The sequence below is a fragment of the Sminthopsis crassicaudata genome, chromosome 1, assembly GCF_048593235.1.
Source record: "Sminthopsis crassicaudata isolate SCR6 chromosome 1, ASM4859323v1, whole genome shotgun sequence".
NCBI classification, from domain to species: domain Eukaryota; kingdom Metazoa; phylum Chordata; class Mammalia; order Dasyuromorphia; family Dasyuridae; genus Sminthopsis; species Sminthopsis crassicaudata.
Genome location: NC_133617.1, coordinates 379501326 through 379645504, shown reverse-complemented (window position 1 = coordinate 379645504; position 144179 = coordinate 379501326). Strand labels below are relative to the sequence as shown.

The following is a 144179-nucleotide window of genomic DNA, read 5'->3' as shown; positions in this document are numbered from 1 at the left end:
AAACCTCAACATATCCCCAAACACCCCTATATCAATCTCATCATATGGTACTTACAACCACATCACTAACAATTATGACAGGGGCAAGTAGGCATCTCTGTTGTACATAGAGTGCTGCCAGACTTGGAATCAGAAAGACTCATTTTCATGAGTTCCAATTCAACCTCAGACACTTCCTAGTTGTCTGACCCTGGACAAGTTATTTCACCCTGTTTGCCTCCATTTCTTCACCTGTAAAATGAGCTGGAAAGGAAATGGCTAAGCACTCCAGTATTTTTGCCAAGAAAACCCCATACGGGATTATGAAGAGTGAAACATGACTAAAATAATTGAATAACAAAAGCATTTTTAACATTTGCTACCTAAGTAATATTTTAAAAGTCACTTAACTCTTGCTAGGTCTCTCTCACTTTTTTTCATTTACACAATGAGAGGATTAGACTAAAATATTGTCAAAGTCTCTTCCTGCTCTAAGTCCTCTAAAAACTATTATTTGATGGATTTTTACAAATCTTTAAATTTTTTTATCTTCTTTCCTCCTTATTGAATTTGAAAAAAACTTAGCATGTGGGCATTCATTTCTGTGCCTTCTGACTTTTTTTTTAATAGCTTTTTATTTACAAGATATATGTATGGGTAATTTTTCAGCATTGAAAGTTGCAAAGCCTTTTGTTCCAAATTTTCCCCTTCTTTCCCCCACCCTTGCCCCAGATGGCAGGTAATCAATACATGTTAAATATGTTAAAGTATATGTTAAATACAATATATGTATATATGTCTGACTTGGTTTTTAAAGCTCATTTGTGCTACTGAGGATGATGCTTCTTGAATACTGCTTAGACTAGAAGCTACATTTGGGAGCAATGATCCTTAATCCTGGCTATTGGAGAGTCAGAGATGGACAGATCATTTGAGTCCTGGAGTTCTGAGTTGCAGAAAGGCTAATGCTGACTGGATGCCCAGCAATAAAATGCTGATTCTCTGGAAAAGAGGTTCACTAAGGTGACTATGGAAGGACAAATTGGCTCATATCAGAAACAGGACCCATTAAAGCTTCTATGCTAATTTATAATAGGCTCCCCATTTAATGGAATAGCATATTTCCTACCTGGGATGACTGGAAAATTTAGTTTCAAAAACACCAAAACACTTGTTATAGAAATAATGAATATTCTTAAACATTTGCCAAACCCTGTTACATTATTTCTGTTGTATTTTAGTGGTGCATATAGTTGTTTCAAAAAGAATAGTTCTGAATAGGTAGCTGTATACAGTTATTCTCTGAGATTCTCTATAATGAAGCAGGTGAGAAGCAGAGAACAGACAATGTGTCTGTAATCCATGCTGCTGCTATATCTAATAGAAGGGAAAAAGAACAAGGTGAAATACATTATTAAAGAAAATATTCAACACTGTCTATGGATGAAAGTATTCACATGTTCTTTCATGAAAGTATTTCAAATAGAAATTTTTAGGATATATGGTATTATAACAAAACCAAATTCCAAAAGGGTTAAAATACTTTTCAAATTCCTTTCTTCATTATGAAAAAGAATCTCATGATTCCCACATCTCATGATCTAGGAAAAAAAATTAGGTAGCTTATGTGGTTATCAGGGTGCTTCAGTTTTTCCCATTTGCAGTTTGGGAATAAGGAGGAAAACTCATAGAATTGTCCAAGCTATCATATGGAAACAGGAAATGAGCTGCCTATTGAAAACATAGAGGAGGAAAGGGAGATTAAGTAAAAAACAAATTAGCAAATCATGGAGCTAATTTAGTCTTCATAAATGAAGATATTTCTTCACACAATGTGGCATCAACTTTGGAACATGCAGCTCAAAGTGGTGTTTAAGAATAATGATATAGCTTCCTTTGAAAAAAAAAGAATAGAATAACTATATGTTACTAACATTTACTCTTTGGAAATAACAATACTGTATCAGATAAGGAGAGTTCTTATTTTAGGAAATAAACTAATTGCCTATCCAGGTGAAGGAGAGCTCTCTCCCCTTTCCTCATAGAGTAGAAAGCTCCTCATTTTTCTTGTCTCTTTTGTACCTTACAATGTTTTACCAGCATCAGGCTTTTCTCAACAATTCTACCCTTGTAATGATGAACCAAATTAATAATTGTTTTGTCTGTGGAATAGCAAGCTTTCCTAAACCCTTAGAGGAAAGCCCTCCACAAATGTACATAAAGAAGTGCCTTTTTTTCTCTCTCTTTAAATAGAATCAGAATGATTCTTCATTAAAGTCATTCCATAGCTATAGTCTCTAGGTAGCAGAATGGGTCATGCACAGCCCCAGTTAATCTTTAAATGAAGGAATATTGGTCCTGAAAAATACTGTGTGTGTGTGTGTGTGTGTGTGTGTGTGTGTGTATGTGTGTTTAGAGAATATGCAACAAAACTGTAAGAATCTGTAGGCTTCCAGATAAAGATTAGTATTTTTTTCTCCTGTACAGGGGCAGAATTCTGGGAAGGATAAAAATATTAAATATGTTTTCCCCATTGCTATGATTATTTTTTCTAATTTAGTGAGAATTTGGCCAAATATCTCCCTGTTCCTTTAAGAAAGAAACTGAGGTTTGACCCCCCCCCAAATCAAATAAAAACAAAACAAAACAAAAAACCAAACACACCAATTTATCTAATAATTCTGGGTACTAAACACAGTTCATTAGGCTTTCAGTTACTGAATTCTCCTGCTGTCATATATTGTCTAATTCAATTCATTCATTCATTGAGTGTTCAACACATACAGTATTTATTAAACACCTATTATGTATAAGAAATTGGGCTCATTTTAAGGGGCATCCAGAAAGATATTGAGTCATAAAACAATACCCTAACTTAATTAAAAGGACAAGATACTGATAGCTCTTGCTGGAGCAGGAACTGGGAGTTAATTAGCCAATTTTCTGATCCCATCCAGAAAACCCTGCAGAATGTTCCTAAACTCACTAAGGGCCAGATTCAACTTTTGAAATCTGTTTGTGGGAATCAAAGATGATGGCAGAGGCAGATGGTTGTGAAGAATGCTATGGTGTAACATTTTGTGGGTTATATTTTAACATGATGATTAGTGAGCCTTTCAAGCTTGTCTGGTCTCTGCCCTCCTCAAAATCTTTTATACATCTATCATCCTTGTTGCTGTAATTTTGTTTCTGGGATTTTCTCTCTGAACCTGTGTCTATAGAAACATTATAGAAATATTGTAAATGAATACAGAGGTAGTATGGTACCAAGGAGTTGATTTGGATTTGGAGTCTAAGGACTCCAAATATGTGACTGTAAACAAGGAATTCAATCTCTCTCTGAACCTCAGTTTCTTCATCTTTAAAATGAGTTGAGTTATGTATGATGGCTTTTGAGGTTCCCTTCAGCTCTAAATTGATAAAACTTTAAAGAAGCTATTTGTATGTCTTCTATCTAGCAAATATAAAACAGGAAATTAAATATACTTTCATCCAAAGAATACCCTCACATACTTCATACCATTTTAGTGCATTTCTTCAGAGTCAAATATTTTTTTTTTCACTTTTCACACTAACTCTGTTTCTAAGGAGAAAAAAAGAAGGTGCTATTAATCTTATTTATTTGTTCAACAACCACTTACTTAGTACTTACTATGGACAAGACACTGAACTCAGTGCTGGGCATATAGGCAACAAGGAGTCATTCCAATTTACCCTTGAGGAGTTTATATTCTATTAGGGGAACAATATTGATATATGGATATATATATATGTATATGTACACATATATAAATATAAATACAAAACACACAATGTAAATTAAGAGTAATTTTGTAAGAGTATTAACAACTAGAGAAATTAGAAAAAGTCTATGTTTAAAGCATAGAGACAAGAGATAGGATGTTATGTTTTATTATGGGGAATAAAAATTAGCCTGGTTTAGTATTTTCACTGATAAGAAAACTAAGGTTCAATAAGAAAGTCAGAGAGAGAGAGATGAAGACAGATTTCTTAATACTCAGTTCAGGTACCCTACTTACTAGGACCATGCATGTATCTTTATCTTTAGGCTTATATCTATATTTAAATTTATATCTTCAAATATAAATCTCTATATCTGTATATATACCTATCTATCTCTATAATCATATCTATTTATATATCTCTCTATATCCATATCTATACTTATATCCATATCTAAGTCTAAATCTATAGCCATATCAGAAATATCTATATCTTTATTATGTATATTTTTGAAACATCCAATCTTACCCATTAACAACAACTGTGAAGATAAAGAATGGGGAGAGAACATGGTAATTATATAGAAACATTTTTTGTTTTTCCAAACTAATACCAGTGACACAAAGAAAAAAGGTAAATTTAAACAGCAAAATGAAATTCCGTATCATAACTCCCTGAACAAAGTGTTTCTTTCATAGGAAAGAATCATTTTTTTTTCATATGGTTTTCATCCCCTGGTGGCAAAAATAAAATTCAACTAAGTCCAAAATATTATCAGAGATGAAAATCTGGTTGAATGCAGATGAGATAAAAAAAAATCATATATCCCAGAGATAAGTGAAAATTTTTTGACCCTGGGTTGAATGTGTATTTTCATTGACACTGTTAACATTAACATGTTTATGTAATTGGCATATTATTAATTATGATATTTATTCTTTAAATGTAAAGTTATTCAGTTCCAGTTGTTCAGTAATGAAGAGAACCATCTATATCCAGGAAGAAGACTGTGGGAACTGAGTGTGGACCATAACATAGCATTTTCATTCTTTCTGTTGTTGTTTGCTTACATTTTTGTTTTCCTTATCAGGTTTTTTTTTTCTTTCTAGATCTGATTTTTCTTGTGCAGCAAGATAACTGTATGTATATGTATGTGTGTGTGTATATATATATATATATATATATATATATATATATATATATATATATATATATATATACATATATATATATACATATTGGATTTAACAGATGTATTGGAATATTTGCCCATCTAGGGGTGGGGGGGTGGGGGGAATGAGAGGAAAATTTGGAGCAGAAGATTTTGCAAGAGTCAATATTGAAAAATTACCCATGATATATTTTGTAAATAAAAAGCTATAATAAAAATGTAAGATTATTCATGAAAGTTACATTATCATATCAATATTATGTGTATGGCATTTTTGTATTCATTTGTTGATGTGGGAATGAATATTTTCTGTTCTGGGCGTAGCACCTGAGAAATTGGCCAGGTCAACTCTGCTTTCTTTCTTTTTTCTCAAACTTCTGTGAACCTTGTGCATTTATTTGCTTTGGCATCATTCAAATTTCTTTCCTTATTAAGAAACCTGGCCCTTAATTAGTTTGCCATCCGTCACTGAAACTCGTTCCATTTGATAACTCCTTGGTGCTTCTGGAGCTGTTGGTGCAGTCTTGTGTGGGCTTCTACAGCACAAAAGCCAGATGGATTTTTTAAAACAGATAAATTTAGTCCTGAATAGGGAACTATGCAAAACACACACACACACACACACACACACACACACACACACACACACACACACTCACAAAAAAAAATGTTTCTCAGCACTGATAAAACCAGTGAGAAATCACAGTTTCTCAAATTAGGGGAAAAGCAAACTTTGCTTTTTGTTTTGTTTTAAATTTTTTTTTTTTTTGATTTGGGCTCAAGAATTGAAAAGTTCTGTTCCCATTTAGAAATGATCACATTTGGCTATGAGAGAGAACTGGCTGGCTCTGTAGGAGGCAGCAGTCTGTGGGCTCCAGATCTCATTGGTGATAAATGCCTCTGACCCTCAGTTTTCTCATCTGCAGTAGAATAGTGGTGAACAAGCAAGTAGGAGAGAGGGAGGAGGAAGTGACATTCATTTGTTTCATTCTGATACTCCTAAAGGGAAGGCATGGAGGCATTATAAAAAACAAAAACAAAAAGCAACAACAACAACAACAAACCCAAGAGAATGCTAGGAGTTTTTAAGTTTATTTTTTTTTATCACAAGTTAAAACTGGCTCTTACCTTATCTTGCTTTGCATATATTTACCCCATACAAAGATGGAAAGCTTAAGCTCCATATAGATTTCTATGTTCTATCACTATAAACTGTATCCCAAAACTTAGTCAACCATCTATGTATTTTCTAAGGACTCCTGGACAAGAGAGTTTGATTCAACTCAAATTTATTCTCTATATTTTGCACCCCATTGATAATGAATTAGGGGATTAAGCAAAAGCCAGCTCTTTATTTGTCTTAAAGAAGAAGACTCTCAAAATATTTTCATTACTGTCAGAAGTAATTTGGTTATTGCAACATGGATCAAAAACATTGAGAGCTACTTGATTGATACTAGTTAAACTAACAACATTGGAAAATTTGAAAAATGTAGGTGTCCCACTTTGGAAATAATAATATGTATTATGAAACTAGCTGCTTGTAGATCATGAATCTTCATTTATTATTAAGATTGTTTCCTTCATTATAAGAAAACTAGAAGGAGATCAATTTGGATTTTAGGTAGTAATAGTCATTACAAATAAATAGCTTTCTGATATAGGAAGATAGATCCAAATCTCATTAGAAAAGGAAATAGCAAACCAGTCCAGTATCTTTGCCAAGAAAAGTCCATGGACAGTACTGTTGTGCTATCATATGTGGAGCCATGAAGAGTTTTCTTATAATGAAGGAAACAATCTTAATAATAAATGAAGATTCATGATCTACAAGCAGCTAGTTTCATAATACATATTATTATTTCCAAAGTGGGACACCTACATTTTTCAAATTTTCCAATGTTGTTAGTTTAACTAGTATCAATCAAGTAGCTCTCAATGTTTTTGATCCATGTTGCAATAAAATTCCTTCTAGCAAGTTTTTAGAGTTATCGCCACCCTTGCTCAAAAATGATAACAAAAAGTTAATGGCCCTGAATAGTCAAGAAAGGTCATATAGGTATGGCAAGAACATTAAGTCTGAATGTCATAGGGACAGAAAGAGAAGAAAGAAATATAGGAAATGAGAAGAGAGAGACAGAAAGGGGAGTGAAACAAAAACTACCAAAAGGAGAAAGGAAGAAATGACTCTTATTTCCCCCTAAGCACCAATCTCATTCCTCAAAAACCATACTGGATAATCACTTTCCTTCTGAATCAATTGGGTTTTAGTGGTCAATATACTCAAGCAATGAGGATTCTACCCATAAATAGTACTTCTAATTTGACCAAAATAACTGGATGTGGTATAATTATATCCATTGCTAAGTTGCCAAGGGCAAGCTAGATGGCTTGTGGATGGAGTGCTGACTCGGGAGCCAGGAAAGCTCACCTTCCTGTGTTCAAATCTGATCTCAGATACTTACTAGCTGTGGGACTCTGGATAAGTCATTTAACTCTATTTCCTCATCTGTAAAATGAACTGGAAAAGGAAATGGAAAACTATTCCAGTATCTTTGCTGAAGAAGTACCAAATGGGGTCATGAAGAGTCAGACATGACGGAAATGACTAAACAATAAAAGTTGTCAAGGACAGGTGATCAATCAAGAAGTCAAAGTAAAAAAAGAGCTACTGAGAATCTATTATATTCATGAGACTGACTGACCTATGTGGTGGAGTGAGGAGGAGGAAGGCAAAGCGGGATAAGATATGATCTCTATCCTCCAGAAGTCCTTCTACAGTTGAATACAGAACATATGAAAAATAAAGTAAAAGATCAAAATAACAATTCATTACAATAACAGAAGAGATAACACAAGGAAATAAATGATTAATTTCTGCATGAGTAAAACAGGGATTCAGAAGAAGAAAAGATAACATCAGGAAAAACTTGTCAGAGGAAATGAGAGTTGAACTGCATCTTTAAGGTTGGGTAATATTTAGACAAGGCATGTAGAAGACTTAGTGGATAGAGGACAGGATCTGGAGTTCTAATGACCTGACTTCAAGTCTGTCCTTAGACACTTACCAGCTAAGGCATTTAAACCTTTGTTTACCTTAATCCACTGGATAAGAAAATGGCAAATCATTGTAGTATCTTTGCCAAGGAAGGCATGTTCCATGGTCACAAAGAGTCAGACACAAGTGAACAATAAGGATTTAGATAGGTTTCTACAGGATGGAGACAAGCACCTGAGATAGGTGAGAAGGCATAATTAAAAATAGCAAAAGAATAAAGTACGGGGTATATTTGAAGGACAGCAAGTAGACTATAGAGCTATATAATATTAGTGCTAGAAAGTACCTTAGAGACTTATTTAGATGGAACAAGAAAGTCCATAAAAAGGAAGAACAGGAGATAAGTCAAATTGTTGAATAGGTAGTCATAAAATAACTCAGCCCCCTTGGTAGATAGCTTCTCAATACATTGCTTGAATTCCCTGCTGTTAAAACATTTTTAAAGGGTTACATTTCCAATTTGGTTGACTGAACATCCTGGGCTCACATTCTGTGCCTTTTTTTAAAATAGCAAGCAGTAGCACATTGAAATGGTACCTGTGTTTGGTCTCCATAGCAGCAATTCAGAAAAGTCTTCAAAGCTGAAAGATACAGAGCCATTGTTATCCCCACCTCTATTAGAAGATGAAGAGGAGATAATAAAGAGTAAAATCATTATTTTCATTTCCTTTTATTGCCTGATTTAGGGAAAAGGACTTCATCAGTACTAGCAGATCCAGAAAGAAGATATCATGGCAGAAGATCCAGGCACCAGAATGTAAAAAGATTGTTGTAATTGGGTCTGAGGCAGATCACAGGCTCAGTAAAGAGCTATGAACCATAGCCATTGTGACTCCTGGCCCAATAGGAGCTAGCACTAGAAATAAGGCCTTAAAAACAGGAGGCCAGGCTCTTTTCTTCCCAGGTCAAGGGCTTGATGACTATAATAAGTGTGGCACTCTGTATGTCAAGTCATGTCTCTGAAGTGTTTGGGAGGTGACCCAAAGTGATTCAAACACATTTAAACTCTCTCTGGCTTGAATGGACTATACAACTATACAACTTGAAGTTCAATTTGGGTAATTCTTGGTTCCCCAAGGGAAACAGTGTGGTACAATAGGAACATGGGCCTGAGGTGAAATCCCACCTTTAATACTACTTCTGTGACTCTGAGCAATTCACTTAACAGTGCAAACTTTCTCTTTCTCATCTGTAAAATGATGTGATGTATAAAAAATTCAAAAGACATAGTTTCTGATTAAGCAATCATTTCATTGCTAGCAGATAATTAATAAAAGGGGTTAGTGACATTCTCGAATGCCCACAACCCCTCATGGAATCCACTCAATGATTATATGCCCTTGGAAAAGGGGGATGTTCACCAAGGTTGGCAATCAACTCTGATTGGTTAATAATTAATGAGAAAAATGAGTATTGTAATGAGAGTTAGGCTTATTTCAATGAGGGTCTGGGAGATGAGACTCTAATCTAGACAAAAGGGGGTCCACCTCTACACAGACTTGGCTAACTAAAACACAACTGGCCAAATTTCAGCTTAGGTTAATGTGATCCCACCATTTTGGACAGCAATCTGGAACTTTGCCCAAAGAGTTAAAAAATGGTGAATATCCTTTGATGCAGCAGTGCCATTACTGAGTCTGTATCCCAAGGAAATCTTAAAGGAGGGAAAAGAATCCACATATGCAAAAATGTTTGTAGCAGCTCTTTTTGTGGTAGCAAAGAATTGGAAAGGGAGTGGATGTCCAACAATTGGAGAATGGCTGAATAAGCTGTGGTACATGAAGGTAATGGAATATTATTGTTCTATATAAAAAAAATTATAAACAAACTGATTATAGAAAGGCTGGGAAGATTTACATGAACTGATGCTTAGAGAAACAAGCAGAACCAGGAATACATCATACACAATAACAGCAAGAATGTGTGATGATCAACTATGAAAGACTTAATTCTTCTCAATGGTTCAGTGTTCCAAAATAATCCCAATAGTCTTTGGACAGAAAATGCCTTTTGCATCCAGAAAAAAGAACTAAGGAGACTGAATATAAATCAACACATGTTATGTTCACTTCTTTTTTCTATGTTTTTTTTTAAATTTCTCTCATGGGTTTTCCCCTTTGCTCTGATTTTTCTCTCCCAATATGATTCATAAAGCAATGTATATAAAAAATAAATAAACTTACTGTAATAAAAAAAAAAAAAAAAGATTAAGGTGATCCCATCTTAGATCTTTGTAAGGTTATGTTAGGTTTCCTACCCAGAATCAAAAAGTCTGATTTGAGACTTGGACAATTTCATCTACCAAAATGTCCTTCAGAGACTAAACAACCTATAGATTTATGAAAAAATCCCGATCCTAATTAATTTATTATTAATATAAGAAAAAAAATCATTTCTCTCAATGATGAGGTTGGACTACATGGCCAACTACATGGCCTGAACTTGCAGATCCAGGTCTATGATTCTATATATAAATGTTATTTTGGAGATAGTCAGTATAGAGATAATGAATCAGCACAATTTCTGATTTGAAAAAGATCAAAATGGCCTGTGCCAAGATGAATATCTCTTGAAAAATTTAGAGGGATAGGGAAATTTAAAAATATGTGACAAATTGTGTAATTTGGGAAAAAAAAACAAACCAAACTTCCAGTTGTATGGATAGAACAGCCAGAAGATAGTAGTGGGAAGTTAGCAGGAGGCCAGCAGACATTTTGCACGTGGACCTTTTAGCAAAAGTTCTTCCTGACAAATGGCATGGCAGCAATTGGCTTTGTATGACTTTATGCTCGTGCCTATTGCTACTCCTGCCTATGGCCTAACTTCACAGCCCCTCCAGTGGCCTTGAAGTGGTCAGGAGAAGGTCAGGAAATCATTAATATCCATCTTCTTTTCATTACTATTCTATGATATTATTATTGTCATGACTATAATTTCATACTTGTGACTGGCAAAAATGTGCTAAACACATACACTAAAGAAGCCAAAGCCTCTGGTGAACAACAAAAGAAAGTCTCTGAATATATCATTTGGTACTTCAGCCTTGGAATTTACTCCCTGACCATATTCCTTTCAAGTCAGTTAATATGTATTGAGGTCCTACTCTGTGTAAGACATTGTGCTTTATGCAGTGGGGATACAAAAATTCAAACCAAAAAATTACTGCCCTCATTATTGCTTACATTCTAATGGAGGAATACAATGGATATACAAAATGGCAAAAGAAGACACTGTAGAGGAGGAGAAAACAACAGGAGGATTTCATAGCAAAGTCTTCAAGATACCAGAGCTCATCCTTAAAGGACAATTAGGATTTGAAAAGGGATTATGTCCCAGGTATGAGAGAAAGCTTATGCAAAGGCAGTAAGGTAGAAGATGGGATGCTGAGTTTAAGGAATATTTATTGGTCCAGTCTGGCTGTAATGCAGAGTTCATAAAGTGGAATAATATAAAATAAGGCTGAAACAACTGATTGAAAAGAAGGGGTAAAGCGGAGAAAATAGTAAAAAAAAAAAAAAAAAAAAAAAAAAGGTTCTAACTCTGAGAGGCTGGAGGATGATGTCATTGAGAAACATGGGTCACATTTTTTTTTAAATGTAGAAAAACAGAAGAAACCTTCAGAATGAAGCAGAAAAGAGAATGAAATACACAATTCTGACCACATCAAACTAAAAAGATTTTGTAAAAATAAAATCAATACCATTGGAGAAAGAAGAAAAACTGATTTGGAAAAAAAATTTTTATACAATATCTCAAATAAAAAAATTGCTATTTAAGATATATTAAAAATGTACACTAATATAGAGACTAACAGGTATTCCCTAATAAATATGAAAGGAATATAAAGAATTTTAAATCATCAAGTCATATGAAATGTATTCCAAATATCTAATTAGGGACAGGTAATATGTACTTATACAGCATCTACTCTGTGCCAGACACTGTTAAGTGCTTTACTATTATCTCATTTGGTTTTCAATCAATCTTGTGAGGTAGGTACAGTTATTATTAACATGTCCTGTAAGATGAGTGAAATTATCTCTATTTTATAAATAAGGAGACTGAGGCAAACACTGGTCAGTTGGTTTAACCAAGCTCACAGAGCTAATAAGAGGGGGCCAGCTAGGTGGCCTAGAGGATATTGACCCTGAAGTCAGAAGGACCTAAATTCAAATGTGACCTCAGACACTTAACACTTCCTAGCTTCGTGACCCTGGGCAAGTCACTAAACCCCAATTGCCCAGAAAAAAAAAATTTTTTAAAGTGTATGAGGCTAGATTTAAACTCAGTTCTTCCTGACTCCAGACTCAGAACTCTATCCATTTTACCACCTAAAAGTTGCCTCTGCATCTGAAAAGAAACACACAAAAAAATTCAAATTAGAACTGCTAAAGTTTTTTTTTTTTTTTCATTCTCATCAAAATGGACTGACTAATGCTCATAGAAGGAAATAGTCAATGCTGGTTGGTTTTCAGAGAAATAGACTCACTGATTCTAGAAAACATTTTGTAGCAATAATTGCTAAATCTTTTTTTTTTAAATTCTTTGATGAGGTTATTTTGCTGATTCTTCTTTTAACCAAAGGATATCATTGAGGGAAATAAAAATCCTATAAATATCAAAGTATTTATAGCACCATTTCTTACATTTACTACAGACTGCAGACAAACTGACCTCAATTTTCTCAACCAAGTGAGAGATTAGGTTATCTGCCAGTATAGTGGGGTTAGAGGAAATAGAATTAAAAAGAGACAAAGGTTTGAAACTGTCACTGTTGGGGGAGGATAATAAAGGACCAATCAGGAATGACTCAAAGAATTGCTGTGCTCAGTGAGGACCCCATTGTGATTAAATAAGAAGAATTAGATTATAAACTCTTTGAGAGCAGGGACTTCTCACCTCTTAATTTTTTTTTAAATTCCCAGTGTTTAGCACAGTGCCTGGCACATGATAGGTGCTTAATAAATGTGTATAGATTGAATGATTGATTATGATTGATTCTGTCAGCACTTTTGCACAACTTCTTTCAAAACATTAAACAACAATTAAGTAAAACAGAGAAGGAAAAGTGTAGGAGGTGACATGATGGTTGCTAAGGTGCATATGGTAACAGGAAGATAGGGTAGATGACAGTATATAGTTGAACTAATAAACTAAAAGATCAAAACTGGAAAGAGAGGAAAGTAAGTCCTGAGCAGGTGTCTTGGTAAGGACAAAGAATAGGGTTGAGAGGATCAAGACAGAGGGAATGAAGAACCAGTTAATGAATTTCTTATAATAAAGCTAAGAATAAAGTTATGTACATTTTTCAGACCTAGCCAATGTGGGAATTTGTTTTATCTGGACTAGGCATATATTCACTGAGTGCTATTTCCTTCCTTCCTTCCTTCCTTCCTTCCTTCCTTCCTTCCTTCCTTCCTTCCTTCCTTCCTTCCTTCCTTCCTTCCTTCCTTCCTTCCTTCCTTCCTTTCTTCTTTGCTTTCTTTTTCTGTATGCATTGATCTTTCCTTTCTTTTTTTTTTTTTAACCTCCTTTCTTTCTTTTTAAAGGGATAGGTAATGGGAGGAAAGTTAAATGACAGAGTAGATAGAGCACTGAGCCTAGAGCAAGGAAGCCCTTACTTTAAATCTGTCTTCATACATTTTCTAGCTGTGTGATCCTAGATAAGTCACTTAACTGCTGTTTGCCTCAGTTTCTTTACCTGTAAAATGGGGATAATAATAGGTACTACCTTTCAGGGTTGTTGTGAAGATCAAATGAGATAATAATTGTAAAGCTTTCAGCACAGTGCATGGCACAAAGTAATTGCTGTATGAATATTTAATATAGCTGCTGTTAATAAAAAATGAATTTTTTAAAAAGAAGCAAGAAGGAAGAAAAGAAGGAAGCATTTATCAAGCTATGTAGTAGTTACTATGATATGCACTTTACAAATATTATCTCATTTGAAGCTAGCAATACTCTGAGAGGTAGATGCTATTATCCTCATTTTACATTTAAGAAAACAGAATTTGGTAACCTGTCCAGGGACATAAAGCTAGGAAGGATCTGAAGCTGGATTTGAATTCAGGTCTTCTTGACTCCAGGCCCAGGGCTCTACCCATTTGGTCACTTAAGTTACAGGTACCTAGAGCTTAATATATTATGGCAAAATAGATAAGGATAGGTTGATGCAAATGATAGAGTGAAGATTATAGGAGAAGTTACAAAGGGATCAAAGAAAAGAGAATATCATAAAGGGGCTGTGTGGAGCAGGAAGCCTGCCAGCTTCTCCTCCTGGCCTCATGTACCAAAGTGTGTGGGAGAAATAACAGTCTTCCCTGTTGCCAAGGACAGGGGGTGCAATGTCTTCTGGAGAAAGTCAGGAACCCTTCAGAAGATGGAAAGAATGTGAAATAAGGAGATGTTGAATGAAGGGAAGTTTATTAACAATAGTGGTGGGGAAGCTTCCGAAGGGCTCAGTGGAATGGGAGGGCAAGGAAGGATAGGAGTTGTGGAGAAGCAGGGTTGAGACTGCTCTTTGAAAGCAAAAACTGATTTTTTTCCTCTTTTGGCTTTTGTAGTCTCAGCACCTAGAATAATGCCTAGCATAAAATAACTACTTAATACATTCTTATTGATTGATTGATGAGAATTCAGGGAGAGGTAGTCAAGATTCAAAGGGGGTTTGCCTCAGCTGGTGGTGATTATGAATCACAGAAATGAGGAAGCAGCCAGCATGGAATGGTGGATAAAAAATAATTCCTAGAAGGAAGACCTGGATTCAAATCCTACCTGACACTATGTGAATGTAGTATCCTAGGCTTAGCACCCAGGACAATTTGGTTGCAGAAGAGCTGCTAATTTGCTTTAGTAGAGTGAAACTACTGGATTTTTTTGAGGGAGTAAAAAGATAAAAAAGTTAAGAGGAGATCACTAGAGAGGGAAAGAACAAGTTAGTTTATTGGGGTCCCCACTCTCTGAGGTTTTGTGATAACTGAACATGTTATATGTATGATGTTGGGGGGATTAGGCAGAATATTCTGTTCCTTAGCTTGATACAACTAATCTTACAAATCTGCAATTGTAGGTGGCAAGGAGTTTGGGAAGGCCACCTGAGTCACTAAATACCGTGATTGGGTCAGGCTGACAAGGTCTTAAGTGACTGGATGTAGTTGGTAGAGAGGGATTGGAGTATTGATGGAATTGCTTCTTGGGGCAGACAGAAAAAGGCACTGATAGGGAGAAGTTTAGCCTCATATTTCCATACTCTATAGAGATCTTAGGCATCTCCATCTTGCTATGTCTAGTCAGAAATCCGAGTTGTGCCAAGCCCCTGAGGTTAAATTTTCCCTCTAAATCTATCCAAAGCTCACACCATCTAAGGGCATGCTCCAAACTAATGGGTATTCCCTTTCTTCTGGTTAATTGTAAGTTCCACTAGGAAACTTATCCTTTTCATGTTAATTGTTAAAACCCCTTTCCTTGCAAACTCTAGCTCTCCCAACTCTTTTTCATATTTACCATTCCTGGTATCTGTTGTATCATTTCATTTTGTCTGTAACCTCTTAAATAAACCTACCTTTTGTCAAAGAGAATTGCCATTGAGAATTTTTCAAATGCAACATTTGGTGTCCACAAAATCTAAGAATTTGGTGTTGAACCCAAACACATCATTTGGAACCAGGAATTATTCTCCTATATCACATCATTTGGTGCCAAAAATGCCTGCTCCTAAATCACATCAAGGTGGACATCAGAAGTCATCTTAGAAGGCTTTACAAAAACATGAGTAAGTGTTGAGAAAATAAAATATGCTATAACCTTTATCATAGCAGCAAGAGAAAATTATTTCACATTATTTAAAGTGATCTGAGGAAAGTGAATTAGGAGTGGAGAAAAAGGGTTAATCAATAAGCATTTATTAAACATTTACTGTGTGCCAAGTATTGTGCTAGGTACTAGGGATACAATGTTATTCTTTCAAGGAAGACAAGTGTAAAAAATCAATACAAGAGAATTTATTTGACGGGTGTTGGAAGGAAAGTACAAATGGGTGGGAGTATTAAATATTAAACAATGGACATTTCCTAACTTCCATTTGCACAGAATGCTGACCAGCAAGACCAACAGCTGACATGCACTTACCGGGGGCTCTGTATTTCTTCTTTTGCCTCCCTAAATTAGCAACAAGTGTTATCAAAGCATGAAACTGGGATGAAGTCCAGTGGAACCGGCTCATTACCCTTTAAATTGATGGAGCAGAGGATGTAACAAAGGGTCAGAAGTGGATAGGGCAGGAACAGGAAACCTTCATGGTGTCATTTCTGTCCCAATGCAGGATGCAGGAAGGAGAGGGGTCAAAGTGCCAGGAAGTCTAGCACAACAATCAAATACTTCATCAGGACCAATTGGTTTTTAATTGTTTCATTCTTTGTGGCAAATGCTGCAAGAACGCTTAAGCTCTGATTGTCTATTGTATTTTAATGGAGGGGGAGAGACGCTTATCATTATTTTTTTCAAGGTCAGCAAATAAAGTACAGCACATACTGTGGTACATAGGGCTGGGGGTTTGGGGAAGTGGTTGGAACTTTTTCCAACAAAAGATCTAAAAATGAAAAAGGCTCTGGCAGATACTTTATGTGACCATGATCCCCCAGCCACATGTCCTGCCAGTAATTTGAGAGCCAGGTTATAATTTGGTATCTCTGGCAGTGGCTCAAGCAGTGCCCTGGAGTCCCTGGGAATCCAATTCTATCCCATTCACTAGTAGGAATTATAAAAACAATATTTACATGCTACTTGCATTTACATAGTACTTTCACATATTTCATTTAATTCTCACAATGGGGTAGGTGCTATTATTCCCATTTTAGAGATTAAAAAATGAAGACTCTCAAAAGTTAAGTGATTTGACTAAGATCATATGGCTTAGCTAGGAAAGAAAACAGGACTACCATTAGATTACATTTTCTAATTAGCACAGAACTCTTGTCATCATGCTGAACTGTAAGTGGGATTTATGTAGTATTCAGGAAGGCTTGAGGGCTTGCTGAGCCCTTTTCCGAGTTGCTTATCACTTTTTGCTGGCCATTCCCTCACCCATCGCTCACTTATGACTTCAACAAGCTGTAACATGTAATAAACTATCTAGATAGATGGGATAAACCAAACTGAGGGTCACTAGTGGGAGTTAGAAGGGTGTCTATGCTAAGCTTGTGAAGACTTTCCCTGGTGGAAGAGGTGGATGAGAATTCCTATCCAGTGGAACTTGTACCTACTCCCCTATCATATAAGCATGTGGTTTATATATTATTTATAATGAATATTTATGTATAGAGCATACATTTATAGTCCCCTATCATATAAGAATATACATATTGACTAAACATTAACTAAAAACATTAATATTAATATTACTGATGAGGGGAGCCCCCAAACTCTTTCTCTCTGACTTTGGGGGAGATCTCCCCTGAGATACCAGCCCCAAGGAATTGAGATAAAATGGTTTCATTCTGTTTTCTAGGTGGGGCTAGTTGAGTACAGGACCACTCCTATTTACCTGGAGCTAGAGATTCCAACTCTATTGAGCTGGAAATTAACCCAGAGACACTCATTCAATTCCAAGATTTTCTATTCTGATTTCAGCTCAAATTGATCCCAGTCCCCACCAAGAGTTGCCCTTAGCTTCTAGCCTAGGCTTTAATTATAAAAAGAGCCAACTTGGGACTTGCTTCTTACAGAAGGCCTAAAGCAGCTTGCTCAGCTGCAACCCTCTGCCTGCTGAAATGATATTCTCTTTCAGCATTACCCCTTCTTTATCTTTCTCACCTATTTCCCTAATAAGACCTTATTCATCTTTCTATTGGGATTTCTCTGCTAGAAACCCTCTCTCCCTCTCTGCCAGGACTCCTCCATTAAAAACTTTATATCCCTCTGCCAGGACTTTGCCACCAAGGAATTCAGTCTTTCAGGCAAAGACTGACTTCCCAATGCCAATAATTATCTTCTTTTTGCCAATCTAGCTTTTTGGGTACATAAATTCCTTTACAAAGGACCTCTGTGGCAACCAAAGGGGCTCCCACAATTCCCTGCCCTGCACCGAATGCTAGGGGAATCGAAGGTACCCTGTGCCGAACCTTATCATTTGGCTCCCTAACCAGTGGGAATTGAGGGGAGCTGAACCTCTTCATTTGGTTCCCTGACCTCCAGAAGTCCCAGAACTTCTTTATTTGGCTCTCTGACCACCAGGAATCAAGGGGAGCCAAACCTCTTCATTACTAAATAACATCTAATATATGCATATCTTTACCTAATAATTCTTATATAGTACATAGTATGTAATACATAATATGTACATAAAATATAACATATTGGCGTACATAGACATTACAGCCATGAAAAAGATCAACAAAGCTATTTCCTCTAGCAGATCACAATCTTTAGGAACACCTTTATCCTTAACTCATGAAAAATCAGCAACCTGTCATCTGAAGACACATGTTCCTTCATAGCAAGCCCATAAACTGGGGACATGATTACTTAAAACTTCTCCCTTTATTCTGGAAGTATATAAATAATCATAGCTGATATACATCTTTCATAGCCCAATTACTCAATTTGGCAGCTCCTTTGACTATTTCTGAAATTCTGGGTATTGGGCAGTAGAAGGCACAGGTTCTAGTTTTACAGGATATTACCATTAGCTAGTTTCACTCCTCCAGGTTCAATTTCTTATAATTCAATTATTCAGTCAATAAAAACTTATTAAGTATCTAGTAAGTACCAGGCACTGTGCTAAATATTAGAGATAAAAAGACAAAAAAATAGAGCATGCTTTCAAGAAGCTCATATTCTGTTGTGGAGACAATACACACACATACAATAAACACAAGATAACTATCATGAGAAAAGCAGCTGGGTATGGAGGAGGGATTAGGAAGTTCTCATATATGAAGTAGTTCTTGCACTGAGCATTAAAGGGAACTTGGGATTCTAAGAGGCTAACTAAGGTCATCAGGCTATTGCCCAACTTCTTCAACCTTTCTCCTTAGTCCCCAAAACTTGGTTCTAAACTCTCAGTTCTTTTAGAGAGTTCTATAAAACAGAAACCCTCTTGAGCTCTCTAGTGGTAACTATCCTGTTACATGATACTTTTTAGGCAACAGCATTCAATGTCCTATGAGAATTAATGAATCATGAAAGCATATACTTAAAAAAAAAAAAAAAAAAAAGCTTTCACATTTTTCCTGAGTAAAACACACAGAAATCTCCCATCATTATATGTTTTCTTGGGAGTCCAAATGATAGCACATGGTCCTGCATGTTCAACCCTCAGAACTCCTAAGCTTCCTGAGTGAAGGGATCATGCATGTTAAAAAAATCTTGGATCTCTCTTCCTGCCCTCCTCAGCACCTAGCATAGAGTTCCACGGTCTTTATTTCTGCTTTTATTTGTGTTCTCAATACTTGGCACACTGCCTAGAACACAGTGAGTGCTTAATAAATGCTGGTTATCTTGACTTTAATATGTATTGCCTTGCCTCTCAATTCCTTTCTGGGGTACTGCAGCACATCTCCAAGCACTTCCTTGGCTCAGTGTGAATTCTAGGGATCCTAGCTGCACTCCTCCTCACTCCTTCCCAAACAGAGAGTTGGAATCTACTAAACACAGTAAATTCAGTCTAAATATTTCAGGGAGAAGTTACAGTCACCAACTTTTGCCTATAATTTAAATGATTTCTTGTGGGGATTTTTAATGCCAAATAAGCTGTAACTATCTGAAGTGCTATTCTAGCAAAGTATAAAAAGAATAGATTACTCAAAGCAATTAATAATGTAAGGTCACCTTTAGGTAATCTTAGGAAAATTGTTTTACGGCTCTTTCATTCATTTTTTTTCCTGTGAAATAGGTTGTTTTGACTGGATTATCTCTAAAATTCCTTTTATCTCTAAATCCTCTAGTCACAAGCATATCTTCCAATCCTACCAATTTGTGATTTTATAATCCTTTTCTTTTTGAAAAGACCTTTTCTTGGTCTCATCAATTGATTCCTATTGGTGAGTTACTCTTTCTTAAGACCAGAGTGGGTGTCCTACTTTTAGGATCCTCCTTAAAATAATAGGATTACAAATTTATATCTGAAATAAAACTTAGAAATTATTATTCTAGCCCCTAAATGTTACAAAATCAGAAAACTGAGGCTCATGAGAAGTTAAGTGATTCATAAATTTAGTATTTGTGCTGGAGTCACTGATTCCAAATGCTGTGCTCCTTCTACTACTACACTACTCAGTCTTCCTTTTTCAGGATTCTCTGCTCCCAAAACTATTCTTGACTAGAATAACATATTGCTGACATCCTGGCAACTGATGGTTGGCAGGTAAGGGGGGAAAGAAAAGCTAATCTCAGAAAGCTGCTTCCTTTTCATCTGTATAAGAGAGTAGGAAAGAATGGCTGGATGGGAGGAATGCAATTGTCATATATACTTCCAGCTACACAGCCTCAACATACTTAATTGGACTTTAATTTGTGGAAGATTTTATGAATAAAGGTAAAACCTTCAAAATAGTAATCCACTTCTCTTCCCATACTCATAGCTGAGTGATGGCAGGATAAAAGAAGGGAAAGTTGGACTTATTGGGTCTACCTTCATGTAATACCAAACTATACTCTTGAAAGGCAAAACCAAAACTATGTCAAAAAAAAAAAAAAACAACACCATTTCTCCAATATAACTATCAATCAGTTTATTACCCAATGCCAAACAATTTTGGAGATTGTTCTTTAATAATTTTTTCTTAAATTTTAAATTGAGATTCTTCCTATACAAACTGATTTTAGGTAGAGGGGATAAGTACAAGTCAAAAAAAAAAAAAAAAAAAAAAAAAAAGAAAGCAGATGTTTGATAGCAGCAACTGGAGTTCTTAAACTTTTAGTTTCAAAATGATGGGCTCTTTCCAATTCTAACCAAGTTTTCTTACAAATTAGTTCATGTATTGTTTGAACATTACTTATTTTTTTTTTTTGGCATTAGGTAGGTACCAGAAAACCTACTGGAAATGGTCACAATTCACTGTGCGTGTAAGTACAAGTCTAAACCAACTAAATGTGGGTAAAATCTTCAGTTTTTATATTGGCAGCCTTTCCAGAATGCCTTCTTCATTAGTTACAAATGGAATTACAAATTGTCTTATGCGATATTTCTAAAGCATCATAATTTCCAAGCAATTCCTAAATATTGAATGACATTTTCAGGGCAGTACAAAGACAGTTCAATCAATATTTATGAAAATTTCTAGAAAATTCTGTTTCCTTATCAAGAAAAGTATAAAGGAAACATCCCTTAACTACTGAACACATCACCACAATTATTAGAGATTAACTTAGAATAGCTTCAAAATATCTACATACATCAAGGACAAAAATTCTTTTATTTCCTTGGTATCAAAAACCACAGATCATAGAATTTAAGTTAGAAGGGACTTTAGACATCATTCATTCCAAAGTCTTCATCTTGTGGTTGAACAGGCACAGAGAATGAAATTCTTCTTTGGGTCTCTTCAATCCTGAGATGGATAGACTGTGGGACCAAACATCACATTGGTACAGAGATCACTCATCCAGAGGCCCATTCCATTGTAAAACTGGCAGAAAGAATCATTCAAGCAATAACCAGGACAGCCCAATACAAGACCTAAAATACTGTAAGTGAAGTCAAAGAATTTAGTACATGATCTGTATTATAAACTAACTCCAGTTCTGATAATGAAGCACAAACAGGCTTCTGATACTAATATATCTCTCAGGTAGCATTTGGTACAAGACTTGAAATTATCTTAGAAGCATCCCAAATGGGCTCATTTATTGAAGAACTAGTAATAACTTACGTTTTATGGGATTTATGGATTATAAGGTGGTTCCTCCACAACTGCCCTATGAGATAGATGAGATAAGTGTTATTCCAGAGAAGTAAGATGGTCACAGAGCTTTTTAGTATCAGAGATGATATTCAGCTAAATCTGCTGGCTCCAAGTCCAATGCATCTTCAACAAGATATTAAAAAAGGATCTGAATAGAAATTAGTCATACTTAGAATATTGTCCCTAAGGAATGGACTCTCAGAATAGTAGTAGTATCATAAGGCTCCTCTAATAGTTATTGAAATGAATCAATGAGATGTTGTGATAGAATCAGCAACTCAGGGATAGAGTAAGTGTTTATGGCTAATGCTGTTCATACCTAAATGTGTTTATGCGGGTTGGATAAGCACATAGCTGGCATTCAATAAATATTTGATTAGTTGATAAGAACAGAAACCTGAGAAACAATATTCCTTACCCCCTGGCCATCCTGGCGAGGTCCTTATCACCATCCTTGCTTCCTGGATCAGAAATCACATTCTTGAAGGTTTTAACCCTTTTTGTCTCCAGAACTTCAATGAAAGGGGTCCTGTTTAGTGACTGTCTCACTGGTGGCTTACTATTTTGGGCAGGGCTATGATTTCACTTCACTCTCTAATCCCATCCATTTGCCTTCACAATAGTTTTGCCATCCCACCCCTCCCTGCCCCTATGCTTTCTGATTCTGTTTTCAACTCTGCCATTTTTTTCCTGGATGGCATGTAATGATTTAAAGGATAATAATAATAACAAATGACATTTAGATAATATTATGTAACCCTTGTAATGTTAAGTATTTTTAAATTATAATCTCATTTGATCCTCTCAACTACCCTGAAAGTAGGTACTGTTATTTTTCTTCATTTTATAGATATGTAAATTGAGAAAAACAGAAGGTGAATGACTGACCCAGAGTCACACTGCTAGTGGGTATTTAAGGCTTGACTTAAATACCACTTGGTCTCACTGTAACTTTACAGACTAAAATGTAACTTCCTGGCTATCATCCTCCTGTGGAGGTTTTCTTCCCTTGCTAGAAAATCCTTTGAGACAGGGACTAATGTTGCATTTATATTTGTATTCCCATTACTTATCACAATTTTTAGCATATTGTAAGCACTTATTAAATTACTTTCAACTTACCCATTCATTCAGTATTGTGAACTAAGATTTAAAAACACAAATGGTATGGAGAAAATTACAAGATTAGTAATGGTCAATGGGGAAAATGATGAGCAGAGAAGTAATATTTGGTATAAAAGTCAGATAAGCCAAATAAATTCCTGAGCTGTGGAAGAAAATGTCTCACTCCTATCTTCCAAAATTATAGACTATTAGTACCTCTTTTTGGTCAGCTCGTTAGCTTCTTGGTATTTTAGAGAACAATAATGCTGATAATACTTCCCATAGGAATTCATGATACTACTCCATTTCATATATTTTTTCCCCCCCTGAGGCTGAGGTTAAGTGACTTGCCCAGGGTCATCTAGGAAGTGTTAAGTGTCTGAGATCAGATCTGAACTCAGGTCCTCCTGAATTCAGGGCTGGTGCTCTATCCACTGCACCATCTAGCTGCCCCCTACTCCATTTCATATTAGCAGTTCTGCTTGGCTTGACTCTCTGAAACCATATGTCCTTCCTCCCCAATCCCCAGTACAAGCTGATTGTCTGAAATCTCATCCAACTTGACTGATGACTCAGACAAGAATAGATATTCTACATTTTCTCAACCCACCCTCAGATGATTCCTCTGATTGGAGGGCTGCAATATGAAGCACTAACTCCACACAGCAGGTACCTCCTGGTCATTCCACCCCCTTTACATTTTGTTGTCTTCTCCCAGTAAGACTGTAAGCTCCTTGAGGTCAGGAACTGTCTCCTTTTCTTATTTATATCCCAAGACTTTATCAATAGTGCCTGGCACATGGGTAGGTGCTTAATAAATGCTTATTGAATTTAAATATGAAATTGTACTCAAATTATTCTTTCAAAAAAGAATTAGGTCCAAATCTGAGCTTTGTGAGTGGGAAGATAGTGTTGGAACCATTTATAGGTAATTTTTTTCCTGGATTCTAAAATTCATAGGTGTTTGGGTTAATGATGAATGCTTCAGCACTTCCATGGCTATGCATAAACATCTACAGGCAAAACATCAGCCACTCTGTTTATCACAGCTGTATGCAAGCCAACAAAACTGTTTCTGCCATTGAGCATGGAAATTTCTCTTTCTAAGTTTACCATCGAAAATACCTTGAGGAGAAGTCATTTCATTAGTGTTACTTTCTGGAATGTCATATACCCATTAAGGTTATTGAAAAGGTTTGGAATAATCAAAACTAAGGAGACTTCAACTGATGAGCTTGGAAAGTCTAAATGCAATCTTTTATGCTTAAACAGTGAAAGAAAAATGCTCATTTCTGAATTCACTTAAGAGTGGCCATTGTAAGTAGCCATTGCTAATTAGGATTACTAAAATGGATCCAGTTTTAAACATGTGCCATGTTTGTTAAGTAAGATAATAAAAATAACAATAGCAGTGTCATAGTTAACATTCCAAACAAAACAGAAGTGACTCAGAAAGGGGTCAGTGAATTGGTCTTCACAAATCTCTCCACAATGCCAAGTCCTCATACAGAATTCCCAAGACAGCAGGGACTTTGGAAAGGAATAAAAGAGGAAAATTACCCCATAGAGCTCTAAGTAAATGCCTTTGAAGTCCTCTAAAGTGGATTCCATTTCCCATCTCCATGCATTTCCAAAAACGGTCTCTTTTTTATGTAACACTATATTTTATTGTATTTTTATTTATTTTATTAAATATATAACAATTATGTTTTAATTTGATTCAGGTTAAATTCAGGAATTTTATGGACTATATGTTTGTTTGTTTTTTTCTTCCACTTAGTTTATTTACAGGACAGAGTGGAAAGAGAGAACAAATGTATATCCAGGGGAGAAAATAGGATAGAGGGAAATACAGAGCTGGTAATCATGACTGTGAATGTGAATGGAATGAACTCTCCCATAAAACAGAAGTGAATAGCCGAGTGGACTGAAAAACAGAATCCTACAATATGTTATTTACAAGAAACACATTCAACACAGAGACACATACAGAGTAAAAGGAAAAGGCTGGAACAGAATTTATTAAGCTTCATCTAAAGTAAAAGAAGCAGAGATAGCAATCCTGTTCTCAAAGAAAGCAAATGTAAAAATAGATCTTATTAAAATAGATAAGGAAGGAAAGTACATATTGGTAAAGAGTATAAGGTTTTTTTTTTTAATTTTTTTCCCCAATGCCCTTTTAATTACAGGTAGAAAAGGCATGGAGAGGTGTTTAGGATATCAAGAAGATCTAAATGTAATTGGCAGAAATTGCCTTCACACGGTAGTTAATTTCTGAAATTCTATTTTTACTCTTTTACCCATTTTGCCAGATACTCTGATCCCTTGATAAAGTGCAGGGATAGCCAGAGGTGTATGGGAGTCAGTTTGAACTGACTGATGAGAGCCTATTGTTAAATTTTCATTGAGAGCATTTACAGGAAATCAAGAAACACTACAAATTTGGGCCTGACATGTCTTTATTGATTGTTAAGACTTAAGAAAGTGAAAGTAACAATGTCAAATAATGTATATCAGTGGCTTCAAACTCAAATAGAAACAGATCCCTGCAACCCACATGTTGATTTAGAAAACCACAAATTAACATTATCTATGTTGTGTTACATTTTTATTTATTTTGTTAAACATTTACCAATTACATTTTAATATGTTTGGAGTAGGAATTTTGTGAGTCTCTCAGGGGTAAACTGGGAGTTTGACAGCTTTAGTTTAGATTAAACTTCTTTCCCTCCATCCTTCCCTTCCTTCCTTCCTTTCCTCTTTCCTCTTCTCTCCCTCCCTCCTTCCTTCCTTCCTTCCTTCCTTCCTTCCTCTCTCCTCCCTCCCTCTCTCCTTCCTTCCTTCCTTCCTTCCTTCCTTCCTTCCTTCCTTCCTTCCTTCCTTCCTTCCTTCCTTCCTTCCTTCCTTCCTTTCTTTCTTTCTTTCTTTCTTTCTTTCTTTCTTTCTTTCTTTCTTTCTTTCTTTCTTTCTTTCTTTCTTTCTTTCTTTCTTTCTTTCTTTCTTTCTTTCTTTCTTTCTTTCTTTCTTCTTTCTTTCTTCTCTCTCTCTCTCTCTCTCTCTCTCTCTTTCTTTCTCTCTCTCTCTCTCTCTCTCTCTCTCTCTCTCTTCCTTCCTTCCTTCCTTCCTTCCTTCCTTCCTTCCTTCTTCCTTCCTTCCTTCCTTCCTTCCTTCCTTCCTTCCTTCCTTCCTTCCTTTCTTCTTTCTTCTTCTTTCTTTCTTTCTTCTCTTTCTTTCTTTCTTTCTCTTTCTTTCTTTCTTTCTTTCTCTCTCTCTCTCTCTTCCTCCCCTCCCTCCCTCCCTCCTTTCCCTCCCTTCCTTCCTTCCTTCCTTCCTTCCTTCCTTCCTTCCTTCCTTCCTTCTTCCTTCCTTCCTTCCTTCCTTCCTTCCTTCCTTCCTTCCTTCCTTTTTTTTCTCTCTCTATTTCTTTCTCCCTTTTTCTCTTCTCCCCTCCCTCTACTTCCTTTCTTCCCTCTCCTTCCTTTCTTTCCTCCCAGCATTATTTCCCGGGAGGGAAATTTGCCTGGACAAAATATTCCTAGTCTTTTGCACATATCTCTAGTCTGAGGAGGAATCATTTAAGAGTGACACTGTCCTCAAGAAACCATGAAGGCCTTCTTTTATCATTCTTACTTGTCCACAGTTTAATTTCCTCTAGTTACAAGCAAGTTTTTTGTTGTTGTTGTTGTTGTTGTTTTTGGGGGGAGGGGGAGGTTCTGGTTTTGTGTGTCTGATGCTTATTTAAATGGCTCTGAGAATGGATTAATGAGAATGACTCATAGAATGTTGGAACTAGACAGAATCTTAGAATTTATATAGTACAACTTCTTATTTCATAGATGTTGAAACCGAGGACTAGACAGACTAAGTAAGTGTCTCTTATTATATCTGACAATGAGCTGTGGAGAGAACCAGGACATTACCTGAGACCTGATACAGTGGTCTTATCAGGACAGGCTGCTGCCTCTCTTCCCAGGAGTATATGCATCCTCTTATAACCAGTCACTTCCCAAGTACTACAAGTTAAAAGAATGACAAATTATCTTTTCCATTTACAAATTGAGGAAACTGGAATAAAAGGATTAAATTGCTTGCCCAATGAAAAGTCAAAGGTAGACCAGAATTGGCTGTTTGAGCTTCTACTAAATATCCTGAGATGCCAAAACAAGAATGAAATGTGAAACTGTGGAAAGAACAATAGAGATGGAGTTTTTTAGGTATGGAATTAGAGCTTCTGTGTGTGAATCCCATCTATCTGTGTGAACTTGAGTATGTAATTTCATAATTCTGATTTCTATCAGTGAAATGAAAATGTTGTACTAGTTGATCTCTGAAGTACTTTCCAGTTCAAGAACTTATGAAAGCAAAATGGACAGTTGAGTAGCATGATATTATATGTCATTTTTATAACAGCATTATAGACATGAGAGCAATCCACATCAATTTGGCAAACATAAGGGATGATTAATAGTATGAGACTGAACACCTTAACTAATCTAATAAGAAAAATCTCAGCATCTTCTTTTTTAGAAAACTTCCTTATTTTCCTAAGATATCCTCTATTTCTCATAGACCAATCAGAAAATGTCCCATGGTAGTTAGATGTGCTGCAATGACTTCCTTATATATTAACAGCATAAATGACTACCTAGGTAGTTTTATTTTAAGGATACTTCATCCTTGTTTATTTTTAATTGCGTTTCATTCTTTGTGATCCCATTTGTGGTTTTCTTGGCAAAAATACTAGAGTAGTTTGCCACTTCCTTTTTCAGTTCATTTTATAGACAAGAAACTGAGGCCAATGAAGTGTCGAAGTTCTAACATAATCCTATGAATGTTGCCTGGAAATGTGACTACATTGACAACTTTGGGAGTAATACTTCTTTTTGCTATTCTATTCACAACAACATTTTCAAGCATGAATTTTATGATCATTATTTCCTGGGAGGGAAATTTACCCAACTAAATTATCTCTTGTCTTTTGCACTTGGGAACAACACTGTCCTGAAGAAACCAAGCAGGCCTCCTTTTATAATTCTTACTTGGCCATAGTTTAATTTCCTTCAATTATAAGCAAGTTTTTTTTTTTTTTTTTTGAGGTCTTAGTTTTTAGAGTAGAATAATATTCTATGAGTCATTCTTCTCATTAATCCATTCTCAGATTATCTGAGGTTAAGTGACTTGCCCAGGATCACACAGCTAGTGTCTAGGACCAGACTTTAACTGAGGCCTTACTGAATCCAGGCTCTATCCATTGTACCATTCAAATGCTCTAGGAAAACTCTATTAAGATATCTTTTCTCTCTTTAGGCCTCAATCTTCCTGCACCCTTTGACTCTCCACCCCTCACACACATTCCATTTCTGTTCAAATGTTTAGTAGAAGGCATCAGACTTTAGAATCCTTTGATGTTTCCAGGAGATATATTTTAAATTTATATCAGTCATTTATATCTTAGTATGAAATAATGGTACAAAAGTTGACGACACTAAGAATCTGGGAAATAAGTAGCTGCTATCATAAAAGACACATAGCAAAACTCCTGGGACTCAGACTCTGAAACACAAACTAGTAAAATCATAGTTTTGTCCAAGGCTCATTTTGATTCTGACTTAGAGACACTCTGAACTATCTGAGAGAACAAAATTCAAAGGAGCCTGTCATTGCTTGGTAGACAAAATATTTTTCTAATTAAAGCAAAAAAAAGAAAGAAAGAAAGCCAAAAAGAAGGAAGAAAAGAAAGAAAGAAAGAAAGAAAAGGAAGAAAGGAGAAAGAAAGAAAGAAAGAAAGAAAGAAAGAAAGAAAGAAAGAAAGAAAGAAAGAAAGAAAGAAAGAAAGAAAGAAAGAAAAAAGAAGGAAGGAAGGAAGAAAGTCAAAAAGAAGGAAGAAAGGAAGAAAGAAAGAAAGTCAAAAAGAAGGAAGAAAGGAAGGAAAGAAAGAAAGAAAAGGAAGAAAGAAGAAAGAAAGAAAGAAAGATGAAAAGAAAGAAAGAAAGAAAGAACAAAAGAAAGAAAGAAAGGAAGGAAGGAAGAAAAAAGAAATAGAAAGAAAGAAGGAAGGAAGGAAAGGAAGGAAGGAAGGAAGGAAGAAAGAAAGTCAAAAAGAAGGAAGAAAGGAAGGAAAGAAAGAAAGAAAAGGAAGAAAGAAGAAAGAAAGAAAGAAAGATGGAAAGAAAGAAAAAAGGAAAGAAAGAAAAAAAATTGTTTTGGAGTCCTTAAACTGTATGTCTAATTAGAAAGCAAAGGATAATAAATAGTACTGTTCCTTTTAAATCCACTGCCTTCCTTAGCAAAACAACATTAGAATCGTGTTCGATTTTTTTTTTTTTATCTTTATATTGACAGTACCTAGTAGATACTTAATAAATACTTGTTGATTGATTGATCTGACTCACCACAGGATAAAATGGCATTGAGAAAATTAACTGAAATTATTTGAGATTTACCCAAATTGTCAGTAGTATACACTGGCCAAAACCAAATTACCTAAAATAATTTGGAATTACCAGAAACTTCCCCATTAACTATGATGAACCTTATCTTCATAGCTATAATCAGATGGGATCATTGAGGATTATGAAGTTTTCAAGGTAGTGAGCAACAGGAATGAAATTAATAAAATTACAAAAAGGATTTCTATGTTGTGTTCTTAGTATTTGGAAATTTAATTTCTACTGGATTCAGGGTGTTTTAGGTCTGACTTCTTAACATATAAGAATATGTTCTTTTTATAGGTTTTCTTTCTTCCTTCCTTTCCTTTTTTCCTTCTTTCTCTTCTTCCCTGCTTCCCTTCTTTCCTTCCTTCCCTCACTCACTCTTCCTCCTTCCATTTTAACCCTTCCTTCCTTCCTTCCTTCTTTCCTTCCTTCCTTCTTTCCTTCCTTCCTTCCTTCCTTCCTTCCTTCCTTCCTTCCTTCCTTCCTTCCTTCCTTCCTTCCTTCCTTCCTTCCTTCCTTCCTTCCTTCCTTCCTTCCTTCCTTCCTTCCTTCCTTCCTTCCTTCCTTCCTTCCTTCCTTCCTTCCTTCCTTCCTTCCTTTTTTTCCCTCCCTTTCTCTATTCGTGTGTCTTTTTTCTCTCTTTCATTCTTTCTTGACATAAGATTTCCTCCTGGAAGTTGTTTAACAAGCAACTATTTCTACAAATTTTTATAAATCTCTTTTCTCCCTGACACCCCCCACCCCAGTTTGTTTTAACGCTAAACACCCCCCCTGTTCCTTTGCCTCCCTAGCACAGCAATATCTGCCTTACTCAGGGAGGACCCCATTACCCAGTGATTTATGGCTGGTGACTAATTAGAAGCCTGTTGCTCTGGTCTGAGGCTGAGATCAAAGGAGCCATGTGTCAAACTGAAGGGAGGGGTGGCCAGGCTGAGGCAGGAGGGTGGTGCTGTTTGTTTGTAATCCTAACCAGAGGAGAACTCAGCCATGGATGCTTAATTGGGAAAAGACTCTACATCTGAAAAGAGGCATGAAAGCAAAGCCTGTTCTATGAAAAGAATCGGTGGGTTTTGCAAATCAACAATATATAGTGGTAGGTGAACCCTCCTGGGGCCAGGGCTGGACGGTTTGAATTAGTACTTAAAGGTTTGAAGGGAAACGTGAAATGTATGAACACTGAGTATAAAAACATTGCCCAAATGGGCTCACTTAGGAGATTTCTGGTATTTCCTTCTTCTGGTCAAGCCGGAAATGCCATGGGAACAACTGCAATATTTCAGTACTTCTGTATCTGTCATCCAATTTTTCCAGTGAATATCAATTCTTTCGGCTCTCTGCCCAGAATTCGTATTGAAACTCCAAAGAGGAGGTCGGTCCTAGGGCAGAGGTATGTGATGGGCTGGAATGCCAGATTCTGAGGGGTATAGGGACTGTCAAAGGTGCAAACAACATGGGCACAGATGGTTTGTGAGTGGGGCATTAAAGATGAGAGCTTCAGAGCAGTGATAAAGTAAGGCAACGTATAGGATCAGAGTGGAGAGTTGAGGGAGACTTCATATGCTACATCTTTATAACTATATAAATTATCATGGAGTAATGGGAAAAAGCTCTGAACTTGGGGTCAAACAAGCTGATCTCTACCCCCATCTGCTTCAGACCAACTTTATTACTTTGGGCAAGTCACAGCCTCTCTGGATCTACATTTTCCTTATAAAGCACTTTGGAAATGTTAGCTATTATTAATGTCATTATATTATTACATAATATTTTACATATACTATATATGATATATTATTACATTATAATGTGCATATTATTAATATCATTATATTATGTACATTTTATAATACTCTCCAGGAGACTGGACAAGACAGGCAATGTACTACACTGGAGAGTTCTCTGGCTTTGAACTTAAAAGTCCTCAGTTTAAGTTCTGCCTGTATGACTCTGGATAAGTCATATCCCTGGGCCTCATTTTGGATGACCTCTGAGGTCTCTTTCACATCTCAGATCTAGTCTACATCTCTGATTCTAAGACAAAAAACTCTTTGCAGATTTAATAATTTATAGTCATTTGTGGCAATTTCATGATTGTGATTAAATTCAGGACAGTTGTTTGAGTTAATGTTTCTATAAAACTATCCCTCCAAATAATTATATTAGCTTTTTCTTCTCAAACATATTCATTGAATGGAGACTGTATTTAAATATCTGGCTCTGCAAGACAAACACACTAAGATTCAAATACACACAGCATACAGATTGCATGGGATTGAACTGAACAGACCTTGTCAGTGTTCACAAAGTAAATAAGAAGCAATCTCAGACCTTGTTCACCTTGTAAAACTACAGATGTCCAGATGATGAGATTAGGAGCAGGATTGGATGAGATAAAAGTCCTTCTTTTAGGTTTTTGAAAGCCAAAGTGCAGTGGAGAATGTACTAATGCCAACCTTTGGCGAGTCGTCCATCACTGCAGCACTTGTCATATAAAGGAGAAGGACAGAGAGAGTCACAGCTGATATTCGGAAGAATTGAGCCCCTTTGGTTACTCTGCGTATTCCAAAGGATACAGACAACCAGCAGGGCTATTGTCATGGCTCCTTACGCATGACCCATATACCATGCTGCCATCTAGTGTCCACTAAATAATGTCTTTACCACTTTACAATTTAAGAAATAAAGAGGATTTAAAAAGAAGAGAAAGACAGAGAGGCAGAAAGGAAAAAGTGAAAAAGTAATAAAGTAAAGAAGGAAAAAGGAAAGGAGGAAAGGAAAGAAGGAAGGAAGGAAGGAAGGAAGGAAGGAAGGAAGGAAGATCAAATCTTGTTTTTCAAAGACTTTTTTTGTGGTATTGTTAGATACAGATGATCTTTATCTTTTCTTCCCCTCTGATGATACTACTTTTGGTTATTGTTTGAAAGAATGTGGTCAATTTGAAATCAAAAGAAAATAAAAATAAGAAGCCATTAGGTTGGATTCTAGCAGCTGAACATGTAAAACTTTGTTCACTATAAAAGGCACCCAAGAAAAACTATAAGCTTCTCAAATTTTGCAAATGACTATACAACAACAAATGACATATGAGTGTTGGTTGAATCTGCCATTAAAGTCAGGGAAAAGTAAGTTTCTTAAGTCTGACTGAATATTGTAAAAATATTTAACAGATTAAACATCTCTTCAAGACTTTTGTACAACAATGGATACATAGACTTGATAAGGCATGTAATGGGTAAAATTATGCTAAAAAAAAAACAACAAACAAACAAAACCAACCTTACAGGGTGAGTAATTTAGTAACCTCTTCCTGAGTATAAGAGCTTATTTTAAAGTTCCAAATGACACCATAAATGTAGTCAGGCATATATTTCCATACTGATAGTGGATAATAAACACAGTCGGAGTCTAAAGTACCTTGAGGGACATCCCACTGTGCTTATTATCCTGTACTTCTCTACTAATTACTAGAGCCTAAACTTTAATACTCATGTATTTGTTTACCTAACACTTTGGCAAGTCCTATCCATCTTGGGTTTTGTGTATGTGTGCATGTGTGTATGTGTGTGTATATTTATGTGTATATATGTGTGTGTGTATGTGTGTGTGTGTGTGTGTGTGTGTGTGTGTGTGTGTTTTTACCTTTCTTGGAAATAGAGCCAGGAACATGTAACTCAACAATTTCATTTCCATATAAACTCAAGCACTTTTGTTTATTCTTCTTTTTCCCTGGCTTGCTACAGAGAGTGACTAATCCATCAAGATTCTGGCCTCATTCATCTAATAATATACCTCATTTTTCAGTGAATTTACTATTTTTTTATACCATGCCCTCTTTCCCTCTCCCTTGTGAAGGAATTTGACAATAAGGAAGAGCTGGCAAAAGGAAGGTAGCTAAGGCCCATACAGTGTGAAAATACATAGCAAGAAAGTATGGATTAAGAGAGATTAACTCAAACGTTAGCTCTCTTTTCAAGTGAACTAAAAACTTAGCACATGTTAACACAAATCAAAATAAAGAAAAATAATATTGAAATATAGGATATATTCAATGGATAGTTCACTGTGACTGACCTTAATGATCTCTAAGGATTTCCATATGATTGATACTACTGCAGAAATCATAATCATGTGTATGTGTCAGAAAATAGATCTGCATAAATCTATAGATGGAAAACTCAGAAGTTTATATGGAGAAGGCTGCCTTATGCATGGCAGAGCTGTGATCTTTTAAAGGAAGGATTGAGAGATAAATTGTAGTTGGTGGGTAAGAAGGCAAAAGGAACTCCAAAATTTTGCACTTGGCAAAATAGAAAGGTGGTGATTGCACTAAAGGAAATGGAGAAATTGAGAAATTGTCAACTTTTTGGGTAACAAGAAAAAGGAAAAAGGAAAGATAAGCTCTGTGAGTCAATAAGCATTGTGCTAAGCATTGGGCTTATATTAAAAAAAGGCAAAACATAATCCTTACTCTGGAAGGGTTCATAATGTAAGCAGTAGAGAGCATGCAAATAATGATATACAAACAAATTATGTGCAGGATATATTGAAAATAATCAACAGAGAGAAGGTAGTAAAACTGAAGATCAAGAAAGGCTTCCTATAGAAAGTGAGATTTTAGTTGGTACTTGAAGGAAGCCAAGGAGACAAGAGATGAGGAAAGAGAACATTGTAGGCATGAGAGATAATCAAAGAAAATTTCTGGAGTTGGAAGTTGTTTTAAAAATGTACTACTATGTATTTAGACACTAAAAGGATATTTAAACTCCAAGTGTTATTATTACATTATTGTTCAGTTGTTTATATCATATCCAACTTTATACGACCCCATTTGGAGGTTTCTTGCAAACATACTGGAGTGGTTTGCCATTTCCTTTTCCAGCTCATTTTACAGATGAAGAAACTGAGGTCAATGGGATTAAATGACCTGCCCAGGATCTCACAACTAATAAATATCTGAGGCTGGATTTGAAGTCAGGTCTTCCGGACTCCAGACCTGGCACTTAACCCACTGCACTACCTAGTTGCCCAGAGCTCTGAATAATTATATTGAAATTGAATTCATATTTTTGAATGACTATATTTAGCCCCATACTAGGCACTGTAGAAATGAAATATATGAGCCTCTTTTATTCTATGTAAAACTTAAAGCCTGCCCTCAAAAAACTTACAATCTATTTATGTGTGTTTATCATGCCTAATTTCACAGAATAATTCCTGATTTCCCCTTGCATCTTCCTTGTTTTACAAGTCTTTGCCGTCAGCTGGAATTAGCATTATCAAAAATTACTAGGTGACATTCTATTATACAAGGTTCAATTCTCTAAGCCATGTGTGCTATGCTCAACATCCCATTGATGTCTCTTTTAAAAGTCCAGTCATCTCAGAACCATTAGAGACTTATCATGTGAAAGACAGAAAGACAAAGTTATATAGTGGATAAAGAGCTGATCTACAACCTGCGAGGGTCTGAAATTAAGACTTGCTTCTGGCTCATACTGGTTAAGTTTTCCTGATCAAGCTGCTTAACCTTTCAGGATTCTAGGTAACTGTCTGAAATAATAAGTTACAGAGAAGGTAGCAATATGCAAAAGTAAAGGAAATTTCCTCTAAACAAGAAAACAAATCAACAGCCCCCAAACCTACTACTCTAGTCACTATTCTCTCTGAAAAAAACAAATAAAATTATTATACTGCTCTAGAAGGCAGAACTAGAACCAGAGTGAAAGTATATAATTGTAGCAGCTTTTTGAGCTGTTCAATGATGGAATTTAAATTAACTGAGTTTAATACAACTAAAAATTATCGTTAAATGCTCACTATGCAAAAGAGATTATGCTTTTTGTTAAGGATACAAAATTGAACAATGACAGAATCCCTGCTTTCAAAGAGCTTATGTTCCATTAAATCCATCTGCACAGATAAGTGTAATGTATGGTAGAAAGTGATGGGAGCACAGGAGAGATCTTGATAAAATACTATAAGAAAATTGGAATTGAGAGAAGTCACTTTTAGCTCAGGGCAAGATCAGGTCAGCTACATGGATGAGATAGCACCCTAGTTGAACCTTGAAATAAAAGGTGACCGCACCTCATACTCCTTTTGCTTGGCTGTAGAGAACAAAGAAAGATTGAAGGCAGGGAAGAATCAAATGTAAAGCCAAGATTTTGACCCTGGATGACTAAAAACATGGTAGTATAATCAACAGAAATACAAATTTTAAGAGGAGGAAGCAGTTTTGTGGGGAAAGATGATGAGTTTAGTCTTGGTCATGCTGAGAATGAGTTCTGGCAGAGTATATACATAAAGAATTCCACCAGGAAGTTAGAAATCCAGACCTAGAGTTCAGGAGAAAAGAAGAGTTAGAATGAGCTAGCCTATGAGGAAATAGGCTCTGTTTCAATGGAAGCATTTCTGCAGAGGCTGGATAATCACCAATCAGGAATGCTATAAAGCAGGGGCCAGCCAACTATGGCCCACAGGCCAAATCTATCCTACCACCTGTTTTTATATAACCTGCAAGTTAAGAATGGCAGCTTGTGGATCATACAGAGAACAGGCTGGGCAGGCTGGATTTGGCCTGCAATGTAGTTTGCCACCCCCTGTTATGGAAAGAATTCCTGTTTTGGATGGAAAGATGAAAGTCTTTCCCAGTCTTAACATTCCAGATTCTGAGAGGGAGCAAATAAATACATCAATGAAGCTTCATAAATAACAGACCTTGTGAAAAATATTCCCCCTCAGAACTCTATGTCTCCTTATCTTCACTTAGCCCCTTCTCCCTCATTCCTTCAAAAATGAACGTTTCTTATGTACCAGAGGAGTTATTCAGTCATTAGCAGTTAAACATTCTTATGAATTATAACCAAGGCTCTACAGCAGAGCTTTTTTGTATCATGGATTCCTTTGGCAGTCTGGTGAAGCCTCTTTGTAGAATTCTTTTAAATGCATAAAATAAAATACATAGCATTACCAAGAAAAATATTTTGAAATAGTTAGGGGCATTCTAAAACAAACAAACAAAAAGTTCAGGTTAAGAAACTTTGAATCAGGTAGATTTTGACTTTGTTCCTAGTCTGGATATCTTAGTTACTCAGAGAATGATATCAATATGACCAAATTAATAGATTCAGCCTCTGAATTTGTCAATTAATATCATATGGGGTAGCTAGGTAGCACAATAGATAGAGTACTAGGTCTGGAGTCAGGAAAACTGATCTTCCTGTATTCAAATCCAGCCTCAAATACTTCCCAGCTGTGTGATCCTGGGCAAGTCATTTAACCCTGTTTGCTTCACTTTCTTTATCTGTAAAATGATCTGGAGAAGGAAATGGCAAACCAGTATCTTTGTTATGAAAATCCCTAATGGAATCACAAAAAATCAGATATGCTTGAAAAAAAGACTAACAACAATAATAAAGAGAAATGGGTTAGTAGTCACTTCTTAGGCAGACTGCAGAAAAGCACAGGAGAGTGTATATTCTTAGAGAAGAAGTCATGGAGAAAGGAAGCAAAGGTCTGAGCAGCGCTGAAAGTGGATGGACAAAGCTTAATAAATCATAAATCTAGAGCTAGAAAAGACTAGAGAGAAATAACATGCAGCCCTCTCAATTTACAAATCAGGAAACTGAGGCTCATGGCAGCTAGAGAATTTACTGAGACAGCCTGTAACACTGTCTGACCTGAACTTTTGGTCCAGGTATGAGGTGATAAAGGTCTATACCAGATTGGTGGTGATGTGAGAAGAGAGAAGATAAAGAACCACGATAGATGTTGTGAAGGTAACTTATGAGACATGACAAGAAGTTGGCTATGGGAGATGAGAAAGAGTGTGTTTAGAGTTGTGAATAATTGCAAGTCTGAGTGACTTAGAAGACAATAGTGACTCTGATAGTAACAGGAAAGTTGAGAAAGAAGGGAAAGTTTAGGTGAAAAGATAGTGAGTCTTAATATCTATTCAGTCTATTCTATTGCAAGTTTATTACCTTTTAGCTATTTGGAATGTGAGTATAGATAGTCATGTGTTGCTTCCCTTTAATTTGGCTACCACCAAAACAATACTATTTGGGGAAGGGAGCAAAAATGGACTAAACCTTAGCAGAAGCCTTTTTGTTAACTGGGCTAACTCCTCTTCAAAACTTATTTGTTTCTTAAAAGGGGAAGGTATACCCAGTAATCATCCTATCTTGTAAGGCACTTGACATACACAAGGGAAAGTTTTTCTTTTAGCCTTCAAGGGGATCTGAGGAGCAGCTACAGAGATTCTTGTAAGATGGAAAATAATTACATATAATCTTAACTGTTTAGCACTTTTCCCAATTATTTCTTGTCTAGGGTATAGGCAAGAAATTTTAAAATATTGTCATGTTGCCCACATATTACCAAGTTGGTGACCAGCAATAAATAAATAAATGAATAAGCAAGCAAACAAACAAATAATAAGTCTGATTATAGAAACAGGTAGAGATTGTGAAGTGTTGGGATCTACAATGGTAAATAATATATACATCATCACAAATCTTCAAAGTAGAAAGTAAGCATTATTCAATACATTTTGATCACAGAATATGCCAAGTTAAATATTCTCCTCTTTCTCTGTGTCTCTGTCTGTTTGCCTATCTGTTCCTGTCTGTCTCTATCTCTGTCTCTCCTCTATCTGTCTATATCTTCTCTGTCTCTCTCTCTCTGTCTTTGTCTATCTCTCTGTCTGTCTCTCTCTCTGTCTCTCTGTCTTTATCTCTCTCACACACAGATATCTCTCTCTCTGTCTCTCTGTCTCTGTCTCTCTGTCTTTATCTCTCTCACACACATACACACACACACATGCACAGACACACACACCAATAATAACAACCTAAGAAATAAGCCCATTTTGACATGCTACAAAGGTGACTTTGTCTCAGAACTTTTCTTTTACATTCTCCACCTTTTCTATCTTCTGGTATAATCTACAAGAACAGAGGAAGGCACCCTTCTTTTTCCTAAATGTGATTTTTCATCTCTGGGTTTCTAATTCTTAGTGGAATTTTTCTGATTTCTATTTGAGAAATGATAAAATAGAATACTTTAAGATTAAAAGTAATTCTCAGAGATTATTTATTTCAATGCATTAATTTTGTGGGAAAAGAAACTGAGTCCCAAAAGAGTTGAGGGCTTTTGTTAGGTCATCCAGTTCTTTTGTGGGAGAGTCAGGATCTCAGATCCCACTCCTAGTGCCTATCACATAGTAGGTGCTATGTAAATAGTAGCTATTATTTTATTACCATTTTATGATCCATGATATATAATTGAGTTTCACACGATAGAACTTGTCAGAGTTTGCCACATATCTTAAGAAAGGTGGCGAACTAGAATCTCTCCCATAGTTTGTTTGGCAAAAACCATCTCAGGGAAATATCTTTAAATTACCTCTATAGAAAAGGAAGTAAAGAATTATTTTCACAGCAGACCTCGTCATTTTGAACCATGACACATTTGAAAACTAAAATAGTTTGGGATGGATAGAGTTCTCAGGTCACTGAGATTGAATTCACAGAGAAGAATAGTTTGTAGTTTTTTTTCAAAAGTCATTGTCATTTATACAGCATAGTAAACACTGACAGCTCTGTACAGTTTTTTATGTGTAATGTAACAGACAAAGGACTACTCTCTGATCCTGAACAATTTCCAATCTATCACCACAAGTGGAACGAGAATTTAGAACAATGTAGTACAGACCGAGTGTGTGCTGACTAGTGGTCATTGTTGCTGAAATTCTTCACAGGAGTGGATGTTTCTGGAGGTCTGTGAAGGTTTTAGCAAAAGGAATGTTGGCTGATATTAAATTGGCAAGTGATTATAGGTAGAAGGAGTTATATGAAGGAACAAAGAATGAAACCAAGGGAATAGAAGACCAAGGATGATTGGTGTGAGATGTTAAGGGGAATGTGGTAAAAAGAAGAGGTCAAAGATGTCAGCCAGAAAGAAAGCATAAATGTCTATGGACCAAACAGAAGATATAGAAATCTATTGAAATCAGAAAGCATTCAAAGATTTAAAAGAATGAAAAGTTTTCTAAATGAAAAAAAAATAAGAAAAAATAAATCAGTCTAAATTTGCCCGCAACTGGATGGACTGTGTCAAAGTTGATTCAGTATTTGGGGCCACTGATGCAATCAAGTGTAAGATCACAGAGGGAAAATATTGTAACAAATATCATTAACAATATTAATCAATAAGTTGTAAAGTTGAAAGAGATTATCTAATCCAATCACATCACTGTATGTAAAAAGTTGAAATTCAGAGTAATTACATGATTTATTAAGATAGCTGAAGCAGGAACAGGACTAGAACCCAGAACTTGACATTCTAAGCGTAGTGCTCATTCCATTTCACCATTCTTCTCTCTATATTGTCCTTTAAAAAAAAAAAAAAAAAAGAGACTGGTTTTTAAAATGGTAGTCACACACTTAACAGAATAATAACAAGCAAAACTTAGGAATTTTCTTCTTCCAGTAGAGATTGTAAATTCCCCTTCTCTTGAGAAAAAAGAATGGGCAACTTCAATCTAAGAATCAAATAGGCTGGGTTTGATTTTGCTTGAAGATGGGGAATTTGGCTAAGTAAATGATATTTTTGTTTTCTCTAAATCTTTTTTCATTAAAAAAAAATCAGCCTGTTTCTTGACCCTTGTGAGTTTCACATGGGCTTTTCATTGCATTTCTAATTGTTATTGCTGTTGTGTGTCTGACTCTCATTCAATTGTGATCCTACTTAAGGTTTTCTTGGCAGAGATACTGGAATGGTTTGTTATTTCTCCAGAACATTTTACAGGGGAGAAAACTGAGAGGAGAAAACAGGATTAAGTGACTTGCTTATGGTCACTCAGCTAGTAAATATCTGAGGCTGGATTTGAACTTGGGAAGATGAGGCTTCCTGACTTCAGCCTAAAGCCTTATCTACTTCTTCACCTAACTGACCATTTCCAATAGTAGTCATGGAATTCATCCTTTGTGATCAATTTATTTTTAAATTTTTATTTGAAAATGATAATGACCTTTTATCTTGCAAAATACATTCAAACACAGTTTTTAACATTCACTTTTGCAAAACCTTGTGTTCTAATTTTTTCCCTCTCTTCCCTCTCAGATAGTAAGTTATCCAATAGAAGTTAAAAATGTACAAGTCTTCTAAATGTATTCCTATATTTATCCTGCTGCATAATAAAAATCAGATCAAAAAGGAAAAAAATGACAAAGAAAAAAAATAAGTAAGTAAACAGCAATTACAACAAAGATGAAAATAGGATACTGGGATTCACACTCAGTCCCCCTAGTCCTCTTTCTGGATGCACATGGCTCTCTCCATCATAAGTCTATTGGACAAGTCTAATCTCCTCCTTGTTGAAAAGTGCCAAGTCCGTTTGTGATCAATTTAGAGTTCATATTTAGAATATTAACTCTATATTTCATATCTGTGAAAGAGAGAAGAGACTTGAAGACAGTAGACAGTTAAGCAGTTGTATATTGTTTTTACCTCACCTACTTGTAGTTTAAGTGTGACTTTCATTTCATTACCATTCAGTTGAACAGTGGAACTGCTACCAAGTAAAATATGCAAGTTAAGGGAAGAAAATATTGCCATTGCACACTTACAAGTAATTGAGTTGGTCACAAGTGGTCAGCATTGCTGGTTATCCTTTAGCTTTATGTTCTTTTGATAGAGACTAATATTGCTAGCTTAGTTGATGAAATTTAAAGCTTTCAAGTCAAATAAATTGGATTACCACCCTTCAGTTGGATTAAGATAAATCTTTCCCCAAATTTTTGCTGTTTGCTTTAGCTAGGGTCTGAATCCTACAAACTCTGCTTTTGATAACCATGTTAAAGTGGTGGGAATGAGCTGGATGGAGGATATGTGAGAAAGATTAAAATAGAAAATGCATAATCAACAAATGAGTTTTCAGGGATTTTTAAAGAGCTCTTTAGAACCTGGAATCCTTCAGTAATTGCCTTCATTACCCTTGACCCTGGAACTCCATTCCAAAGTAAATTTAAATGGAGATTAATAAGGGATTTATGAGGAAGAGAAGGTATTACCAGTAATTCTCATGTCTGTCCTCCATAAATTCAATAACGGTTTCCATGAGGTAGATAGGATTAAGGAGTGTATGTGACTCTAGCCTGGCTGTGTAATAACACATTCTCATTCTCACTCAATCTCCCTGCTCAGTGTATAGAATTTTGTGCTCTTCACAGGCAGTTTCTTCTCAGATTCTTATTTGGTTTATGCTTAGCCAAGTTCACAAGGTCACAAATGGAGTTTCTACTCAACTGCCTCAACTGAAGGCTGGTTTCCTATGGTTCAAAAAGTATCCAGAACTCTTTTGCTCTCTTTTGCAAAGACTTCTCTTCTAGAAAGTATTATATTTCCACACAGTTGATAATGTGGCCACTTTGTCAGTCTGTACTCTAAATTAACCTATGTGCTTAATTTATTCCTTGATTATCTTTCTAAACTAATAGACAAATGGATATCTTCTCTAGGGTTGGCCTTAGGCAAAATGCTCAAGTAAGTCAAACTTGTCCCACTTTTTCTTCCCCTCTTTTGTGTTCTTCCTCATTACTTGAGATTGAATCTTTATTCTATTTACTTATTCCCTCTGGATGATATTGGACAGCTTGTCCCAAGAGTTTCAGATAATTTCTAAAGGCCTCAGTTTCCTCATCTTAAAAATGAGGTAGATAGCCATAGTGACCTGATTCCTTCCATCTCTGAATACTTTATTTCTCTGATGTTTGGGAGGGAGGGAAGGAAATAGCCTTGTAAAATATGCCAGAAGAACTGGCTATTAGTAAGGTCAAGCCTGGTTTTATTTAATCACCTAACCTAAATCATTATCCACTCAAGCAAGTATATATTTCAAGGATTCTATAAATCAATACGTTGGTTGGATAGAAATATATTCTTTTAGTTTAAGTTGAACCAGTTTCCTAGTTCTTAGACATAATATCTTTTTATTGGAAATGAATCTTTGGCAGAGCTACATGAAGCTTGTTCTCCTGGTTTATGACAGAAATTAAAACAAACAATGTTGCTAAAGCTATTTCATACCAAGCTGATGGGGATCTTCAACATTTCTCCTCATGCATCAGGTTGAAAAAAAGTCATCTTGATGCTCAGAGAGTCATGTATGCTCACGAAATCGATTCCTTTTCTTCCAGGAATGAAAACTCTTGGAATGTTTTTTTACTTTAAAAAATTGGCCAAAGAATGCAATAAAAAATGGAATCTGTGCTTAAAAATAACAAGCTCCCCTTTGAACACGGAGCTTCCTGGGGAAGAAGCTCAGAATGGACCTGCACAATTATTTTTCAAGCATCTGGCAAAGAACCATTCAGATTTAGAGGACCTCCACAGCTGAACACAAAATGACAGCTGAAATCTAAAACACGTTGCAAAGATCAGAGCCATGACTGAATGCTTCATTTTGAAGTTTGAGCCAGGGTCCCAATATGTGTTATGTTGACTTTATTTAAGAGGAAAGCTTTACTCCAATGGGCTTTCTCTCTAGCCACAACTACTGCTCTTATTCTTTTTGACTCTTCAGTCCTAAAGGATTCACAATCTCCTCAGAAGGTAGTTGCCTTCAGAAAGGATTTAGTGGTACTTAGGAAAATAATGAGCAACTCCCTATGTTCACTTTTTCCCTTCAAAATTATATTCTAGGAGTTTAGGGCCAGAGCACTGTTTTTTTTTTTTTTTTTTTGTTTTTGTTTTTTTTTGTTGTTGTTGTTGTTGTTTTGTTTTGTTTTTTCGTTTTGTTTGTTTTGTTTTGTTTTGTTTATAAATCTTAAACTTAAATACAAAATGAGAAAAGGGAAAAAATGCCATGTACATAGCAAACATAAGAGAGGACTGAATATAAAACAATAAATTCCCATTTCAAGAAAACTTATACAATAAATGCTACATATTTTTTTTTTTAAAGCTATCTATTTTGTAGTTTTGCTTCCCTATCAGGGAAGCATTTTCTGCTGTGCACTGTTTTGTTAACTCTCCTCTTTTACTCCTAAGAAGCTCCAATTAAATATGGGGTACATATACATAATATCTATAAATATTCATATATATGCTCATACACTTATGTAAGATAGTACTATGCTTATTTCCACCTGTCATCTGTTTCTCTGAAGGCAAATAATATTTTCCTTCATAAGTTCAAGTCTTTCCAAATTTTTTCTAAATTAACCAGTTCATTTTCTATACCATTGCAGTATTCTAACCCAATCACATCTCATCTAAGATCTATCTATCTATCTATCTATCTTATCTATGACAATATTTATTTATTTTTAATTTTTTTCAATAGTATTTTATTTTTTTACATATTATGTAAAGAGAGTTTTCAACATCATTCTTTTCATTGTATTTTCTGTTAGTCTATCCATTATATTACTTCTCAATCTGTTCTCCAGATGAGATGTTTTTTCTAATGAAATGTTCCACTTTATTTTCTTTTCATTCTTTTGATTTTGTTTCATGATTTCTTGATGTCTTAGAATGTCATTAATTTCCTTTTGTCCAATTCTACTTTCTAAGGAATTATTTTCTTCCTAAGTTTTTGATTCTGTATTTCAAATTGGTTGACTTTTTTTTTCATAATTTCCTTGATTTTCTTGGATTTGTTTTTAATTTGTTTTCCATTTTTTCCCTTAGCCTCTCTGATTTGATTTTTCAAGTCCTTTCTAAGTTCTTCCAAGAACTTTTTTTGGACTGAGGATCATTTGCCATTTCTGGTTGAAAAGAAGTATATTGTCTTCCATTGAGTATGAACCTAGATCTTCTTTATCACTGTAGTATCTACTTATGATTAGGTTCTTTCTCCTTTTCTTACTCATTTTTATTATTTGTTTTTGTTTTATTTTGTTTTTAGCCACAGTGTAATCAAATTGCATTCCTTAAGTAGGTCCTTCTTAATATTTTCTGAGGTCTGTCTTAGGGTCCAACCTCTTAGGCTCACCTCTCTACACCTAAGTCACAAATAGGGCCTCCAGCCACAACATCTTGTAAATGATCCTACTCCTTGTCCTGCCCAAACTACAGCTTCCCCTCTGAAAAAGGAACTGAAACCAGTATCTCTGTTCTGAAAGTGTCCACAGTCAAAAGAGTCCCTGCCCTTCGTTACTGCACTCACCAGGTGTGCTCTAGCTCCTTTTCTTTGCAGCCACAGCTTTGACATACCTGGTTGGCTCAATTGTGCTTGGTGCCTCTTGACAGTGGAAGGGACTTCAAACTAACTCAACTCTGCATTCAGATCCTCACAATGTCCACCAGATAAACATTTCTAAGGCTGAGTCCCAATCCCCAATCCCAACTACCCCTAAGGCTTTTTGTTTGTTGATTCTGCAGAATCAGTCTGGGGATGTTTACACTTCAATCAGGCAGAACCAGCACCCTTAGAGGTTAAGTTGTTCCTGGGGTCTTCTCAAATTGTTTTAGGAGGACAACTGCTCTACCCCATGTTTATTTGCTGCTCTGAGGCAATGTTCTGTCCTTTTTTTTGGTGTGTGGATGAAAAGTGGAAAGCTAAAAGTTTTCTGACCTACTCCATCTTCTCAAAATCCTCTCCTTCCTTCTTGCCCCTACTCCCAGCATTCTAATGAGAGAACTTTACTTTTTTTCCCCAGTCTTATTGAGGTCATTTGGCCTATTCTGGGTCTTTAAATCTTTTGTGTGTATATCAGAAATTCTATCAACTTTCTCTGGCAGGTAAGAGCCCCCTCTCAGAAAAATGGTTTTAAATCCACAAAATAAAATACATAAGATTACAAAAGAAACCTATTAATTTAAAAAAAAACAGTTATTAAAATTCATGAACCCCAGATTAAGAACTTCTGACCTATGGTATTAAATAAACAACTATATGTGCCCCATATTGTGCTAGACAGAAGCAAAAATTGCACTCACTGTTCTTGGAGCGCTATTTTATCTAACTGGAGAGACAAGATTTGCACATGTGAAACAACTAGGAAACATCAATTAAAATTAAATGTAATTATAGAATTGATAGCTAGCAGGTCAGAAAGACCTGACTAATTATATGATCATATGCCTCATGTAAATTCAGCCTCAGTTTTCCTATCTATATAACAGAAATAATAACGCCAATAACATTCTCCTTACAGAATTGTTGGAATAATAGAAAGAGAGAGAGAGAGAGAGAGAGAGAGAGAGAGAGAGAGAGAGAGAGAGAGAGAGAGAGAGAGAGGATCACATGATCACATATAAGGTGCTTGATAAACTTGAGAACTCTCTATAAATATTTATTATTATTGTTGTTGTTGGGAAGAAAAGCATGGTTTTGAGCAAGTCACATTATCTTCCAAAGCTGCAGTTTTCTTATCAGAAAAATGGGGGTAATACATCTTGTTCCACCTTTCAGGACCATCGTGAGGAAAATGTTTTGTAAATCTTAAGATACTGTAAATATGACTCAAAATCATCATAAAATATCATAGTGTTTGGACTGCAAGGGACTATATAGAGCATACTCTATAAACAATCCCTATACATTCTATAATACAATGGAGCCAGGGAGGTAATATCATGCAATTAATAACCACAGAATCAGGACTTAAACTTTAACCCTCTTACTTTGTTTGCTACTCTTTTTCCTTGTACCACATAATGTGCATAAATGTGAATTTTATTCATTTCGTGGTGATCCCTGGGAATAGAGACTATTATTATTAATTAGACAAAAAAGAGGAAATGATCTATTTTAGGGATTGGCTTTTAGGGTAAAACCTGACCTGAATGCTCCCAGAGTCTTTGGGTAGCTCTGAAGCATGGGTAGCACTTACACTTACAAAAAGTTATGCTCTCTTCCACTCTCCCATCCTATCCCCACTAGGTTTATGTCCTAGGTAACTTTCCAACTTGCCTGCCTCTAATTCTGGTTTTGGTAGTCAAGGAAGGTTTTATGAAGGAGGTGTCACTTGAATTTTGGCCTTGAAGATGAATGGGTTTAAGACTCTCTCCACGACTCCATTTATTATAATCTCTAAATTCGCTGATGTCCTTTAGGAAGTGAAGATTTTCTTTTTTTTCTTTTCTTTTCTTTTTTTTTTTTTTTTTTTTTTTTGTTCCTACTCTTACTTTGCTTTGCTGCATATGTAGCCATTCAGTTTTTTGAAACCACTAATGAATATTTTGGCTTGAATGGTTCCTAATCCCACTCTACACTTTTCCCACTTCCTCCCAGTTGATTTTTATTTCCCATTGTTTGTGGTCCATTGGCCAACTTTCAACCTCTGTGGCAAGGCTTCAACCAAGGCAATTCAAGTTAATTCTTCAAATCATTTTATGAAAACACTTTCTTTCTGGGATTTTATTAACTTCAGATGCATTGTATTTACTGTGCTCCCTTTTCCAATTTGGTAATTCAATTTAAGAGATCAAGTTGGTGTGCCATGATGGCTTCTCACATTCTTTCAAATAGCCTGGAAAATATAGTAAAACCCTCACTGACATTAATGGATCATAATGTACCATCTCTCATAATTTATATTTTTTCCACCAAGATTCAATAAAATTCCCATTCTGGTGTTTACCCCAATTTAAAGACATTTGTGTTAATTTGGAAAGTGGCCTTGATTGATACCCTCATCATCCACAGCCCTGATACAGCAAATCTCTTAACTCCTCCTTATATGGTTAGCTCTGCTACTGTGCTTCTCATCCCAATTTTTTAAAAATAGTTTTTATTTACCAGATATATACATGGGTAATTTTACAGCATTGACAATTGCCAAACCTTTTCCCCTTCTTCCCCCCACCCCCCAGATGGCAGGTTGACCAATACATGTTAAATATGTTAAATTATAAATTAAATACAATATATGTATACATGTTCAAACAGTTGTTTTGCTGCACAAAAATAATCATACTTTGAAATAGTGTATAATTAGCCTGTGAAGGAAATCCAAAATGCAGGCTGACAAAATTAGAGGGATTGGGAATTCTATGTAGTGGTTCTTAGTCATCTTCCAGAGTTCTTTTGCTAGATGTAGCTGGTTCAGTTTATTACTGCTCTATTGGAACTGATTTGGTTCATCTCATTGTTGAAAATGGCCACATCCATCAGAATTGATAATCATACAGTATTGTTGTTGAAGTATACAACGATCTCCTGGTCCTACTCATTTCACTCAGCATCAGTTCATGTAAGTCCCTCCAGGTCTTTCTGAAATCATCCTGTTGGTCATTTCTTACAGAATAATAATATTCCATAATATTCATATACCACAATTTATTCAGCCATTCTCCAATTGATGGACATCCATGTAATTTCCAGTTTCTGGCCACTACAAAGAGGGCTGCCACAAACATTCTTGCACAGACAGGTCCCTTTTCCTTCTTCAAGATCTCTCTGGGATATAAGCCCAGCAATAACACTGCTGGGTCAAAGGGTATGCACAATTTGATAACTTTTTGAGCATTGTTCCAAATTGCTCTCCAGAATGGCTGGATGTATTCATCTTTGCATATGGTCAATTTTTGTATAGGTTCCATGAACTGCTGAGAAGAAAGTATACTCCTTTTTGTCACCATTCAGTTTTCTCCAAAGATCTATCATACCTAATTTTCCAAATATTCTATTTATCTCTTTAATTTTTTTCTTATTTGTTTTGTGGTTTGATTTATCTAATTCTGAGAGTTTAAGATTGAGATCTCCCATTGTTATAGTTTTACTGTCTATTTCTTCTTGCAACTCTCTTAACTTCTCCATTAGGAAGTTAGATGCTATACCACTAGGTGTATATATATTTAGTATTGATATTGCTTTATTGCCTATGCTACCCTTCAACAGGATATAGTTTCCTTCCTTATCTCTTTTGATTAGATCAAGTTTTGATTTTGCTTGATCTGAGATAAAGATGGCTACCCCTGCTTTTTTGACTTCACTTGAAGCATAAGAGATTCTGCTACAGCTTTTTACCTTTACTCTGTATGTACCTCCCTGCTTTAAATGTGTTTCCTGTAAACAACATAGTGTAGGGTTCTGACTTTTGATCCAGTCTGTTATCTGTCTCTGCTTAATGGGAGAGTTCATTCCATTCACATTTACAGTTAAAATTACTAATTCTGTATTTCCTGTCATCATATTATCCCCAGATTATGCTTTTTTTCCCTTTCCCCCCAGAGACCCCTTCCCCAGTATTAAACTTATGAGCCCCACTTGTGTCACACAGCCCTCCCTCTTTAATATCTCTCCCTCCTCCCTTTAAATCCCTTTCCCTTTTTTGTACCCTTCCCTTATTACTTTTTTCCTTTTCCCCTTTCCTCTCCCCCTTTTTAAAGAGGTAAGAGAAAATTTTCTGTAAAACCAATATGTCAGTTATTTTCTATTTGAGCCAGTTCTGATGAGAGTAAGATTCACAAAATGTCCCTCCCCTTCTAACTTCCCTCAGATATGATAGGTTTTCTTTGCCTCTTTGTGGGATGTAGTTTCCCTCTTTTTATCTCCCCTTTTCCCTTTTTCCGATACTATCCCCTTTCCATTTCTACTTCCCTTTTTTTTTGTTATATCAGTAAAATCAAATTATACATGTAGTCTTAATGTATATCTACAACAGAAATACAGTTCTCAAGAGTTCCTTTTACCTTTTTCTGCTTCTCTTGAGTCCTATGATTGGAGATCAAATTTTTTGTTTAGATCTGTTTTTTTTCCTTAGAAACAAATGGAATTCATTTGTTTCATTAAATGTCCATCTTTTTCCATGGAAGAAAATGCTAAACTTAGCTTGGTAGTTTATTCTTGTCTGCATTCCAAGTTCTTTTGCCTTTCAGAATACCAGATTCCAGGCTCTTTGATCCTTTAATGTAGAGGCAGCCAGATCTTGAGAGACCCTTATTGTGGCACCTTGGTATTTGAATTGTTTTTTTCTTGGCTGTTTGTAATATTTTTTCCTTAGTCTGATAGTTCTGAAATTTGGCCACAATGTTCAGTGAAGATTTTTATTTTAGGGTCTTTTTCAGAAGGTGTTTGATGAATTCTTTCAATGCTTATTTTACCTTCTGGTTCTATTATCTCTGGACAGTTTTCCTGTAAAATAGAATCTAGGCTCTTTTTTTTTTCATCATAATTTTCAGGAAGTCCAATAATACTCAAATTATCTCTCCTAGATCTATTTTCCAGGTTTGTCAATTTTCTCAGGAAATATTTGACATTATTCTCCAGATTTTCTTTTTTTGTTTTGTTTTGTTTTTTGTTTTGCTTGACTGATTCTTGGTGTCTCAATGAATCATTCATTTCTATTTGTTCAGTTCTGATTTTTAATGAGTTATTTTCTTCATTAGCTTTTTTTATGTCTTTTTGTATATGTCCAATTGAGTTTTTAAATGAGTTGTTTTGCTCTATGGAATTTTTTTCCATTTCACATAATTTGTTTTTTAGTGAATTATTTTTTTTCCTAATTCACAAATCCTACTTTCTTGGGAGTTCTTTATTTTTTACAATTCACAGATCCTACTTTCCTGTGATTTCTTTACCTTTTCCAATTTCCTAATTCTGTTTCCCTGCACTTCTTGTGAATTCTTTACTTTTTCCAATTCAAATTTCAGGAAGTTGTTTACCTTTTCCAATTCACATTTTAGGAGATTGTTAATCTCTTGCATAGCTTCTCTTTCCTTTCCCCAATTTTCTTCTAACTCTCTTTTGAGATTTTTAATAGTCTCTTCTAGGAGAGCATTATTTGGGGTATTGTCTGGAGACTGTTTGCTATTAGTCTCCTCAGGGTTGGAACCCACTCTCTTTCTTTATAGAAGCTATGGATTGTTCTCTTCATTTTCTTATTCATTTTTAAAAAAAAGCCTTCAGGGTCTGCTTTCAGGGCAAAGGAGGTTACCAGCTTCTTTTGTAGAGCAAGGATGGGTATATGGACAGTAACTGTCCTCTCAATGGGCTGCAAGGAATGGCCAAGCTGCGGGAGTGCTCTGGGAAGAGCTCCACATGGAAGTGAATAGGCCTAGGTATCAAGGGCCAGGCTATATAAGTGCCCTGCGAGGAGCCCTGCTGTGAGGAGTAATGACTGCCTTGGAGCTTTAGGTTAAGCAGCAAAAATATCACTGCCCCCCCATAAATGCCCGCTTTGAGTATTATCAGTTGCCCTATTCCTCACTGCACTGGAAGTGTCTCTGCCTGAGCAATGCAGTCAAGCTGGGGAAATTCCATTACCCCAGGCTGAGGCCCCTACTGTGCAGATGAGAGGCTGCCCCAGGCTGTGCCCCTGCCATGCAGGTTTGTGACTGCCCCCCAACAAGAACCCTTAGCTGCAGAATGAGGTGAAGAGCTGTGTTATGGTCTGCACTGAGTCACTTCTGGTCCTGGGTGGGTGCAGTCAGATCCTCTTAGGCTGTGGCATCCCTCAATGTACCCTCTACCCTAGGCTCTAATTTCTCTGCTAGTCCACTACTCTGCCACCAAAGCAAAACAGTCAGGGTATGGCAGAGAGCTCTATGTAAACCTTTAAACTGCTGAGGCCACTCGGCTCCCAATTCTATCCCTGCCCTGCACTGGTCTGCTCCCACCACTCAGGTCAAACCTTTTCTGGCAATATTCCTGATTATCTTCAGCTGGTGAATTGTTGTACTTCCAATCTTCATGAACTTTACCAGTCTAGTGCTATTTTTGAGGCTGATTTTAAAAACTGGTAATGAGGGTATGAGAGTAGCTCAGAATCTCATGTGTGCCTTCTCCGCCATCTTCCCATTTTTGTTTTTTTAATTTAAAAAAAATTATTTATTCTTTATATTCTTTTTAAAAATTTTGAGTTCCTCTGGGAGTTGACTGTGAACATAGAATTCCCAATCCCTCTATTTTTGTCTGCCTGCATTTTTGATTTCCTTTGTAGGCTAATTGTACACTGTTTTAAAGTCCGATTCTTTTTGTGCAGCAGAGTGACTGTTTGGACATGTTTACATATATTGTATTTAACTTATATTTTAACATATTTAACATGTATTGATCAACCTGCCATCTGGGGGAAGGGTGGGGGGAAGGAGGGGAAGGGTTGGAATAAAAGGTTTTGCAATTGTCAATGCTGAAAAATTACCCATGCATAAAATTTTTGTAAAAAAAACCTAATTGATTAATTTAGGGTTAGGGTTAATTTAAAAATTTTGAGTTCCAAATTCTCTCCTTCTCTTCTACTGAGAAGGCAAGCAATATGACAGCAATTATGCATGTGAAATCATGCAAAACCTTTCCATAGTAGCCATATTTCTCTAAAAAGCAAGAAAAATAAAGAGAAAATTATACTTCAATTAGCACACAGAGTTCATTAGTTTTCTCTCTACAGGTGTAAGACACTTTTTTATTATGAGTCCTTTGGATGTCTGAGATCATTGTTTTGATCAAAGTATTCAGTTCTGTCATAACTCGTCATTAGGGCTCTGCTGGTATTGCACAATAATCTCCAGGTTCTTTTCATTTCACTTTGCATCAGTTCATATAGGTCTTTGCAATCCCATTTTTAGAAATGCCTTCAGGGCAAGGGTTCAAACTATCCTGAAAGAACGAGGGGAAGGAACAAATTTTCAAATATCTACTATATTCCAGGCAGTGTACTAAACACTTTACAAATATCATCTCTTAAGGAAAGGTTTATAATAGTTGAACCCCCAAGAAGATTGCTAAGTAGCTGCATTGTGGAAAGTACACAATAACCCACTTTATCCCACAAAATGTATCATACAAAGTAGGTATCTTAAAAACATGCCTTAAATTGCTGAATGTCATAATTATAATATTGTCACCTATAATCTGCAGCACCATAATAGACTTGGATTACAATCCTGTCTTGGATGATGTATGTCATCCTCTATGGGCCGATTATCCTCTCCTTGAGCCTCAGTTTCCTGATCTATAAAAGGAAGGAGTTGGACTGGATGATCTCTTAGGTTCTGGCTGGATTAATATCAGTGATATATGATAGTAATAGGTTATTTGTAATTTATCTTTCTAGCTCTATCTCCAACTACAAATGACTTCATGTGTGTATGTCTACTGACTGTACCTTACTTACACTTGAACCTCCATACTTTTACTGCCTTCTACTCATGTGAAACTCTTCCTCTCCTTTAAATCTAGGCTAATCCATTCCAGCTGAGGCCCCAGCTCAGCTTCTTTCTTTATTTATGTCTTCAGTTTGTCATTCTCTACCTGACCTCATTAATTCTGGTATTGCCCAAAGTTTTACCTGCTGTCCTCTACTCTCTGTTTTGGCAATCTCATCTCATTCACTCCCATGACTTCATTTAGTTATGTGTGTCTGGGAAGGTGAGTCTTCAATAAACTCAGATTTTTTTTTTAAAGATCATAAAAGATGAAAGATAATGAAAGGAACTAAGACATTACAAAAGAATAGCACACTCAAAGGAAAAGGTTAAAATCCAGTAGGAGCTAGACTTCTGGCAAAATTGGGAAAAATCAATTGGGATTTTTTTTAAACAATGTTGAGGGTAAGGGAAAGAACAAGGAAGGAATATGACTGATACTTGGGGTCCATATATGTATGCATGTATACATGTATGCATAATTGTGATTATCAAGTAAGATAACAAGTATAACAACACTTTGCAAACCTTAAGTTGCTATAAAAATTTAGCTATCGTCATCATTATTAAATTATGGGAAGAGTTTTGCTTCTGTCTTCACAATTTCTCTTATGCCCCTGTCCTCCTTTTTGTTTCCATTGTCCTCATCTTAACCTTAACCCTCATTATTATTTATCTAGACATTTGGAATAAACTGTTAGTCATTATTCCTGACCCCATTCTTTTGCCTTTAATATCAATCCTGCATGTTACTATTAAATTAATCTCTATGCATATAAGTCTAGACAGAGCCAATCATATACTACAAACTTTTCAATCACTCCCTTTTACCTACCAAAGAAAGTTTAAGCTCTTTAGATCAGCATTCAAGGCCCTAAAATTTCTAGGTCTATTTCTAGGCCAGAAACTTTTAATCGCTTTTCCTTATAGCAATTATTTGTTACTTTGAACAGAATGGCAACATAAATTTTATTTTTTTAAAAATGCTCTTGTAATTTAAAACTGTACTGACTTTTGGTACACCTATTTGGTATACTCTACTTATGTTAGGCAGCTACTAAAAACCATATATTGGTATAAATGAAAAAATAATTTAGAAAGATTTAATTGGCAAGGAAATATCTTTAATCAGTCAATAAGCATTTCTTAAGCTTCTATTCTTGTGTTCTATGCTGAACGTACAAAGACACACAAACACACCAAAAGAAAAAATAGTCTTTGCCCTAAACCCTTGCATATTCTAGTAGCTGTCCTTCCTATGTTGTCCTGAACAAATAAATGCATTCCTCCTGGTCAGTGTTCAGGTGATTAGCTTTCCCAAACTTCCCTTTGTTGTTCCTTTTGTGATAGGAATACCAACTATCCCTGGGTCTGGACTTCAAACTTTCCCAGCTGAGTAGAAGCTAAAAAGAGACTGCTCCATTGGATTCTGAGAATCAGGGCTCTGATGAGTTACAGAGAGAAAAATATTGCTTTTAATTTTCCAAATTACAATTCAGAATTTTCTATGGACAGTTTTCCACAATATTTTCAAATTCAAATAAATCTATTTGATTCATTTTCATTATTACTGTTTTCTTCATCTTGGTCACTTTTGTTGTCTTCCTCTTCGCTCCTATCTTACCATAATATATTACAACTAATGCCTAGTTGATTCAGCAATTCAACAAGCATTTGAAAGGCAGAATGGGTAAGCAGTGCCACCTGTTGAGAAGGGGTGGTGATCCTTTTAAAAATAGGACTGAAAATTTTATTCTTAAATCAAAGTACAGTGATTGAAGGGAAGAGCTAGTGAAGCCTCCCAACTGGGAAAGAAGGATTAGAGGGAAATCTAAACAGGCAAAACTACCAAACAAGGGAAGTAGGAAGAGACACATGGAGCACAGTGGTAAATAATTGCTATTTCCATGTGGCTGATTGGGAAGGAAAAGTTGCTCAGGATTCTAAGATTATACACACATTTATAAATATTAAAGCACATAATTGCATTAGGCCTTTTGGGACATTCCATATATATGTATATGCAAATGTACATATTTCTGTATTTATCTATTCCTGTGTGTCTATCTATCTGTCTATCTATCCATCTATTTCCTCTTACCATCATTGTACATGTGTGCTCAGTTTTCTGAAGCATTTACATTTACATCTATACACATTCACACATACACACATGCACACACACATATAAACATATGCTTTTATGTATATAAATTGGTCATACATATAACTGCAAATGCTTACAATTATTTTCATTATAGTTTGCTTTTACATTTATCCCAGTAAATTATTATGAAATATTACCAGTTTTTTTGAGTTATATAAACACATACTTTTGAAGCTTGTAGTTGAGAATTTCATAAAATATTCTGTTGATGACAAATGATTTAAGAGCTCTGTGCATAGAGCTCTGAACAACAAAAAAAGAGACTGTATTTTTCTGCTTGTAAGCTTTGTTTTTTAATGGAACAAGCAATAAAAGTGTCTTGTAGGCATATACACATATCATGGCAGCACAGTGGTCTCAGAAATACTTTGGATATTAAATTAAAATTGATGTCTTTCCAATTAAATTTAATACATAATAAATCACTTCAGATTACTTTCTTAAGATTATATATATCCTTAAGCAAAAGGAATTAGGTAGGACTAATGTCATTGAATGAGGGCAGCTGTGTCATTGAATGGTTTAAGAAGGGCTAGAATCTAAGAGCATTCCAAAAACTCTGTATGGTTTCATCATCATGGATAATTTTCACTATTATAAACCAATACCTTTTTGGGCAATTTATGGTCTGGGGGGGGGGGGGGGAAGATAACTTTAAAGAGATGATTGGGGCATTGAGAGGTTAAATGATTTCCTGGAATCCCATGACCAGCATGCATCATAGGTAGGGCTTAAAAGTCTTGGCTACCAAATCAGCTTATTGTATCACTGTACCACATAAAGTAGTCTTTATTTGAGGAGAAACTATATTTCTTTATGGGTCATATTTCTCTGCTAGATGATGAACTCCAAGAAGTTAATGATTAAGTCTTTAGCTTTCAATCTTCCCATAACTTATTTCAATGTTCTTACAAAGCAGATACATAATAAATATAAAATTGCTTAAGACCCATTTGTGTAAAGTCTTCTCAACTATTCTAGATTAAAGGAATTATACTTCTATAAGCTATTTAAATAATTAATTTAGTAAGTAATAATAAATTGTTTTGCTACAACTCATCTACTGCTATGTTGAGCTATTATTTACATTTTAATTCTATTCAATAAGCATTTATTGAATACTTATCATACAAGGAGCACTATACTTAATGAAGTTGAAGAGATATGAAAATAGAAAATGCTATCTCATCTGTGCTCTCCAAAAATGTATGATGGTGGGAAGAGAAGAGAAAACATAAGGCAAATATACAAATATGATAAAAAAGCAAAGAGAGATACAAATGAATTGTTAGGAAAATCAAATTTAATTCAAGAAAGAATTTATGGAGGAGAAGACTGTCCCTTAAATAATGATTTAGATTGCATTCTAGACTGATTAGATAGATTTTTAGACAGACAGACAGACAGACAGGTAGATAACTAGATAAATAGGTAGATAGACAGATACATATAGGTAGATAATAAATAGATGGATAGATAGTCATAGATATAAATAAATAAATCAGTAGATAGGTAAAGATAAATAGAAAATAGACAATAAATAGGCAGATGTAGATAGTTGGATAGAAAGGTGAAGTTAGACATAAATGAAAATATATGAATACACAGAATAGATAGATAGGTAGATTTTTAAAAGAACATTTGTTAAGCACTCACTATGTATGAGGCTCTGAACTAAGTACTGGTAATACTAATGAAAGCAAAAGAATCAGTTTCTGTGCTCAAGTATCTTATATTCTAATAGAAGAAGAAAATAATACATGAAAGGGTGTTGGAAGCAGGGGAAACTACAATATGATCTGGAGATGGTTCAGGAAAAGCCAAGGAAATAGCATGGTCAAAGAAGCAATACAAGTAGAAAAAACAACATGCACATTCAGAGAAATGTGAGTTTGACTATAGTATAAAACAGAAAATAGTGGCAGTTAAGGTTGAAACAATGGATTGAGTTATATTGTGGAGCCCTGAGTGATGGGTTAATATATATGGAACTTACAACACAGACTATAAGTTGACATTGAAGGGTTTTTAATGACTGAGTGCTATGATTATACTCATGCTTCATAAAGATTAATCTTTTAGTGAAATATGCCCTCATCGTAAATCTATCTCTGATCAGTTTGTTCTGTCAGTCACAGTAGCATTTATTCTGAATCTTTTCATCTTTATTCAAACTTCACAAAGCTTCCACTTGCCCTCTCTCTCAGATTTCACTGTAAAACTTTTCCACAGATTTCACTGCAAAATTGGAAAGCGTTCACCAAGAGGTCCTTCCTATCTCATCTTCCCCATTTCATGTTAGTTACCTTCTGACACTATATCCTCTTCACCTGTTTCATTGAAGAAGTGCCCTCTTCTTGCCAAGGCAAATTTACCTATAGACACAAGTAATCCTATAACATTCTAGATAGTTTCCAAGCAACTTTTCCTTTCATCAGGCCCACTTTCTCACTTAATTTCAATCTCTTTCTTTCTATTGGCTGTTTCTCTAATGCTCACTAACTGGCCCATGTCTCTCTCACCTTCAAAAAGCCCTAACTTGATCCATTCATTGATTCTATCACCCTATCTGCCTCTTCTTTTTTTGTGTGGATAAGCTCTCTGAGAAGGCCGACATTGAGTGGCTCTATTGCTTTCCTCTGATCTTCTTCTTCATTCCCTGCAATCTAGCTTTTGACCTCATAATTCAATTGAAATTGCCCTCTCCATAGTTGCCAATGATCTTATAATTGACAGATCTAATGTCTTTTTCTTAATCTCTCTGTAGTTTTTGACACTCTATGTCACTCTCTTCTACTTTGTACTATCTTCTCTCTAGGTTTTCAGGACATACTCTCTTCTAGTTCTTTTCCTATCTATATGACTACTCTTTCTTAGTCTCCTTTGCTAGATCATAGTCCAGGTCACATTCATTAATCATTAATCTCCTGGGTTCCCTTCTTTTTTCCCAGCTGCAATGTCTCTCCTGACCTCCCATATCCAACTATTATTAGATATTTTGAATTGGTTGTTTTGTAGACATTTTAAACTAAATATATCTAAATTTAAACACATCTTTTCCCCAAAATACTTTCTCCTTATGAATTTCTGTATTACTGTCAAGGGTACTATCCTCCTAATAATAATAATTGATAACATCTATATAGCACTTAATATGTGTCAGGCACTGTGCTAAGTTATTTTACAATTATTAACAAGTTTGATTCTTACAACAATTCTGGTATTAATTATTAACATATATGTATATATATATGCATATATACATATATGTGTAAATAGAATAGAGGTAAATGTATGAATAAACTAATAAATTAAAAAATAAATAAATTGGAGCCTCTATTTAATCTAGAACAATCAGTTTCCTGAAGCACTGAGTACTGATTAGCAGATTTGTTTAAAGAATAAGGTAGATAGTGAAACGCTGGATCTAAATTCAGGAAGACCTGAGTTCAGATGTGGTCTCACATATTTACCAGTGTGTAACTTTTGTTTACTTCAGTTTCCTCAATTATAAAATAGGGAGAACAACAGTCCCTACCTCATAGGTTGTTGTGGAAATCAAATGAGATAATAATTTATAAAAGCAAAGAATGCCACCTAGCAGCCTTAGCCTGGGTGCCTCCCAGTAGCTCACATTCACAATTTAAGTATCATTTCAACTCTTCACTCTCTCTCTTACCCTGTCATTTCTAAGCGGCTGCAAGGCCCTATTATTCTATCTTCATAATCTCTTTCCTATATGACCCCTTCTCTCTTTTGACACTGCCCCTATTCTGGATGTACCTCCTTATCATCTCACTTCTGACTATTGTAATAGTTTCCTTCTTGGACTCCCTGCTTCATGCTTTCTCCTCAACCTAGTCCATTTTCTACTAAGTTGTCAAAGATATATTCCCAAAGTGCAGATCTACATCACCACATCACATCACTACCTCATTACATCATTGAGGACTCCCTTCAGGATCAAAAATAAAATTCTCCTTGCCTATTAAAGTCATTAATAACTTGGCTCTTTCATACCTTTCCATTCTTTTTCTGTTCCATTCCACTTCAAAAATTCTTTGCTCTAGCAATAATGATCTCCTTGCAGCTCTTTCTATATGATACTCCATTTCCTAAATTCATGTGTTTATACCGGCTGCCTCCTGACTAAAATTCTCTTTCTGTTGATCTCTACTAGTTTTCCTTTCTTCCTTCAGTTTCCAACTAAAATCTCACCTTCTTCAAGAAGCCTTTCCTGGTCCTCCTAATGTCAATGCCTTCTTTCTGAGATTATCTCCAATTTATCATGTTGTTTTTCCTCTTAGGCTAGGAGCTCCTCGGGTATAGGGATTGGTTTTGTTTGTATGTTTGCTGGATTCTTTTTTCTTTTCTTTGTATCTTGAGAACTCAGCACAGTACCTGGCACACAGTAAAAGCATAATAAATATTTGGATTGACTGGAATTGGAGAAAGATTCAAAGCTCTAAGATGAATTAGAAGTCTATTTCAGTGGTTCTAGAAAGAGGGGGAGTTCAGTTTTGGAACTAAAAGTGGTATTATAAAAATGAATTGGAGGGGATAAATGGTACAGAAAATGCTAGATAAACTCTATAGGACTTTGCAAATTATTGGATGTGGGGAGTAATAAAAATAAAACTGATATTTCTATGGCACAGCATTATCATTCTCATTTTAGAGATGAGGAAACTGAGACTATAAGAGTTCAAGTAACTTGCCTACAATTAAAGGCCTAACAAGTGCCAAAGATTATCTTTTCTACTTCCACAATATCTTGTATATGTTTCCCCCTCACTCCTGGGTTACCATTCTATTTCAGGTACTCATCGCCTCTCCTCTTGACTATTGCAATAGCCTTCTCTTTGTGTCTCATTTCTTAAAATCTTTCTCTTCACTCCATCCTCCACAATCTGTCAAAATAATTTTATTGAAATAAATTTCCGTCTATGTTAGTTTCCCATTCAGCAAATTACATTAATTTTATGGCCTTTGTGATCAAACATAAGCTCCTTTTTGACATTTGAAGCCCTTCAAAAACCTGGTTCCAACCTACCTTTTTATCCTTGTTATTATTCCCTTTCCTTTACTTGATAGTTTAGGCTACTGGTCCTTTTGCTATTCTTTACATACGACATTTCATTTCTAATCTTCCAGCTTCCAACAGGAGCCCCTGTGTAGAATGTTTCCATATTCTATTTCTTAAAATCTCATTTCCTTCTAAATAAATTCAAACACCCTCTACTTCATGAAACCTTTCTTCTGTCCTCTTAGCTAGTGAAGTCATCTCCTTGGACAAAATAAATAAGTGGAGGCAGGTGAGATACTAATGGGTAAAGGGTAAATGGGTAAAAGGGTATAAGGGATCAGGAAAGACTTTATGTAAAAGCTGGTACTTGAATTCAGTTTTGAAGATGACATGATACTTGAAGAGAGAGAATAAAAGAGTGTGAGGTTTCCAGGTATGATGGATATCCAGAGCAAAGGCTAGAGTATGGGAGATGGAATATCCCCTGTGAAGAATAGCAAAAAGTCTCTCAGTATCTTAGGCTATTCTCGAAGATTTTATCATTGACCTTCATTGGTAGAGGCAATTTTCTTTAACTGAGAGTCCCAAGAATGGTGATTAAATAACAACTTTAAAGTGGTAAATACCTTGTAGGCATTACAAGTTCTATAGAGATTTAAGATGTTACTTGAACAGTCTAGCTTGACAGTAGCCATGCCTACTGACACCTGGCACCTTCCCTTTCCTCAGAATCCAGGCGGAATCAAGGGACAGATGGGAGAGTAGTTACCAAAATGGTAGTGCTAAAGACATAAGAAAAGTCCACAAATGGATATGGAGTGAAAATTACCTGTGGACAGTAGCAGCTCTGAGGAGTGTGATCTTTGAAAAGAGCTATGGCCTTTAGAGAGGAAACAACATTCAAAGTTCAGCAGAAATTTACACTTAAGGAGAATTTCATGAGGACTCATAAAGGAAGAAAAGGATTTCCATGACCAAGTATTGAGAGTCACATGGTGACACATATATTTTTTATTACTTTTGTACTTTAGATCTGAGTCTATTCTTCCATTGGATGGTATGTATATTTGTGGGAGGATGTGTCCCAGACATCATGGGAAAATATGCCAAACCTTCTTAGTACATCCATTTCCTTTTTTTTTCTTATTAATTTTATAATTATAACATTTTTTGACAGTACATATGCATAGGTAATTTTTTACATTATCCCTTGTACTCCCTTCTGTTCCGTTTTTTTCCCCTCCTTCCCTCCACCCCCTCCCCTAGATGGCAGGCATTCCTATACATATTAAATATGTTATAGTATTTTCTAGAGTACACCCATTTCCTAAAAACTAATGGAGTTCCACTGGTTTATTGATAATGGAAAATAGACAGCTAGAGACACTGAAATCTTTATACTAGAAAGTCAGGCTCCCAGGATTACCTGATATAACTTTTATGATAAAAATACTTGATCTCTGGTACCCTGTCTGGTAATGTGAGTAGAAAATGGGGCAGTAGCCCTGGACGGGACACTAGAAAAAGAAATAGGGAAGTAAGAAGAAGTTGATTTGGGTAGGGTGAGGGAGAGAAGATAAATTCAGTTTTGAATATGATTATTTAATTTTTATATGTTTATGTCTTGTCCCCTCACTTAGAATATAAACATTTCCTTTCATGTTGTGTGTCTCGGGCACCAAGAACGTGTTTAGCTCCTAGCATGTATTTAGCAAATATTTGTTGAAAGAGTTGGGTAAAGAATCTGACAAAGAGGAAAAGGGTTCTCATTCCAAGAGAATTTAAAAATAATTTTAAATAATTTCAACCTGGAAGGAAGGGCTACATGGTCTTCATTTTACTCCTCCATTTTCCAAAAGAGGGGATGATAGAGAAATGGTAAATAGTTTGGGCAATATTTCATGGGTAGTAAGTAGCAGAGCCAAGATTTGAACCTAGGCCCTTTGACTTCCAAGATAGGTACATGTTGAGTTCAGTAAAATTCTATTAGATATTTGATAAAAGGCTAACAAGAGTCCTAAGCAATAATAGTAATAGGAAGAAAAGATCTGTAAATGGTACAAACCCAGCTTTGCTGGGGAGGGTGAGAAAAGGCTATTACCTAGCTCCATAGTGCATAGTCTAAAGGTAGCAAAACTCATCTCAGTGAGTTCAAATTTCACCTCATGTAATTATTAGTTGTCTGACCCTGGGCAAGTAATTTAATCCTGTTTTCCTTGGTTTCCTTATTTGTAAAATGAGTTGGAGAAGGAAATGGCAAGCTACTCTAGTATCTTTGCCAAGAAATCCCCAAATGGGGTCATGAAGATTCAACTGAACAACTGAAACAACTGAACAACAATATAAACAACTATGAAATAAAAACAAAGTACACTGAATGTATATGTATGCATATATACCCACATGCATATGTTTATATATACATATAACATATGCAAACACAATATAGGAAGAAAAATCATTTATTGAGGTTAGGGACATATCTTCATTTTTTTTGTCTTTATTTTTCCAGTTACCCACTATAATGCCTTTCTTTCTCCTCCACGTAGTAGGAAAGTAGGAAAGTAGTAAGTCAAGATTAACCAGATTATATCTTCTTGACAGAATAATTGAGGTGCTGTATCAATACCATTCTTATTTATATAGGATATTGCAGTCAAAAGTGTTCAAAGATGAATATGTGCTGTTATTCTTTCTAAAACTAGAATCAAACTACTATGACTCATAGCATGAGAGGTGGAGGAAGCATATGCATATTTAGTATCCTTTGTCCAGCAAATTAGTTTACAATAAGGATATGTATATTTAGTATCTTTGTCCAGCATATAAGTTATCAATAAATCATAATAATTAGATACCACAGTGTGGATCTTTATTTTTATCTCTTGAAATTCCAAAATAGACTAGAAATCTGACCTCCATCTGAGCTAATTTTATAACTAGGGTATATGATGTTTATGGCAAATTGTCTTCCCTTATCTACCCATTCTACCAAATAACTTCTCTAAAAGACTAATCTTTTTATCTCACTAGTCTAACACATTACCGAAAAATTACCCATAAAACTTTGTGAAGAAATTAGTCAGTTTTACTAGGGCATCAAGTACACGTTTACTATTTCAACATTACAAAAATATATGCCTTAGGATTATGAGTGCCTGCTTAATTTATGAACCCTATTTACTAACAGTTCAGAGAATTATAGATCTGACTCAGTGCATTTCCTCTCTTTCTCTCCACATGTAATATCAAATTAAATTTCTTTTTTTTATTCCCTTCTGGATGATTCATGATCACCAGTATGAACGGGCAATATGACTCTCTGGAATGAGTCCTGCAGGTGTCATTGAGGTATATATAAGGCTGTTTGTGCCAACACTAAATGACGCCAATCTGGTATGTATGGTGACCTTCCTCTGTCAGGATATGAGCTGGCAGTAAGTATGCCTCTCTCTACCTCACAACCTTTCTAAATTACTGCTTCTGAACTGCTACAGTCTGGGACATAAGAAAATCACTGTTAGAATAAATGTAGAGTAAAAGTATATAAATGCACTAAAGGCCTAGGGGACTTTGCTATGAAATAAATACATAAACTTTAATGCATGAACTTTGTAGTATCGTTTTTTGATTGGTTAGAATTTTTTCCCTTCAATATTCTAGGTAATTGAGATTGCCAGATGAAGGACTTCTAGATAACTGAAATATTATCACACACACACACACACACACACACACACACACACACACACAGAGCCAAAGTCCTAAACAGACAAGTTTATTTAATTTAAGAAAATATGCATAGCTACGGTTATCTAGATGGCTTGTTTAAATTGATCCAAATTTATTATATTAATCTAAAATTTATTTGCCAAAAACTTTGCAAGTCTAATTAAAAGTCTAATTTAAGAAAAACTGAGGGAAGGAAAAAACAGCCTAGTTATATGCATGTTAGATACTATAGATAGTAGAATCATGAAGGAAGAAGAACAGCAATGGACATACCCATAAGTTATAGGAGACAAAATTCAAAAATGAAGCCAATAATAAAGCCTCTTGGCTTAAATATCTATATGCAAATGCCCAACGTTTAGGTGACAGCCTATTCCTAATTAAGGGAAGAAGCAGTCTCACAGTGATCAGAAAAAAGTACAAATTGACAAGCTGCAAGACTAGATAAGAAGAATAAAAAATAAAGGAACTCAATTACACAGGGTTTGATAAATTTGAGACTTTAAATTACTTGTGGAAAGAGCTCCTTATGTAACAAGAAATGTTGGGAAAAATAAAAATTAGTTTGGCAGAAATTAGGTTTAGACCAATACCTTACACCAGGTACAATAACAAAATCACAATAGTTGCATGACCTGAATATGAAAAATTATATCATAAAAAATTAAAGAAAAACCCCAGGGGAACCTTTCCTAGCTATAGTTAGGTAGTTGTAATAGATATATCTGGTAAAGGTTTACTATTCAAGATATATAAGCAACTCCCAGAAATATGTAAGACCAAGCATTGTTCTTCATTGGGTTAGATAATCAGACGTATCAGTTACAACCTATTGACCACATCTAAGATTGCTTCAAATCATTACTAATAGAAAAATTCATATCAAAATTATTTGATGTTTTACTTCACATTCAGCAAATTGGCAGAGATAAAGAAAAGGAAATGGTCAATGCTGGAAGGATTTGGAAAGACAGACACAGTTGGAGATGGAGTTATGACTTGCTCTAGCCATTCTGGGAAGTAAATTGGAATAATGCAAATCAAGTGATCAAAGTTTCTATAACTTTTTATATCATGGACCCTTTTAATAATCCAATAATCTGGATTTTAGAAGAAGTTTTAGGATAATGTTTTTAAATGTGAAAAATAAAATACATAGTTATTAAAATAGTTGTTTAATATTTTAAAAGTTCATACAACCCTGGTTAAGAAACTCCACTTTTTAGACTATTTGACCCTAAGATCTTGGTAGTATTATACGCCAAAGAAGTAAAAAATAGAAAGAAATATATTTTATGGACCAAAATATCCACAACATTCCTGTTTATAGTAGAAACAAAGTAAGTATTCATTTATTAAGGCATAGCTAAACAAATTGTGGTTCATAAATGTAATAAAGTAATATTAACTGATAAATACAACCAATACAGAGAAACATGAGCAGATAAGTTAATTAATGCAAGGTGAAGTATCAGAACTAATAATATACACGATTACAACAGTATTCTTTTCAGTAAGTGGAAACAATAACACCCTAAACCTGAACACCATATAATTTTAATGAACAAGTTTTGCCCCAAAGAAGGGTTAAGAAAATGTATCCCTATCCTTTAAAGATTTGGGAGGACTATGGAACACTGCATATACTGTTAAACTGAGTTGATGTACTGGTTGTTTTTTTCTGAACTCCTATTTTCCTCTCAAAGAAATGATTCTCAAGGTAAAAGAGCAGGAAGGATATATTTGAAAATGAAACTGATATAAGAACAAAAGATATCAACAACAATGAAAAAAATTCCACTAAATTCTGAAAGAAAAGCAGAATAGAAATTCACATGCTGCAAAATAGAGATGAAATACAAGAAGCAACCAGTATGGGTCTGTGGGCTGGAATGGTTCCTCCCAGTGCACAGAAGCAAGTTTAGAGGCTGTACTTTTGAGTGGTGAGTGGCTAAAAACAAATGTTGGGTGGTGAATTTTGTGTGTGTTTGTGTTAGAAATTGAGGCTGGGTAAATTTTTTTTTTTTTTTTTTTTTGGAAGCTCATTGTGGTGGCTTGGAAAGCATGAGGTGGTTGGTGAATCACTGCCAGAGAAGGACTGGAGCTGTTCCAGGTGTAATTGTATTATGGTAGAGGCACAGCAAATCCTGCCTAGGAGCAAACTGGAGGCAGCCAATAAGAGAACTCTGGAGGGAATTCAGAGAACACAGTGGTAAGACCCAGACGCCTTCCAACAAGTAAAGGGGCAATAGATGAAGAATAGCGAGTCAACATAAAAAAATACTACAGATAAATAGGAAGTGACTAGCGACACATCCAGTGCACTCTGGTATAGATAATGTATCCATTTCTAAATGAATAGTAGTGAAGGAGCTATGTGAATGTGTGCAGAACAGCAAAAGTGGATGCAAAACCAGTCATGGATTCTGTTTCCTCCTACTCAATTAATATGTGAAATGTGGTAATTGCTTCATCAGATACTGGGGGTGGAGGAGCTGATAGCTTTTTCTTCATCCCAGCTCTGAAGAAAAGTAGTTAATGCTTCTGTCCTTAGGTGAAGGTGGAAAGAGTGTTGATGGAGAGACCAGCTCACTGACAAAAATTATACTGTCTCTGGGGAGGCAGCATGGGCGAACAGAAGTCTGGACTTTGTCAAGGAAGGCTCCCCGAGTCTCTAGACAGATCTTTAAATCTGAGACAGTCTCACATTTTAGGCAAAATGTTTGTTTTGGTTCTGGTACTTTTTCCTCTTCTCTTGGGATGCAAGGGAGGAAAGAGAAGTGCTGGGATGCTGGGACATGGGCAACAAGGTGGTTCCAGGTGGAAGTCATGATGACCCAAGTTCAAATCCGACCTCAGACACTTATTGATTGTGAATTTCCGGGCAAGTCATTTAACCCTATTTGCCTTAGTTTCCTCATCTATAAAATGAGCTGGAGAAGGAAATTGCAACCCACTGCAGTATCTTAGCCAAGGAAACACCAATGGAGTCACCAATGGACACAACTAAAAATGATTAAACAACAAGAATATAAAGGAACAATCCTAATAATGCAGCATCTGACCTAATGAGACCTCTGCAGATACCAAACTCTCCTCTGTTTGAATGATACTTAATTAAGACCAAAGTTAGAATTCTGAAGGTGCAAAGCAAGTAGCCATTCATGTGATGTTAGGCAGCACAGTATGTAGAACATCAGGTCTGAAGTCAGGAAGAAACAAGTTCAAACACAGAATTAGATGCATACTAGCTGTGTGATCCTGTACATTTGTCTCAGCTTTCTTATCTGTAAAATGGGGATAATAATAGTACCTACTTTCCAGAGTTATTGTGAGGATCAAATGAGATAATAATTTCCAAGTACTTAGCACTGTGCGTGGCACATAGTAAATGATATTATTATTATTCTTTGTATTATATAATTTACCTGTTTAAAACTATCTCCCCATCCCATCCCTGAAATATTACATCCTACCAGTAGAAGTTTATTCTTTTGATTGATTTTTTTTAAATTATAGCTTTTTATTTACAAAACATATGCAGGGGTAATTTTTCAACATTGACTGTTGCAAAACCTTCTGTTCTAAATTATCCCCTCCTTCCCCCCACCCATTCCTCTAGATGGGAGGTAGTGCAATACATGTTAAATATATTAAAATATATGTTAAATCCAATATAGGTATACATATTTATACAGTTATCTTGCTGCACAAGAAAAATTGGATCTAGAAAGAAAGAAAAAAACCTGAGGAGAAAACAAAAAATGTAAGCAAACAATAACAGAAAGAGTGAAAATGCTGTGTTGTGGTCCACACTCAGTTCCCATAGTCCTTTCTCAGGGTGTAGATGGCTCTCTTCATCACTGAACAATTGGAACTGATTTGAATCATTTCATTGTTGAAGGGAGCCATGTCCATCGGAATTGATCATTGCATAGTTTTGTTGTTGCTGTGTGTAATGATCGCCTGGTTCTGCTCATTTCACTTAGCATCCATTTATGTAAGTCTCTCCAGGTCTCTGTAAAATCATCCTGTTGGTCGTTTCTTACAAAACAATAATATTCCATAACATGAATATGCCATAATTTATTCAGCCATTCTCCAATTGATAGACATTCATTCAGTTTCCAGTTTCCACAAAGGGCTGCCACAAACATTTTTGCACATGTGAGTCCTTTTCCCTCCTTTAAGATCTTTTGATTGATTTTTACCAAATTATCAACTGAAGCCTCTTCTACCTCCAAAGAGTAACAAGAGCTACTGGCCCAGAAAGAATTTACAGAAAAATTAAAAAAAAAACACTTTACAAATCAAATGAGAAAGATTGAGGAAAAATAATAGCAAAAATAATGAAAAAAATCCAAGAAAAACAAGGTTATGAAAATAAAGTCAATTAGCTAGAAAAAGAGATCCTGAAACTTAACAAAGGAAGAAATTCTTTGAAAATTAGAATTGGGCAAGGGAAAGCCAATGAAGCTTTGAGATCATGAAATACAAAACAAAATATAAAGACTGAAAAAATAGAAGAAAATAGAAACATAAGAAAACAACAGATCTGGAGAATAGATCAAGAAGAGAAAACAAATTATTCCCTTCTCCTCTTTCTGAGACTAAAGTAAATATAAAAATTAAAATGATTAATTAAGTAGAGTTTATCAAAATTCCATTGAATTTCCTTTTCCAGGAAACTTCATCCACCTACTTTTAGGACCAGAAATTCTTAACATTCAAGTGCCCTTTGGATCACGTGACACTTTTAAAGGTGTGACATTTATTCTTTTTTCTCCCTTCCCCCACAAGTTTTCTTGTCCTTTCTTCTTTTTCCTCTTTTCTTTTTTCGGCATTCAGTATTTTATTTCTTTTCTTCTACTGAGTTATTCCATGAACACTGCTTGAATCTGTTGATTATACTCTGGACTCATAAAAATATTTGCCACATAAGCATTTTTAAGGTCTTAGAGTTGTGTTTACATACAATACACCATTTTTGTTTCGTTTGTTTTTTGCAAAAAATTTAAGTAGCATACTCTCAAACATACAGACCTAAATTAAATCCTATAAAGTCTGACCCCATTCAATGCTCATCTTTTTGGCTTTGCTTCAACTCCAGAAAAAATTCTCAGAGAATCACTAAAAACAAAGCTTGGGTGTGGCTCATATCTAGTTTAGAAAATAAACAACCTCCCTCCTACAAAGATACTCATGATAGGAATTTCTAGCTTATAACATTCTACTTCACTGAGCAGAAATGCATAGAATTCATAGGACCCTCATGAATAAATACAACAAACAAAGCATCTCATACAACCCATTACAATTTTTATTCCTCCTAGGAGGTAAAGACCCTTTTGGGGACTTCTGAAAAGATATTCAACATTTACCTGTGACCATGGTTACCAAACCATGCACAGTGGTGAACTCACAGGGGGTCCAAGGAATATTTTTAATTCTCAAAGAAACACAGCAATTCTCAACATCTGTTAGAAACTGGTAGTTATAATTTCATCATTAGATCTCCCTATATTTCTTTTGACAATGTTCTTGAATGTTTGAGATATGCTTTTGTTTACTTGTACTTTCATCTACACAAATAACTTCTTTAACTTTCTTGCTTGTAAATTTTTTTCAGTGGCTATTATGATATAAAGCAAGTACTATGTGAAAATGTGGAACAGGAAACATGGGCAGTAGTGTACAGTTTGTTTCTAAAGCTTGAGAATTTGTACAGTGTCTAAAAGATATATACCTTCCAGTAGTAATTTTAGTTATTTAAAAATGAAATAAAAATAGTATTTCAATTTCAATTTTCAATTTAAGCATTATTCTTTTAAAAGCTACCAAATTGTTAGGGTATAAGCACTTATTAAGTTATTTGGACTTAATTAATAAATAGAACTATTAGATACTTGTTTTGGTCTTGAAAAATGCTTTGAAAAAGTTACTAAGACAAAGGCACCATGAATTAAGAATACCTGGGAATCTTTGACATAAGACCTTTACTGATTAAGAAACTCGTGGTAACTGTCATAGAAAGTTTTTAGGATCATGAATGCCTGGCATCTCATCACATGACTTTCTTTGGGTTCTATTGCTGTACTTTGAAATTTAAGAGTTAGAATACTCAGGCTAAACCTGAGGTGATCCAGCCATGAAATAGCCTAAAAGGCTGTAAACATCGATTATTTGGAATCAACAGTAATTGTCTTGTACATCTGCTGTAAGCTTCCATTTTCCACTAAAGGGAGTGGAAAGAAATACCTGGCCCACATCCTAGAAGACTAAGGGAGAGAAAAATTATAAGCTAGATTCCAAAGGCAGAAATGTCACCAAAGCGAGGGGCCTCATTCTTATAACTACAGGGGAGAGGTTTCTCCAAATAAAGTCTGTTCCTTTGATGCTCCCTCAGTCACCTATCCTTATCAACATATTTCCTCAATCCCAGAGGACTTGTCAGGAGTTCATTGTATCCTTCCAGCAGGGGATTGATACTTACCACTAAAAAAGAGGTCAAGACATATGTTCTACTTCATTGGAAGTTGTTCTTTCTCACAAAGGCCCAAATACAATTAGATTTCTCTTGCTCATTCCTGCTATATTAGATAAACATATCTAAGTATGTATGTATGAATCCATTTTACAGATGAGAAAATTGAGGCTCAAAGAGATGATCATGTTTCATCTAAGTTATTAGAGACATAATTCAAATTCTTGATTTTCCTGATTCATTCCTGTTCTCTTCCCTTTTCTTTGCTTTCACAATTTTGCTTCTGTTTTTACTTTAGTCACATTGTTTTGAAATTTTCTCAGACACAGATTCTTGCTCCATAATGGTAATTTTTAACAGAGGGTCAGACATATAGCAAAACTCTCCTCCAAAGCTATGTTTTCTTGCTCTTGAGTGAGAGGAAGTCACACAGAATATTCATTATCTATGGTAAGGGACAACAAGCATCATTGCTTAAGGACACTTAGGGACACTGGCCAGATTTGCTTTGATCTTACAAAAACATCCAAAGATATCTGTATATTCTGAAAAATGTTCATAAATTAGAATACAAATGAAAACATTTTTATACTATTTTCTTTTCCTTTTACTGAATAGTATTGTCTATTCTAGAAATATTAATTAGGAAACTTGAAATTAAAACATACTACAGTGCTTGTTCCTATCTTAATTCTTCATAGTAATTAGCATCAGGGAAAGCTAGTGCAAAGCAAGAGGGATCAGGAATGAGTCAGATTCAGAGAAAGGCTTTAAGTCTGAATCATGATGGCATGCTGATACCAGGATAAACATGAAGAGAAAGGGAACTAAAGAAATCAGTGGGCCAGAAACTAAATAGCCACCTATGAAAATACAAGTACTAAAAGCTAGGGCAAGAAAGGAGAGATAATGAACAATTTAACATTATATTGTTTTCCATTCTTGAGCCTTCTTGGCTCTTGGTCCTAGTGTTGCTCCTGCCTTGCCAAGTCTCAACCCTGCACTACTCCTACTGTTCACCCCTTCCACTCCTACTTACATGCTGCTGAACGATGCTGGGGGAAGTCAAAACAACTGTGTTGAGTGGATCAGTTACAAATTTATGTTATCTAATCTCAACTGGGTCTTCATTGTAGCAAAGTAATTCTTTTGTTCTCTTTCCCCTTTTAATTAATGTTCTATAACATTATCCATAGTGACTGTTTGAAAACTTTTATTTTTGCTTCCTATATTAACTCTTTCCATAACTCTCTTAGATGACCTTAACTGATATTTTACCCCCCCCCAAAAAATTATAGAAAATCACAATGGATTTCCTCTTATCTACATTTCAAAATTCCTTGACATCACTCCTTTTTTTTATTCTCTCTTCCTTTATTATAGACTTGGGTGAACAAGTTACTGTTCAATCAGTTGCCAAATCTTTATTCTAACTTCATAATATCACATACCTGTACTATTCCAATAGCCTCCTAATTGGTCTTTCTGTCATATCTCTCTCCTCTCCAATCCATTCAACTGTCAAATATTTTTTCCCCTAAATCATGTCTCTAACTATATTATTCTCTCCCTAATTAAACTGCAGTGATTCCTTACTATGTTCAGTATTAAACATCAACTCCTCTATTTAGCACTAAAATCTTTAATATCTTGGCTTTGACCAAAACCGTCTTATCTGCCCTTTATATACTTCAGAGTCTAATGAAACTGATCTTCTTGCTGTTCTTCAAATGTGAACTTTATCTCCTCTTCCTGTGATTTTGCAAAAGGGATCATTATGTCTGGATGCTCTTTTCTCCCACCTTATCTCTTTTTAAAATCTCTATTTTCTTTAAAGGATCTACTAATATTCTACTTTCCATATAACACTTTTTTTTTCTGATCACATCAGCTGCTAGTGACTAATTCTCTCAAATCATCTTGCACTTATTTTATATATACTTAGTTGTATATATGTTGTCTTCCTAATTGAAAGATACATTCCTTAAGGACAGGGACTATTTCAATTTTGTCTTGATATCCTCAGCTCTTAGGACAGTACAAGTACATAGTAGGTGTTTAATAAATACTTTTTGATTAACTGAGATACAAAATTCAGATAAATAAGTATGTAGGAGATGAAAAGATAGGGGAGATAAATGGAAACATAATTGAGATAGTAATAACAAGAAAGGACACAATTTGCCTATTTTGAATGTGAGCTCCTTGAGAACATTGAGACTGTTAAATACTTAGCATGCTGAACATTATGTTCTATTAAATGCTTGATTGATATGTGCCCTCAAAGAAATGACAATCTAGCCAGAAATATGTATTGAGAAAGATTAGAGCAATATAGGAGACCATCATGGAAATTTTTAAAGAATAGAACTTGAAGTCACAGATCCTAATTTCAAATTCCAGGTCTGTTACTTATTATCCTTCATTTGCCAGAGTGATTGTGGATAAGTCACTCACATTTTCTGAACCTTATTTGAGGAAACTTTACAGTTTCCTTATTTGTAAAACAAAAGGGTTGGATTCAGGCCTTTTTCAACTTTTTCCATTCATGAGCCTTTTTCATGAAAAATTTTTATATGACCCTAGAGATATAGGTATATATATATATATAATGGATATACAAATCATTTATTGATAATAAATCATGTAACGAGCTGTCGTCTCCAGAAGCTGCTGGATCGCTCTCTGGGAAGAGATCTGCTGTGTCTTCTACTCAAATCTCTCCGACAGATTCTTCTTCCTGTAATGAACCGTTGTCTCCAGGCAGTTGCTGTTAACTCTTGTCCAAAGAAGTGACTTCCCTTCCTGCAGAGAGCTCCGTCAAGCCTGATGCAATTCAGAGTCTCTTCTTTCTCTGAGAGTCCTCTTCTTTTATTCTCCCAGAGAATGGGCGTGGGATAATGCAAGGGCTTCTGGGAAGAACCACCCCAGCCAATGAGCTTGCCCCCTCTATCAAGTCAACCTGAGTTCTCACCTTGTAACTATCCAGACAACCTCAGTTCTCACTTAGTAATCCTAACAAAATCATCTTTTTGTGACCCCTTGCATTCAGTTACATGACCCCATATGAGGTTCTGATCCACAGTTTAAACAGCTGTGGACTAGATAACCTCTAGGGTCTTCCCCAGTTCTAAACCCTAGGTTCTTTGCACATAAGGATATTATTGTACAGATGAAATTTTGATGCTCTTGTTTTTTTTCCTTTACTTTTAATTTTACTTTTTTAAGGAAAAAATAGTGTACCCTTCCTAGGAGGTCCTTGATGAATGCCTATTCCTGCTGTCATTTTTTAACATCAGCATTTTCCATCACACCAGAGCTTGATGATAAAAATTGCTATGCTATTGATGAAAATGCTGCTGTTCAGCACTCCCAATCTTGATACTGATCTATCTCCTTCACATGCACAGAGCAGCATGTGAGGCATAGTTTAAAGAAATGACATTTTACAGCTCAAAATGGGGGATGATTTGGGTTTTAGGGAAACTGACAATTGGGAGCTAACTTCCTAAGAAGGGTGCAGTGTGGAAACAGACACCTGCCCTTTCCGCCTCTTGTGTACTGGCACAAGTAACCCAAAATTTGTACTCGCCAATTTGTTCCTCATTTGCATCTGTAAGTGCCAGTTGGCAGGGTAAAGCTCATGTTTTTAAACACTTCAGCAGTTCTCTATGCACCCATTCGAGTGGGTGCCTCTATTGAAGTCCTGTAGCAATTTAGTTTGCTTTTTCTGCCATTTCAAAATAGAGTCATGAGTTCAGGACCTCATCCAAAAAGATCCAGAAAAAAAGGAGTTGAGGGGTACAGAAAAGGAGGGACTTGTTCCTCCATCCTATGGCCCATGTCACTGCACATGCAAACATTCTGTAGTACCAGATCCAGAGTTCTTATTTCATAATAATAATAGTGACAATGAATACGGGAAAGTGAAATGGCTTGTGGAAGAATCCTGAGAATTGTTTATAGAAGACCAAATATTTGATTATCTTAGCCTTTCTGACATCTGTCAGCATCATGCAATTTTCATTACCAAAATGGAGCATAATTTGTCCATATTTCATTGCTTAGTCTTCCAAATTCCTGGCTCCTACTTCTGTACTTAGTTCAACCCTAATTAAAAAACACTAAGGCTGCACCTCAGTGACATCAGTGCTCCATTTTCTTGAGCAAGAAAACAGTGGATACACTTGTGGGCAGAAGAGATATAAGAGCAAACCTGGATTGGTGCCAAAAGACATTTTAGTTTAAGTCTCCCATGGGGACCAATCTGTTCAGTCATAGCTGAGGATGTTTCTCAGAGAAGACAGTGCCTTTGGTTAATGGGTATACTATGCTACAAAGTTAGTTACAGCAACTTCTTTGCATTCCCATACTGAACTTGCTTTGGCAACTATACATGCTTGGCTGGGTCTTTAAGCAACCGGTGTCAGATCTAAGGCCAGGGGGAATGATTCCTTCTCAGAGGAAGATTTACTTTTTTATTTATTTATTATCTTAGGATGATGACAGGAATGGCAAAATAGAATAGAAAAATAGAATATCCCCATCATGTTGGGGATATGTGGATATGAAGACACTAATGAGCATTTTAGTGATCCACTCAAACTTTGTTATCAATCTATTGACAGGAATTGGACTTTTGGAGATGCAGTGAGAAATTGAACCTTAGGGCAATGGAGGATAGAAAAAATGTAAATCAGAGAGGTCAAAAGGAGATCGTTAGGGAAGTCTTCTTTTTTGTTTTCATTTCTTTTTTTTTATTATTAATTTAATTAATTGTTTTATTTTTCTAGTTATACATGTATAGTAACTTTTTAAATGCATATTTCTCTATGAATCATGTTGAGAGAGAAAAATCAGAACAAAAGGGAAAATCATGAGGAAAAAAACCAGGAAATTAAACACGGCATGTGTTGATTTACATTCAGAATCCATAGTTCTCCTTCTGGATGCAGATTTGCCTTCATTTCTTTCCTCAGTTATATTTCTGCATGAAGCTACATGCTTTTTCTCCTCTTCATTTTATTTTATTTTTTTTGCTTACTACCTTCATGTGTACTTGAATGAATTGAGAATTCTTTCTATAATAAAATTTGTTATAAATACCTACACATAATGACACATAGCCATCCCATCATCTTAATTGACATTTAATATAATAGTCAAAAGTTTGAACTTGTTTTGCGTGCATTTAATTGATCCTTATATAATAAATATATAAGACAGGAATTTCAAGTGTTTATATGTCCAAATTACAGTTGAAGAAAGTAGACTGATAAAGATAATGGCCTTGTAGCTAGTCATCGTTAGCAGTACAATTCAAACAAATGTTTTTTTGACTGAGTTAACAAATTCTATCCTTTATGCAATGGCAAACTTTTTGCTCAAATAAATAATAGACTCCATAAGTTTCCAATGAATAGGGACAATCAGGAAATGTGTCTCTTCAACCCATGTGACAATCAATTATTGTCTTTGGAATCTGTTCTATGGAAACAGTAAGATACTATGATTTAATAATACACAGAGGGATTTGTCATTACTGAATTACTGAGTTTGGCCATACACGAAACCACTGCCATACTGCTAACATGCCAACTTACTTCATAATCTTTTATCAAGAATCAAAATCAAAGACTGACAAAGAAATATAAAATATCTACTAATATTCCAACCTAGTGGATAATTGTTATTGACTATTCTATGGGATTGTGGCTAGTTCTCTTCCAAATGAATGCATGAAAATGCATGTCTTGAGAACGTATGTTCCAGGAGCTGTGCAAGTGCAGATACTCTTTGCCTTCAAGGAGGTTACCTTTTAATAGAGGAAGATAATGCATCAAAGGAATTAGTGGTCAGGGAAGTCTTTGAGACAGGAAATTCAGGAGGAACGGTTATTGAAGCTGTAGAACAATTGATTGATACATCCCTTTCAGGAATGGTAGTGGTGTTAACTGTTCTCAGAAAATAAATTGGGAAGAGGAGAAGATATGATAAAGTGAATGCTCACCAATAAGGTTTCAGATGTTGGAACTGAACTCTGATGTGAGGTAAACTTGGGGTACAGTCAGAATGGCACTGAGATGGCTGGCAAATATCATTCATCTTCACATTTCTGTTTTCTGCTAAAGTTTAAAGAGCAACAACAACTTGGTGAATGGGACTCAAGAAGACAGATTTACAAGCAAAACAAATGAAACTATCAAAATTAAAAGAAAAATCTTTGTCCAATTTATTTCACTATATGCATATAACCTAGAAAACCGGAGCATAGGTGAATTTTACCCTATCATATATGAGTTTTTCTGTAGAAATATATGTATAATGAGTTTCTAAACATAAAATCCTATAGATATATTTTAAATAAGCATGATATTAAGATAATAAAATGGTGAGTCCTTGTTTTAAAGGGGAAAAATCATCTCTTCCCAGCTTCCTGCCTTAATTTACATTCTATAATTTTAGCTTTGGGCAGCTTGATATTGGAGATGTTAGTTGAATTTTCTCAACTGAAGATGGAACTATGCTGACTTCCCAGTAGAGTCCATGTAGTTGAAATTCCTATCAGAGTTAGATAAAGATCTATTTATATTACTTATTGGGTTCTTATTTGTGTCTTGAAAAATCAAATGTTGAAAAAAGCAAGACTGTCCCAAGAGAGTTACTGTGAGTAGAGAAGTGTGGACCTATTATGCCCTTCCCCTCAACATTTTTTAAAAAGTGGTTTTATGAAATTAAAATGAGCATCAAGATCTAGTCCCAGTCTCTTTATCTTAGAGATAGTAAAAAAATACTGGAAAATGAAGTAGAAGAGATTTTTTCAATTGATCACCATTTGAAAATCAATTATTTACTTATTTTTGAGCTAGGTGTCAGAAACTCATTAAGATTTTTCACAGCTGCCAAAGCAGAATGACCACCACATGCAGGATGAAAGCAAGATACCCCATTTGATGGACCATTGATGTAGATCTGGAAGCAAGAGTATTGTATTATGGCCCTTGTCAAGGAATTGCATTTTGTCTAAATTGACTTACTCTAGGAATGAAATCACAATGGAGGATACAGAATAAGAAATGGATAGAGCCTTCAAAATGAAATGAGATGTCATTTTATAAGAGAACCTCATCTCTTAGAATGAGAATTAAAAACACCTTCCAGAGGTATTCAGACTTAGGGGTTTCCTTTTCCATGGCAGTAACATGAACCTTTTTTGTAGGGATCAGATTATATTTTCTCTCTCTCTCTCTCTCTCTCTCTCTCTCTCTCTCTCTCTCTCTCTCTCTCTCTCTCTCTCTCTATCTATCTCTCTCTCTCTTACTCTCTCTCTCTCTCAATCTCTCTCTCTCTCTCTGTCTCACTCTGTCTCTTTCTCTCTCCCTCCCTCATTCTCTCTGTCTCTGCTAGTGTCTCCCTTCTCTCTGTCTCTCTCTGTATTTTTCTCCACTTATCTCTGTCTCTATATCTGTCTCTTTCATTCTGTGATTATTTGTCTCTCTATTTCTCTGAATCTGTCTCCTTGTCTCTGTTTTATATACTTGTGTTTCTATCTGTCTCTGCCTTTCTGCCTGTTTGTCTATCTACCTGTCTTTTGTTGTGTATCACTGACTGTCTTTGTCTTCTGATTCTTTCTGTATCTTTGTTATCGCTGAATGTATCTGTTCATATGTCAATATGTGTCTCTCTCCTCTCCTCTCCTTTCTTCTCCTTTCTTTTCCTCTCCTCTCTTCTTCCTTTACTCCTTAGCAGAGGCTGTTATTTCCAGGACTCTCTCTGTTTTCTCCTCTTTCACAAACATTTGGCCTGTTTCCCTAAGCTTTAACCTGATTTGTTAGATCCCATTTGCATGAGAAAATGACAAGGAAGGAGATGACTCAGGACTCCCATTTCTTCTGTGCTTCCTATCTTGCATCCTCAACCCCAAGCAGCCAAGACTACCTTAGCAGCTATAATTTTGTTCCCAGATCTTAGAGCTGATTTTTCATGCATAGAATTAACAGAAATCCAAACTCACAGAGGGAGTAGGCCCAAACTTTTGGCTCACTCCTGTTGTCCCCTGATGCTGTCCATTTACTCACCATACCTCACATCCAATTTGGTCTGGGCAAAATCAACAAATATCTATTCCAGAACCATGGAAAACTGTGCCCTTTTAAACTCCCTCTCACTTTGAGCTGGCTAAAATGTTGAATCTAGCTATTTCTGCACAACTGCAAGATATTTTTGTCACTTGTCAGGCAGGGTTTGGAGGCTGCTGTTGCAGACAAAGAATTCTGTCCACTGTCTTTGTCCATAGCTCAGAAAGACCAACAGCCAACACTCCAGTATGGAAACATCCATGCCTTTCAGCATTATCAAGCAAAGCCCTCATAGAAATGTAGGTAAGCCAAAAGGCCCCAGAGTCCATTCCTTGCTATGTTGTGCCCCCTTGTGTTCAGTGTGCCTCTTATGTCTCGGGTTGACCACACACATGGTCACAGTAGAGAAGTATGAATGAACTCTTCCATAATTTAATACCTGCCACAACTCATAGTGGAAATGAAAATTATCCACCTGTATTTTACCTAAGCAATAGAGAAATGCTACCTCCAAAACCCTCCCACAAAGTGGCAAATAGCAGTTTAGCTGACTTTTGCCAAGAGCAGGGCGGAATTCTAACAGCTGATATGCTCTGTCTAGCCAGATGTCAGGGACAGGGTCCACTTCATAATTCAGGCATGGATGTAGCAGCACTTTCAAGCCAATACTTTCCCAATCTACTTCCAAGAACCTTAGCTGTGGGGTAAGGCAATGAATAAAATAAGAAATTAAGGTTAGAACATTAACCATGTTATGCTCTGCCTTCTATTTTTACCTGAAATAAGAAAGAATATTAATATCAATAAAGGACCAGATGGGTCAAATGATACAAAAATTTGCTTGATCCAAGACAATTCTTAAATTTAAGTCACTCTATTAATCACTACCAGGCCCCTTCTGGTTAACTGAAATCTGAGGGGCCAAACTTTGGGTAATAGTCAAACTTCAGAAATATTTTACTTTATTAGCCTTGAATGTTGAACTGAATTAGTGAGACAAATTTTAATATAAATAAATATAAAGTCTGTGAATGACACTGTAATGATTTCTCCCTTCCTTCCTCCCTTCCTCTCTCCCTTCCTTCCTTCCTCCTTTCCTTCCTTCTTTTCTTTCTTCCTTCTTTTCTTTCCTCTCTCCCTACTCTTCTCTTCTTTCCCTCTTTCCTCTCCTTCTTTTTGTCCACGTAGGATATTATATCCAGATGTTCTTAAAAGCTTTTGGATTTTTTCTTTTGGATCTCTGAACCCTCCCAAGAGAGCATGAGGTTTACTGATTCAATTTCTTTTTTAAAGATCATGCCTTAAACCAAAACCACTCTGATTTTCATTGACTGGCCACAAATGGGTCTCAGGCCAAGCCTCATTTGGCCATTATTTGGGTCCTGATTGACTTATATTGAATGTAAATAGCAGTCATTTCTGCTTTGGCCAGATTTGTTTATGTATTTATTTGTTTATTTAGATTTTTTTTAACTAGGTGAAGGAGGTGCTTCTTTGCCTCAATTGCTACCCAACTGTAATCATTGAATGGATGTGGCCTCTGTCAAACTGAGACCTGTGAAAGACCTCAGCTTAAAAGAGCCACTGTCTCCCATTGCATCCAGGGCCTTCTCCAATTATTTTGATCTATAATTGGACACCTGGATCAAGATTACTCTGGAGGGGAAAGTGAGGCAGGTGACTTTTCCCAGCCCTCTCTCACTTAAATCCAATTCACTTGCTTGTCATGACATCATCTCCCTGATGTCATGATTATCTTCAAGAATGAAGAACAAACAACAATCTAGAAAAAGGCAGAATCTCCTGGGAGAGACCAAAAGTCACTCAAAGGGATTTGACTTAACCATCCACAGGAAAAATGAGTAGATGAAGAATTCCATTATCCAAATAATTGCAAGGATTTAAGATCAAAATTTCCTAGATCTTGTCCAGCAATATATGGAACAGTCAGTGCATTTAGAAAACAAGTTGAGTCCCGAGTTGAACAGAATGAGAATAGTGGGTTCCATTTCATTCAGGAAATTGTATACTTCATTAATGACCCTAAGCTTCCTATAGGGAAAAAAAAATCCATCTTTTTAAGGACAACATACATACATATCTATATCTATATAAACTGTATATATGATATATATGTATATATGTGACATGTGTATATATGTATATATGTGACATATGTGTATATATGATATATATGTATATATGTGACATATGTGTATATATGTATGTGTGTATTATTATATATCTACATATATATGTCAAAGGAACGGAACATATGCAAAAGATATATCATGGTCTATAAAACAGCAATGGGCAACAGATTGGATAAATGGCGTGAGAGAGAGTGGTAAGTCAAGGATGATATCTAGTTTTTAGCTTGAATGATTGGGAAAATTATGATACTCTTGATGGAAATATGTAAATTAAAAAGAGGAGTTGAGGGGATAAAAGTCCATTTTAGAATATGTTGTGAACAAATCTTAAGTGAGAGGAAGTATGACAGATTTAGAGTCAGAAGGAAAGTTAAAAAGTCATTTAACCTGATATTGAACACTTAGCCCAATGCCTAATACATGGTAAGCTTGATGATTTGTTGACTTGTTAAGACTTTCATTTTACAGATGAGGCAACTGAGGGCCAGATCATTTAAGTGACTTAATCAATAATTTGCTGAGGTGATGTCAAGGTGTGTGGTGAAGAGAAGACTCGGCTGTCCAGAAAGGATGAGGATGCAGTAAACACTATAGGATGAAAAAACAGTCAAGGGAAAACTTAGTTTTAGCACCACCTACTCTGAGACTCTTTAAATATGTGCATGTAGACTTATAAGTTCATTGCTTAATGAGGAGTGAAATAGCATCAATAAATGAAATATTATCCTAAAACATATGTAATTTAGCCTGAAAATTCTTCATGTGCACAGCTTTAAATAATGCCCTCTTTTAAAGCTGCGTTATGATTTTTTGGACTGGTCTGGGAACCCATAAACTAAGTAAATATTACTTCTATAAAACTAATACATCCAAACTAAGAATGAACAACTAAAAGAGAACATTATGGGCACCTACTATTAGTCCCCCATGCCCATAAATCTACTTAATATCTCCTCTTGAAGATAAGAAAAAGGTGAGGGTCTTGTCAGTCAAAAAGGCAGAAAGTGTCAACAAGACAGCCAACTTCCAAGTATGCTATGTTCCAATATGCATATACACAAATTTTTCTATAAAAATAAATGTAACAAAAATTTACAATTTCTTACTCAATCTTTATTATTCTCTGTATTTTGAAATGTTTTGTTTTTTGATTGAGTTCACACTTTAAAATTTTGAAATTTAACTTTAAATATTTTATACTTGGGGGGGGGGAAAGATCTTCAGCAAACTGAGAGGGTCCTATAGAAGATTTGTAAGAGGAAAAGGCAAAAAAATTCATTGGATGAGAAGATATGAATGGGGTTGAGATCTCCACCCTTAGAAAAAGGTACCCATATTGGCAAAATCACAAATCAATTGAAACACTGAAGAAGAGTATAAGAATGTATAACTCACTGCTTCTGGCTTAAGGGAGATTATCATCATCTAATGGAATGACAAGGTTTATGCTTTGCAAAAGTTGGAAAGAAAATTTTATAAGCAAGGCTTGTATAATAATGCATGTCAACAGGATTGCCATAAGGCAGTTAGTGATTAAGACAGATCAGAAGTGCTATGAAGCTATGAGTTTTTCTGGATGGCAGTGCTATCTAGGAAAGGCCAGATATAGGAGGAAAAGAGATATGGGGAGGTTAACTAAGGAAGGAAAAGAAATGGAGCAGAGAACACTGCCCACATGTAACCACCAAGCTGGACATCCTCAAAAATGACAAAGTAGTAGAAGGAAAGAGCAGGATTAGCTCAGACATTTATAGGAAACCCAAATTGATAAAAGGAGACAAATGAACAAAGTATAAAAAAATGAGGTGAATTAGAGACTTTTATAAAAGGAGGCAAATTTGACACATGGATGTCACTGAATTGGGAGTCATGACTAGAATATGGCTCTTAAACTAGATATTCTATTCAAAAGGATTACAAGAGATAAAAGGGATAGTGGAGGGATTGGATAAAATAATATTGAATATAAAGAGGATGCATTTACATGAGGAAATCTAGAATCCAGAGGGAGGGAGTAGAGAACATTCTCATGAAGATCAATAGGATACAAAGAGAAACAGTATGGCCACTGGAGTATACTATAGACCACCTGGCTAGAAAGAGGAAACAGATAATGAGCTTGGGAAGCAGGTTACAAGACTGGCACAGATACATAATATGGTTGGTTGCAGGGGATTTAAATATTCAATCATATTGGCATCTGCTGAAGCTTTCTCTCTGCCAAAAGCAGATCATCTAATAATTTCTTGGCTTGTCTTAGTGATAATTTCATCCTTCACCATGTCTCACAGGGTTATTATGAGAACCAAACGAAATATTGTTTTTTAAAATGGCTAATATAGTGCCTTCAACATGGTAGGAGCCTAATAAATTCTTGTTCCTTTTCCTTTCTTTCAAAAGATAGAACCAATGAGGTGAATTTATGTTTTCATGATTCAAATCTATAAATGTTATTTAGTTCCAATTATGTGTCATTCATGATATGAAATATTAGATATACACTATTTCAAAGTCCGATTCCTTTTGTACAGCAAAATAACTGTATGAACAAGTATACATATATTGTATTTAACTTATACTTTAACATATTTAACATGTATTAGTTAACCTGCCATCTGGGGGAGAGGGTGGGAGGAAGGAGGGGAAAAATTGGAACAAAAGGTTTGGCAATTGTCAACGCTGAAAAATTACCCATCCATATATCTTGTAAATAAAAAGCTATAATAAAAAGATATGAAATATTAGAGATACAAAGAGGGAAAAAGTTCCCTTTCTTCAAGGGATTTATATTCTCCTGTGCAAAAACACTGTGTCTATAGATAAGTAACTATAAAACAAATGTAAGATGAATGCACTGTGTAGGGAAGCACTAAGCATTGGCTTTATCAGGAAAGTTCTTGTAAGAGGTAATACTTGCATTGAACCTTTAAGAAAACGAGAGATTCCAATGAATAAAGTAATTCTAGGCACTCATGGAATCCATGACAAAGCATGCAGGTTGGAGATAGAACGGTATATCAGATAAACCAGTTTGACTGGGGCATATAAGGCATGAGTGGGTCCAGATGGAACTAGAAAAGGTTAGCTGAGACAAGATTTTGAGGAGCATTAGATGCTAAACAAAAGAGTTTGTGTGTAATCTTAAGATAATGGTATGGGGCCTTTCTGAGCCCGAAACAGTAGGACATAGACAACCATATTTATCAAAATCAAATTAGGTTTTATATGGAGGACAGATTGAGAGAAGAAGGGTTGTATGCAGGATTTTAATTAGAACAGGAGACTTTTAAAGAGGAAGAAAATGAGACATATAATAAGTCTTATGGACATAGAGTCAAGATTTTGCAAACATTTAAATGTAGCAACTGAATAAGAATGAAAAATCAAGGATGACTTCTAGGTTCTGTACCTTAGTAGGTGAAAAGATGTTGGTGTCCTTGACAGAAATAAAAAAGTCAGGAGCCATATATAATGAATTATGTTTTGGACATATTAGTTTTAAATGTCTGTGGTGTGTCCTGGTACCCCCTAGGACAGAAACCTGAGGTGCAACTATACATAGGATTTGAGAAGGGAGAAGGTCACGGATCTTAATTCTGCCAAGGAAATTATGGAAGATTGTTCTGGGAAGAAACAGAAGATAGAAAGAAGTATCATTAATGCCCAACAAGGAGAGAGTCAGCTGGGAGATATGGATAGTTAGTAGTACCAAGCTGTAGAGAGATCAAGGAAGATGAAAACTGAGAAAATGTCATCAGATTTGTCAATTAAGAAATTATTAGTAGACTTGTAATGGAGAGAGCCATCAGCATCCAGAAAGAGGACTTTGGGGACTGAATGCAGATCACAACATAGTATTTTCACCTTTTTTGTTGTTTGCTTACTTTTTGTTTTCTTTTTCATTTTTTCCTTTTTGATCTGATTTTTCTTGCGCAGCATGATAATTATGGAAATATGTGTAGAAGAATTGCACATGCTTAACATATATTGGATTCCTTGCCACTTAGGGGAGGGAGTGGGGAAAGGGAAAGAGAAAAATTTGGAACACAAGGTTTTGCAAGGGTAAATGTTGAAAACTATCTTTGCATATATTACGCAAATCAAGTCATTATTTTTTTTTAAAAAAGAGATTATTGGTGACTTTGAAATTATTTGATTAATAATTTTTTTTGTTTATTCTATGATAGACATTGCAATACAAGATGATCAAGTATATCACGTAATGGTGTACATCTTATTGTTTTACCTTATTCTACAAACCCTCCATCTCTACACCATGAGATATTAAAGCAAAACTTTTGTGGGATATTGCAAATCCTCTATTATTACACATAGTGTCCTAGATACAGAGCCAGAAACTTTGAAGTCCAACCCTCTTATTTTCAGATGAAGAAACTGAGGTGCAGAGAGTTAAGTCAATTCACACAAGTAAGTACTCATTAGCTGTGAGGTTTCAACTCAAATGCTCTGACTAGAGCCAATGCTCTTTCCATTATTCCTCATGGAATGTCAAATTAGTGCTCAATAAGTATTTGTTGAAAGAGACTAAGCCTAATTTTGTCGGGACTCAGGAGGTCAGATTTTAGATGTAATAACAAGCAGAGGCAGGTTTATCTAACCAACATCCATAGTTGTGCCAATTCTATGATCTTAAAATCTGAAATTCTTCTCCCTGATTGTAGGCTCCTGTCCTAGTCTCCCCATTTGTTTCCTTTTAAACCTGTCTTCTCACTGCAGACTTCTGTCCCTTCACCACTACCTGTCCTTCCAGGTTATCATCAGTGGGATTCTAATCCCATTTTCTTAATCCCAGAGCTCCTCAGATCAATGTGACATTCTGCTCCACTCCCTATGCCCTCATCCCCTTATGCCCTGCCAATACTCAACCCAGGGATGCTCTTCTCATCTGCCTTCTCTGTTCCTGCTCAGAATTGCTCAATAAGGTCAGAGCAACAGGGCCAGCTGGTTCCACTACAAATTCATGTCATCTATTCTCAAATGGGCCCTCAATGTTGCATGATAATTCTCTTATTCTTCCCTGATTGATTCCCTATCAGGCTCACTGCATGTAGCTACTCCAATACTCAAGCCTGCTTTGCCCTTGAGTCCAAGGTTTTCTCAGCAGAGGATCTTGCCTCTGTATCACCACCTGTCCCCTTTTTGGCTCTAATCATTAAATTAGCAGTTCTTTTTTTTGCCAGAGCCAACCCTTCTATTTTGTATGATCTCATATTCTCCCAAATCCTCTGAGAGTTTGCCCTTTTTATTGTTTCCTCTATTTTTCTTATGTTTTATTTCTGCCTATCTACGGGATCCTTCTCCAAAGCCTATATGTATGCCTAGGTCCCATCTTCTCATCCTTAAAAAAAAAACACCTTTTTATTTGATGTCGCCATCTTTTCAAGTTATCAGCCCTTATTTCCCCCCTACTTTTGGTTGCCTACACTTAAAAGTGAAGTCTAACTACATTCATTGCCTCTACTGCCTTACCTTTCACTCAATTCTCAGCTTCTCAGTCTAAATTTAGACCCAACCAGGAAAGACACACAGTTGCCAAAATAATGCTCCTAAGACACTGTATTAACCTTTTCACTCTCTTGATTTAAGGTCCTACAACCTGGCTCCCAATTACCTTTTCTGTCTAATATCATAACATTCTCCTTCACAAACTCTGTTCTTGACAAATGGGACTACTAGAAATTCCCCAAATCTGATAGCCCATCCCGTCCCCATGCATTCGTATAATTCATTCAACCATGCTAGGAATGAGTTCTGTCCACATTTCCATCTCCCAAAAGCCTTGTCTGCTTAGACACTCAGATGCTATAGTCTTTATGACCTCTTCTTTGATTTTCCCAGTAATTAATGTTCCTTCCATCTTCATTTTCCTTATGTATGTACTTGGTATATCCTCCTACTAGAATGCAAGCTTTCTGAGGGCAAGACTCTTGATTTTTTTCCCCTTGCATCTCAGTGCTTAGCACAGTGCTCTCCATGTAACTAATACTTAAAAGTTTGTTGAATTTGATGTGATAAAATTGGCCAGGTGCAATGGGTGAAATTTAGGGGAGTTATATTTCAGCTCCATATAAGCAAAATTGTTCTAATGATTAAAAATATATAAAAGTGGTATAACACTTTTCAAAGTTAGGCTTGCTACATCTTTCAAGTTTCCAAGAATTATCTGAAGGGTTTGTGAATGTTTTTTCTTTCTATACTACAACCAGCTGCCTCCAAAGGTATGTTTCTCCCATTTGTTAGAGACTAGAAACTAAGATGCAATTTCTATTTAACCACTTATGGCAAGGAATGTTGTATTCTTTTAAAAAAGAAATATTTAGCTCAAAGATATGGAGAAAACAAATCATGAACATTTTTTCCAATACCTCTGTGGGATATTCTCTCCTATACCATCAAAGTCTCTGGAGAGTAGGCTCAAGTGATGATTCAGTTCTTACATAGCATTGATGCCACAAAGTTTATGCCCAGATGCAACATGAGTATCAAACAAATATTACTGATGGTTGTGGTCCTTGTTCCTTAGGACATTGATGTTGTATAAGAATGTTAAGGTGTTGTGCTGATACCTTCATTGTGGAAGGCTGTATTCATTCTACCAGTAATGAAAAAGGATGAACAACAAAGCCAACGACTCAGGTCTTGGCTTCTTGGGGATCACATAATCTCTTCTCTGATGCCATGAGAAAAAAGTATCACATCCAAGGAAATCTTTAAGGAGGGAAAAGGTCCCACATGTGCAAAAAGATGTTTGTAGCAGCTCTTTTTGTGGTAGCAAAAAATTGGAAAATGAGTAGATGCCCATCAATTGGGAATGGCTGAATAAATTGTGGTATATGAAGATAATGGAATATTATTATTATATAAGAAATGATGAACAAGCTGATTTTAGAAAGGCCTGGAAAAATTTACATAAACTGATGTTGAACAAAATAAGCAGAACCACGAAACACTGAACACAATAACAGTAAGAATGTGCAATGATCAATTATGAAAAACTTGGTTCTTTTTAGTGGTTCAATGATCCAAAGCAATTCCAATAGATTTTGGGCAGAAAATGTGACCTGCATCCAGAAAAAGAACTATGGACTCTGAATGTAAATCAATACACTTTATATTCACTTCTTTTTTCTGTGTTTTTTTTTTCATCTCTCATGATTTTTTCCTATTGCTCTGATTTTTCTCTCCCAACATGTTTCATAAAGCAAAGTGTATTAAAAATAAATAAAAATTTAAAGAAATAAATTGAATCACAGAGCTCCACCAGACGCAATGTAGCCAAGAGAAAGCTCAACCTAATGGCTTGAGCTACATAGCTAATAGCTACATCACCAATAAGGATTAAGCTCTTTCCAACCATGTGGGGAGCCAGCCAGAACTAGTTACCAAAAGTCTCCTCTTCTGCCATCAAAGTTTTCCCATAAATTATCTCTTATAGAGTCCCCATTAAAATGCCTTAAAAATTAGTAGGTTAAATTGGCTGAGCAAATTGATGGTCTTCAACTCCTCAAACTCCTCCCAAAGCTTACCTTTATAGAGAGCTCAAGTTAAGTACATTTCCTTTTTTTATCCCCCCCTTTTTTTTTTTGGTTTGGAAAATAATGCAATTTTCTTTTTTTAATAACAACTTTTTATTTTCAAATATGCAAAGATAATTTTCAATATTCACTCTTGCAAAACCTAGTGTTTTAAATTTTTTCTCACTACCTTTCCTCCCACTGCTTTTCCTAGACAGCAAGTAATCCAATATGGGTAACTCCATTTTCTATAAGCAACTCTACTTGATTTTAACTCTATGAAATATCATATCTCTCTGGTGTGCATCCTCACCCCTTTTTGTGTGTTGTCTTCACCTCCATTAGATTAAGAGTTTTTGAGGGTAGGGACTATCTTGTATTATCCTTATTGTGGCTCCACTATGCTTGAATTGTTTCTCTCTGGATGCCTGCAATATTTTCTCCTTGACCTGGGAGTTTTAGAATTTTGCTATAATATTTATGAGAGTTTTCATTTGGGGACTTCTTTATTCTACCCTCCGGTTCTAGAATATTGGGACAGTTTTCCTTAATAATTTCTTGAAAGATGATATCCAGGCTCTTTTTTTTTTTATTGTGACTTTCAGGTAGACCAATAATTTTTAAATGATCTCTCTTGGATCTATATTCCAGGTCAGCTGTTTTTTCAATGAGATATTTCACACATTTTTTCAATTTTTTTTCATTTTTGCTTTATAGTATCTTAATTTCTCATAAAGTCATTAGTTTCCATTTGCTCAATTTAAGCCCTGGCCTGCCCCCCATCATCAATGAGGTAAGACTTCTGAATAAACAATAGAGCTGGAGGCTTCTAGACATCTCTGCCCTGGAACCTGAGGGAGGACTTGGAAGGTTAGTGGAGAGGGTCTGTGGCAATGAGGTGGGAGTCTGATGTGCAGTCCCAGTGCTGGTGTACCAATGCAGGCTGTGACAGCCTCAATCCTGAGCCTAGCATCAGCAAGGCAGAGCTCTGTTGCTTTTACTACACTAGATCTTACAGTTACAATGAGCCTGGGACACTCCTAACATCTCCAGGGCAAAAAAAGAGAGCCTTAGAGACTTTGGTCAGATTTCTAGAAGAATCTCTGAAAATAGCTGTACAAAACACCTGAAACTTGGCATAGTGCATCCTCTGTCCTAGAAATAGAGCTCTAGTTTAACAAGGGGTTAAAAGCCAAGTTGCAGGCTAGGAAAATGAGCAGAAAACAAAAAAAAAGTTTCTGACTGCTGAAAGTTATCCAGGAAGATCAAAACATACATTCAGAAGACGATAAAGTCAAAACTCCTACATGCAAAGCCTCCAAGAAAGGGCTTAGGCCATGAAAGAGCTCAGAAGGAATTTTGAAAATCAAGTAAGAAAGATGGAGGAAAAATTAGGGAAAGAATTGAGAGTTGTGCAAAACTAAATACAAAAAGCTAATGAGAAGAAAAAATGCCTTAAAAAGCAAAATTGGCCAGTTGGGAAAGGAAGTACAAGAGCTCACTGAGGAAAATAATTCCTTTTTTTTTTAAACTTTTATTATAGCTTTTTATTTACAAGATATATGCGTGGGTAATTTTTCAGCATTGACCCTTGCAAAACCTTCTAGTCTAACTTTTTCCCTTTTTTTCCCCCCACCCCTTCTCCTAGATGGCAGGTAGACCAATACATGTTAAATATGTTAAAGTATCTGTTAAACTTAATATATGTATACATATCCATAGTTATTTTGCTACACAAGAAAAATTGGACTTAGAAATAAGGTAAAAATAACCTGAGAAGGAAATTAAAAATGCAATCAGACAAAAACAGGAGTGGAAATGCAATGTTGCGGTACACATTAGTTTCCCACAGTTTTTTGCTGGGTGTAGCTGGTTTTCTTCATTATTGAACAAATGGAATTTATTTGGTTCATCTCATTATTGAAGAGAGCCACATCTATCAGAACTGATCATCAGATAATATTGTTGTTAAAGTGTATAATGATCTCTTGGTTGTGCTCACTTCACTCAGCATGTCTCTCCAGACCTTTCTGAAATCAGAGGAAAATAATTCCTTAAAAACTTAGAATTGAGCAAATGGAAGCTAATGACTTTATAAAAAATCAAGACACAATAAAGCAAACCCCCCCCAAAAAAAAAGAAAAGAAAACATTGGAGAAAAAGTGAACTATCTCAATGGAAAAACATCTGACCTGGAAAACATATCTCTCTAAGAGTCATGATCAGAAAAATAAACCGGACATTATCTTTCAAGAAATTATCAAAGAAAACTGTCCTGATATTGTAGAACCTGAGGGTAAAATAGAAATTGAAAGAATCCATCAATCACTTCCTGAAAGAGATAGCAAAATGAAAACTCCCATAAATATTATAGCCACATTCTAGGACTACCAGATCAAGCAGCCAGAAAGAAACAATTCAAGTACAGTGGAGCCACAATTCAGGATAACACAAGATTTAGCAGCTTCTACATTAAAGGACCAGAAGGCTTGGAATATGATATTCTAGAGAGCAATGGAGCTAAAATTACAGCCAAAAATCATCTGCCCAACAAAACTGAGTATAATCCTTCGAGGAAAAGATGGTCATTCAGTAAAACAGAGGATTTTTCAAATATTTGTGATGCAAAGACCAGAGCTGAATGGAAAATTTGATTTTCAAACACAGGCTTCTGGAGAAACATAAGGAGATAATCAAGAAAGTGATATAATAAGAGATTTAATAAGGTTTATCTATTCACATTCCTACATGGGAGGATGATTCTCAACTCATTAGAACTTTCTCATTATTTTGGCAGTTAGAAGGAGTGTATATATATATATATATAGACAGCACAGGTGTGAATTGAATATGAAGGATAATATCTTTTTTTAAAAAATGATAAAATTAAGGCATGAGAGAGGAATATACTGCGAAAAAAGGGAAAGTGGGAAATGGAATGGTTAAATTATCTGCTATAAAAAAGAGGCAAGGAAAAACTTTTACAGTAGAGGGGAAGAAGGGGAGGAGAGCATGAGAGCGTGAACCTTAAAACTCCCATTAGAATTGGCTCAAAGAGAAAATAACATACATACTCAATAGGGGTATAGAAATCTATCTTACCCTGCAGGAAATAGGAGGGGAATGAGGCATGGAAAGGAAGAGGGGAGAGTGATAAAAGAAAGGGCATATTGGGGAGGGAATGGTCAGTACCAAAACATTTTTGAGGAAAGACTGGGTGAAAGGAGACAGAGAAAATAAATGGGGAGGAGGAAGACAGTTAGCAATTGTAATTACAAAAAGAATTTTGAAGAAAGTTTCTCTGATAAGGCTTCATTTCTCAAACAGAAGGAACTGAGTCAAATTTATAAAAAATAAGAGTCATGCCCCAAATGATAAATAATTCAAAGATATGATCTGTTCCCATAGGGCTATAAATCTATGCATATACTTTGACTTAACATTACTACTTGCCATGAATATCAAAAGAGATTGGGGGGTGTAAGAAATGTCTATATATCCAAAAAATATTCATAGCCACTCTCTTCTCAGGGCAAAAAAAAATGAAAATTGAGGGGATGCCCATCAATTGAGAAATGGCTCAATAAACTGTGGTATGTATTTATGATGGAATATTGTTTTGTGGGAAATAATGAAAAGGATCCTCTTGGGGGGAAAATACCCAGAAAGTCCTCCATGAACTCAAGCAAAGTGAAATGTACTGTATACAAAGTAATAGCAGTTTCTGGGATGACCAGCTGTGAATGACTTTGTTATCTGCAGTAGTAGTACAATCATCCACAACTACTCTGAAGGACTTGTGATGAAAAATCCTATCCATACCCAGAGAAGGAACTACTTGTGTCTAAATACAGACTGAAGAATTCATTCATTCATGATGAACGGATGCTGAGTGAAATGAGCAGAACCAGGAAATCATTATACACTTCAACAACAATACTGTATGAGGATGTATTCTGATGGAAGTGGATATCTTCGACAAAGAGAAGACTAATTCAGTTCCAATTGATCAATGATGAATGAGAATCAGCTACATCCAGAAAAGGAACACTGGGAAATGAGTGTAAACTGTTTGCCTTTTTGTTTTTCCTCCCAGGTTATTTTTGCCTTCTGAATCCAATTCTACTTGTGCAACAAGAGAACTGTTCAGTTCTGCACACATATATTGTATCTAGGATATACTATATTTAAGATGTATAAGACTGCCTGCCATTTAGGAGAGGGGGTGGAGGGAGGAAAGGGAAAAGTTGTAACAGAAGTGAGTGCAAGGGATAATTTTTTTTAAATTACCCATTATTCTGTCAATAAAAAGTTATAATAAAAATATAAAAAATAAAGAGGGAGCCTTTAATTAATCTCTTGCATGGTATCTGAGTTTCAACTTCCTCCAGGCTTCTATACAAATGCCCAGTCCTGGATTTTTTTGATTCTAACATTTTATATGTTAGGTGACAATCTCTTCCATCCTGTCCTAGGAATTGACAGAGTACTTGAGGCAAAGACAGGATTTTTGTCCTCCACTTGATAATGCTGTAAAACTGCTTCTAGATCAAAAGTTATAGAAGGAAACTTTAAGATGTATAATTTAATCCCACAATTTAAAAATAAAGAAACTCAGATCCCCAAGAGATGAAATGACTTGCCCATTATTGTATGTAACAAGGCAGATGAATAAAGTTCTAAATTCAAGTTCTTTGAATTCAAATCTCTTTCTCATTTTCTTCTATGACTTGAGGATCTCTATGGCATTTTCCCTTTAGCAAAGTCTCTGAAACAGAGAACTATATCATATTAAAATTTATTTTTAAAAAGTTAAGGTTTGCTCAAGGCATAGATTTTTCTAACTCTAAGCCCTTTAACAGAGAACATCCTATAATAGAAAATAGAGGTATCTAATCTTGTTTTAGTGATGACTGATGCAAATTAGATCATTTGGTTCAAATTAGAAACATCAGCTCTAAGCTTCAAAAGGCAATGAGCTAAAGTTATTAGTTTTAGAGAGGCAGTCAGGTGGATGAAAATCTTTTCTTGATTGGAAAAATTCGTCATGGGATTTGCCAATATAAAGCATTACAATAACCAAAATAAAAAAAAAATAATAAAACACTTGTATGTAACTTTCTGGTTTAAAAGCCTACCACCCTTTTCCCCCACAACAATCCAGCAAAGAAAATAGTTCAAGCATTATTATCCTGAAATCACAAAGGTAAAAAACGAGGCTTGTAGAATAAAAACTTGATTCAGATTAGTTGATTTATATAACTCCTCCCAGACCTAAATCTATGATACTATGATCCCATGAAATAGCCTGTTTATGCTCAGATAACTGACCCACATCTGACTCCTATACCAGTGCCTTTTCTTTTATATCATATTGTCTCGATATTTTGGATCATTGTTTAGACGTTTTCAGTTGGACCCAACTCTTTGTGACCCTGTTTGGAGTTTTCTTGGCAAAGATATTGAAGCGATTTGCCTTCTCCTTCTCAGCTCATTTTTAACAGATAAGGACACTGAGACATACAGAGTTAAGTGACTTGTCCAGGATCACACAACTAGCCTGGATTTGCACTCAGGAAGATGAGTCTTCCTGACTCCAGGCCTGGCATGCTATCCATTGTATTGCTTAGCTGCCCTTGGTCCTTTGAACTGGAAAGAAGGAGATCATCTAGTCTAAACTTCTCTTTTCTAATAAATTCAGATCAGTTTGTAACCAATAGAAGGTATTGTTGGCCACTTGCCTAACCCTGTTTACTAATAAGTACCAGGAGCACCGACTGTGCCGTATCTGCCCCAGCAAGCCATGGAATCCCTGAGAATTCTCAGAGAAACATAAAGCTCCCTCTCTTCCTTAGAGCTGGTGACCACTATTTCCAGATCTTCCCAGTTTTTGGATTGCAGTGCTAGCCTCATTAGTCTAAAGATGTGGTCTGTGTTTAAATAGCAGCTATCTCTGGTCTCAGCGCCCAAACACTGGGAAAACTCTGCCATCTTCTCTTCATGATATCTTGAAATAGACCCCAAACACATGAGCATGCCATAATGAAGTCAATCATACAAGCAACATTTGGCTGTGTGTAGCTCTTTACCCATGCCCATAGAAGCAAAAAGGAATAAAATCAAATATGTTGAGGCAAGTACCATGCGGACTAACACAACTATAGCTTTTTCCAGATCCAGACTGTCTTTGACCAGTCAATATAAGGGTACCCAAACCCAGAAGTTTTGGGGACACAATGGCATAAAACTATCAGAATTGCCTAATGGGATCAAACCAAGGTTCTGTCTTTGACAGTGCTATCTAGAGGTAAATGAGGGTAATAAGTCGTTGGATTATATTTATATTTCCAGTCTCACTAATTACTCAAAGTGATCCTTACCCTCCTCTTTTATATAGTTATTTTATTTTTGTTGTTCTGAAAACTCAAACTTCAAGGTAGTAAGGAGGAATATTAATGAGAAAATTGGACAAGATCCTATCTAGAAGTCTATTTAAGTCTGATATTCTGACTTTTTATTATATTAATTCTAGAATTTGGTGAACTATGCAATCAGCACAAATCATAATTTCAATAAGATTCTTAACAAAAGGAAGTTTCAAGAGCTTTCAGTTTGGAAATAATTTTGAATTTGAAAATATCAAATGTTTTTGGTCACTGTGTCACTCTGGGACTTTAGGAAAGTTGTTGTATCTTGCTGAGATGTGACTCAATGAATAGAATCCTGGACCTAGAGTCAGGAATTCTCAACTTAAAATACAGGCTCAGATACTTAAGTAGCTTTGCTACCTGAATAAGTCACATAAACTCTGTCCACTCCAGGATCTTTGCTAAGAAAACATCATTCAGAATCATAATAATTTGCATGTGACTGATTTTGTGAACAATGATAACAATAGACCTGGGAAAAGTATAGCAGACTCTATTCCTTGTGGGCAGTTGGGTTGTGCAGTATACAGAATGCAGGGTCTGGAGTCAGGAAGACTCATCTTCCTGAGTTAAATTTAGTCTTAGAAGTAGCTGTGTGATCCTGGGTAAGTTATTTAACCCTGTTTGCTTTAGTTTTTCATCTATAAAATAAGATTGTGAAGGAAATGGGAAAGCATTTTAGTATCTTTGCCAAGAAAATCACATGGAGAGTCAGACACAACTTCCTTCCTCCCTCTCTTCCTTCCTCCCTTCCTCCTTCCTTTTCTTTCTCCCCCCTTCTTTTCTTCTTTCCTTCCTTCCTGCCTGTCTTCCTTCCTTCCTCGATCAATACAGGGACTCCTATCCTTACTTACATGTATTCTGCCCAAAGAAATGGGCATTTTGATTGCTTAGGGTTTACAAGCTAGATTTCTTTTTAAGGATTGATTATGCCTTAAATTCAAACCACTCTGGCTTTCATTGATTGGCCAGCATACCCAAGCCTCACTTGGTCATTGTTTGGGTTCTATAAGTTGAGAGTGTAAAATATCCATGGTTTCCATTTTGGTCAAAAACCCCTTCCATACTGAGTTATTGTTGTTGTTTGTTTTTTTAACTAGGTAAAAAAGGCCATTCTTTACCTCAGTTCTTATCCTAGCCTAAATAACTTAATGGTCATTTCCTAGGCCAATCTGGGATTTAGAAAAGACTTTAGCTTAAAAAGGACAATGTTTCCCATTGAATCCAGGGCCATCTCCAGTTGTTCTATATGCTTACTGGACCAGAATGACTATAGAGGAGAGAATGAGGCTGGTGACTTTACCCAGTCCTGTAAAGTCCTCACTTTAATCCAATTCATAACATCAACTTCCAGGTGTAATTGGTACTCTTCAAGAGTGAAAGACAAACACAACAATCCAATTCCTCTATAATACAAAAATTATTTCTCACATTTGATCATTTACTTTCCAGTGGCACTAAAATGAACAGTGAATTACCAGACTGATGGAATATCACTTTATATTTGTAGACTCAACCCATATCTCACTAAATGAAATATTTTCTAAATGATACTATATTTTTTTGAAATTATCATTGAAAAACTCTATGGTTTCCTTGACCTCATTCACATTTTGAGTAGGAATTTTAGCAATAGAATGTATCATTTGTATTATGTAATAGGCTTTAATTAAACTAAAATTCTAAAAATAAAGCAAAGAAAAATTCTAAGGTGACCTAAACCATTCTCAGTATCAGTGTACTTGCCACTGAACACATGTATACACATACATATGTAAAAATGGTGTGCTTTAGCGTAAGTGCTACAGGTATTTTGTTTTCACTAGTTTTACACTTTTTACTCTTGGGAGAGTTAATTGCAAACAATTTAATTAAGATGTTTTACTCATTAATGTGCTAGTAGCTTAGCAAGTTTGGGTTAGCTCAGCAGGTTGCAAAGGTTTAATTTTATCAGTTATCCTCCCATTAACTCATACAGCATCAGTACTGTGCTTGTTTTTCTCCTTCCCTGCCTGAGGTATCTAGATAGTTTAAAATATCATTAAGACTAAGAATTCAGGAAGAACTCTATTTTCAGGTTGCCACCTGGTCCTAATCAGACCTGGCTTTCCATTTCAGATTTTAGGAATACAAGATCAAAAGATATTTGTGTTAATTCCTTCCCAATAGGACCAGACTAACAGAACCAATCATTTTTTTAATTATATTATAAAATGTTCAAATCTGTATTTCCAGGAACATAATGAGAAGTATAACTTACAATTAAAGCTATTTTGCTCTATATTGCTAATTTCTTGGCTTCTTAAGTGGTGAAATGTATAATATTGTCATTAAAGAAGATGGTAAGTAATGTCTACAATGTTGTTCAGTTCTTTTCGTTGTATCTAGCACTTTATGAGCCCATTTGAGGTTTTCTTGGCAAGGACATTGGAGTGGTTTGCCATTTCCTTCTCTATCTCATTTTATAGATGAGGAAACTGATACAAAAGCAGTTAAATGACTTGGCTAGGGTCACACAGCTAGTGTCTGAGGCCAAATTTGAACTAAGGCAGATGATTCCAAACTTGCCAGTATCCACTGTACCACTTAGCTGTTCTTAATGTCCATAAGTAAGAAAGAACAATTAATTATTCAATGAAGTATCTCTTTATTTAAATTTTAATTATAAGAGGTATTTTAAGTTTGCCATATTTTACACCTTGCTATAGCTAGTTCTTGATACAGGTATAAACACTATCTACCTTTTTATGAAATACAAATCTCAGTAAATTCAAATTTTTTAGATGCAACTTCATCAATTAACTCTCATGATCTATAATTCTCTCTGTTGGTCATTTCTTATAGAACAGTAATATTCCATAACATTCATATACCATAATTCATTCAGCCATTCTTCAACAGATGGGCATACCCTCAGTTTCCAATTTCTACAAAGAGGCTGCCACAAACATTTTTGCATATGCAGGTCCCTTTCCCTATTTTAATATCTCTTTAGGATATAAACCCAGTAGAGACACTGCTGGATCAAAGGGTATGCACAACCTGATAGTCCTTTGGGCATAGTCAAGACCTATACTCCTGAACATAAAACAAATAGAATATTAGCTTAAAGAGAAAGCAAAGGAGAATGAAAGAATTATTAAAATTTTCTTCCTTCCTTTGCATATTGGTTTTGTATTCTACATTTATCAAAACATACTAATGTTTACTGCATCTGACCCTTTCCTCTGTACTTGAGTGAAGGTAAACAAGTTCTAGGTTGTAATCATTAGTTCATTTCATTTTGCAAATGAAAGTCCTAGATCAGCTGAGAAAGAGTTCATGATCATGTACTAATTCTTTCAATTTATTTTTTACCAAACTGATCCAGTCTGGAAACCATAATTTAAAGAAGTCCTTCTATTATTATTGTACAGGAGAATTCAATCAAGAACAAGCACTAGTATCCAGGGATAGCTTTAACAAACTTTATTGTTACTCACAAGCAGAAGAGGAAAACAGCTGCTAACAAGGACATCCTCAGTGTGTCCACATAGCACTAAGGAGAGGAGGGTGTAGAAGGTATCTACAGTATAAGATCCCAGAACTCCTCAGAGCTCCCTTAAGAATATATTATTTGAGACAAAGTACCAATATGACAATAATGAGAGACTTTTAGCTATAGGTCTAGTAAAGTGAAGGTGTTTTAATTTTTACTTAATAAAGAGGGATGGTAAGGAAAAAGGAAGCAAAAATATTAACCTTAACCTGCATTAAGATGAAAAGAGCTAATGTCCAGTCTCTGACTTTATTAGCTTTAGTGTACTTGCATCCCAGGAAAATAGAACCATATTACTCAAACCTGTTTTCACAAACTCACAGTGATGTTTATTTTGGGTCCAATATAATTATATGTCTAAGGTAAAATGAAAAGGACAGCTAGGTGGTATAATGGATGGAACCTTGGGCCCAGAATCAGGAAGACCTGAGTTCAAATCCTGTCTCAGACACTTAAGAGCTATGTGACCCTAGGCAAGTCACTTAAGTCTTTTTTGTCTCAGTTTCCTCATCTGTAAAATGAGCTGAAGTGAAGAAGGAAATTGCAAACCGCTCCAATAATGTTGCCAAGAAAACCCCAACTAAGTTCATGGACAGTCAGACATAACTGAAACAGCTGAATAACAACATAAACTAAATAAAATACTCTGTGAATGTGTGTATACATGTATACACACATGCATATTTATGCAATTTGTTTACATAATATATGCAAACACAATATAGGAAGAAAAATTGCTTATTGAGATAGAGCATTTCTTCATTTTTTTGTCTTCATTTCTTCAATTCCTGGTACATAATTGGCACTTAGTAAATGCTTGTTTAATTAAATTATTTACTTTTATCTAAAAAGAACATGGCCATTTTTTAGTTTCATGAGCCCATATATAAGAAGAAGAAAATAAAATCAATAAACTTACTGGTTCCAAATCTTGAGTTATGGTCTAAGAGTAGCATAAACATTCATTTGGAGGTATTATGGCTAATCAGGACTCAATCCAGGCTTCCTTCCACTACAATTCATATTATCATACAAGTTGTTTTCACAAAACAAAAACTTTTTTATACCATTAAATACTTTTGAAATATTCATCTCCTTTATGTCTTTCAAAAGTTTCAAATCAGGGAGTGCTCCTATCCATTGAAAATGAGATCATATTGACATGGCTCTTTTCAATAATGAGATGAGTCAGGACAGTTACAATGATCTTGTAATGGAGAGAGCCATTTACACCCAGAGAAAGGAATGTGGGAACTGAGTGTGGATCACAACATAGCACTTTCACTCTTTTTGTTGTTGTTTGCTTGCATTTTGTTTTTTCTCATTTTTTCTTTTTTGATCTGATTTTTCTTGTGCAGCAAGATAATTGCATAAAATGGCATGTATATATTGGATTTGGCATATATTTTTTAACATGTTTAACGTGGATTTCTTGCTATCTAGGGGAGGGGGTAGGGAAGGGAGGGAAATTTGGAACACAAGGTTTTGCAGGGGTAAATGTTGAAAAATTGTTCATGCATATATTTTGAAAATAAAAGGCTAATTTAATAAAAAAAGAAATTACTTCCCAATAAAAAAGAAGAAAATAAGATCTTATCACAAAAGAAAGAAAAGGACCTATGTATACAAAAATGTTTGTAGCAGCTCTTTTTGTGGTAGCAAAGAGTTGGGAATTGAGTGAATACCTGTCTTTTGAGGAATGGCTGAATAAGTTATGGATATAATGGAATATTATTGTTCTATAAGAAATAATGAGCAAACTGATTTCAGTAAAGTCTAGGAAGACTTAAATGAACTGATGTTGAATGAAGTGAGCAGAACCAGGAGAACATTGTATATAGTAACAGCAACATTGTGTGATAATCAACTGTGAGAGACGTGGCTCTTCTTAGTAATACAGTGATACGAGACAATACCAACAGACTTGGGATGAGAAATACCATCCACATCCAGCGAGAGAATTATGAAGACTGATTTCTTTTCACCTTTTTCTTTGTTTGCCTTTTCTTTCTTATGGTTTTTCCCTTTTGTTCTGATTTTTCATTCACAGTATGACTCATATGGAAATATGTTTAAAGTTATTGTACATGAATAACATATTAGATTGGCCTCCCTCTCAGAGAGGAGAGAGGGAGAAAAAACTTTAAACTCAAAATATGACAAAAATGAATGTTGACAACTATCTTTACATATAATTGGAAAAAATAAAATACTATCAACAAAAAAGAGAACTACATATGTAATTGGAAAAAAATAAAATATATTAGGTTAAAAAGTAAGAAAGGAAAATGATATCATAGATACCCAAAGGCAAAATCAGCAATGACATTCTTTCTTGTTTGATAAAGAACTATCTTGACTGTGATGGGCAAGAATCTCAAATTCTTCCTTCACTATTTGGTTTTATTCTGACAATCTGTTCCTACTTAATTTAATGAGACAGAATTTAGCTCCTTGAAACTAAAATTAGGGCTTCTTTTCCTATTCAATCCCTACGAACACCTTTATAAAAGTCATTCTTCTCATCTCCTTTAGAATCAAAAAGCAATGCAGAAAGCTGCTGCTTTTGTACAAAAACCCTCTAAGAAAACATTGATTTTTGTTGCTGAGAAAAAAAAGATAGAAATGAGCAACATTTTGATGCATGGACTTTGATTTTGTAGCATAAAGCTGTATTTTCTGGCGGTGAAATGCAGAGGCTGGATCAGTTATATGAAGACATGAGTTCCCCCAAAGGATTCTGGGAATTGACAACTGGTAAAGTACCCACTGCCTGTGGAGGTGTGGCTCTGAAACAGTGGTCATTTTAAAATGCTTTCAGATCCAAATTGATTATAAATCAGTTACTGTCATTTTCTTTCTTACAGATTTCTGATACTTCATCTGAGGGATTGGCAATATTTAAAAATGAGTTCTACCTGTGTGTGGTTGCTGGTGATGGAATGAAGTTGGGAGTGCAGAGGCTGAGTTCTATCTAGACAGAATAAATTCTTATATACTAGACACCGAATTATGAGTGGGAAAGGGAGGGCATTCCCCCAAATAGTCCAGCCACTAAAGGCTCTTGGAGAGCAGCCACAGCTACATCAACTGGTGGTCCCTCTGTCAAAATTGCCAGTCTGATAATGCTTGGGTTAGCCTACTGAATGCCTGAAAAATCACGTTTGTCTCAATACATTGTTGAATTCCCACAACTCAGATTTCTAGAGCATTGTAACCAAAAAGTTAAATGTCTGATACCAAATAGACTAGACAAACTCTCATGATGTTTACTCACTAGCTTAAGTTTCTTAATCTCTTACTCCTAAAATTTATATCATCCTAAAAACTGCCTGATGGATTAATAATACCTTGTTCTCTGGGATAGTCAATAAATGTTTAGTAAGCAGTTATTTTATGTCCAGCATTGTCTTAAGTGCAATGAGAAATATGAAAGGGGCATGCAATATTTCTTGAGAATGTGCAATTTTGCTGACAACCTTACAATCTTTTGTTAATTTGGGAATGAAGGCAGAATCTTGTGAGACAGTATGGTATAATGGGAAACATACTAGACTGGGAGTCTGCCACCTAACTACTAGTTCTTTCATTACTTCTGCATGACTATGGGCAAATCATTTTCTATATCTGCACCTCAGTTTCCTCATCTAGAAGATGAGATGATTAAACTAGAGGATCTTTAAGGTTCCTTCCATTCTAACAATCTTTGAGCCTGTAACTCTTAGGGCATGAAGCATGTTTCTTTCTAGCTTCCATTTAGCCACAAAAGAAGCCTTTATTTTAAACTCTCTTGTCCTTCCTTTGCTGGGTAATCTAATTTAAATGCAAGAAAGTCTGGCATGTTGTAAATGCTAGCTGGCAATCTAAGCGCATTTTCATTGACTTCATAGGATTCTTTGCCTCCCTCAAATATTTTGGATACAGAGAACATGGCACAGTTTCTCCAGTCAGTGCTAATGATGAGCAGAACGCCATAATGGGGAGCATGCTGCGTAGAGATAGAGAGAAGTAATGTAAATGAACACGAGCCTCCCAAAATGGATGCCGCTTCCAAAGCTGTGAGGCTGGCGACCGACCGCGAATGGCAAAGACTGTGACATCCAAGTGTCTGAGCTCCAGTCAAAGGCGATGGAGGCTGCCAATCCGAGACAATTAGCAAGCACGACTTCTCAATTGTGTTGACAGATGAGGGGGAAAAAATCAAATAGATGTGAGAACTGTGTTTATCCTGCTGCAGTGTTTTGCAATATTATGTCTATTGATTTGCTTTTTGTTTCTGAGTTATTGGGTGGATGGTGTGTTGCTCTGCCTATCAAACCAGGCAAGCTTGCCTTCACAGCTGCTTGTCAAGGGAGAATTTCTACACAAATCATCCAAACCAGTCTCACTGGGGACATTAGGCCAAAGATATTTTGTTATGATTTAATGAAAGGGGGGGAAAACTACTATAGCATGTGGCTCCATTTTCTTTTCATAACAATTGGTTATAGCTTTTGCATTCTGTAGTGTGGTATGGTGTGTTTCACTGTAATTGGTTCTGTAGGTGTTTCACAATCTGGTAAGTTAGATGGGGGTTGGGGAGAGATGTTGCTTTATTTTCCCTTATCTCTTGACTCCTATGTGTAAAATCTGCCCTCAAGAGACAGGGATGTGGAATATACTAGGTGCACATGCATGTGAATCTTCATTAAAATGATCATAACAACACAAGATAGAGACCCTTAAGAGCTCTGGATTTGGAGACAAAGGTGGTGGTGGTTGTTATTGTTCAATCATTTTTTAGTTATGACTGACTTTTGAAGACTTCATTTGGGGTTTTCTTGGCAAAGATACTAGAGTGGTTTGTTATTTACTTTTCCAGATCATTTTACAGAGGAGAAAACTAAGGCAAACAGAATTGAGTGTCTTGTCCAGAGTGATCCAGCTAGTAAGTGTGTAAGGTCAGATTTACTCAGGAAGACATCCTGAGTACTCTGGATACTCTAGGTCTGAACCTAGCTGGGTTCAAACCCTTGCTTTGCTACATACTAGATGTGTGATCTTGAGTGCAATTTTCAACTCTAAAATAAGTTGTCTGAATTAAACTCTGAGTTTCCTACCACTTGAAATGCATGACTATGACCATGATTTAATAAATAAAGATTTTCTTTAGTGTCCAGCTTAGTGTAGGCATATATATATATATATATATATATATATATATATATATATATATATATATATCAGAATCTTCATGTTGTCCATTTGTTGTCCACTGGTCCCTATTTGGATGTGCCTTTCCTGTTACATGCTTTATGTTTTGAACAAATTCCCAATACTATCTGTCCATTTAAAGAAAAATAAATTTGTCTATCCTTCTATGTCTTATGCCTTCACAATTATGAATTGGTTTCATTCATTTATTAGTTTATTCTATCCATTTTTACTAATTTAACAAATTCTATATGCCTATGTTATAAACACTTACTATGTAGATACAAAGAAATAAAACAACTCCTACTCTCTTATTCTAAAGACATCATAGTCAACGAGGTAGATCATACATTGATGAAACTACAAAATCATCTAGATATACAAATTTAATCTCCACTATATTTTTTCCATACACTGGCAATTGTTACAGGGTTTGCTGGTGGAGGTGTGATTTGGGTTCATCTATCCTGGAAAACAATTTGGAACTATAACAAAAATGTCACTAAAATGACTACTATTACACATATGCATCTATACAAAATATCTACATCTAAACAAAAATGTAAAAATATCTATCTATATAAAATACATCTATACAAAAATATTTATAGCAGCACTTTTGTGGCAGCAAAGAACATGAAACTAAGGGGATGCCAAACAATAAGTAAATGGATAAATTATGATATATGAATTTAATTGAATATTATTACACCATAAGAGATGATGAGAGGATTGACCTCAGAGAGAATCCTTAGATTTGTATTCACTCATACAAAGGGAAATGAACAGAACCAAGATAAGTATTCACACAGTGACCTCTATAATATAATTGAAGGATTCATAGCATACAAAACATGATAATGTTAGTACTGTCATATTACCTTCAAAGCACATTAAAAGAAGCAAAATAGAAGTCATAAATTTATGGATTCTTGTACAGCTCTCCTATAAAATATTCATATTTTAGAGATATGGCTGATTTTTCACTTTGATGATTTTATAGTTTATATTCAAAATAATATTAAAAATATTTACAGAAATTGGGGTATCAACCCAAAAAAATAATGTATAAGTGAATAAAGGGATTGAGCTTGCTTTTTAAAAAAATATATTGGGTTTGAGAATAATAAAATAACCAGCACATAAGTGGGGATATGATTGTGGAGCTTGAGAGAAAAGTAATGTTTGGGAATCAATCACCTATATTTCATAAAAATAGTAGTACTGGAGGATGAGATCTCCAGATGAATATGCCATATTATCAGATCTAAGGAACAAGTCTGTGGAGGACTATTCTATGAATGCCTATATATAAGAAATTCTATTTTATCCTACACAGGAACATAAAAGAATATTTTCACACAATTCCAAGGTAAGGAATATATGTGTAAATGGAGTGTGGCAATCTCTCAAAAGAAGAAAAGTGGAGTCTAATTTTGCCTCCCAGGTGAGGCTTGAAAAATGAATTAAAATTGAATTAGGATAGAATATCTCCATATATTACCTTCTCACTTCCAAGGTCTTACAGTACCTCTCTGCTAAATTCTTAATCTGTCTCTGTAACTTTTTCCCTATAATAGCCTGCTAATCTTGTAAACTAATTCCAAAGAAATCCATAAAGTAGATTATGGCTTATTATGTTATTAGTCTATGAGATATTTATTTTTGAATTGGGAATCTTGACAATCAATGATTCAATCAAAAGGAAATAACAATCAGGCATTTTTTTACTCAAACCTTCCAATGGTTTTTCATTGCCTAAAGAATAAAGCCCAATCAGGGCACCTATATGTGCTGAGCTATGTTGCTCCAATTTACTTTTTCAAACTTATTTCACACAATGTATCATGGTTCCTGGATTACTATCTGTTCCCTAAAAATACTCTTTCTTACCCCTGGGGGTAATGCTCACATTGTTCTTTATTCTTAGAATCTTCCTCCTTCCATCCTGTTTCCCAAGATTTGTATATTGAAATGTTCCCAATTCTTCAAGGCCTGATTAAATTTTCCTAATTTTCCTCAAATAAAAGGATTCATCCCTCCTCTAGGTTCCTGTAAGCAGCTATACTACAAGATAGATAAATAGGTAGATAGATAGGTAGATAGATGTTAGGATTACTAAGTGAGAACTGAGGTTTTCTGGACAATTACAAGGTGAGAACTCAGGTTGACTTGATAGAGGGGGCAAGCTCATTGGCTGGGGTGGTTCTTCCCAGAAGCCCTTGCATTATCCCACGCCCATTCTCTGGAAGAATAAAAGAAGAGGACTCTCAGAGAAAGAGGAGACTCTGAATTGCATCAGGCTTGACGGGGCTCTCTGCAGGAAGGGAAGTCACTTCTTTGGACAAGAGTTAACAGCAACTGCCTGGAGACAACGGTTCGTTACAGGAAGAAGAATCTGTCTGAGAGATTTGAGTAGACACAGCAGATCTCTTCCCAGAGAGCGATCCAGCAGCTTCTGGAGACGACAGCTCGTTACAGATAGATAGATAGATAGATAGATAGATAGATAGATAGATAGCCAATCAGATGGATGAATAGATAGGTAGCTAGGTCGGTAGACAGATAGACAGATAGGTAGATAGATAGATAGATAGATAGATAGATAGATAGCCAATCAGATGGATGAATAGATAGGTAGCTAGGTCGGTAGACAGATAGACAGATAGGTAGATAGATAGATAGATAGATAGATAGATAGATAGATAGATAGATAGATAGATAGACATTGAACATTTATTAAATATTTACTATGTGCTAGGCACTGTGTTATGGACTGGGAGTATAAATACAAACAGGCAAGTCATTAATCTCAAGAAGTTTACATTCTAATGGGGACAGATAATACTTAAAGAGGAGCTGAGTAGAAGAGGGTGAAGTTGTGATTGACCAGAAAATTCTGTAAAGGCCAAGTTTCAGGCAAGATTAAGTAGAAGCAAGCCCATAAGTATCCAAAGGGCAAAGTCAAAGATTCCACTGAAAGAGGGATGAGGATTAGGATGAAGGCAGCATAGCATAAAGAAAGGATTAGAGTTGATATTTTCACTGGAAATATGAAATTCTGCTGCCTACTCTCTGTGTGATCCTTGGTGAATCACTTAGCCTAGACAAAGCTGAAACTTGAATCTTAAATCTTTGGCGACTTCGTTTTTTGTTTCTTTTTGATGAGCATATGTGGACTTTGTCATGAACTCGGGAGGACTGAGCTTTTTAGAGCCGTGGCTGACTTTCCACTTTAACTACATCCCTCCACTTTCAACTATACCCTTCTTGCAGAAGACCACTCAGAGAAGAATGAACTCAAGCCATCCCTTTACTTACTTGAAGATCTGGAGTTGAAAAATACAGAGACAGGTGAAGGTGAAAGGCCTGTTTAACAGTTGTAATTACAGTTCTACTTTATCTCTTGGTACAGTATTACAGGAGTATAGAATTACTGTTTCATATCTTAAGTCTTTGTCAATGGGTATTTATGAATCTTTTTCATTTTAAGCATTTTAAGTAATAGAGGAATAAATCTACATTGTACATTGAATATGTTTCTAGAAGGGAGTCTGTACATTTCCCTTGAAGAGACCCGAGACATGAGTCAAGTCTTAGCTTTGTTTAAGTATTTGAATTCAAAGAAAGAAACAATGAATTTTACTCATTGTCCTCTGTTAGAGATCAGGCTTCCCAAGGATCAAATCTAATGTTTTGTGAGTCTAGAGTTGGGGCCCCTTAAGTGCAATGTGGCAGCAAGTCTGTTATCTTTGTCAAACATTTTCTATGTTAGATGCATTTGAGGAGCAGACAGGATCTCATCCTCTCCAACCCCACTCAAATCCAAACCAAATCAGTCAATCTTGATCTATAAATAGCTCCTAATATTTGACTGTGAGACATTTTGTCCACCACAGAAGAATGACAAGAAGAAGTGATTGTCAGCATAGAAATATAACAGACAAAGGTCCCTTCTTGCTCAGGACGCATGGAATGACAAAAGCAGAGAAAAGAATAAAATACAATTTTCTTTAACTTTTCAATTCATTCAGCCTTTGGAAGCATAGCTAAAATGCTTATTTTGGCAGCTCATTGGCCCACTATAAACTACTGATCACTATTTATGATACTAAGATCTTTAGATGAAAATCCGGCCTATTGTACTGTCCCTATACTATTAAAATCCCTTTTAGTGTGGTTCTCGTGCTGCATTCACCAAAATGTTACATGTGCAGTCATTTTCAATGAGTCATTTATTTAATTCATCAATAATTTTTTTCCTCTTTGCTTTGGGTGAAAAGCAAGCTAATCAGTGATGTGTCTCAGATGTTCCAGTGCGCCAATATATTATGTTGGTTGCACTCCAGAGTCACATTTGAATTTAAAGAAAGAGTGTGAGTCACTTCTTCTTTAATAGTGTTTGTTCTCTTTTACATTTAGCAGCGCCATTCGCAAAGCAGGTACAGAGCCAACATTTTCAGCCCTATTACCATCCTCAACTCTCAAAGACGACAAATGAGTTAAAATAGTAACTGTGTGTGTCTGCTTTAAGAAGTACTTCAGGAAATAAAGAAAAATAAGAGAGAGGGAGAAACAGAGACAGAGAGCTAGAGAGAGAGACAGAGACAGAGAGACAGGAAGGAAGGAAGGAATGAAGGAAGAAAAATAGAAAGAAAAAAAAGAAAAGAAAGAAAGAAAGAAAGAAAGAAAGAAAGAAAGAAAGAAAGAAAGAAAGAAAGAAAGAAAGAAAGAAAGAAAGAAAGAAAGAAAGAAAGAAAGAAAGAAAGAAAGAAAGAAAGAAAGAAAGAAAGAAAGAAAGGAGGGAGGGAGGGAGGGAGGGAGGGAGGGAGGGAGGGAGGGAGGAAGGAAGGAAGGAAGGAAGGAAGGAAGGAAGGGGAAAAAGGAAAGAAGGAAGGAAGGAAGGAGGGAGAGTATGGAGGGAAGGAAGGGAGGAAGGAAGGAAGGAAGATAAATTTTGATCCTTCTAAATACTTCTTTGGCACTTCCTCATAAGATAGCTAACTACCTAGCTCCCACATCCTATTCCAGTGAAACCCTGATATTAAGAGCAGATTGAATAATGATCAAGAAGTCTAATAAGAAATTAAAATGACATCTTCCATCCTAAATTAACACAAAAATTCAGCCAGAAGTCCAAAGGAAATAGGAAAATCTTCTCTCCCACCAAGCAAAACACATGCCGGCAGGAGGTAGCTTTCTAGTGCTACCAGAGATGGACATGGATTTGTTAGCCTGAAAGGTTCTATGTAGAGAAGCAGCACAAATAGAAGACTCTCCTTTCCCCCTAAAAAGTCTCCAGAGTGTGAGAGAATTTCACGATGGGGAACTTGGAAGTCTCAGGAAGCAGCAAGCAGCCACTAACATGGTACCACTTCCTTAGCACTCAGACCTGGATACCTTAGGCATCAAGAGCTCTTAGGTCTCCAGTATTCAGTCCAGAAAATACAGAGGGCCATTAAAGTCCAGCATTTTGAACTTCAAAGATCCAGGATTGGTGTGCTACTTAAATCCAAAAGATAAACGTCATTGAAGGAGCCTAGGTGACCAAGCAAGGTTGGCTATCTTCATCTCCCACTTTCATCTCCATACAACATCACAAGTAGGCAATAGAGTCTGGACTGGAACAAAGGCCCAATTCAAGAACAAAATTTAGAAAGAGGAGTAGTATGTCAAAGAAAATACCAATCTGAATAAAAAGTATTTTAAATCTAACAATCCCTCAAAAGTGATCAGCTCAATAATAATCTCAGTTTTAAAAGAAAAACTGTTTTGTTTCTACAAGACCTATATGAATACTTGGAAAAAATGAAACTTAGAAGAGAAAATAGTGAAACTTATCTAAAAAATAACCTCCCTGAAAATTAGTGTAGATTAATAGAAATCAATAATTCTGAGATAGCAAAAATATTAGGATACAATTAAGTGACAGAAAAATAGAAGAAAATGCGTATCTGATATATTAAAAAAAACACTATCTGGAAAACTTGCCACAGAGAATTAATTTGAAAATTGTTGGAATTTCTAAAAAGCAAGATTATAAAAATGGTTTGGACACTATTTCAAGAAATCATAATGGAAAACTATCCAAAAGTCCACTAATCATCTCTTGAAAACCAACTAAAAAAGCAAGATTCAGAAATAACATAGCCAAAATACAGATCTCCCATGTCAAAGAGAAAATATCAAAACCATCCAGAAAACAGCACTTCAAAGGAACAAAGAACTTCATAGTCAGAGACATATAAGACTTGGTAGTTATTACTGTAAATAAGAGGAGATCATGGAAAACAATATTCCAAAAAGCAAAGCTATAATAAGCTTATAACCAAGAAAAAAATCTTGAAAAACTTAACATAAACTACTGAATATAAATGTACAGGAAAAAATAGATCTTTAATAGAATAAAGGACTTTCAATAATTTTTGATGAAAAAAAAAAAACAGAGCAGAGTAGAAATTTTGGAGAGGAAAAAGATGAACCAGAAAGATTTAGAACAGTAGAATTTATTTAAACAATCGTAAAAATCTTTATCAGGATTCTTAACTTTTTTTTTTGTCATGACCCTTTGTTAATGTGAAGTCCAAAGTACTCTTCTTAGAATAATGTTATTAAAATTACAAAATAAACCAACTATACTGAAAAAGATTCATTTTTTTCTCCATCTAAGTTCATTTAAATCTATAAATAGACTACTTGGTGGTTAAGAAGTACTGACCTCTTTGATGATGTGTATCTAATATGTTAAGGAGGGAAGGGAGAGAGAAGAAGCAAATATTCCTTCAGAATTTCATTGTGTCCAAAGGATATTGACAGAATTTACAAAGAAAAATAGAGGACTAGAAAGTAGATTGGTTTTGCCTAAGGATTGGAAGAGGTAAAGGAGAAAGGATAGTAAAAAGTTGAGTACATTGGTGTAGAAAAGAAGTGGAAATTTTCATTTCTCATAGATGAAATATATAAGATATGTATATAAACATGAAGAAAGGAGTGGAGGGAGTTAGCATGAGATGAAAGTCATTCCTATCTGAAATGGACAAAGATGAGTTGAATACTTCCCCACTCACCTTATCCTACATATGAATGGTTTGGTGTAAAAATACAAAAAACTCAACTGGGGAAACATCAAAAGGGGGCAGATGGATGTAAGAGGGAATATATTACCAAGAACGGAACAGGCGTGGCAAAACAAATTCCCTGATCCTGAAGAAAAGAATTAGAATTTAAGAGGGTTGCCTCTTAGACTATTGGAGGAGAGCTGAGCCAATTGTGGTATATAACTGGTAACGGATTGTTATCCTGTGAGAAATAATGAGTTTGGTTAGGATAAGTGAAATGAGTGGAACCAGGAAAACAATTTATACATGGACAACAATTTCAAGAAAAAGAACTGAAAAACTCTGATCCATGCAATGACTATGTCTCCAGTCTGATGAAGTTTTGTCACCCACATGTGAACAGAGAAATGACAGATATGAGGTACAGACATATTTTTTGAATATAGATATTGTGTGGATTCATTTTTTCTTGACTATGCTTGTTTGTTATAAGGTTGTCTGCTGCCCCCTCACCCCTGTGCTATAGCCTTCTTTTTTATTATTGAGGTATGGAATTGGGGAAACTAGATAGTTAGCAATAATTATGCCAAAGAAAGAGTGATGAGAGCTATCAAAACAGACTTTTTTGTTTTCTTAATGCACATAAAAGAACAAAAGGTAGTTCCAAAGGAAATACAAATGGACCGTTTTGAAAGTAGCATATAGAGTGTATTATATATATTAAAAAAACAAGTGGTAAATATATAAAAATACATGTTTTCATATAGAATGCTTTTGTATTTTAAAGTATCTTTTTTGTAAACTTGGAATTTTTTAAAAAGGAAAAAAAAAGCCTCTGCACAGAAAGAACCAAAAATGTGACATATCTGTTGTGTGTGTGTGTATGTATGTATGTATGTATATGTATGTGCACTATGGTCCACATAGAAACATGATTAGATGATCCTATAAAACACCATTCAGTAGGAACTTATGTTTTAGACTGGCCAAGTGGACATTTTTTCTTATTAATGTGAATAGAAAACACACATGAGTATTTTCAACAAGAACCTAGATTTGAAATACTTAAGAGAAAATATTTTCAAATATTCTCCAGTCTGTCATTAGCATGCTCCAAATGGTAGTTGCTCTGTTGATTATGATGATGCTGGCTTAACTGATTATTTCTCTCAAGGTTACTAAAATATGGATTTTTCCATTGAGGGGAAAGATATTTATTCCACAAGCATAGGTCACAACCTTTCTCCAATTTAGTAAATGGTTTTCAAGAGGAACTTGGGCCAAAATATTCATCCTCCTACATCTAACCATTTTATAAAGCTTCTTCAATTTAGGTATTCTGATCCTTAGACAGTGAACATATCACCAGGTTCCTGCCAGTGATCATCCAGCAAAGCACAACAGGCCAGAGCTCAGCCTCCTCTGGGATAGCTTTTTAAAATCCAATAGTCATTATACATCTCCTTTTCTCTCTCTCTCTGTCTCTGTCTTTTTGTTTCTCTCTCTCCTTTTTTTCTCTCACTCTCTTTCTTTGTATTTCTCTACCTCTCTCTGTCTTCTCTCTCTGTCTCTTTGTCTCTGTTTCTTTCTCTGTCTCTTTGTTTTTTCCTCTCTGTCTCTTATTTTTTTTCCTCTGCTGTCTTTCTTTTCTTTTCCTTTAGTTTTCTTTCTGTCCCATGAAGAAGAAAAGGCTCTTATCCTTAGTAGCAATGCTATTTGGAGACAGTTCCAGTAAGCACATAATAAGCTTCTTAGCCAACCCTGAATCTAAGCCCTAAGCAGCTGGCTTATGTTTCTTTACCTGAGGACAGGTGGCCAAACATTAAGGCTGAGACAGGTATTTCCAGCTTTAGAGACAAACTTTTTCTATAAATTCAAAAGATCTGGCCCTTCTGGTTCTTTCATTCACTATTGAAGGAAAACAAGAGGTTTCTGTCACTACTTGCTTCTTGGAGAAGACAACCATGAAAAGATGATGATCCAAAGCCTTGCCCTGGCTTAGTAGAACACAGATCTTCTGAAGTTGTGTGGGTGATACAGAGTTGAAGACAAGATGAAATGTCTATTTGACAGTCTCAGTAATCTTCCAGAAAATTCAATATGCAGATCTGATAATTCCTAGCTATGTAAATCACTTGGTCTCTATTTTCCTCAGTTTCTGCACCTGCAAAATAGGAATAATAATACCTATCACCAAGGGTTATTGTGAGATAAAGATATTACTTGCAAAGAACTTTGCAAGCCTTAAAGCACACAGAAACCATAGTTACTATTAACTATTATATATGTTTGTGCAGGTATGTTTAAGTTGGATATGAGAAAAAAAAAGAAACAAGCTAGACATGGCAGTTTAGAATTCACTAAACATGAGATCCTCTGCATTTTGTGCCAATTCATACTCTTTTCCCATGATGATTGTCTGTTTTCATGAGGCCTGGTGATAATGAAGTCATTTACCAAAATTAGAAATCCAGAGGATGATTCACATTTGTCTGCATAATACTTAAAAAATATTGATTTCATCTGCTTTATTCTGGGGAAATAGGAGATGGGGAGCCTTAGAAGCCAAATCATCCCTCCCTAAATCCAAATAAACGAGTTTTTTCTTCTTTCTTTGTATGAACTGAATATTCCTCTTTTAAGATACAGTACCCCCAGAGGTGTTAAAGTCTCCATCCATTCACTTTATTGTTAACTGCTTTAACAAAATCCACACCTAATTGAGAAAAAGAAGCAAAGATAGATAAAAGACAAAGAAGTTATCTGAATTAACACAGGACTAACTCCTACATTCTCCTTTCTTTGATTTTCCAAATGAATACATTCACAGAATTTCAAAGTTGGAAGGGACCTCCTAGTTTACATCTCCTAGTTAAAGCCTTTACTAAATTAGCCTTTATTTAGTGCATGGTCCTCTCTACAGTATCTTAAATAAATGGCCATCTAGCTCCCCCTTGAAGACTTCAAGAGAGGGAGAACACAGTGGCTTCAGATATGGCTCATTCCACTTTAGAAAAACTCAAATTATTAGGAAATTTCTCTTTCCAAGGTGCCAGAATTTGTCTGCCCTTTGGAACCAAGGGGAAAAAATGAAAGAAAATGAAACTTTTTTCCATGACTATCTTTTAATTTTAAATCTTCAAATGCCTTCTTTTAAAATTAAACAGTTTTAATTTCTTTAACAGATCCTCCTTTGGCAAGGAATCACAGGCTAACATCATCCTAGTTATCTTCCCCCTAGTCTCTGAAGATGGTCTACCAGGATCCTTTTTAAAATATGGTATCTGGAACAGAGTATATATACCAGATATAGTAAAATAAGGGTACAGTACAGAAAAAAAGACTTGTCTCCTTTTGAAGTGGGTTGGGGTCCCTTTAAGAAACTGTATTTCCTATTGATCTGTGATTCCTTTCAGATTTCCAGCCCCTGCAAGCTGAGGCATATCCTCCCCAGACAAGTTGCCTTTCCAGAGCCTTTGATTCACAAATACTGGTCAAAAAGCATCCCTTTGAATTCCAATAGGAGATCCGGGCTTGTCCCAGCCCTCACTGGATCTGAGCTAACTTAAGCTCTCCCAGCCCCAACTAGTTCTGATCTGCTCGGGTTGTCCCATCCCCCACCAAGACATCCAATATAATAAGTGCCCATCAACTAAAGTCTTTGCAGATGGACCTCAGTAGCTCACTCAGCTGCCAGGACTTTCTGTCCACTGAAAACTACATTCTCAGTGCAAAACTCCATTTTTCATAGATCTGCCACTATAGAAGTCAGTCTCTGGGTAAACTGATTTCTATCTAATAATAAACTTTCATTTTGCAACTAATATTTGGGAATGAGTGAATTCTTTCACTCCTATAACCTGCGGCCAATTTAATGGGGATTCTTAATAACTCTCTCATAGCCACTAACTTCTAGACCACCAGGAATCTAGACCACGCAAGCAGCATCACTTGTGTACACTTTTCCTGTCTTATTATGGTCTAAAATATCTATTTGGGGTGCAGCATCACACTTCTGACAAGTCCACTGATCCCTCTAGATCTTTTCACACAAAATGCTATTTGGCATGCCTTTCTAATACTGTACTGGGGAAGTTCCTGCTTTTAAACCTGTGTAAGGCTTAACATTTATCTCTGCTCAATTCCCTATTGCATTTGATCCTTTGTTCTAATCTTTCAAAATCTTTTTAGATCCTACCATATTATCTATTCCTCCTCACTTTTTGTTATTCCTTCTTTTCCATTTTTATTAGAGGTAATTACAAATTCTTCTGGTACTGGAATGTTATGAATGTCATTCCTTTTATACAATAAAGATAAACCAAAAGTGGTATTGAAAGACTCATCTATAAACTGTGGAACTGTAGAAATAAATTATGGATAAATTCTATCCTATCCTCCTCTCCATATTCAAAGGCAAGCAATTTGATATTGACATCATGTGCAGTACTTGTATAGATAATATTTTTCTCAAAGTGAATTCTGCAGAAGGGTTGATTGGTTGTTTGGTTTTGCCTTAAAATCTTGTTCTCTCAATCATCTAAGTCCTACAAAATGAATCATAACCAGATTACTTATTTTTAAATGTGTGAATCAAGGCTAAGTCCTTGGCTACTTCAAAAACTGAACTCATTATCTTTTTTTTTTCTAATCCATAACCTCTTCCTAATTTCTCCATTACTATTGAGAAATCATTTTTCCTAGTGATGCAGGCTCATAGTTCAATTGCCATGCTCTGCTCTTCATTCTCACTGCCCCCTCCATATCCAATCAGTTGTCAAATCTCATCATTTTTTGCCTTCATAAAATCTGTCAATTATACTCCCTCCTCTCTCCTGACACTGCCACTAACCTGGTACAGACCTTCATCCCTTCAAGAGTACTGAAATAACCTGCAGATTGGTCTGTCTGCCTCAAGTTTCTTCTTACTCCAGGGTAGCCTTCTCTCAGCTGTCAAATTGATCTTCCTAAAACACAGATCTGACCATGCCTCCTATTCAATAATATTCAGTAGCTCCTTATCCTCTTCACCATCCAATAGAAAATCCTCTGGCATTTAAAACCCTTCAAAATTCTAGCTCCTTTCTACCATTGCAGTGTTTTTGCACCTTATTTCCCTCCAATAACACTTATTTCCTTGCAGAAAACCTTTTAAATGGCTTCTCAAAATCCTTTCTTCTTTTTAATCTTTTTTGCAGTCACTTGCTTAAGACATTTTCATTGGCTGTCTCTCATGCATGGAATTCTCTTCTTCATCTAAGCCTCTTAACTTTCCTGGCTTCCTTCAAGTCTCAATTAAAGTCTTGTTTTCTTCAAGAAATCTTTCCCAATCTTCCTTAATGTTAATGCCTTCCTTTTGAAACATCCTTAATTTGGCTTGTTTGACCATAGCTGTTAAGTAGGTTATGTATCTTATTAGACTGAATTTCTTGGGAGAAGCTATTGCTGTTTGTTTTTTTTTAATCTTTCTTTGCATTCACTTAGCATAGTGCTTGGCATATAGTAATCATTTAATAAATGCTAGTTGACCAACTACAGAAGACCTCCCCTTTTCAAAATTCTATCTATTGTTCAAGGTATACCTTAAATATATCTCAAAAATTATTTCTTTTGTAAAACCTTCCTTGATCAATTAATCAACATTCATTAAGATTCATTCTTTCCCACTATATCTTCCATACATCATCACATTTTTCAAGAATAATCATCGAACTAGGTGTCACTCCCTTAAATCCTCCTGTAGATACTTAATAGATGTGACATTGGGAAAATCTCTCTGTATCCAAGTTTCCTCAATTATAAAATGGGAATGATAATAAGACCTATCTTGCAAAATTATTTTGAGGATCAAATGAAGATGAAAAGTGCTTTGCAAATCTTAAAAGTGCTAAATAAATGCTTGATATTGTTATTATTTTTAAGAATAGTAGTAGTAATAGTCTTAGTAGTAGCATTAGTAGTAGTAGCAGCAACACAGCAGCAGCAGCAGCAGTAATATTAATATTACCTGACAGGATTATTGTAAAGAACAAAATATTTTAATCTGTCTAGCACAGTTCCTGGACTATATATGACATTTAATAAATACTTGTTTCCTTTCACCTTATTTATTTGTATTTATTTTTTTGTTAACCCTTCACAGTGATTTTGTGATATCAGATTATCATAGAATCTCAAATTTAGGACTTCAAAAGAAATCTCAGAGGCTATCAAATCTAGTCTTGACCTAAATATCATTCCTTTTTTAAAATATTCCTTATTATTGGTCATTCATAGCCTTCTCTGGAAGACCTCTAGTGATGCTTAATAGCTTCTACATAGAGCTCATGCTATATTTGAATGACTAATTCTCTAAACCCATAAAATCTGGCTTTATCTCTACCACTTACCAGAAAGTGAATTCTTAAAATGACTAACCTAGCTCACTACCTTAAGATCCCTGTCCCCTGGAACTCATCTATAAATTAACCTTGTCTCAGGCTCTAGATCAAATCCTTTTGCAAGGCAGGGGAAATGAAGGTACTCAGGTTGCTAGATTAGGTCCCTCAGGTTTCTCTTGCTAGTCACATTTAGGACTTATATCTCACTCCCACTAGAGTTCTAATACCTAGGCTACTTCCTCAATCACTGAGACCATGTCCCCAGTTTTCTATCTAAAGTCTCCACAACTGGATCAGCCTCTGGGTTCCCCTCCCCATGCCCTACTATTGCCTTGTTTAGGATCCAACTTTGTAAGAGGGACAATCTTTCTTGAGTTTAGATCCCTGTTCTTAGTGCTAGTCCCTTCGGTTAGATACTGCATATCTACTGCCAGATTTACTGGATAGCAAAATCAGTGTACCCTGTGGACCATTTCTCTTAATGTACCATTCAACTATTCTCATGCCATGCTCCTCTAGAACATCTCTCCTTGCTATTCTTTCTTAGAATGAATTCCTTGAAAGAAGCTATTACTTTGGGGATTCTCTGGCATTGGCTACTTGATTGTCAACATCTCTGTCTACTATCTGCTGTCATATTCCCTGGATCTGCCATCCTACCTCCAACACTCTTACCTAAACATACTGAGTCATAATAATTATAAACAACAATAGAAAATGTCACCTGGTGAGATTAATTCTCAAATGAATTGTGCAAACATAGACTGGAATGGTGAAAGAATGAATAAATGAAATATTATTTAAGTGCTTACTATGTGCCAAAAAATGAGCTAAATACTAACCCTAATCTTAACCAGAAGAGAAAGGGGGATGCAAATTAAGGATTGATCTCCAATTGGGAATGAGAAAAAGGAAGGAGAGGACATTAGTAGAAAGGTTAGAGGGATGGGGAGATTCTAGTAGGAAGAGATTAGCTGGAAGACATGAGAAGGGCTCCCATCTACTTTTCAACTCTTTATTCTATGTTACCCAATAGGATTTGAAGGGAATTACTCTCAGGAAGTCACATCTGCCCCAAACTGTGAGTATACACTAATATTATCATGGATTTTCTTTTCTCTACATATTCTCTTTCTTTGAGTTCATCAGCATTTGTGGGTTCAATGATCATATCTAGGGAGATGATTTTCATATCTTTGTATCCAGGCCTTAGCACTCTCCTGAACTCTAATAATAGATCACCCTTCCTTCCAACTTGACCTGAATGACCTAGAGGGATCATACATTCAATATTTCTAAAATGTAACTTATTAACATTCCTTTCAAACCTACCTCTCTTCTGAACTTCCCTATTTCTGTTGACAGCACCGCTATTTTGCCACCCACTCAGGTTTACAACCTTAGTGTCCTTCTTAATTATTCATTTTCTCTTATCTCACATATCTAATCAATTATCTCACCTTGTTGAATCAGGAATAAAACGGTCTTAGTTAAAGGTTCCACAACAGGACTACTTGATCTGTTTTAGTAGTGCCATCTATTTTCAAAACCTTGGCCATCGCTGATGTGCCCTATTTGAACTAGTTATTGATATTTCATAAAGATCCTTCATGATCTAATCTCCAACTTTTCTCAGTTTTTTTTGTTTGGATCCACCAGCAATTAACACTGTCAGCTTTCCTCCCCTCCCCTCCACTCTCCTTCCTTCCTTCCCTTCCTTTCCCTTCCTTCAACATTTTTTCCTTTCATTTTGTTTCCCTTACCCTTTCTTCTCTTCCTTTCCCTTTCCTATATTATTCTATCTTTTCCACTCCATTTTTCCTTATTTTTCTCCTCCTCATCTCTACTGAGATAACTTCCAATTCTCTGCTTTTAGGCCTTAATTTTTTATTCTGCATTTCCTGTTGGCCTGGTAGACATTTGACCCCATATTGTCTTATGAGTACCCCAACTGACTGGTCATAACTTTGATTCAAAAAATGCAAAAACTTTTAAAATAAATATTACCACAGTACATGTTCATATTTTCCAAATCAAATGAAGCAAACAGTTTTCAAAACATAAAGGCTCCAGGAAAGGATATAAAAGAAATATGGTGTGATGTCTGTCCTCAGGGAGTCTACAGTTTGATGGAAGTTTTATACACATAGTAGTCATTTAATACTTGATTGATTTTTAACCATAATGGAAGCTCAGAAATGTTTTATCTCCTGAGAAAACCCAGGAGAAAAATCTTGATTTAGTAACCTGGATTGTTAAATATTTAGCTGAAAATGGATCAGAATCTCAAATTTCTTGCTTCTTTTAAACTAGACTATTAACATATTTCCAAGTTCAACTCATCCTCTGAAGTATAGAAGTGCCATTCCTCACTGATTCAATCCTCTCAGGTAGACTTAGGTGGCAAAGCTTGGGGAGGAATATAAAAGTCTCAGATCTCCCAGTCTGATTAGAATTTGGGACAGATGATTTATTTAGTTCTGAGATCAAGATAGATATTATAATATGGTGCAAATTAGAACGAAGATACTAAATAATTTACGCTAATGCTCTGAGTTATAAAGATAACTGCCTCACTTTGCAACTGATATAAATTAAGGGAATATATTTAAATGTATATTTTAATCAATCAAGAAGGCTCCGTCTGCCAGCCGGTGTCAGATGCTAATGCACACCCTCAATGAAACGGTCTATTTATTAACTAATGGAATGCCAAGTGTCTGGCAAGAGACACTGAGTCCCTTGCATTCAGATACCGAAACAGCTATAATATAGTGTTCTGGTTGCCGAGTATACTCCACAATATGAATGCAGTGCTCTACATAACTGAGAAATACAATTTATTGCCAGATTATCACAAGCTATGAGGCTTAATGCTGCAATTTAGCCAAGCTGTGAGGTCTATGATGAGACTAAGAGAAATGAAATGTCAGAAGTAAAAATACTAAATGGAAGGAAACTAGCTACTAAGAAAGAGAAATGGCAAATCATTTGACTTCCCCTTGCCCCCAGTCACCCATTATTGACCAGCTTTTGGATGGAGCAGAATGCACTATGAGATATCTTAATGAAATTGAAGAAAAATACTTAGTGCAACCTTGGGGATAGCAGTGACTTCAATTATGAAAGTACTTCATAGTTTACAGTATATAGCATCTCATATCTGACATAACATGACAGTCTCACAACAACCCTAGCATATAGTCAGAGCAAGTGCAAGTCTCCCTGTTTTACAAATAGGGAAACTGAGGCATAGAGCAATAAATTGTCCAGTGTTTCATAACTAATTGCAGAGAAGATTTGAATCCAGGTTTTCTGATAACTCCAAGCTTCTAGGTTTCTTACAGATATTCCACTGAACATTAATTACTTTTTCAATTCACAGAATTTCTATTTTAGAGGGCATATAGCACAATCCTTTTATGGATTCAAATCTGGAGAGTGATAATCAAAGGGAAATGACCAGGCTATAGTCATGCAAGGAATAAATAGCAGAGATATCTGGAGAAAAGGATGTAGAAAAGTCAAAGGAGGAAATAAGCATAAGCTATAGGTCAAAAGAAATCTCAGAGATGGAGACTAAACAAAAAATGAAAGGGCATTTATGGCTCAGACAGCATGAAGAATAAGAAAGGAAGAGACTCAATGAGGAACACAAGAATGAGAGCAGCTCCAGAAATCCACAATCAGTGTCATTTCCCTACTAATCAAAATCCATTTTCTTAAGCTGTTTATTTTTCTGCTGTGACATCTCCCTCATTTGTCAGGGACAGAGGAAGAAAAGCAGCAGTGCTAAACAGCTTCAATGAATCCCTTTCAAATTACTTTCCGGGTCTTTTTGTGGTTGTTGTTTGTTTCATTTGTAAGATGGAACAAAAAGAACCTGAAGTCAGTTCTAGTGGATCACTTCAAACTTTCTGTGACATTGGTTTGTTCTGAAGAATTCTCATCTCCAAAAGAATTGCACTTAGTTTGATAGGATTATTTTCATTGGTCTTAAAGATACAAAGTGCTTTAAATATGTTGGAGCATAATTAAGTGAAACATATTAACTGTGAAGAACATAATGGTATATCGTCAAAACATGAGTAGGACTGACATGAGTGAATCTCCTCACTTCAATACTGGAAGTCAAGTACAGAAGAAAGAGCTCTGGACTTAGGATCAAAGATTCTAGGTTCAAATCTCTGTTCTGGCACTTTATGATTTTGTATAAGAACTTTTGCTGCAGTTTTCCTATCTATACAATAAGAAACTTAGAATAGTTCTTTTCATCTTTATATCTATAATTCTGATTCCACTTTTGTGGATACACCCCTCCTGCTGCAGACTGTAATTTGTCAATGTAGAAATATATTGAAGTTATTTTGAACAGGCTCAAGAAAAATTTTACATTTTCAGTGAGCATTTACACCTCAGAAACTGGTAAACACTATAAATGAGGAGTGGATTTATTGTTCTGGAGATTTGGTTGTTAAACTTTACTAGTTTAACAAGTTTAACAAGACTGGTCCCATACCTTAGGAGATGATATTAGAGAATTATTACTGCCAAAAAATTAATTACTTGCTACCAACTTGTGATACACGTGTTTGTTTTTTAAAGGGCAACTATCACTGAACCATACTCAAAGCCTTTCCAATTTGGTAAAACCTTCCCAAACTTGCACTCTACTTGCATCACTTCAAAGACTCAAAATTAACTCCACATCTATACATGAAAATAATCCATTAGTAGAAAAAAGCAGGGGTGGAGCCAAGATAGTGGAGCGCACACATACATCTCTGTGAGCTCTCCTATTACCCTTACACTATTTATGAAATTTAGCCTCTGAATTAGTACTGCACTGATAGAATCCACTAATATTGGGAGTGCAGCAAATTACCAGCAGAAGATAATTTCGAAGATCACCAGAAAAGGTCTGTTTTGATTGGATACGAGCATGGGAAAGGGCCAGGAGCAGGCAGGGAGGTAGAACATGGAGGCCAGCTCAGGCTGAGCAGACCTGGGATGAGATGAGGTCTCCATTGGGCAGAGAATCTACAGAGGACTCTACCACAGTGTTGCCTATTCTGCCCTGGTTGCAAGCCAGTAGACCAGCAGAGAAGTTCTAAAACATCCAATACAAACACAAAAGGTAAAGAGTGAACCCCAAAGCACCATAGTCTCTTGGGACCTGGCCACACCCACCCAGCACTAGGAGTGAGTCAGTGCCATCCCAGCACAGCCACTGTCACTTCCTCATCTGTAGAGGAAGCTTGGAACCTCCTTTCCCTAAAAGCATCCCAACATTAAAAAAAATGAGTTAAAAGGCAAAGTGAGCTCTAATTATAGACAGCTTCTATGGTGAAGAACAAATTTCAAACATTAGGAAACTAACAGCAGATTGCCTCCAGATGAAGCCCCAAAGGATGATATAACTTGGTCTCTACCACACAAGGCTCTCCGAGAAGAAATTAAAAAGTATCTTAAAAGAGAACTAGAAGAAAAATGTGGAAAGGAAAAGAAAACTCTGCAAGAGGGTTTGGAAAAGGCATATAACTCATTAAAAGAAAGATTTGATAAAATGGAAAAAAAAAGCAATTCCCTGAAATGTGAAATGGAAAAGGCAAAGAACTTCCAGGAAAACAGAATTTGCAAATTGGAAAAAGAAAATAACTCCTTAAAAAATTTGTGAAATGGAAAAAAAAATCCAAAGGACAAAACAACTCATTTAAAAATTCAATTGGACAAATACAAAAAGAAGTGAAAAAAAGTAAATGAAGAAAATGATTCATTAAAAATCAGAACTGAACAAATAGAAATAAATGACTCAACGAGACATCAAGAATCAGTCAAGCAAAGCCAAAAAAAAAAAAAAAAAAGAAAAGATAGAAAAAATGTTAAATACCTACTTGGGAAAACAAAAGACTTGGAAAATAGATCTAGGAGGGATAGTCTAAGGATTATTGGACTCTCTGAAAATCATGATGAAAAAAAGAGTTTAGACACTATTTTTCAGGAAATCATCAAAGAGAACTGCCCAGATGTCATAGAATCAGGAAGTAAAACAGCTACTGAAAGAATTCATTAAATACCTTCTGAAAAAGAACCCAAAATTAAAACTCTAATAATATTGTAGCTAAATTTCAGAACTACTGGACCAAGGAAAAATATTACAAGCAGCCAGAAAAAAAACAACAACAATTCAAATACCAAGGAGCCACAATAAGGATTACTCGGGATCTAGCAGCTTCCACATTAAAGAATCAAAGGGCCTAGAATCTGATATTCCAAAAGGCAAAGGAACTTGGAGTGCAGCCAAGAATTAACTACCCAGCTAAATTCATCATTTTTCTTCCAGGGAAGAAGATGGGCACTCAATGAAACAGGTGAATTCCATTTATTTCTGATGAAAAAAAATAGAACTAAACAAAATTAACCTCCAAATATAGGACTCAAGAGAAACATAAAAAAATAAAAAGAGCTGTATTTCTGTTATGAGCATACATAGAGAGTTCATGTATAATTTGATTTTACTGTTATAATATAAAAAAGGAACTAGAGGTGGAAAGGAGATTGTATCAGAAAAAGGGAAAAGTGGAGGGGAAAAGAGGGAAATTACATCTCACAAAGAGGCAAAGGAAACCTATTGTATCTGAGGGAAAAAAGGGAGAGGGATGAACATTGTGTGAATCTTACTCTCATCAGATTTGGCTCAAAGAGAAAATATTAGCCTATTTGGTTTACAGAGAAATTTTTCTCACCTCATTGAAAAGTGGGAGGGGAAAAGCAAAAAGGGGTAGGCTAAATATAAGGGAATACAGAAATAATTGAAGAAAGTTATAAGAAAGGGGGAAGGACTCTAAAGGGAAGGGATTGTAAAGGGGGAGGACTGCCTGAGGCAAGTGTCCCTATGTTAAATACTGGGGAGGGGGATAAGGAGGAAAGGAAAGAAAAAAAGTATAATCTGGGGATAATAAGATGGCAGGAAATATAGAATTAGTAGTTTTAACCTTAAAAGTGAATGGAGTGAGCTCTCCCATAATGTGGAGGCAGATAGCAGACTGGATCAAAAGCCAGAATCTACAATATGTTGTTTTCATGAAACACATTTAAAGCAGGATGAAACATACAGAATAAAGGTAAAAGGCTGGAGAAATAGAAGAAATAAACAGTAAAACTATAATCATGGGAGATCTCAACATTGCACTCTCAGAACTAGATAAGTAAAACCACAAAATAAATAAGAAAGAAATTATAGAGGTAAATAGAATACTAGAAAAATTAGGTATGTTAGATCTTTGGAGAAAACTGAATGGAGACAGAAAGGAGTATACTTTCTTTTCAGCAGTTCATGGAACCTATACAGAAATTAACTATATATTAGGACATTAAAGACCTCAAAATCAAATGCAGAAAGGCAGAAATAGTAAATAAAATTCTTTTCAGATCATGATGCAATAAAAACTAAATTAAATAAAAAGCCAGGGGAAAATAGAAAAGGTAATTGGAAATTAAATAATCTCATCCTAAAGAATGAGTGAAACAGTAAATCATAGATACAATTAATAACTTATAAGAAATCAAGCCATTCTCCAATTGATAAATGGTTAAAGGAGACAATTTTCAGATGAATAAACTGAAACAATTTCTAGTCAGATGAAAAGGTACTCCAAATCATTATTGATCAGAGAAATACAAATTAAGATAACTCTGAGATACCACCATACACCTCTCAGATTGGCTAAGATGACAGAACAAGGTAATGACGAATGTTGGAGGGGATGTGGGAAAACTGGGACACTAATGTATTGTTGGTGGAATTGTAAATGAATCCAAAAATTCTGGAGAGCAATCTGGAACTATGTCCAAAGGGTTATCAAAATGTGCATATCCTTTGATTCATCAGTGTTTCTACTGGGTTTACATCCAAAAGAGATCTTAAAGGAGGGAAAGGGACCTACATGTGCAAAAATGCTTGTGTGACAGCCCTTTTTGTAGTGACAAGAAACTGGAAACTGAGTGGCTAACATGAACTGATGTTAAGTGAAATGAGCAGAACCAGGAGATTGTACACAACAACATCAATATTAAATGATGATCAATTCTGATGAATGTGACTTTTTTTCCACAATGAGATGATTCAGGCCAGTTCCAGTGATCTTGTGATAAAAAGAGCCATCAGCACCCAGAGAGAGGACTGTGGGAACTGAAGGATGATCACAGCATAACTTTTTCTCTCTTTGTTGTTGTTTGCTTACATTTTATTTTTTCTCATTTTTTTCCCTTTTTGATCTGATTTTTCTTGTGCAACAAGATAACTATATAAATATATATGCATATATTGGATTAACATCTATCTTTACCATGTAACATATATTATATTTCTTGCCATCTAGGGGAGGAGGTGGGGGGGGAGAAGAAGGGGGAAAACTGGAACACAAAGTTTTGCAAAGGTCAGCGTTGAAAAATTATCCATGCATATGTTGTAAAAAATAAAAAGCTTTAATAAAAAAGAAATAAAAAAAGAAAAATTTACATATTTTATTTTTCCCAATGTAAAGATAGTTTTTAACATTTGCCTTAGCAAAATCTGTGTTCAAAACATTTCTTTCTCCCTCTTTCTTCTGCTTCCCTCCCCAAGCCAGCAAGCAATCTTATACCTATATCAATAGGTAAAACACATGTCATTCTTCTAAATATATTCCATATTCATCATGCTAAACAAAAACAAAAACAACAACAACAACAACAACAAAAACAATAAAGGTGGAAAAGGCTATGCTTTAATTCACATTCAGTCTCCATAGTTCTCTCTCTGGATGTGGATGGAATTTTTCATGCAAGTCTATTGGAATTAGGCAAGTAATTTAATACATATTTTAGCGTTTAAAGTATTAAAAAAAAACAACATTCAGGGGATTCTTAATTACTTAAAGGAATAGCTACAATTTATAAGTAATTTACTTATTCCTTCATTTGACTATGGTTTGATGAGTATGTCTTTACTGATGGCTTATAGCAGAGTAATACAGAATTCGAAATCTATCCTGGCTATATTTTTAAAGTCCAGGAGTTTTTCAAAAAGAGGATGATCTGAGAACAACCATTTTAAAAGGTCTCTGAGTCTTTACTTTCTCTGAACTATAAATATGAATTTTTATTGGGATCTGGAATTCTGAGGCTGAATTTGAACTCAGGTTCTCTTTACTTCAGGGCTGGTACTCTCTTTACTATACCATTTAGTGGCTCCCATTGTAAATATTTTCTCATTTTATTCTCACAACAACTTTGGAAAATAGGTGCCATTAGTATTTCCATTTTATATATAGGAAACTGAAACAACTAGCAAATATCTGAAGCTGGACTTGAACACCAGTCATCCAGACTCCAAATTCAATTGTTCACACACTGATTAAAAATGGAATATTTACTTGGGGTTTTCTTGGCAAAGGTAATGGAGTAATTTTGCCACATCCTTCAGTAGATCATTTTTCAGAAGCTTGGATTTCACATAGCTACTAAGTATTACTTAGTAGCTTTCATACAGCCACTAAGGGTCTGAAGCCAAATTTGTCTTCTGGATTTCAGACCTAGTACTCTATCCACTGAGCCATCTAGCTGCCTTCCTCATCCATAGTTAATATATATTTATTATGTTCTGAATATCTAGTAACATACTGACTACTCAGTATGCAAACTGTTTCAGTTTTCCCTTTTTATTCTTAATTTTCTTAGGGATAGCTATACCAGGCCAGTGTGTTTTATAGAGGAGACAATATGGGATAGATCACAGAAATAAGAACATACTGAAAACACAGAAGTACACACTCTGGTAATATTCATTCTGGGTTTAAAACCCAAGTAGTCTTAGTTCTCAATCTTGTGCTCCATTCTAAAAATCACTTTGTATCTAGTTTTCATATATTTTGAATAAATCTATAAACATAGATGTCATTCTCCCAGATAGAATTTAAGTTTCTTGAGGACAGGGTCTGTTTCATTTTCAACTTTGCGTCTTCAAAACCTCCCACAATGCCTAGTACAAAAGTGATGCTTAATAAATGTTTCCGGTTGATTGATTTATTGATTGTATTCTTTCTACTTTTTCTTATTAGCCCAAGTGTTTGTTCAAATTTGTCAAATATTCAGCTAATTGTTCACTTGGCATGAAGTCCAAGGACTTCAGGGCCTGCTTTGAGCTGTAGCTAGCTCCTTCCTCTCCACTGGTACCAGAGCACCAGCGTCTCTTCATTTTCAAGCGAAATGAAAAGCACGAATTCACAATATTACATGATAACATTTCTAAAGCCCTATGAATCACAAGAAATTATATAGGTGCGACAACACCAGTATAGTCTATACCAATTATCGCGCCTCTCTTATGGGGTAATTAGGAGATGTGTGAGGAAATACGCTTTTCATTTTCATTCAGTGGTAATGGCCATGCACTCCCTGAGAGAAGATTTATTTCTCTCCACCTCGCCTTCTACTAAGCTAAGCACTTATTCTCAACTCATGCAAATGAAAGGTGTATATTCCATGTGAGCGAGAGTGTGTGTGTTTGTGTAATTAAGACGTACATATTAACTTTTTAGCTGACACAAGAAGATACAGCTTCAAAATATTGGAAATTTGCTCCAGATAGAACACATCTTCATGTCCTCCATTCTATACAAAACAAGTGATATTTACAGGAATAATTCTCTATGTAATTACACAATTATTAAAAACATAGTAGTGAAGTAGGAGCTTTTTATCAAGTCATTTCCAATTAGTGCTGTTCATACTCATCACTATCTACTTGAATGTGGATTGCTTGGATGTGACTGTAGAAAGCTCATTAAATAAATTTTCTTTAAAATTTAATTACTGGGAACTTCTTCAGATAATAATGATTATGGGTATAATTAGTATCTTTGTTCCTCTTTGTTGTTAGACTAAAAGGTACAAAGACTTGGAGAAAAAGGAAGAGAAATTGCAGATCTAACACTTGGAGAAGGAGCTGTCACAGGCGGCATGGAATATTAACAAGCCCAAACCAGCAGTAAAGAGAGAGCAGGGGGATGGAGGGGTGAAAATTGTGCTTTGACATCTAAGTATTTAACCTTTCTTGTCCTTGGTAAGTGGTCTGCAAGTGGGGGCTCTTTTTGTGGACTTGACCTTTCTGGGGCCTCTCTTCCCACTTCTGCCCAAGACAGACTCAACTGAACATTGGGACAAATAGCTTCGTCAAAAAAACCAAAACAAAACAAAAAACAAAAAAACTATCACTCAGACCCTCTATTTCTGCCTTAACAGGCATAAAAGAAGAATGTGTTTGTTTACATACATGAACATGGGAGGTGAAATAGGTTTTATTCAGGTTGCATTGTACGGAACTAACTTAGAGCTGATGCTTTGTGACACATTCTACTTTAGGGAACAGTCTCTCACAGCCCAAAGAAGTTCTTTCCTCTGGCTATTTCAAAGGCACTGTGAGAGCCTTTGATTTATGCATCAGGTAGGGAATTGGACTATAAGCTTTTTAAGGTTTCTGTCTGCATGATTTTCTGATTCTTTGAAAATGTCTCGCATCCTTCCAGAGATCCCTCCTTCTAAAAGACTAAACAAAATTCACATTAAAGAGAGGAATGTTGTATATAACAGCTAGGTTCTAGGAGCACCCCAAAGCAACAATGGCTTCAATTCAATGATTTTGAAACTCAAAGCCAGGTTCAGTACCAGGCAAGAAGCTAAGTCAGGAAGTGAGAATGTGCTACTTTTAAAGATTTCTGACATATGTAAATATGTCACCTAAATATGTAAATATGTAACCTAGAATTATGAAATACCCAGTCTTATGAATGGGGAACTACTATAGCAAAATACATAAATAAAATAAAGACCTTCCCATCCCTTTCCCTTTAATTATTTGAAAAGAATTATGAACTGCAGATAGCTCTATTAATCATAAAGAGGAATAGCAGGAGGGAGAGAGAAGGGAAATGGGGAGATTGTACTAAACAGGAAAAATAGTACTTTTCAAGTAACAACTTTCAAACTCAGTTTAGTTCAATTCAATAACCATTAATTCAGCACCTACTGTATACAAGGAGAATTTCTAAGGTTTTTACAACATCAACCGTCATCACTTTATATATGAACTACTGTGCAAAGCACTATATAAAAATGGCCCTCTGACATTCACACCTCTGATTCCCAGAAGACAATGATTATCATAGTTTGGATAAGGGAAAGTGGGAAGGGAACAATTAGCTATGTTCAAATAGGAAAAATGATTTGAAAGAAAAAAAAAACATATATATTTACAGTGTGCACAATACAGACAACTGGGGATTTGAGTCTAGACACTGCCTCTCACTACCTATATGACATTAGGCAAAATTATTCTACTTCCTTAGAGTCTCAATTTCCCCATCAGCAAAATAAGGATATTATTAAATGTTTATCAATCTGTCAGGATTAAAGGCTTACATGACAGAATGTATATGAAGAACTCTTTAACCATAAAAGATTATATGAACATGAATTGTTAATATTATTGTAGGTTATATAGTATATGTATTCAGTTAGGAAATTCAGCTGGGAAATTAGACAGACTGGCTAAAAACAATTTGTTTTCACTTAAATCAGAGTTAGGATTATTGGGTTATAAATTTAGATATGGGAGAGATCTTAGAAGTAATCTGATTCAGTTCTTTCATCTTATGGATATGTAAATTGAATCCAGAGAAATAATGTAGCCTGATCAATGTCATACAGGTAATAAGTGGAAAAAGTCTAATTCTAACTCAGATTTTCAGTTCATAACTCCAGCATACTTTTCTCGGTACCATCACTTTTTAAATTTTTTTTAATAAAATGCAGTAATTCTTCACTGATCAGCTATTTTCTATAGCTATAGCACTATGGGTTTGGGGGCAAGGACTAGTGAAAATAGATATGGTCTCCACCACCTTCAGGTTTTGCTAGCTTTCAATATTATTTGCATCTGTATTAGAAGATTACATTTCTCTGACCTCCACACTCAAGAGTTCCCTCTTTCCCCTTTCCCTCTTGGAATACCCTTAATGCCCTTAGTAGGGATATTATGAACGTGGCAGGTTACTGAATCGCTAACAACTTTTATCTCTTCTAGGCAGCAGGTAACAAGGGCCAGCAATAAATAAAAGAAACCCTGCTGGTACAGGAGTATCATGGACAAAATGTACCAAAGGGACTTTGATGTGGATGGTGAAAGCAACTATGAAGCCTATTCTCCTTCATGAAACTTTTTTGTTCAGTGCACTAGGAACCAAAAATTTTACATGATAAATTGTTATTGTTTGTCCTTTGTTCTTAAAGAGAACCATGATATAAGAGAGGTGATGCTGTGACATGCAAGTAAATTGGATTTATGTAGGGAGGGCTATGCAAGATCACCTGCCTCACTTCCAGAGACAACTGGGTCCAGAAGTAAGTTAAAAATTAGAACCATTGGAAATGGTCATCACATGATAAAAAGATACAACTTCAAGGAAGCAGGAAGCAGTTCTCAGAATACAATAGGAAATGTGATAATGGAAAGGCTGGATAGGGTATCAGAAGACCTATGTGGTAGTCCTAACTCTGTAATTAACTTTGTAGAATCTGGAAAAAATCATTTCATTTCTTTTAGCTTCAGTGTACCCACAAAGGGATTGGTTTAATTGCTACATAAATCTATTTCTACCTAAAAAATTCTGTGAATCTTAGACTAATCTGTAATTTAAGTAAACATGGTCAAAACTCATTTATTTAGAGATGAAAAGTTATTTATCTCAGAGGCATCTAGTTAAGAGTTATTGAACAAACTGCCCATCAGGCAACATGCAGCTGCAACATCCCTGAGTGTCGGTCTGACCCAGATTAAAATATAGTTGGAGAATATTTAACAAAATAAATAAAAATAAAAATAACATAAATAATTTTACATTAAAAAAAGTCTATAGGTGATCAGCAAGAATCCTTATGTATAGATTATTGGCCCCCTCTTTTTATATGAGCATGACATCATTGCTCCAGCCCAATTGTCTTCATTTTATTGAGGAAGAAAATGAGATGGGGGAAATTAAGTGGCCTAACGATGGTAATACAAGTATAGCATCAAAGAGAGGACTTGGACCAGAGCCTCTGTTATATCAAACTTTCTCCCTTCTAAAATAGCTGGTCCATGACCAGGAGATCATTCAAAGGAAGGGGCAGTAAGATTGGAGAAGAAATGTCCCAAAACTGATCTAACATTCCACATAAGATCAAGATTTTCAAGATTCATTAAAGCAACCACAGATGAAACAATCTGAAAATTTTCTGAAATGCCTACCACCCAAGAAAGATCTTGCCAGCAATTGTTGGCTTCTCTGATTTATCAGGGAGCTAAGTAGGCAAATCCAGCTTAAAGAAATCTTGGTTAGTTGCTATTTTTTCATCTATTTTTATCCTTTAAATATGTTTTTTCAATGAACAAGAATTTATTTGCTTTTTCTCCTGTCTCCCCCCCCCAAAAAAAAAAAAAAAAACTCTTACAACAAACATGCAGAGGCCAGCAAAGTAAATTCCTGAATTGGTCATGTCCAAAATGTATGTCTCTTTATGCAGCTAGAGTCCATCATCTCTCTTGTTAGGAGATAGATATTCTTCATCATTAGTCCTATAGAGTCATGGTTGATCACTGCATTAATATTCTTAAATCTTTTAAAGTTTAAAGTTTTTTGTCTTTGCAATGTTGCTTTGTTTAAGTTGTATTCTGAGTCTGGGTCTGCTTACTTCGCTACTCTATCACTTCATACAAGTTTCCCAGATGTTATTGAGTATCCAATTAATATCAAGGCAAAATCAAAGCATCCCCTAAAAGGCATCCCCTAAAGGAAACCTTAGAAACCATCTAAGCCTTACATCTCAGAGGCATCTAGGTGATCCAGAGGAATATAGAACACTGAGCCTGAAGTCAGGAAGACTCAAGTACAAATCTGTACACAATTACTTATTAGCTGTGTAACCCTGGGCAGATTACTTTACTCTGTCACAGTTTGTTCAAATGTAAAATCAGGATAATAATAGTAGTTAATGCCCAGAGTTGTTGTGAGGATCATATGAAGATAATATTTGTAAAGAACTAAGCACAGTGCCTGGCACATAGTAAGAGCTTCTTCCTGTTATTTCAGTTGTGTCCTACTTTTGTTTTATAATAATGGATTTTTATTATTTAAAATACATGCAAAGATAGTTTTCAGCCTTCACTTTTGCAAAACCTTGTCTTCCAAATTTTTCTTCCTCCTCACCTCTGTCCTTTCCTATATAGCAAGAAATCCAATATAGGCTAATCATGTGCAGTTCTTATAAAAATATTTCCACATTTATCATACTGCACAAGAAAAATCAGATCAAAAGGGGAAAACATGAGAAAGAAAAAACAAACAAACAAGCAAACAAACAAGAAAGGTGAAAATACTATGTTGTGATCCACATTCAGTCTCCATAGTTCTCTCTCTAGATTCAGATGGCTCTTTCCATCACAAATCTATTGGAATTGCCCTGAATTATCTCATTGTTAAAAAACGCTAAGGTATTAGATTCTTTGTGATCTCATGTAGTATTTTCTTGGTAAATATACTGAAGTATATTTGTATATTACATATATGAAAAAAAATTGTACATAACTACATAGTCTATTTCCTTAGCTGAGGAAACTAAGGCAAACAGAGTTAAGTTATTTGTCCTGGTCACACAGTCATTATCTGAAGCCAGATCTGAATTCAGGTCTTCCTGAAACCAATCCTTGCACTTTCCCCACTGTGTCACCCAGCTACCCTATAGATGAAGATAAAGAGAATCAACTACATTTGTTCAAGATAGCACATAAAGTAAATATCAGAGGTCAAATTCAAATCTAGATATCTCCTGACTCCAAGGAGAATTCAGAAAACTCTCAAAAACTTCAACTTTTTATGATATGCTTGTAATTTTATTTTAGCCAATCTGCCACAGGATTATAGGATCAGTTTAGAGTTGGAAGGACCTTCATTTCTCAAGCTTTACAATTTCTCTCCCCTTCAGCAAGTCATATGCGAGGTGTTCACATGCTGAAAAAGCTGCTGCTACTCTATATGGTAGGAAGCTTATTTTCACCAAAGAAGAAGAAAAAGGGAGAAAAAAGCCATACCCATTAGTGCACAATGCAGCAGAAGGTGTTTTCTTGAACTCTAAACAATGGATGCTAATGGATCATTTGTGTTGTATACTGAAGTCTTTTGAATCAGAAACAAGAGAAATCAGCTCTGATGATGCTTCTCTCAGCCAAGTTCTCCCAATCAGCCAAATTATAAAACTGAAACTTTAAGGAATGAGACCATCTTTGGAAGGACAGAGAATCTATTTGGCAGCTTGACTACAGAATAGCATATGGGGCAAACTGGGAAATTATCTGGAAAGGTAGGAAATGTGCACATTGTCTATTAAGTATTTTAGAGCCTCCTTTATATTCATTCTCTCTGTCTCTCTGTCTCTCTGTCTCTCTCTCTCTCTCTGTCTCTCTCTCTCTGTCTCTCTGTCTCTCTCTCTCTGTCTCTCTGTCTCTCTCTCTCTCTCTCTCTCTCTCTCTCTCTCTCTCTCTCTCTCTCTCTCCTCTTCCCTTTTCTTCCTCCCTCCCTCCTTTCCTTTCTTTTTTTTGGAAAGAGCATTTGCCATGCCCTCATTATAAAGCAGAGATACAAAAAGATTTCAAAATTCTTCCCAAATTCATATTCCTGACAAGGAAGATGACATATAAAAGGGTTTCCAGAGTCTGCAATTTATTGCCTCAATCCCTTATCCAAACAAAGAACACTAGTTCTTCCTTTAGCAAAGATGCTTAGGAGTTTAAATAGGATTTTCCATGAGAGAACAAGAAATAAAGGACCATGTGAACCTCCTATATTGTTTCTGGGCAAGACATTATGGGTTAACAATTTGGACAATGATACTTTTGAAAGTTATTATCTGATTCAGGGCACTAAAATATATGATTATTATTACAATTCACATTCACATTCTACATTATAATGGTAATAATTCCCACACATTAAGATATATCCCCATATATTTTAAGGGTGCAAAGCATTCTCCTCACAATACTCTATGAGGAGAAAAATGAATCTGTCAAAGTATGAAGAGTTTGGGACTAAAAGAAAAGAGCATAGAGAGGATTTCCTTATTGATGCAAATAAGAGTGTTGGCTGAATTGGTACCATATTGTGCCTAAGGGCAACACCATTTTAAAGAATATGTGATTCACTCCATCTTGCAGTGTTCCTGGGGAGAACTTCCTAAAGAATTTGAAGATCCTGGGATTAGCAGTGTGGAACTAAACGGACTTTAAAGGCACCTAGTACTATTTCTCATTTTACCGATAAGGAACCCAAAACCCAGGGGGCTGTGCTCAAAGCCACAAAGGAAATCACAAAAGAAGCCATAAAAATATGCTACAATATCTATTGTGAAAAATACAAAGGAGAGAAAATTGAGGAAGAACTTGAAAAGATTTTCACAAAAAACTAAACAAAGGGAGCATAGATTTAGAGGTAGGAGGGACTTCAGAAGTCATTTAATTTAATCCCTTATTTTAGAGCAAGTATCACAGTGTACAGAGTGCCAGGACTGAAGTCAGGAAGACTCATCTTTCTGAGTCCAAACATGACCTCAGACACCTATTAGATGAATGACTCTGGGCAACTCACTTCACCTGGTTTGCCTCAGTTTCCTCATCTGTAAAATGAGCAGGAGAAGGAAATGGCAAACCACTCTAATATCTTTGCCAAGTCTGAACTGATTGAATCAACTGAACAACAACAACAACAAAACTTGTGGTTTATAGTTCAGTCAGAGAAGTAAGAGAACAGTGTGGGTTAGAGTAGTTATGGAAGATTTCATGGAAGAAGAAGAATTTGAATTAGGTAGGAGAGACAATAAGTACTTTCCAGCTTAGAAAAATACTGTGAATGTGATGGTCATTTCCAAATTCTTGATTCTCTGATAATATTTTCCATCATTAAAAGAAATTATTTAGACTGATTCTAAGTGGATTCCATTTGGTTTTCCAAATTTATAATTCAGTATTTATTAATTCCAGTTTAAGAATCAAAAAGTCATATATATATTTATATATTTTCTTTTCTTTCCTTGTTTTTTAAGTTTTCAACATCTATTTTTATAAGATTTCAATATATACTTTCCCCTCCTTTCTTCCAATCCCCTCTCCCCAAAATGGTAAGCAATCTGATATAGATTATATATTACAATCATATTAAACATACTTCCACATCAGTCATGTTGTGAAAAAGGAATCAAAACTAGAAGGAAAAAGCATGAGAACAAAAAAAAATGAAAATAATGTGCTTCTATTTCTATTCAGACGCTTTCTCTGGCTGTGAATAGCATTTTTTATCGTTAGTTTTTGGAATTATCTTAGATCATTTTATTGCTGAGAAGAGCAAAGTTTATCAAAGCTGACCATCATATAATGGTGCTTGTTACTGTATACACTATTCTCCTAATTCTGCTCACTGTACTCAGCATTAGTTCATGTAATTCTTTCCAGGTTTTTCTGAAATCATCTTGTTTTTCATTTTTCATAATACAATAGTATTCCATTACATTCATCTATCACAATTTGTTCAGCCATTCCCCCAATTGTTAAGTATCCCCTCAAATCTCCAATTCTTTGCCACCACGAAAAGGGCTGCTATAAACATTTTTGCACATGTGGGTCCTCTTCCCTTTTTTATAGTCCCTTTGAGTTGCAGGCTATTACCAGATCAAAGGATATGCACATTTATAAATGCAGAGGGTCACTGTCACTGGGGGAACTCTGGGTAAGGTATAAGGCCCTTCAGCCCAGAGGGAAGCTGCTAACAATGTCTCCCTTAAGGGCTCTCGGTCTTCCTGAGAAGTCAGGGGGCAGTGACAACCTGTGTTATGACTGAAGCAGAATGATAGCAGGTAGAAGAGTGATACCTGGTGGCAAGCTATATACAATAGCAAGTTGTTTATATGGTCCCACACGAGCAGTATATAATTAGCACATGCTCAATGTCCCTTATATAACCTATATAATAAGGTTATATAAGAGTGAAAGAATTTGGAATAAATGGACTCCGTATTTTAACCATCCTTGGGAATCTTGCCTCATCACTCCTCCACTAAGACAGTATGTTTTAACCATCCCAGCATGGGGGCTCTAGAAAGCATGGTACATTTTGTCACCCCAATATGGAGGCTCTAGAAAGCAGGACACAACAATAAAGTCCCTTAGGTATAGTTGCAAATTGTTCTCCAGAATGGCTGGATCAATTCACAACTTCGTCAAAAAGCATGAAAGTTCCAATTTGCCTACATCCTCTACAACATTTATCATTTTCCTTTTCTGTCATGTTAGCCAATCTAATAAGTATGAGCCAGTACCTCAGAGCTATTTTAATTTGTATTTCTCTGATCAATAGTGATTTATATAGTTTTTTTCATGACTATAGATAGCTTTAATTTCTCCATCTGAAAACTGCCTGATCATGCCTTTAACCATTTATCAATCCTCATATATTTGGGGGGCTAAAATGTTATGTTGAGTCAAATAGGTTGGACCTTAAGAGAAAATGTCACATTTGAATTTTTAAAAATCTCACTGTACAAATATAGTATAGTATGAGGTACATTAGAAAATAATTCTAGAAATTCTAGAAAATTATCTCAAAATGTAAGCTCAGTATGAGTCAACAATGTAACATAGAAGCAAAAATTCTAATTGTTGTATTGATAAAAACAAAATGTCCAGAAAGAGAAACCAAGTTCATTGCATTTTGCCCTGTAGAATACTTAGTCTTTTGTTTAATTGATTTAACATTTTATATCAATATTCGTTAGTAACAGTGAGTTTTCTTTCTCTGTTTTATTTTCCCTGCTTTGGAACTTAAGTCTATAATTGTCTTACACAATTGACTATATGTATCATTAAGTTTCATTATAATTGAACAATCTGTGTAGGATTATATTTTATTCTTTAAATGTTTGACAAAATTCAGTTATCACTCCAACTGAGTGAAGATATATTTTTCTTTTGGAATTCACTTATAGTTTGATTTATCTTTGTGAAACTGGAATTCTATTAAATTCATTAACTTTATTAGATTTTCTATTTCCTTTTTTGTTAATTTTAGCATTTTACAGTTTTGTAAACTTTCATCCATTTCTTTTAAGTTTTTAGTCTTGATAGCACATAAATAGACATAGTACATTATGTAGTTATAACTACATATGTGTTTATACATGTATACATAGATATACTTATATACACACATATATATGTAATTTCTTCTTTATTCATTGGAATTTCCCCCATCTCATTTTTTAATCTTAGTAAATTAATTTGTCGTGAATTTTTATTTTTTTATTTTTAAAGCTTTTTATTTTTAAAACATATACATGGATAATTTTTCAACATTGACCCTTGCAAAACTTTGTGTTCCAAATTTTCCCCTCTCTTCCCATCACCCCCTCCCCTAGATGGTAAATAATCCAATAAATGTTAAACACATGCAATTTTTCTATACATATTTCTACAATTATCAAATCACTTAATCTTTCAGTACTTTAGGTGACTCTCTAAGACTATAAGATTCAGAGAAGGTACAGATGCTTATTCTTAGAAGGAGTTCCACACCCAGGAGTTTCCTATACATACCAATGAAATCTCTATCTCTATCAATCCACCAATTTTTCTACTTTCATCCTTTTATCTTTCCTTTGATTTTCTTGTTTGTTTTTAGGTTGGTATTATGAACTTGTTGATTCCAGTTTGTTTTTGTTGTTATTGTTGCTGTTGTTGAATGTTTAGTGCCTCAGTCTTTTCTTTTGTTAATATGATTGTCCCATAAGTTATATCAAATTGCTTGCTGTCTTGCTAAGAGATGGAGAAAGAAAGGAAGGAGAAAAATTTATAATTCAAAATCTTACAAAAGTGAATGCTGAAAACTATCTTTACATTCAATTAGAAAAAATATTATTGAGTACTAAAAAAAAGTAAAAGGAACATTACAATTTTGGGGAAAATAATAAATATAAATTGTTTAGACATGAAATTTCTCTAAGGACTATATTAGTAAATCTCACACATTTTCCTATGTTGACTTATTATTTTATTTGTAATTACTCATTGCTTTAGAATTTCTTTTTTTGACCCATTCATCATTTAAGATAATATCACATATCAGTTCAAATTTCCCTTAATTACATTTTTCATTACAATTTTATTTGTAATCTTTGAATAATGCACTTAATATTTTTGGCTTTCTATATTCTTATGAACTCTTTACATTCTAAAATGAAGCTAGTCAACAACAGGTGATGTTGAAAAACAGATATACTCCTTAAGATTCCTATTTGTTAATTTTCTAATATCTATCAACATAGTTTTTCAATAATACCTTAATTTCATTATTTTTCTGCTAGATATATCTGAGTTTAAAAGAAATTCGTTGAAGTCACCTAGAATTTTCTGACTAGTCTTTTTGCAATTCAGTTGGGTCTTTTACATCTTAGATTCTATGCGATTCAGTGAACATATATAGAACATATATTCATATATATATATATACACACATATATATTTATACTCACACATATGTATGTATATATATACTTCTTTAAGCACAATATACTTTTTATTTTTGTCTCTCTTGATCATGTATTTTGACTATTGCTTTGCCTGAGATCATGATTATATTCATTTCTACTTTTGGGGAGATTCAGCTAACCTATCATAAATTATTTTCCTAATACACATTTTAACCTTAGTAACCTTTATGTATGAAATATATTTTATGTAGATAGAAAACTGATGAATTTTGTTTTTTGATTCATTCTTTCACTTTTCTCCCTTGCATCAACCAATTCATCCTATTAACATTAAAAGTTATGATTGTGAAGTTTTATATTTCCTCTATCAATTCTGTTATAATATTTCTTCTCTTTAAAAAATGTTAGCGCTTAGTGTTACAGTTTGTATCATTTGGGAAAAAAAAAACCGATCCTAATCTCTTCTTTTCTTCCTTCACTTCCCAGGATGGAGTTGGAGATGATGCTGTATTGGAGTCAGAAAGAAATGATTTTTTTTTTTTTTGGTAAGAATCTGGGTATATAAGTTTAATTTTTTTTATTTTTTTTTTAATTATAAATTTTTTTGACTATGTACGCATGAATAATTTTTTAAATAACATTATCCCTTGTATTCATTTTTCCAAATTTTCCCCTCCCTCCCTCCACTCCCTCCCCTATATGACAGGCAATCCCATACATTTTACATGTGTTACAGTATAACCTAGAAACAATACATGTGTGTAAATCCAATTTTCTTGTTGCACGTTAAGTATTGGATTCCGAAGGTATAAGTAACCTGGGTAGATAGACAGTAGTGCTAACAGTTTACATTCAATTCCCAGTATTCCTTCTCTGGGTCTAGTTGTTTCTGTCCATCATTGATCAACTGGAAGTGAGTTGGATCTTCTTTATGTTGAAGATTTCCACTTCCATCAGAATACATCTTCATACAGCATTGAAGTATACAACGATCTTCTGGTTCTGCTCATTTCACTCAGCATCAGTTGATGTCTCTCCAAGCCTCTCTGTATTCCTCCTGATGGTTATTTCTTACAGAGCAATAATATTCCATAACCTTCATATACCATAATTTATCCAACCATTCTCCAATTGATGGACATCCATTCATCTTCCAGTTTCTAGCTACAACAAAAAGGGCTGCCACAAACATTTTGGCACATACAGGTCCCTTTCCGCTCCTTAGTATTTCTTTGGGATATAATCCCAGTAGTAGCGCTGCTGGGTCAAAGGGTATGCACAGTTTGATAACTTTTTGGGCATAGTTCCAGATTGCTCTCCAGAATGGCCGGATTCTTTCACAACTCCACCAACAATGTATTAGTGTCCCAGTTCTCCCACATCCCCTCCAACATTCATCATTATTTGTTCCTGTCATCTTAACCAATCTGACAGGTGTGTAATGGTATCTCAGAGTTGTCTTAATTTGCATTTCTCTGATCAGTAGTGATTTGGAACACTCTTTCATATGAGTGGAAATAGTTTCAATTTCATCATCTGAGAATTGTCTGTTCATATCCTTTGACCATTTATCAATTGGAGAATGGCTTCATTTCTTATAAATTAGGGTCAGTTCTCTATATATTTTGGAAATGAGACCTTTATCAGAACATTTAACTGTAAAAATATTTTCCCAATTTGTTACTTCCCTTCTAATCTTGTTTGCATTAGTATTGTTTGTACAGAAACTTTTTAGTTTCATGTAATCAAAATCTTCTATTTTGTGATCAATAATGATCTCTAGTTCTCTTCTGGTCATAAATTCCTTCCTCCTCCACAGGTCTGAGAGGTAGACTATCCTCTGTTCCTCTAATCTATTTATGATCTCATTCTTTATGCCTAAATAATGGACCCATTTTGATCTTATCTTGGTATATGGTGTTAAGTGTGGATCCATATCTAATTTCTGCCATACTAAAGAAAGAAATGATTTTAAGTCCCAATTATTACCTATTTGATTTTTAGAAAAGCCACTTAAATTCTAGGTGCTTTCTTAGGACTTACCTACCAAATCATAAATGGATTATGATATATGTTGATGGAGGGAGTTCCCATTCTGGTTAAAGAGGCAAAAATCACAGACCTGCTTTATACTAAATTGAACACAACTCTTCAGTCAATAGAATGAGATACTTATCTAATATAGAGAAAATTAAAAATTAAAAAATAAGGTTAGTTTAAAACTCATCATTTTTTAAAAAGCCTCTTGTCCAAATGGCTTGCAAGTCTTATGCAGTTTAAGAAGGCAAGCAAAATTATTGTTAATATTAATGCTAAAATTTATAATTTAAGATCAAACTTATAATACAATAAAGAAATGTTTTTATGTGTTAATTTCTCACTTTCTGGACACTGAAGACTTTAATTCATGTATATAGCATATTTATATTAAGTTATTGGACTTGGAATATAATATAACATATAACTAAAATTATTGTTGAGATTCATAGTTGTATCTTTGCTATTGGATATGTTTTTGGTCACTATAATATTTCGAGTCCAAATTTTTAGCTTGGGAATTTAATCTCAATGATGCCATAGTTCTTGTAGAAAAATGTGTTTTACTTTAAGACAATCTGTTTTCTGAAATATTTTATAAGAACTCGTTGAGTGAATGAATGAAAATAGTTTAAGGGCTTATTATGTGCCAAACTCTGGGAATAAATATATAAAAACAAACAGTCCCTACCTTCAGCCAACTTCTTTTTATTCTAATAAAGGGATATTAACAATGTGTTGCACCCAGTTAAACTGCTGTCTCATAGCAGGAGTTTAATAAAAATGCTTGTCAATTGAATTAATGATTTTCTGATATAAATAGTAACAAGTCTCCCATACACATATGCACACATATACATATTAACATTTTAAGATAATAGAGGAAATATATCTCAGTATTAATTAAGGTATACTAGAAAGAGAACTATATTGGGAATCAGGATCTGGATTCAAATTTCAGTTCTGCTATTTTACTAGCTGCTTGAACTTTGGTCAAGTAACTTCCTCTCTGTAGATCTCATTTTCTTCATCCATAAAATGAGGAGTTTGTTCTGTTTCTGCTTAATTAGCTGTTGTCTAAGGTCCCTTCCAGCTTCAAATTTTACAATCTACATTTTGCTTTAAGAATCGCCTCTTGATTTGGTTTGCCAAGAAACACTCCCTCCAATTTTTAACATTTAGAAAACAAGACCTACTCATTAAAATACATCCTCAAATCACACAAGATTTCCTTCTTATTAGTCATAATAAATCAAGTCGACAGCAAAAAGCCTTTCAAAGGATTCTTCCTCAGTGTCAATAATCCCCACATTTTACATATGAACAATGAAGCTGATTGAAACAAATCTATTTGGGAGTTCTTGGTATCATATTATCTCTTCAGTAATGAATACTATGGAGATAGTTCTCTTTTCTTACTATTCTGGCTACAAGTTCCCACATGGTATAAATTTCAATGCCCTTAAAGTCACTTGAAACATTTCCGATACTCTAGTGTCAGCTAATATTAATGAAGTTGATAAAGTCTAAATATTCATGTCCTGCAGGGTAAGGGAAAGAGTTGAGTGTGCTTTTCCTTCGTGGTTCAGAGTTCCGGTATTTGGATGCTATGCAAATATGTCAGGTGCTTTTCCATTCATTTTTACAGCTTTTGCACTTGATTTGGTATATTTATTTGAAATAAAATCCCAAACTGGGGCAGTGAAGGTCAACCTCAATTGCTTACTATAGCAGAATGCAGCCTTGTGGTTCTTGAATACTTTCCTTAATAATTTTCATTAAAGTGCCTTTATCACTGATGGATTTGACAATAATTACTGTTGTTGCTCATGTTGATGGTATTTGTAAAATTCGGTCACACAAAACCCAGACCTTTATTTTAGATGGTGTGTTGGGAAAAAAACCCAGAGCTCTAACTTGAACATTTTTCATCTGGAGATGAATCATAGGCAATTAACAGGAACAATTCTAATTAACTGACATAATTAAAAAACTAATAATGTTTAACATTATTGTTTTATACAATGACATTAGCTTTAACAGCCTAGCAACACATCAAGGCCTCATTTACATAGTCACTGAGTATATTATTTATCCTTGGTTTCTGGGGTAACCAAATTGACAATAGTAACAGCAATGTGGATTCCTAAATTGTTTTGCCATACAGCTTCATAATTTATGCCATTGGCAGTAATTGTAATGTCTGTATAATTTCCTTTTAATTATCAACTAATGAAATTTACATTCATTTGGGTAAAACAAATATTCACATTCAACTTCCAATCACCTGTCCAAGTTTTCATTTAATTTGCTCAAGTTTGGTGCTTTTTTATAGATTTTTTTAATATCAAGCTGTGAGAAGAATATTAACACTTATTTTATGATTAGTGTTTAGGGAAATATTGATTATGTAGTTCTTTTCTACTCTTTGCCTTAAAAATGCTGGTGGGTTGTGTATTTTGTTTTGTTTTGTTTTGTTTTTTTTAGCTCAGGAAAGACTCACTACCAGCTTTTCCACATTAAACTCTAAGGATTTTAAGTGGAATTAATTTAGTAAACTTTAATTGCAGAATAATCTCTGCCTGTTCCCTTATCTCTTGATTTATTACAGGCATTTATTTCTAGTTTGAAAAATTCTCATCAGTTTCCCAGGGAATTAATTTAGATTTCCAAAAAGAAAAAAAAAAAGAAATTGCATCTAAATTCAAATTAAGATGCTAATTACAATAATTATTTCATCACATTATATAGAAACTTTGTACATATGAGTATAGCAATTTTGAGAGGGAAAATGCTATTTGTTCACAATCTCAACCTGCCCAACTTTTGAACAGAACTCCTTGGTGTGGTTTTATGCAATGAAACCGCTGTGCCTCCCCCCTCTTCCCAAATAAGCTACATTTAATGCCAATCAAGCAGTAATGTGCAAAATTGATCATAAACCAATCGCCTTTGTAAATGAGCTAAGCACTGATGTAAATCCATCAGAGACAAAGAGACAAAGAGACACAGAGAGAATAGAATGCAAGTCTTAAACTATGTGGGTTGATCATTAGCACGTCTGAATTGTGTGCTTTGGACCAGGAGGCTGCACTCCCATACTGTGCTATCTAAATGGGAAGAACTTCTTTTAAAGTGATTATAACTTTTTTGATTAAAAAGAAAACACATTGAAATGAACATTAGTTAATTCCTGCACCTGGGCCCAGTTCTTCTGGGGTTTTCCTCCTTGTACTCAGTCATTAGAATCCTATATGCTCTCTTGGAGTTTTTAATTCTATGGACCATTCTGTTGGTGAAAGCAAAGAAGAGAAAAACATTTGTAGTGTCAGGGTGGAAGAAATCTACCCCTTTGCTTCCTTTCTTGGACTGAGAAATAACCTCATGTTTCTGATCTTGCATTTTTCAGAAGAATTTAATATTGTTCCTTTTATATTATGAGCATCTTTTGTTGTTCAATTATTTGTCACATATCTGACTCTTCAAGAACATATGTGGTGTTTTCTTGGTAAAGGTAATGGATCAGTTTGCTATTTCCTTCTCCAGCTCTTTTTACAAATGGACAATTGAGAGGGTAAAATGACTTGCCCAGATTAGTCTTTCTGACTCCCTCTGGCACTCTGTGCTCTATAGCACCACCTAGTCCAAATGACATTTTGCCTAATAATTTATGTTTGAATAGAGCAATTGTGATTGAATATAAGCTCCTTAAAAAACTCTTTCTTTCTTTCTTTCCCTTCCTTCCTTCCTTCCTTCCTTCCTTCCTTCCTTCCTTCCTTCCTTCCTTCCTTCCTTCCTTCCTTCCTTCCTTCCTTCCTTCCTTCCTTCCTTCCTTCCTTCCTTTCCTTCTTTTTAATTTTTTTTTTTGTTTCTGGATTCTAGCACAGCACCCTTAATAAATATTTGTTATTTGATTGAGATATACATTATCTCATCTGATCTTCAAAACTAAGCTGTAATATAGTACGAGAAATATTATCCTCATTTTACGGATAAGAAAACTGAGGTCTGGAGCAATAAATTCACATCGCTTGTAAATAACTAATCCAGAACTACAACCGTGTCATCTTATCCCAAATTTTATTATTCTATGCTACTTCAGATATTGTATTTCCTTCAAAAGTATTTGCAAGAGTATCTGGGAAAGGAAGACACAGGATATCTTTCCCATTCCAAAGGGAGAAGTCCTCAAAGTCCCTATGAACAAATAAGTAACCTGCTCCCAAACAAAATGTTTTTGATATGGTACTCTTCCAAGCTAATGCTCTTTCCTTTT

The 144179-nt window shown here is 35.3% G+C and overlaps 1 long non-coding RNA gene across 3 annotated transcripts; it reads left to right on the top strand.

Moving 5' to 3' along the window:
- Positions 1 to 30591: 30591 nt before the first annotated feature.
- Positions 30592 to 102794, top strand: LOC141554366 (uncharacterized). Of its 3 annotated transcripts, none has more exons than XR_012485851.1 (3): positions 30592 to 30778; positions 100293 to 100386; positions 100497 to 102794. It is a non-coding gene; the product is annotated as an uncharacterized LOC141554366 (long non-coding RNA). The 3 variants fall into 3 exon arrangements; XR_012485852.1 differs by lacking the exon at positions 30592 to 30778 and adding an exon at positions 65479 to 65625; XR_012485854.1 differs by lacking the exon at positions 30592 to 30778 and adding an exon at positions 65479 to 65625 and having other exon boundaries at positions 100293 to 100410.
- Positions 102795 to 144179: the final 41385 nt, after the last annotated feature.